The sequence below is a fragment of the Ascaphus truei genome, chromosome 1 (assembly GCF_040206685.1).
Source record: "Ascaphus truei isolate aAscTru1 chromosome 1, aAscTru1.hap1, whole genome shotgun sequence".
NCBI classification, from domain to species: Eukaryota; Metazoa; Chordata; class Amphibia; order Anura; family Ascaphidae; genus Ascaphus; species Ascaphus truei.
Window position 1 is genome coordinate 94,533,441 of NC_134483.1, and position 144,179 is coordinate 94,677,619.

Here is a 144,179-nt window from a genome sequence, read left to right on the forward strand (position 1 = left end):
GAAGCAAGGGGTTAACTGGACTGTGGTCCAGTAATGTGTTTTACCTTGCTTCAGCATCCTAATGTATATTCCCCTGTAAAAATGTATTGTTTCTGTTCCAGTGTTTGCAACAACACATACACTGGGATTGATGCGGGAGGCTTAAGGGGTTAATGAGCTGCAGTTTAGGAAAATACAAATATGTGTGGTGTCTTTTCAGAAATATCTGGGCTTCAACAGGCTTGATTGAAGTTGGATGTGAAAAGTACAGAGGGGGTTTAGTGTACAGTATGTTAATACCGAACTGGCAGGCCAAGGGTATATTGCTGGTACAGACAGCTAGAACCCAGGTCAGGGGCATAGGGTGTGAAATATAGCACCTGTGGCAAATGTTCGCTACACACAGGCCCAGCTTCAAAGGATTTCTTGACAAGGGGTTATGGGGGCCAAGGGTGCGGTTACACAAGGAGATATCAGAATGAGTGACCTTATTAAATATAAGAATATTATGAGATGTCCTCGGCTGAACATGCTAAAAATTACATGTGTAACCGGGGGACCGAGCCGCAACTAACGCTTACAGACACATGATGTCTAGCAGGTCCTAAGAGACAGATATTAATATCTCTCTTAATTTTAGTATTACACAGTAATATTTAGTCTTATTGGGAGCGTCATGCGTGCCGGAATGTATTAATATGTCTCACGTGCCAGCAAGTATTACTGAACTAAAGTTATGAAGTTATTTAGATAGGAAAAGCAGTTTTTAAACGTCCTGGGGTGGGAGGAGTTTTACTCTGGGGTAAGACTGTCAATCTCACCACTGATTGATGACTGGAATTGCATATAACCCAGTGGCAGTCCTATACTCAATTGTCTTCATGTATTTTCGTGATGTCTACATCTGAACCTGAATTACAGAAGAAATGGCCCATCCTGTATCCTGATGGCTTTTAAATGTAAATGTTTTTAAATCTCTGAGTGTCAAGTGCTTTCTACTTTGTCATCAAGCAATGTTTGATTTGTAAGTATTTCCAGAGTTTTGTGTTGGATGCACAATACTTCTCTTTTATTAGTTAAAAAGCTTGTATTTTCCAGTTGTAAAAACAATCCTTTAATCTGATCAAATAATCGGAGTCCAGAAAGGCCATTCCAGTTCTCGCATACCTGGAGGAAAATTAGGGTTTTGAAATACAGGTGTCATTGGAGATTGAAATGTGGACAAGTTCGCATCCACCGCCCCTGAATCCCATATACTTAAAAAGACAGTTTAATTATGGGATTAACTCCCTCTAACCACCCTCTTTGTGATCTATGGAGCCACATACAGCAATCTGGCAAGCATCTAGCATAGGCGTTTTTCTCAATGTCTACCCAAACCTTAGTTCCTTCAGGAAGTTGCCAGTCATCCAACCGTCCCAGACGGCATGGCTAAACCTCCTTCATCCGTAGATCTGTATAAAATATCTTTTGAGATCCTTGTTTTTTTCCCCAGCCCCAATTTAAATCCATAAGTAATTTTTGCCATCTCTTTAAATTACCTTTTGTTAATCCATTACAGGAGAGTTTGGAATAGATACAGAAGTCTGGGCAACATGTTCATCTTCACACACCCAATTCTACAAAGGCTAGATATAGCATACTTCCTCCAATTCCTTAAATCAACTCAATATTTTGAATGATTTGCAGGAAATTAGAGTTGAGATGTTCATACGTTTTAGTAATATAAAATTGTGTGAAAAAGAAAGTGCACCCTCTTTGAATTCTATGGTTTTACATATCAGGACATATTAACAATCATCTGTTCCTTAGCAGGTCTTAAAATTAGGTAAATACCACCTCAGATGAACAACAACACGTGACATATTACACTGTGTCATGATTTATTTAACAAAAATAAAGCCAAAATGGAGAAGCCATGTGTGAAAAACTAAGTACACCCTTACTGCTTCCATAGGAATTAAGATGATAAGTAGCAGACAGGAGCTGCTAATCAAATACCCTTGATTAACTGATCATTTAGCAGTTTGCTGGTCTGGAGCATTCAGGTGTGTTAACATAATGCCAAGGAGGAAAGACATCAGCGATGATCTTAGAGAAGTAATTGTTGCTGCCCATCAATCTGGGAAGGGTTATAAGGCCATTTCCACACAATTTAAAAACAGTGAGAAAGATTATTCAAAAGTGGAAAACATTCAAGACAGTTGCCAATCTTCACAGGAGTGGACGTCACATCAAATTCACCCCAAGGTTAGACCGTGCAATGCTCAGAGAAATTGCAAAATACCCAAGAGTTACATCTCAGACTCTACAGGCCTCAGTTAGCATGTTAAATGTTAAAGTTCATGACAGTTCAATTAGAAAAAGACTGAACAAGTAAGGTTTGCTTGGAAGGGTTGCCGGAGAAAGCCTCTTCTCTCTAAAAAGAACATGGCAGCACAGCTTAGGTTTGCAAAGTTGCATCTGAACAAACCACAAGACTTCTGGAACAATGTCCTTTGGACAGACGACACCAAAGTGGAGATGCTTGGCCATAATGCACAGCGCCACGTTTGGCCAAAAACAAAAACACAGCATATCAGCACAAACCCCTCATACCAACTGTCAAGCACGGTGGTGGGGGGGGTGATGATTTGGGCTTGTTTTGCAGCCACAGGACCTGGGAACCTTGCAGTCATTTAGTTGACCATGAACATCTCTGTATACCAAAGTATTCTAGAGTCAAATGTGAGGCCATCTGTCCAACAGCTAAAGCTTGGCTGAAATTGGGTCATGCAACAGGACAATGATCCCAAGCACACCAGCAAATCTACAACAGAATGGCTGAAAAAGAAAAGAATCAAGGTGTTGTAATGTCCCAGTCAACGTCCAGACCTCAACCTGATTGAAATGCTGTGGCTGGACCATAAGAGCGCTGTGCATAAACAAATGTACGCAAACCTCAATGAACTGAAGCAACGTTGTAAAGAAGAGTGGGCCAAAATTCCTCCACATCGATTTGAGAGACTGAAAGTCATACAGAAAATGATTACTTCAAGTTATTGCTGCTAAAGATGGTTCTACAAGCTATTGAATCATAAGGTATACTTAGTTTATCACGCATGGCTTCTCCATTTTGGCTTTAGTTTTGTTAAATAAATCATGACACTGTGCAATGTCATGTGTTGTTCATGCTGGAGGTTGTGTTTACCTAATTTTTAGACCTGCTATTATGTCCTGATATGTAAAACCATAGAATTCATACAGGATGTACTTTCTTTTTCACACAACTGTATATCTCTAAAGATGTTATGTTTCTTGGTTTCCATTTTAGGGTGAAGTTTATTTTAATACATTTTTCAGTATGTTGAGGTACATTCAAACCCATAGCTGCAGACTTTGAGGTATGGACTTTAAAACCTGATACGTTCCAAAGTTTCTCTAATTTCCAGAGACGATTGGCAGCAGTCATTGGCTTTGTGTGTGACATTAACTGCATATATCGATGTTTTATATACGTTATCACCAACCTTTAAACCATTTAGATCAGAGTTTAGCCTTATTCTAGAGGATAACGCCTCTATTACTAATGCAATAGATTTTATTGTTAAACTTCATCTTGCTCAATTGGAATTTCTAATTTTTCAGCCTCTCCCCTTGTAAGCCTAGGAAGTTTACCTTTCTTTAAATATTCCTGAATTTTGAAACGAGCATGTTGGGTCTGACCTACCGGTTTGGGTAGTTTATAAATATTTGTATAAAATGTAGCAGATTCATCGCAAATTACTTTGATATTTTGAAGCGTGTCTCCCTTTTTGTTTTGTTTTTTACTCAATGTTTATTGAATTTTTTTAAACAGAATTTACAAAGAATAAGAAAGAACATACATATATAACAAGTTAAACCAAAACTACATAGCCTATTTCCTCGATTCTAAGATGCACCTTTTTTCCGATTTTCACACGTCTGAAATCGGGATGCGTCTTAGAATCAATGTATTTTTAAAAAAAAGTGCCCACAGTACTAACCTCCTCTTTTCACTTACCATGTTTCAGGAGAGGTCCCATGTCAACAGAGGATGAAGTGGGCGGCGGAAGGAGAGGTCCCACGTCTGCAGATGGTTGAAGATGGACAGGGGGCGGGTGTGCGGCGGCAGGACAGGTCCCAAGTCTGCAGGTGAATGAAGATAATAAGATAGCGGGCGGGCGTGCGGTGGCGGCAAGAGATCATAATAGCAGGAGAGCTGAGCAGGAGCAGAGCGGCATAGGGGAATGGCTGGGAATGAGCACACGGTAACCGGAAGTCAGACACCGGTCAACTTCCGGTGTTAGTGTGCTCCTTCCCAGTTGTTCCCCCATGCTGTTCTGCGCCTACTCAGCTCTCTTGCTATTATCACCTCCTTTCGCTGCCACTACCAACCCGCTGTCTTATCATCATTCACCTTCAGACTTGGGACCTGTCCTCCTGCTGCACACCCGCCCGCTGTCTATCTTCAATCATCTGCAGATGTGGGACTTCTCCTGCCACCACCGCCCGCTTCATTCTCCACTGACATGGGACCTTTCCTGAAACATGGGAAGTGAAAAAGTAATTTTCCTCGATTGTAAGGGCCAAATCGATGGTGCGTCTTACAATCGATGGCGTCTTAGAATCGAGGAAATACGGTACTGTATAAAGATATACTGGTATATCGATATATAAATATAAAAGGCAGGATTCCCATTTAAAGCTGCAAGGAACTACAACGCATCATAACGTAATTAAAATCTCTCAACTGTACCACAGCAGTTACACACCGGTTCCCGAAAGGTTTGGTTGAAATTCGCCCCCTACTAAAATAGATTTTGTGGGGAAAAATTCTTCAAAAAATTATTTCTATATTTTCTTTTGGCCGTTTCATGCAATGATAACATGGATATTTACCCGTCAATTTACCCCGTCTGTTTTGCTTTACACATTTAGTCAATTGCATAAGCACTACTTAAACAAACAAAAAAAAAAACACAACTGTTAGTATGTCTAATTACGGATTCTATGCTAGCCAGTTATATTCTTTACTTTATAGTAGTAGAGCTCTTTGCTGCAACATTTGATCAAATTAGGCAGTAAATCAGAAAACTACAATCAATGCATCACATCAAAGTCACACAGTAACCTCTAGCAACATGGGTGTCAGAGAGCAAAATAAATGAAGGCAGAAACTTCAGTTTTTTTTTGTTTTTTTACCAGAGCACAGTTAAAAAAAAAAAAAAAAATGTATGTCGTACATACGATAGACAAATATACATATAAAATATAACTTGTATATATGTATATATACACGCAGAGATCCCTTGTGAGCACATTCACATGACTTAGACAGGTCTGCAACCCTGCCTTTCACCCATATCACCTAGCATACAGTGCTTCCACTGCAGCAAGGGATTCTGGGAAATGACATGCAAATGAGCACACGTATCACCTTTTGCCTGAAATCCATTTTTACGTGGAACCCTTATAAGCTAATGCTCACTGTTCACACAGCTTTTAAGAACAGTATGGGAATCAGATGCAAAGTCAGAGAAACCACTCACTGTGGAGGTTTCTTGTTGCCTTTTTCACACACCATAACTTAAAATGTGATGGTGTATGTATACACACACAAATGCACATGTGTATGTATAACAAAGAATTGTAAACACACACGTGTGTATGTATATATGCAGTGGTTGACAAATCACCAAAAAATCTACTCGCCACACAAAAAATCTACTCGCCACCTAGTACCAAACGTGTGCTGCTTGGGCCAATATTTACTCGCCCGGGGGTTAAATCCACTCGCCCGGGGCGAGCAAATGTATAGGTTTGTCGAACACTGTGTGTATGTATATATATATATATATATATATATATATATATATATATATATATATATATATATATATATATATATATATATATATATATATATATATATATATATACACACACACACACACACACACACACACACACACACACACACACACACACACACACACACACACACACACACACACACACACACACTTGGCATTTTATTCATCCATAGCAATAAAGACCCAGAACATAAAATCCCAGATTTGATAACATGAGCACTACCCGAGTCATGGAAAGGAAACGTATCTAGTTCGTCTCCTGTAAGAAATGAGGTGCTTCTTTAAGCAGACAGAACTGCTGTGCAGAATTTGTCTCACCCAAACTAGTAAAGGGCAGCCCTTTCATACAAGAGAATCCATTATACACAATGTGTTTACCAGGGAACAATCTGGTATTTTTCCTGTAGAAAGCAATTCAAGAGATTACACTGAACACTGCAACTAATTCATCCCCTTGCTTGGATACTATAAGCATAATATTATTTGGGGGGTTAACTACCGTCAAAACCAGCCCCAATCTTTGAATATGGGGTCCATATTTAATTCTTCATTAATTTCACTGTATATACAACAAATCTTATTGAAGGCTTTATCATGTGCAGAACAATACATACTGCTCTTCTGACCGTTAATACGTAATTGCACATGATGTGATTTCAGAAAGATCTAGGAGAATAGCTTTCATAATATTAATTAAAGATTGTCCGTTTCAATTTGGAATTCAGTTATTATCCTTTATCCACTGCTGAACCCACTGCGAAATCTGCTCCAAATTCTGTTCCAAGTCCTCTGGCGTATTGCTGGGTAACTGGTGCACTATTTCCCGTTGATACGACTCAGCCGCCTCCTCATAAATGGTCTGAAAAATCTCACACTGGAGGTTGTCTTGCAGCTTCTTCTCCTTGTAACCTCTAATAGTATAACGAAACAAATATGTCAACAATGCTTAAGATCAGGTTAAATTGGGGAATTCATTAGCGTACAATAACTTTGCATATAAAATCCATTTGCTGCATAATTGTAGTCCTCGTGCAGTATAATATGTGGATTTCCATACAACACTCCCCACCATAGCCAATTTGTCCATATTGCGTCTATGTACAATATTACACATTACGTCCGTGTTGGGGGAAAAAAAAAGGCATCCGGCAGTTTAAATCACCATTTAATAATAATAAAAAAAATAAAAGTAAGGACCTACAGTTTGAGGGGACAGTTTTGAAAATATTTGTCATGAAAAGAAAAATAAGCAATCCACATGGAGCCTTACTGTGGAGACCTGAATGAATTGTTGCCATAAAGACTAAAAGACTATTTTTAAATAGCCACCACACATTCTCCACTTTATTTTGTTGGAGAATAACAATTTTACAAAGTCTAAACTCTTGACACATGAGCTCACATTTAGTACAAGCACTGCGAGAATACAAATGAACATTTCAAGTATATTGGAGAGTCTAAACTCCAAGCTTCTTAAAAGAAATGCATCTTTATTCACCCTCCTAAATTTGATATATGTGTGTATGTAAATTCTGTAGTCTTGTTATCTTGGTATGCCCTCTAACACTCCTCTAAAAAGATCATACGTGAAGAGCTGTCTAGCTAGACATACCCTTGTGAGGGGATGGTAACGTGGGTATCAAACTAATTGTCAGAAACACTGTCCTGAAACGCTGGTGTTCAGAAAGTACTTGTCTTCCGAGACATCTCCTCGGGTCTTACCTGCTCTCCAGTCGCTCATACAGCAATGCATTGTCAGTTCGAAGGACAAACACTATATTGAACCATCTCTCTGGGAAAAAGTCGCAACCGTGATAGTCTACAATCACTCCGCCTTCAGACATTCTGTCCTCCAGCTCATCAATCACCTATAGGGAAAAAAGGCTCATGAAACGCAGCTATGGGAAACCCAAGTGGATTATTTTAAGTGTTTACAGTATACATTTGCAAAGAAAAAAAAAATACAACATAATGGGAATGCGAGTTTTTACTAGCCCCTGAAGAGTTTTTCTGCATACTAAATATAGTGTAAATATCCCACAGATACACACATCTAAACTGGCATATTTGCCTTATAACATTGGCCGTTTCAACTGTAAATATTGCTCTGTAATAATTAAGTGCAGCATTTACATCTGTTTGTCTCAAAATAAGATTACATTTTAGAACATTTATTTACATAGAGTATTTATTTACTTGTAGTATAACATCTATAGCAACCGTGAGCCAATTTTGAACATGAACATATTGGAGGAAAGGAGCTTTCACAAGCAACAAAGGAAATAATTTGTTTACAGTAAGGGCAGTTAAAATGTGGAATTCATTACCCATGGAGACTGTGATGGCAGATACGATATGTTCAAAAAAAATAAAATAAAAAAAGTTAGACATTTTTTAAGAAAAGTATACATGGATATACCAAATAAGTAAACATGGGAAGGATGTTGATCCAGGGAGTAATCTTATTACAATTATTTGGTGTCAGGAAGAAATTTCATTTTCCCCAAGGACATTGGATATTTCAATAGGGTTTTATGTTTGCCTGTATACAAAAATATAGGAGAAGTATCTCCGTCGTCTAAACGTAATATAGGTTGAACTCTATGGATAGACTTTTTTTTAACATCATCTGCTTTGTGAAATAAGAAACTTACAAACCAGTTTAGGAAATCCTTGCATTGAATATATCCAGTTTCGATAGGAATGTATTTATTAACAAGCGAAAGCAGAAAAGGGTTATGGGTTGGTCAGATTCATAACTGCATTTCCTAACTGAGCAGGTTTCATATAGACTTCAGTATCTGTTGCCTGACCTTGCACCTTATTTGTACTGTAAATAGTGCATGAATCTATGCGTTGTATAAATGTTTATTGTGTGCATAAGTCTTTAGAATACTTCTCCTCGGTAGGAACACGCTCACAGTTCCCGGTGACCCGCAGAACGGAGTAACTATTCTCTTTCTTTTACATTCACCACACAACGGACTGTAACCACATTGGGCTCAACTGCTTCATACAACTGCAGACTCACAACATATGCTTTATACATTTAGGCTAGTGAGCCTGCTTCCAGTGTGGTTTCTAAGGTTGCGGTCATGGTGATCGCGACGGCGCAATCACATAGATGTGCCTCTATGAGGCCGTCTACAGAGCTCGCGGGAGCAGGCCGGGTCACGTGAGCGGGTCACCCAATGAGGGCGAACCAGCTCCGTGTCGTCACGGCCGCACTCCCAACACGGCTCCCCATCTCATCCGCATGCAGATCTCTCCTGCTGCAGGCAGCGGGGAAGCAGAGTGAACGCTTGCGCTCTCTCCAGCGCTCACCATGGCCGCAGCCCAAAGCACTCATCAAGCTGCGTAGTGGTTTCATGATATCAGTTACAATTACTGACCTCGTGGGACAATTCATCCAGGTTCACAGACACTGTTTGGGACATTATGAATATTTTCTTTTGTACAAACAGCTCTTCGTAGAGATTAACTTTTATTTGTGTACTGTACAGGCATACCCCGCTTTAAGGACACTCACTTTAAGTACACTCGCGAGTAAGTACATGTTGCCCAATAGGCAAACGGCAGCTCACGCATGCGCCTGTCAGCACGTCCTGAACAGCAATACCGACTCCCTACCTGTACCGAAGCTGTGCGCAAGCGGGGAGACTATAGAGCCTGTTACACATGCGTAATTTACATCAGTTATGCACGTATATGACGATTGCAGTACAGTACATGTATCGATAAGTGGAAAAAAGGTAGTGCTTCACTTTAAGTACATTTTCGGTTTACATACATGCTCCGGTCCCATTGCGTATGCTAATGCGGGGTATGCCTGTATAGACCATCATCTTAGTAGCATCGCTGGGCGGGGTTATTTCCCATTACTTATCTTACTATATATTTCTGAAAGTGTCCTATGTGTCCGTGTCTGTATGTGTCTCCCTGTGTCCCTCCCCGTGTCACTAGCGGCAATCTCATTGGACCTTGGGCCAGGCCAATGAGATTGGTCCCTTGGCCCGCCCGCCCCCGCACACCTCTCATACACACCACACACACACACACCACACACCACACACCACACACACATTAGCGGGGCTCACAGTGTTAGCAGCACATCTCCCGCTCTCTTACCCGCCGGTCCCGCCTCACCCTGTTTCCCGCGCTTTCACCCCCCCCCCCCCCCGGCGCCGCTACAGTCAGCGGGGGAGCGGAGCGAGCGCCCGGGACACAGCGGGGGAGCGGCCACAACACGCTGCCTCCCGCCTCAGATCCACGTGGGAGCTGCCGGACGGGCGAGGGAGCTGCCGGACGGGCGAGGGAGCGGCCGGACGGGTGAGGGAGCGGCCGGACGGGTGAGGGAGCGGCCGGACGGGTGAGGGAGCGGCCTTCACCTCCCCTCACCCCGCTTCACCTACCCTCCACCCCCCCCCCCCCGGCGCCGCTACAGTCAGCGGGGGAGCGGAGCGAGCGCCCGGGACACAGCGGGGGAGCGGCCACAACACGCTGCCTCCCGCCTCAGATCCACGTGGGAGCTGCCGGACGGGTGAGTGAGCGGCCGGACGGGTGAGTGAGCGGCCTTCACTTCCCCTCCACCCCCCCTTCACCTCTCCCACTTCCCCTCCCTTCCACCTCCCCTCACCCCCCTTCACTCCACTTGCCCATCCCCTCCCCCCCCCTTCACCTCCCCCCTTCCCTTCCTCCTGTCACCCCCCCTTCACCTCCTGTCATCCCCCCCCTTCACCTCCTGTCACCCCCCCTTCACCTCCTGTCACCCCCCCTTCACCTCCCCCTCCACCTCCTGTCCACCCCCCCCCCATCACCTCCTGTCACCCCCCCCCCCATTCACCTCCCGGCAACCCCCTCCACCTCCCGTCACCCCCCCTTCACCTCTCCCACTTCACCCCCCTTCACCTCCCCTCCACACCCCTCACCCCCCTTCACCTCCCCTCCCCCCCCAACCCCCCTTCACCTCCCCTCCCCCCCAACCCCCCTTCACCTCCCCTCCACCTCCCCCCCCACCTCCACCCTCCACCTCCCCTTCACCTCCCCCCACCACCACCCCTCCGACCTCACCTCCTTCAACGCCTTTCGTCCGCCCTCCCGCCTCTGCCTTTCGCCCACCCACCGCTCACACCCATGCGCCACACAGCCGCCGCACGCACTCAACAGACACCCACCACACTCGACACACACCCGCCGCCTCTCACCCACCCCACACACTCGACACACACCTGCCGCATCCTGCCCCTACGCAACAATATCACTGACCAGCTGTCACCCGCACTCGCCACACACCCGCCACCTCACACCCTAGCAGGACCCCGACCCACAGCCAGCACTCACTACCCACGCGCCACCCGTACTGAACACCCACCTGCCGCCTCACACATGCTCACACCCTAGCAGGACACACGCCTCACATTTTCACATCACTTATGTCACCAAAATATACATTGTACTGTGGTGTGTTTACAATAAACCATTTTTATACAACATCGTATTACATTTTATTCCATCTTTCTTTTCAACATTATTATCCAACCTTTCTAACAAATAGTCACCTATTGTTCCACGATTTATAAATAATACTACCTATTACGGATTTACATCCCGGGCAACGCCGGGTATATCAGCTAGTACAAAATATAAACAGTTAGAGACAGTATCCCGAGTCTAAGCTGCAAGGCAAATAAAACCTGTGAAACGGGATGGAGATAGAGATTTGGATAAAGAAATAGACACGCAAAGTATGCACTTAAAACATGAAGCCCCTTGATTTCATGTTTTGATTACAATTTTGTACGTCTCGACAGATAAATTAATTTATGCTCTACAGATGCACATTATCCTCAGTGATTATTATTTATTTTTTTACAGCAGAGGTGTTTTACACCAATTTCTTAACATGAATGCTGGCTACAGTTTGGATGCGTATTTCCTCTACAGCAGCAGCACTCAGCTTATACATGCACCGTTATTCCCTTGCATGCACCTCATTGTATCTGCTCGTCTCCCACTTTACTCCCAATATCTTTACTAGGTTTCTTATTCAACCAACATGTATAACATTTTATATATCTTTGAGTACATGTTCACTGCTACTGTATATACAGTCAAATAAGCCATTCTAAGATATCCTAAGTAATGATCCCTATTAATGGCAAACTAATATAAAATAAACATATGCACACGGACTTACTCTGTCCTCATCCAGAATGGGGCAATCGTACTCTTCATCATAACCTTCATACAAGTTACCTAGAAATCAAGAGACAAAAACTTCTGTTGATTATTGTCCGTTCTCTGGCGCTGGAGTCAGTGGCTTTGCACATACATGCAAAATTCCATTTCTCTACAGTCAAGATTCTACATTTTGCCTCCTTCAAATTTTTAGCTCTGTCTACTTTTCTCCTGGTTGATTGTGGATCTCCATTAAGAGATGGTCTCCTTTATGCTCAATATGTGTCTCTTGATTAACGTTTATCACTTACCACCATCTCTGAAATTGTCCACTCGGTGTTCATAAAGATAAAAAATAGACACCCCCCCCCCCATCGGCTCTTCACTTCCCCTCCCTTCCGCTCACCTCCGCTGCGGTCAGGAGAGTTACGACCGCCATCTTAGTTAGGCGCGCTCATGCGCAGTCGCGCATGCGCAATGAGGTGCTGGAGATGCGGCGGCCATTATAGAAAGGCTCTGCAATGGGAAATAAATATCCCAGGAGCCTTAGGGGCAACTAGCCAGGTGACAGACAGCAGCCAATAGGGCACCAGGATTCCCCTGCCAGGGAATATACATTTGGCGTGCTGAGGGCCATGCCAGTCTACAAAGGGAGCTGACGCTGAGAGGTAGTATCCAGGGAGATGTGCTTCCCTGGACTAAATATACAAAAAAGGTTGGAGCGCAGAGAAAAAGAAAATTCGGTGTTAAACAATCGTCACTTTATTGGTTAGTACACTGTCTAGTAAAAACTTACAATTTGGTATAATTGCGTGCACGATGGGGCTCCCACGTTCTTCTGTATTTGGCGCCGTCACTACCTCTGCCCAAACCGTTCTCTCCTACTGCGGATCCCTGCAGGGTTCCTGAACCGGAACCAGAAGTCTACCCACTTGAGAATGGTGGGCGGGCTCTCACGTGAGATAGCGATGGCGATAGCAATAGCTGGCGGGGGTGACGTTAGAAAACAGGAACGGGTACCCCTATTGTACAGGTATTACACTCCTGGATGGACGTGTATACAAAACTACTGACTAAGCCTAACTTACCTCCTTAGGCCCAAGGTAGGCCCTGAATCCAAACCAGATTGTGGCTGCTATAGGGACACTGCCCCATTAGCCTCTACAGTGATAGGGATCTAGCCAGGATGCAGCTGCGCTGGCCTTAGGTGATCTGGGACCAAATCAATAATCTATTCTAAGACATTGTACATGGTGGTACATTCCACGCGGGACCCGCACAACGCATAGGCGTCGCAGTTCCATCACTTCGGATCCATGGATCCCATCATCACAGCGCGCCCCGGTGTGGACGCACCCGGCAGGTACCTCACCTCATCCAGTGCACCAACATTACACTGGCCAGTGGGGCAGCGCTGTCACACACGTGGGAGGGCGAGTGATTCTGTGGACACCAGGGTGGTTGGGTTCCCAGGGGCACCTTGGTACTTGGGGGTAAACCCAGCGAGGGGGTATGGCCCTGCGAGGCATGTATATTTAGTAGTGTGATTATTACTATTCTGTGCACCAAAACGATTATGTTTACACAAGTGTGTTTTGTTGCATGGGGTTCCAGTAACGGGGTAATTCCACATAGTAGAATCCCGTACAGGTGGAGGCGCTAACGATCATCGATTCAGGTACACCCCAGGTTCCCAGCAGTGGAGGCTCAGGTTTCCTGTGAGCCACAGGTATCGCACCGCACTCACATACACACCGTAGCCACATCTCCCAGGGGTGGGGGAAAGTGCACTACATATATAATCAAAAATTAATAGACAATACCGTTCTGTGGCTAACAAGATGCTTTTATTTGTGTGAGCTTTCGAGATACACTGATCTCTTCTTTCGGTGATGGTACATTAAATAAAGCAAGCAAAGATTTTACTTAAAAACAGTGCATCTTGGAATGTTATCTTTGACTGAAACCTATCCCTCCCCCTGTGTAATATGCAATTTATTACTTGGTGTTAAATAAGAAAAAGAGAAGCGAGAGAGTTTACTGAAAGCCTAATGCACTTACATTTTTCTAGTTTTTCACCCATTACGAAGACTGCACCTTTGCCTCTATAGTTAACTTTTAAGTTTGATGTCCATATTCCTAATTTGAGCTGTTTATGCACGTATCTACTGTGAAGTTGCACATACGTAGTTGTCGCCATACAAAAACTCAGATATACAAAATGATTCCTCCAGAGCACGGACATCTTTTATAAAAGGCATCTGACCGCAGGACGGGGGATACGGGCAAAAAGAGAAGCAGCAAAACAAATGAATACCTGAAATCTATGGCTTACCTTCCTTTGCCAAATCGCCCACGTTGACATATATCAGCCCTGCTCTTGCTGCAAGTTCTTTGCCGAGTGTGGTCTTGCCAACCCCAGGAGTGCCTACAAAACCCAATGTGTGTTACTAACCAGTGCGATAATAGGAGAAGAGTTTGTCGACACGCAGTAACAGCGATGTACATTGCGCACACTGTTTAACTTGTCTTTGTGCTGCTTAATGTCAGGCTTTTAACTAAATCATAAATGCATTCTTTATTTATTTTTTTAATTACAAAATGCTAGTGTAGATATTTTAGCAATAAAGACTATTCTAGCTTCTTAGCACGTCCAGTGCCATTCGTCTACAAAAGCACTCTAAAACCCCAGCTAAGCTTCTTAGATGCACGACAATCAAAACTGCCAATTAAAAGTGTGGGTACACATGAATGATGTCAGTGACCCAAAGAACATACAAAACGTATACAAACTCTTCTTTTCCACAAACCAAGAGCTGGTGGAATATGAAATCACACCAAAATGAGGTTACCATCAGAGTATCTCACGGAATGACACGATAAAATAAAACCTGTCTTGTTATAGGTCAGTGACTATTCTGTACGATCAATCAATTACAGTTCTGTTTTAAAAAAAAAAAGTGTGTGTATTTGTAAAATAAATACAAATCAGGCCCAGAAAACCATAAACCTAGTAAGATCTGTGTCAAAATTTACTTCCACAGCTAGGTGTGTGAAAGTCAGGTGTTGATGCTGAATGGACTGACAAGACAGTACAAGACCTAACTTGCTGTTTGGTATTGGCATGTAGAAAGCCAAGCTCTGCTTTATGCAATATGTTTTGAACTGTGGAAAAGCTGATGCTACGCTGTAGTAGCAGACTTCAGTTACATCCCTTGTGGAATATAAACAAGTACAGTAGTAACACGAATGGTTTAGTATAGTTCTGACTCATAGCTGCATTTTTAGTTGTCATTGAAAGTGAATATCAAAACCGATAACTACACCTGGCAATGAGGGGCAGCCAATGTTAATCTGGCAAACAGATCACAGTGATCACATACAAGAGAACAATACAGAATGTCTGCAAAATATCAATGTGTCTTCTGGCAAAGAGATTTCAACAGGATATATTTCTGATTAATATTTTCTATATAGCATAAGTTTTTATTCTAGGGTGGCATCTTACCAACATACAGTACAAATAAACCATAATTGAGGGAAGAGACATGCACCTACCTTAAAAAAAAAAAAGTCTAGGGATAAGTGTGGTTTATAATCAGCGTGGATATTTAGCACTTTTAGGTAACTTTTTGCTTTTTAGACTACAACAAAAATGACTCCATATTTACCACTAGGTTGGTTTTAGTTATTTGACCTGGGGTCCTTAAGAAAGTCCCTGTGGGGGCCAAAACATTTGATCACCTGGTGTTGTATAGACTAATAAATTCATATTTTATTTACTTTGTGTATGTCCAGTGCTGATATCTGGATCTCTTTAGGTTATAGATCGCACTATTCCTCATTAATTTACCTTGCCCAGAGCCCCTGTATAAAAGCACCAAACGAAAATGCAACCATTTTCCTCTTGAGATATATACATACACATAGAATATGTTGCAAGGTGCTATGAAGGGAGCAGATCCATTCAACCTGCACGAATCCTAAATATCACAGGCGTGACCCTTCCTCAGCAAGATCCAATGAATATCTGCATTGCATCTTGTCGAGGAAGGATCAAACATTTGACAATTTTCTCCGCTGATGGTCACACACACACAACTCCAGACTCATACAGCACACAGGTTCGTCTGGGTAAGACTGTCCTGTGCCACCAGTCATTCTTTTTTAACCATGTGCATTTTGTTTTGCTATTGACTATGAATCTAATTAAAATGAGATGGTATATGCCCTATCACCCGCGAGGAATTCAGTTAGTATACGTATTGAAGTGCAAACAGTCATTTTCACGGGAGATGCAGGGGGAGAAACTGAAGTTTGACAGATGCAGGAATTGCTGGAAAACGCCACACCTCACCGCCGGTAACACTCGACAGCGGGCAAAATGCACTCATGCCAGCTGAGGAGGCGAGTGCATTTGTCGAGCCCTGTACATATGTAAATTTTAAATTTAAAGGTCCGTGAATAGAAGCGACGGAGCACAGCCAGGTAGCAAGGAAAAAGCGGGGGCTACGATAGCAAATTCGATTAAAATTAATTTATTGAAGCGGTGGACACATGGTACAGAGCAGGTGAAAACACCACTCTTAGGCCTCGGTCCCGCTGCGCTCGTTGGCGCGGGCGGCGGGTCGCGAGTTCCCCACCAGCAGGGGAATCCTCGCGAGCCGGTCCCGGTCCCCCCTGGCTGCACAGAGCACTACACGCTGTGGCGCGTCAGCCGCTGGAGACACCAGAGAATGGTGTTTCCTAGCGTTGACGCGTGACGTGTGTGGCTGTGAGCCAATGGGGAGGGGAGGCTTCGGGAGGAGGAGAGGCTTCGGGGAGCGGGGAGGAGTGTGGAGTGAAAGCAGGTGAGTGCCTTTCTCTGTGTGCGTGTGTCTGAGTGCGTGCCTGTCTGTGTGTGTATGTGTCTGAGTGCGTGAGTGTGTGTCTGTGTGTGTGTGTGTGCCCGAGTGCCTGCCTCTGTCTGTGTGTGTGTGTGTGTATGAGTGCGTGAGTGCCTGTGTGTGTGTGTGTGTGCGCGTGTATGAATGAGTGCCTGCGTGTGTGTGTTTAAACTTACCTTCCAGCTCCAGCCCGAGTCCGTGGAGGGAGGGGGGGGAGAGTAGCGGGTCCCTCCGCTCAAGCCACGCCCCCCCTCCTGATCAAACCTCCCACCTCCCGCTCCCTACAGACCGCAGATCGCGGTCTGTGTATCTCAGCGCACCGCCTGTCAGCAGCGCAGGTGCGCTGACTCTGGGAGCGGGGCCTTAGCCTAACGCGTTTCACGCTACAGTAGCGCTTTGTCAAAGAGTGTAAGTAAACTAGCCTGTATGTTCTTTAAATAACATCTCTCCCACCAAACGTAAGCCACGCTGAGTGAGCCACGTGTGCTGAACCATCAAGACCCGGTCAACTAGGAGCCCGATTAGACTGTGCAGCACAAGCGGCATCTGCAGGATGGGAGTATGTTGACACAATATAACAAAAGATACACATTCATGTTACAAAATGAATAATAAAGTTTATTAGTAATAATACTTTATTATTCATTTTGTAACATATGAATGTGTATCTTGTTATATTGTGTCAGCATACTCCCATCCTGCAGATGTCATAAAGGACCTACCCGTCCGAAACGCATAGGAGGCTGTTTGTTACCCCCCCTGGGGTGATGTTTTTTATCAGATATGTTCTTAAATAAATGGATTTTATCTTTTCACCACCTGACTCCCTGGCAGTGCGCTATTTGCTTTCTTTTTCTACGCACATCTGTACACAGGCTGGTGTACTAGGCTCCAGTGTGCTTCCATGTGTTAAGGAGTGAGACAGGGCTGTTTTACATACAGACTTGTGTCTCTCCATTTCACCAGAAAGGATTACAAGCAATATATTTACCCCCCAATCTATGAGCTTTATTCAGGGTGACCCTCACAAAGGTGCCGTTTTATACTTGTTCCGCACAGGTGCAAAGCTGACTTAAGATACATAGTATCATTACCCTATTCATGATTTGGATGCACTGTATTTCGGGTCTTTGATCCTTTTGCTTATCTATGTAAATTTTTATTTATATAGCGTCAATGTACATAGCACTTTACAGCATTAAGACACGTGACAATCAAATACAAAATACAAATAACACAATGGTAAGAATTGCTTCAGACATAAGTGACATTTAGGAAAAGGAGTCCCATGCCCCAAAGAGCTTACAATCTAATGGTACGTAGGAAGATCATACACCGACAGTAGGAAGGTGTTCTGATAAGTGCGTCTGCAAGGGGCCAAGGCAATGGCAGATTTCCCATTAGTCCCAGACGGCAAGAATGTCCGCCCCATATACATTTGCCGCGCTCTCTGGCCTATCGGGCCTGATGGGAAGTCACTTGCATATGCCGGGCGCCTCCTTTCTGCCGACCTCCTCCTTCCGATTCGCATCAAATGATGCAGCGGACGTCACAGCTTCAAATGTCATGAAGTCATGTAACCATGGCAACGAGACGCCGTCTGATGTCCGCGGTGTCATTTGACGCTGTGAATCAAGAGGAGGAGGGTGGCAGAAAGGAGGCGGCCGGCATATGCAAGTAAGTGTCTTACGACTGCTGGGCCAAGGTTTATGTATGAGGTGTAAAATATCAGCCACTAAGCTACTCAATTATACATAAAATGAAGGGGCAAATAAGTGTGAACAATGTGATCCAGTGCAATGCTCAAAAGGTGAAATGAAGCACTCACAACCGGTCCATAGTGCAGTTATTAGATGGTGACAACTGCACGCTAGAGTGCTCCTCAAATGAAAAACATAATATAGCATATTTACATTTCATCTGCAATGACAGAACAGGGAAAGTAGGGGATGCGGTCACACTTTCCCAAGTTGTTTGGCACAACGAGTGTGTTAAGGGCACACTGTAGCCACTCAGATTGTCCCGAAACCACCGCATAGAAGCCACCGATGTTCCGCTTTGCGTGTCGGCGATGTCCATGCCAGTGTTGGTACTTCCACATCTGCACGCGCACAATAGTACGGTGGAGTAGCTCTTCGGAGCAGGGACACCTCTTCCTAAATGTTCATTTTTATGTCTGAAGCACTTATTCCCATGTTGTTTTTTTGTATTATTTGTTATTTATATGATTGTCACGTGTATTACTACGGTGAAGCGCTATGTATATTAATGGCGCTATATAAAGACATACATACATGGAGATAGACTGGCTGACACGTACAGTGTCCTCACTGTCCAAAAAAACCTGCGCGTTTCGCCTTTGTCAAAATATCAACTTCCTTAGGCACGTTCTATAGTGCCGTGCGCGCGGAATTTTAGTTGGCTGACGTCAGTCGGCCTTTCTATAGAAGGGCCGCGTGCGCGCACGGCAGGGAGAGGGGAGCTGACAGACAGCGGCGAAGATGAGGAAATTCATCTTTTCGCGGCGCTACCGGCTCTGAATGTATGTATATATATGTGTATGTATTTGTGTGTCTACACAAATGTAATAAATATATTATTTCTACAAATGTTTTTTTTTTAAATAAATAATAAATCACACACACACACACACACACACACACACACACACACACACACACACACACACACACACACAGTAAACTCACACAGAATACATACAAAAAGCATGCGGCACGTGCACGCGCGTTCGCATAGGCACGCACGGCCGCATGCTGTATATTACAGCCCTTAGGCTATGTTCTTCATTTGAGGAGGACTCTAGCGTGCAGTTATCACCATCCAATAACCACCATGGACGAGTTGTGAGTAGTTCATTTCACCTTTTGAGCACTGCACTGGATCACACTGTTCACACTTATTTGCGCCTTCCTTGTATGTATAATTTGCTCACATGGTACTAGTGACCGTTTTTTTGTAGGCTGCACTAAGTTTACTGTTATATTTTGCACAAGCACTTGTGGACGTTGAGGCACTTCTGTTATTCTACGAAACTACTCAATGGCATCTATGAAGAACTTTAATGTTGGTCCTTTCAATGGTATTGCAACCTGCAATAAAGACATCTCACATATCTATATATTAAGACACAGCGATAAACGCATATATACATGCAAGTACACACCAGCACGTGTTCACATACAGATACTCACTAGATCTCACCGGTCACACACAGTCCCTCCCCCGACACACACACACAGTGTCCCCCCTCCCTCTCATCCGACACACACACACACAGACCCCCTCCCTCATCCGACACACACACAGTCCCCCCTCCCTCTCATCCGACACACACACACACACACACACACACACACACACACACACAGTCCCCCCTCCCTCTCATCCGACACACACACACACACACACACACACACACACACACACACACACACAGTCCCCCCCTCCCTCTCATCCGACACACACACACAGTCCCCCTCCCTCTCATCCGACACACACACACACACACACACACGACGTTCCTTCTCCTTCCGTGCACCCCAAAACTGGAACAACCTACCAGAGACTCTCACATTCACCACCAGTTTAAGTTCTTTCAAATCTAAGGCTGTCTCACATTTTAATCTGGTCTGTAACTGTTTCATACGCCCATAATATAAATTATCTTTAACTGTGCATGCAATGTCTTGTATATAATGTATAACCTGTTCATTTATGTAACTGTATTTGTAACCATGTATTTGTTTTACTCTGTGCCCAGGACATACTTGAAAACGAGAGGTAACTCTCAATGTATTACTTCCTGGTAAAAGATTTTATAAATAAATAAACACACAGTCCCCCTCCCTCACCCGACACACACACAAATATAGTCCCCCTCCCTCTCACCCGACACACAAATACAGTCCCCCTCCCTCTCACCCGACACACACACAAATACAGTCCCCCTCCCTCTCACCCGACACACACACACACACACACACACACACACACACACACACACACAGTCCCTCACACCCGACACACACAAATACAGTCCCCCGCCCTCTCACCCGACACACACACACACAAATAGTCCCCCTCCCTCTAACCCGACACACACAAATACACAGTCCCCTCTCCTCACCCCACACACACACACAGTCCACCCCACACACAGAACCCGAGACACACACACACTCCCCCCTCCCACTCACCCGAGACACACACTTTCCCCTCCCTCTCACCCGACACACAAATACACCGTCCGCTCCTCACCCGACACACACACAGTCTCCCCCCCCCCCCCTCCTCCCACCTGACACACACACAGTCACCTCTCCTTACCCGACACACACACACTCACCCGAGACACATACACAGTCCCCTCTCCTCACCGGTCAGGAGAACATTCGGGAACTTCATTGCTCGCTGTGCACGTGGACTAGATGCTCGTGACACGCGCCTTCTCCGCCCAGTACACATAGGGTCGCGCGACATGCGTCACAGAACGCTAGCTTGGCGGTGACGTCACAGGCAGCTCTGCATCGGACCAACCAGAGGCGGGGGGCGGGTTATCGCTGCCAGGCGGTGGAGTCGTCTTTCCCCAATCACAGTTTGCACAGCGGTCGAAAAACAAACATGAAGTTGAATTATACAGAAGATGCGTGGGACGAGTCCCCAGCACCCACCTTCCATTCGGACAGGCCGGCCGTTACACGCGCGCACGGGGAAACGCGATCTGTTCTCATCCAAGCAGCTTATCAATTTGCCCAAAACTAAAATGGCGTCCCGAAAGCTTCCGCCTGCTCTTCTAACTCGGCAGTTTTACGCCTGCGTCACAGGTGCGCCGGTGACGCACAACTCGCGCGCGGTGTGTGCGAGTGAGGGGCTGTCTGTGTACATCCCCCCCGGCCAGCTGCCGGACCGTGTACAGAGCGGAACCCGCAACCCGGGTGAGAGCAGGGGGGAAGAGGCCGCGGCGGGGTGACCCTGCGTGAGGCGGGTGTAATACAGTGCAGCGCCCGGGAGGGGGCGGGGCCCAGTCCTACCGTCGCTGCAAGGCGGGCTGTAATAACGCAGCAAACACCAAAGGGTTAACCAGCCTCACGCCGCGCTGTGTATCTGGCTATTTACTGATTATAGATTAGTTATTTAAAAAAAAAAAAGAGTCAAACTGTGACGTGCGGTAACATTGCTGGTATACAATGACTATATTTCCGTGGCGCACGTATGCCGGGTGTGTGTTACCGTGTTTAGTGAACGTCTTCCGGTGGCCCGGCTGTCACTGTCTGCCCTGCACACTCTGCGCGGTGATTGTAAAGTACTTACAGTATGTGCCAGTATGTGTATGTGTCAGCCCTGCACACTGTGCGGTGATTGTAAAGTACTTACAGTATGCCAGTATGTGTCAGTCCTGCACACTGTGCGGTGATTGTAAAGTACTTACAGTATGCCAGTATGTGTATGTGTCAGTCCTGCACACTGTGCGGTGATTGTAAAGTACTTACAGTATGCCAGTATGTGTATGTGTCAGCCCTGCACACTGTGCGCGGTGATTGTAAAGTACTTACAGTATATGCCAGTATGTGTATGTGTCAGTAAAGAAAACAACCAGGGAAGCGCTATATTAGTTGGGATCAGGCTCAGCAGCCAATTTTATGTATAAACCACATATAAAACAATAGCATAAAATAGCATGATTGAATACACAAAAATATAATATATAAAATGAGTAACACAAGTCTCTGCCAGTTGGAGATTGTCCAGGTGATGTAAGTGCAAGTTAATGCCCCTGTCTGATGTGACAGACTCGGGCAAGAGTGACCTTTGAGAGGTATAAATCCAGAGTGGTAGCTGGGATGGAAAGCGCTACCAACTGTGCAGGTAATGAAGTGTGTAGAAATGGGAAGGTGCCGTTGATCAGATCCCTGATGAAAGCACGTCACGTGCTGAAACGCGTAGGAGGAGGAGTCTAGAGGGGTTGCAGCTCTTGTGCATCCCTGTCTCATTGCCCCAGTCCTGGTGGTCTAACGTGGAGTCCCTTGGAGAGTGTACTGCGGAGGCTGTGGAACTTTGAAGCTGTGTGAGGTGTGTGAAATTCGGCTCTCAGCCCCTGTGTGCTGCGGCAGCTCCAGGCACAGCCGGGAAGGGTTGGTGCGTCACGTCCGGCCGTGACGTCATACCCGGAAACCCGGCGCCCTGTGAGTAGTTCCATCCCTGGTGTGCAAGCCCAAGAGAGCTGTACAGCGGAGTTTCTGCAGCGAGGCTGTGAAGGACGAAACAAAAGGAGCCACCAGCGCAAAGAGTTTGAAGTCTGGGTGAGCTTTTTCCATATTTGATGCCTACGGCACCTTCCCATTTCTACACACTTCATTACCTGCACAGTTGGTAGCGCTTTCCATCCCAGCTACCACTCTGGATTTATACCTCTCAAAGGTCACTCTTGCCCGAGTCTGTCACATCAGACAGGGGCATTAACTTGCACTTACATCACCTGGACAATCTCCAACTGCCAGAGACTTGTGTTACTCATTTTATATATTATATTTTTGTGTATTCAATCATGCTATTTTATGCTATTGTTTTATATGTGGTTTATACATAAAATTGGCTGCTGAGCCTGATCCCAACTAATATAGCGCTTCCCTGGTTGTTTTCTTTATTGTCCTTATTCAGCAAGGTTTGGGTACCTTGCATTGGAAGCTGCTTATGTGTTTGGATCATTTTGGTTCCGTCTGCCATTTTTTGTGCTATAACCACAATTAACCCCTCTCACTCCTAATGGTTCATGTCACATAACCTATTAATGGTATAAAAGTATATGTATTCATAGGATTTAACTACTCACATCATCAAGGTGTATTTTCGTTTCCATTCAATTTATAATTAAAATGTTAATTTTTTTTTTTTTTTTTTTTTCCCCCTTTTTTCCCCCCCTTTTTTTTTTTTTTTCATCACACTTGGATTTATTTAATAATCCATTTTACGGTGAGTGGTTTCAGGAACAGATCACCAGGCGCACTAATTTTTCTTTTGTGTATGTGTCAGCCCTGCACACTGCGCGGTGATTGTAAAGTACTTACAGTATATGCCAGTATGTGTATGTGTCAGCCCTGCACACTGTGCGCGGTGATTGTAAAGTACTTACAGTATGCCAGTATGTGTATGTGTCAGCCCTGCACACTGTGCGCGGTGATTGTAAAGTACTTACAGTATGTGCCAGTATGTGTATGTGTCAGCCCTGCACACTGTGCGCGGTGATTGTAAAGTACTTACAGTATGCCAGTATGTGTATGTGTCAGCCCTGCACACTGTGCGCGGTGATTGTAAAGTACTTACAGTATGTGCCAGTATGTGTATGTGTCAGCCCTGCACACTGTGCGGTGATTGTAAAGTACTTACAGTATGCCAGTATGTGTCAGTCCTGCACACTGTGCGGTGATTGTAAAGTACTTACAGTATGCCAGTATGTGTATGTTTCAGTCCTGCACACTGTGCGGTGATTGTAAAGTACTTACAGTATGCCAGTATGTGTATGTGTCAGCCCTGCACACTGCGCGGTGATTGTAAAGTACTTACAGTATATGCCAGTATGTGTATGTGTCAGCCCTGCACACTGTGCGCGGTGATTGTAAAGTACTTACAGTATGCCAGTATGTGTATGTGTCAGCCCTGCACACTGTGCGGTGATTGTAAAGTACTTACAGTATGCCAGTATGTGTATGTGTCAGCCCTGCACACTGTGCGCGGTGATTGTAAAGTACTTACAGTATATGCCAGTATGTGTATGTGTCAGCCCTGCACACTGTGCTGTGATTGTAAAGTACTTACAGTATGTGTATGTGTCAGCCCTGCACACTGCGCGGTGATTGTAAAGTACTTACAGTATGCCAGTATGTGTATGTGTCAGCCCTGCACACTGTGCGCGGTGATTGTAAAGTACTTACAGTATGTGCCAGTATGTGTATGTGTCAGCCCTGCACACTGTGCGCGGTGATTGTAAAGTACTTACAGTATATGCCAGTATGTGTCAGCCCTGCACACTGTGCGCGGTGATTGTAAAGTACTTACAGTATGTGCCAGTATGTGTATGTGTCAGCCCTGCACACTGTGCGCGGTGATTGTAAAGTACTTACAGTATGTGTATGTGTCAGCCCTGCACACAGCGCGGTGATTGTAAAGTACTTACAGTATGTGTATGTGTCAGCCCTGCACACAGCGCGGTGATTGTAAAGTACTTACAGTATGCCAGTATGTGTATGTGTCAGCCCTGCACACTGCGCGGTGATTGTAAAGTACTTACAGTATGCCAGTATGTGTATGTGTCAGCCCTGCACACTGTGCGGTGATTGTAAAGTACTTACAGTATATGCCAGTATGTGTATGTGTCAGCCCTGCACACTGTGCGGTGATTGTAAAGTACTTACAGTATGCCAGTATGTGTATGTGTCAGCCCTGCACACTGTGCGCAGTGATTGTAAAGTACTTACAGTATGCCAGTATGTGTATGTGTCAGCCCTGCACACTGCGCGGTGATTGTAAAGTACTTACAGTATGCCAGTATGTGTATGTGTCAGCCCTGCACACTGTGCGGTGATTGTAAAGTACTTACAGTATGTGCCAGTATGTGTATGTGTCAGCCCTGCACACTGTGCGCGGTGATTGTAAAGTACTTACAGTATGTGTATGTGTCAGCCCTGCACACTGCGCGGTGATTGTAAAGTACTTACTGTATGCCAGTATGTGTATGTGTCAGCCCTGCACACTGTGCGGTGATTGTAAAGTACTTACAGTATATGTATGTGTCAGCCCTGCACACTGTGCGGTGATTGTAAAGTACTTACAGTATGCCAGTATGCCAGTATGTGTATGTGTCAGCCCTGCACACTGTGCGGTGATTGTAAAGTACTTACAGTATGCCAGTATGTGTCAGCCCTGCACACTGCGCGGTGATTGTAAAGTACTTACAGTATGCCAGTATGTGTATGTGTCAGCCCTGCACACTGCGCGGTGATTGTAAAGTACTTACAGTATATGCCAGTATGTGTATGTGTCAGCCCTGCACACTGTGCGGTGATTGTAAAGTACTTACAGTATATGCCAGTATGTGTATGTGTCAGCCCTGCACACTGTGCGGTGATTGTAAAGTACTTACAGTATGTGTATGTGTCAGTCCAGCGCTCCACAGAGCGGCGCGCATTATACTCCGGTTACACGATTGGCAAATCAGTCAAGCGGTTACTGTAATGATTATTTAATCGATCACCGGGAACCAGTTATACTTGAACTGCCCCTATTATGGTCCCCGGAGATAAATAGACCAGGGTTTAAAGAGAACATTTCCCATTCAATGGAGCTGAGAGGGTATACATAAGTAATTTACCACTGCAGTAATCCGTGAGTAATCAATTGCTCTGGGTCTTGCCCCCTTGCTCCGTTTATTTGTGAAACAGTATGGAAAGTACACCCTGCTGCAATAGTCAGGGTTGATAGTACAGCATTTAAAGCAGGGGCTCTCCGCTGCGCTGTCCAACAAAAAACTAAAATACTTTCACACATTTAAAAGTTTTTTTTTTATTTTTTTTTATCACATACATTTATCACATCAAGCATATTACTGCCATTAGATGTTGGTGAACCGATCCTGTATGCTTGTATTGTCCATAAACTGTTCTATCCTATTTCATTTTGACATCTGAGAGACTGGGCATTAAAGTGTGTGTGTGTGTGTGTGTGTGTGTGTGTGTGTGTGTGTGTGTGTGTGTGTGTGTGTGTGTGTGTGTGTGTGTGTGTGTGTGTGTGTTTGTGTGTGTTTGTGTGTCAACAATAATGTCATTCTACTTTGCACATTTGGGCTGTCCTCAATAAGATCAGATACTTTTGATACAATTCTATTGAACTATGGATGTTTTCTCAAATTTTCTTAAATTATTGATGCTGCTTCTTTCCATTGCAATGTCTTCAAATTGTTCAAATAAAGTGTAAGGTGGCAGAGTCCCAAGAAAAGCATCTTGTGTCGACATCTTTTAATTCATATTCCCTAACCTCGCCATGATGTTTTTCCAGGATGTGCTCTAACCTTTCCAGTGCCTGCAATGCATTGTGACAATGAAGGGTTTTGTGCTTGTAACTCTTGTTGTTGTGAATAATTCTTTCTAAACGTAACCAGTTTATTGCACGTCTCCTTTTGTTAGTTATATTAAAGCGTTGCTTTGCCAGGTGGCCCTGAGGCTTTGCAATGTGTTACTGACCCCTCTAGTTCAATCAGCAATCTCCTTAAACAATGGTTTTTTTTTTTTTTTTTAAAGTTTATCTGTAACAGGGGGTCCCCCGGTTCTGGTCCTCCGACCTCCAGGAACCCCCAAGTTCATGAAATGATTTGTATTTTTTTTGTGTGTCTGTGTTTAGTAGATGAAAGGTTAATAAAATACATTTTTTTTGGTATACTGATAACATACAGCCCAAGGCATACAATGTTATAGTCTGTTGTTGTTGTTGTTGTCGTTGTGTGTGCCTGAGGTACATGGGGATTGTGACCAAGGTGCGGACCGTGAGATTTGAACCAAGTTCACTTGCTTTAAAGGCAGTGTAATTACTGAGATACACCTTCAACTCGCACTTCTTTTACAGCTGCGATTTTAAAGAGAAATTATCTTTACTTCGTTACAGGTCGACCACCTGTGATGCTATGCTGAGCTGATGGGAATTGTACGACTTGATAATGTCAAAAACATCTTACAGCAGGAAGGGAACCTGTGCTAAGGTAAGGGAATGGGTTGCAGTGTGATCATAAAGTGGAATGCTACGGTGCATGTTTGCAGGATATCATAATCCGTTTAAAACATGAGGCAAAGGATCAATCCCTTTATTAATAACCTTAGCCTTCGTAACATGCACTATGAGATTAGTTCTGGCACACAGAGTACCTTTGCAAAAGAAGATTAGTGGTGCGGCAATAATAGATATCCGTATTTACAAACAGTTATACGTTAAACATGTATGTATATATTTCTCTGTGTGCGCACGGGTGTGTGCAGATAATCATTGTTCCCTCTTCTGCTTATCAGCAAGATATGGTCTGCAGACACAGGACTTGTGCAGTTTGTCCAGCTTCTTTTTGCAGCACATGTATTATAAGTGAAAGGTAGAGTTAATAAAAATGAGTAGAAATCTGATCTGGGTTTTTCTTTGTAGATCACAGACTGGGTGGAGCCGTCATTCGAAGACTTCTTTGGAAACACAAGCAGAGTTTTGGCCCAGAAGTCAGGAGCAGTTAAGAGAAGTGTGAAAAAGGAGTCTTCATTAGAGAGCAGGACACAGAGCAAGAAAAGAGCAAATCCTTTTTCCACAGACTGTACCTCTGATCAAGTGAAACAGACCGCAAGCCAGTCTCAGAATGACCCATGGGTTGATAAATACAGACCTGAAGTTCAGGTGAGAGACCACTTAAGCATTCTGATGCACTCAACACACACTGCAGATCAGCTAAGGAAAGGCTCCCCAAGGTCGCCGATGCTAGCCCTAAACCAGGGTCTTCCGCGTCAGATTACCTTAACCAAAAGGCCTCTCAAACGTAATGACCAAGGTACTTCTTAAATGCTGTCAGAAATAAAACTGCATTTGCAATATGCTTAATTTAGGCATGACTTATTTTGTCTTTTAAGCATTTGTTCCCTGTAGTCTTAATAGCAATATGTTTAGCAGGTGACTAACTTAACATTACACTTGCAGCACAGGTAGCTTGTAAAATATTTTTAGAGTGATTACAATTACTTCCAAGACATTCAATGCGTCATTAATTTATCTTCAGTATCAACTGTCGTGTCATGATGTTTGCTGTCTTGTCTGGAAAGTGCATACCCCTGTTTTTGTCTTTTTAGCCATGCTAGTGTAGCAGTCCCTTTGGACAACGTTCCCAACAAACCTCTGGATAGATATCCCTTTTTAAAAAAAAAAAATTATTTCAAAATACCGTAAATATATTTGAATAAAGCTGCATTCATTGTTTGGCTGAAATGGAGAAAAAAAAATGTAAATCAAATAATAATAATGTTTCACTCCGTGTCGCAAATGTTCTCCCTGGAAGTACTGTAAGTTAAATGATTGTGTTCTCGGCAGACAGAACTTGCTGTCCATAAGAAGAAGATAGAAGAGGTTGAAGCCTGGCTGAGGACTCATGTTGGGCAGAGACCTCAAAAGCAGGTTTGTTTGTCTTTATTTCATTTTACAAAGAAAAAACATGCCCCATATTTAATGTACTTGAAGAAGAAGGACAAAGTACCCTGCCTTGATGCAAGCAAGAGGTTTACATTTGTTTTGAATTTCAAAAGTTGACCACATATATAAAGTTTTTAAAAACAGAGAGGACAAAAGACCATTTGTCTTAAGCTGCAGTGTAAATCCTCCACACTGCTATCCTGGGCAGCAGTTCCCTATTTTTGTGTGTCTTCCATTTTGTTGAGTGCCAGTATTCTATTTTATATATTGGTGTTGCTGACAAATTCTTCGAATGTTCCCGTTAACATTGTTTAAGAGCCACATACAAATGTAAAATGTCCTCCTCCTATGAATACTGTTCCTTGACAGCTGACATCTGGTTTAATGTGTCGCTGATTTAAGAGGAATTGGGAGCAGGAGAAGGTTGAAGGAGAGCGGATCATTTAGATACTGTATGATCAGTGCTTGAAGTAGTAGCAGACAAACTGAAAGGGTAGGTAAGATGTAAAGCTATGATTAGCGCAGGCATCACGAGGGAGTGGGTGCTTCTTCTAAATAGTGGTAACCAGACACATTTCAGTGCACATAATTATTTGATAACATGGCTCACCAGTTATTCTTTGCAAAAGCATATGCCTTTTATTTCAGCTATCCCAGATCAACGTTTCAATCCTGATGTCCTCTTTAGAGATAGAGTTGTAGGAAAAGTCAGAAACCAACAACAATCTCATGCGGGGGACAGTGAGCTTGAAGGAATGTGTCACGGCCCTTACGTCATTTATTTTAGAAAGAGAGATAATAAGAGCTTTGTTGGTATTGTGGGGAAAATACAAATTGAAGGAGAAATCTGTAGACTGCACCCAAAGAGATTTACTGTGGGAAGCAGAATGACGAATGTTTCAATATTGTGTCAATTATAAAAAATATACATATTTTTGAGCTGTTGGGGTAGGTAGAAAATGCTACAGGAATTCCAGTGAGTTTAGTTCGTTGTCAGTTCAACTTGCTTTGGTAAAATGTGTTACTTGTCAAAAGAGGGGACAAATTCCCCTGTAAGCTTCTTTTATTTATAAAATATTTTATCAGTAAAACACCTTGACAGTTACCTCCTAGTTTTCAAGTATGTCTTGGGTACAAAATAGTCATCTGATCAACATAAGTTACAGTTGTAAACATGTTTAAAAGAATGAAACAGCCAAAGTTTTGAAAGAACTTAGACAAGAGGCGGTTTTGAGAGACTCTGGTAAATTGTTGCAGAAGTTGGCTGTTGGGTAAGAGAAGGAAGAGCGACCTGATTCATTATTGAACCTTGGAACAGTAAGACGGTTTCTGGGGGTAGATTGAAGGAGATAGGTGCTGTGTACAGTAGGAAGGAGATGTGTGCTCAGAGAATTGGGTAACTTGTTGAGAAAGTATTTGCAGGTAAGTAAGGATAAATGCCTCAGGCCTGTGATCGTAGGGCTGCAGCTGAGGTGGACTAAAACTGGACTACGTACTAAGCAACTTTTCTCAAAAGCATCTCCTACTATAACAAGGCTGGCCAACTCCAGTCCTCAAGGGCCACCAACAGGCCAGGTTTTAAGGATATTCCTGCTTCAGTACAGGTAGCTGAGTCAACAACTAAGGCACTGGTTGAGCCACCTGTGCTGAAGCAGGGATATCCTTAAAACCTGACCTGCTGGTGGCCCTTGAAGACTGGAGTTGGCTACACCTGTACAATAAGATTTATATAATGTTCTTCCCTCTGCTGCCAAAGGGGAAATGAACACATTGATTGGCAGATTACACAGTGGATAATACCGTTTATGTAACTCGTATGTAAACGTTTTGGTACCAGATATTCTTGTATTGTGTGTTGCAGAGACTGATATATTGTGGGGGTGAAAAAGTAGCATACTTACTTGCGAAACAAAATGTTGCAAAATAAAATGTTGCTTCTGCTACTCGTAAACCTATGAAATGTTTACTAATAAGCATTGATTCCCATTTCTCACAGGGTGGGCCCGTTGTATTGCTTACTGGACCTCCAGGCTGTGGGAAGACTGCAACTATTCAAGTACTAACTCAGGAGATGGGCATTCAGGTGCAGGAATGGGTCAACCCAGTTTTGCAGGAATTCAAAAAAGACGAACGGCCAGAGGTATTTGATCGCGGTAAGGAGAGCATGAGATATGTGGTCATTGGGGGAACCGACCATATTATTTCCCAGAAGCATTCACACCTCTCTCATACCCACATTCCTACTTGTCAGACATTTCTGGGGTGTTTGCTTGTCTTGCAAATGTGTTTTTTACATGTTGTTTCCAATCCTGTCCTGGGGAGAAAAACTAAATAAATAAGGAAAGAAATAAAGTTAATCAGAGCTACAGTTGTTACCCCAAAACACTGATATAATGAAATAACTCATTCAGAAAGAGGATTCAAACTTCATTTTGATCAGCCTAGGTTCCATATTGCCATTTTTATGTGTTCTATGTTATTTAATAGAGTGGTTTCAGTAGAAGCCGTTAGTTACTTCTGGTAAATGACTGATTTGGGAACACGAGTGGCAAAACGTTGTTGAGCCGCAGTTATATAGAATTTCTGTGTGTTCCGCAGTTGAATAACTACCGGAGAGGGAATAACATTCCCAGTGTTGTATTTAAGATGTGCAATGTCTTCAAATTGCACATAAGAAGCATTGAGGACATCCTTAGAAAAGCCACGTTGAATTAATAGATAGCAACGATACAAGCAGCTATCTCTGACCTGCTACAGTATAAAAGAGAAATGAAAGGTGCACCTGTAATAATCATACAACTATATCAACTTTTGTTTTATTTCAATACGGTATTAAATATTTAGGGCAATATTCTTTGTCTGCTTTGGACTGTATGGAATTGTCCCCATAGCCTGAATTATAGTTGTTCTGTTCTTCTATTGGTAAATATTTTACATACAGCAAGACCAAATATATTGGTAGCTATAAAGCTTAACTCTTTTGCCACTAGATGAACCATTTTTCCTGCAGGAAAAGACATCACTTCTGTGTTGTTTGTTTCCAGATTCAGGCTTCCAACCCTTCACCAGTCAGTCTCAGACAGTTCTCTTTCAGGACTTTCTGCTAAGGGCGAATAAATACAACAAACTTCAGATGCTTGGGGAATCTGCTGGCACAGACAAGAAAGTCATCATTGTTGACGTAAGCACAAAATTCTATTAAATCTCCTCACATCCCATGAAATAATAGTAACAAGTCAAGTAGAAAAGGATTGAATGTTTTTTTCCAGCCACCTTGCTTTGCTTTCAAAGTAATGCCACTTGACCTTTGGCAGTGAAAAGGTTAATTCTGGCACAGGGTTGGACGATAACAAAAAAAACTCCCACGATAATGGTATCAATGAATTTGATTGCGACAAGAAATATTGTGATAAATATTTAAGGGAGGGTGGAAGAGGTTAAAGTGCCCCAGGGGAGGGTGAAAGGGGTGATAACAGAGGAAGGAAACACCTTGAGGAGAGGAGTTCCCACCTTAGTGCTGCAGCCGGCAGTCTCGCTCTCCTGGTGTTGCCAGAAGCTCCCTCCCCCCCTCCCCTCCCCTTCCTCCCCCCCTCCCCTCCCTCCCCCCCTCCCTCCCCTCCCTCCTCCCCTCCCTCCCCTCCCTCCCATCCCTCCCCCCCTCCCCTCCCTCCCCTCCCTCCCATCCCTCCCCTTCTCCCTCCCCTCCCTCTGCATTCAGAAGTATTAAGGGAGGGAGGACTCGGTGAGAGAGAGACAATGAGAGACTTCGCAGCGCGGCAGCTTGAAAGCTGCACGTTTGACCACAGGATCTGGCACCGATACCACGATAATAGGTCATCTCCCATATCGCCACACCGTGAGATACCAGTATGTTGCCCAACCCTATTCTGGTACGGAAACATGGCTTATGCTGCACACATACATGAGCCTTGCGCGAGACGAGCCTGTCTGGTGGGATGACCCAGGTCTCCGAGAGCACTGAGCTGGCTCACGTGCACGCCTTTTTATTAAGCCTAGAATTACCCAGCATGCCACAAATGCAAAAGAAACAATTGCTAAGCAATCTCAAAGTAAAAGCCGCAGCGAGTCAAAATAATAACCGGATTCTAATAGATTAGCTATAAATCAGAAGGTCCAGGGTGAATTTTATAGGTCCTCAGAATCTATATACACATTGGAGGTGAGGATTGAAGAAAATCCTTCCACCACAAGAAGCCCTCAAAAGTTGCACTCGTGTAGTATTTAGTTGTGGGATAACATTAATTCAGGATACAATTTCTGCAGGATTAATTTGCAATACTGTACACTATTTAGTAAGTGTGCTTTCCAAAAGTAATATGTATATATTGTTCCGTTTCACAGGATATGCCTAACCAGTTTTATAGGGATCCATCTGGTTTACATGACATTCTTAGGTAAGTTAAAATAGAATCAATAACATGGATATTTGAATAGCTCATTGAGATGTCGGTATCCAACCATGGTCTTACGCCTTATATTTCAGGAGATTTGTGCGAACAGGCCGCTGCCCTCTGGTGTTTTTAATCTCAGACAGCCTGAGTGGAGATAGCCACCAGAGACGGCTTTTCCCAAAGGAGATCCAGGAAGAATTATCTGTTTGTAACATTAGGTGAGTAATTAGGCCAGGTTCGCAGTGGCCGCTGCGGCGTGGGCCAAGGCGTTCGCGACGCACACCAGATACAAACCTCTATCAGGCAGGCGCCAGTAGCTTCTTGTGTGGGCGCTCACGCATCACGATGGCGCGTGAGCTGGCAGGGAAGACAAGAATTTTGTCTTCCTGTTCCGCGACGCGATCACGCGGTCGGCGGGCAGCCAATGGAAGGGCAGATATGCCTCGTCATGGCTGCGCCCGCCGCGCATTCCATCGCTCCCCTACATACCGCAGATCGCAGCTTTTATCTGTGCGCGAGGTGCACGTGCAGGAGGAAGCACTGGGGCCGTAACCTAAGTCGTGCTTTTGACACTGCGCAGTAATGGCTCTTTTTGAAATATGGTAGTGTAGAATGATGGTGGTCACTGCAGAAACGGAGCTCAGCCAGGATACAATAAAATCAGCTTTATTTCACGGTGCTGCACATTACAGAGAGACCATCTCTGACGCGTTTCGTCCCGTAGCAGAGACTTTACTCTTTGATAAAGTCTCTGCTACGGGACGAAACGCGTCAGAGATGGTCTCTCTGTAATGTGCAGCATCGTGAAATAAAGCTGATTTTATTGTATCCTGGCTGAGCTCTGTTTCTGCAGTGACCGCCATCATTCTACACTACCATTTCTACCCATTCGGCCGGAGCACGCTGGCAATCCTGTTGCAGGGGAGTCTACGATCCCTCCCAGCGTCTGACGTCAGTTCCCGAGCGTCAGCAGTGCCGGAGCGCACGGCCTGCTGGGACCAGCCTGGAGCTGCAGGGGGAGAACGCCATACACCGCACGGAGCACCTGTGTAGCGGTGATAGGCGAGGAAGACGATCACAGACGGTGGGTTCCTGTCCCTGAGAGGCTGCCAGACGACATCCACCCTGTGGGATATTCGTGAAGCGGGGACAGCGATGAGAGACGGGCGGCGAGGTGACCAGGTCGGGTAAGGGCAGCAGATATAGACTGCCGTGAGTTCATGAGGGAGGCTCCTATCAGGGCTTCCTCTCTTGCCTCTATCTATATTCTGCTAATCGGCCCCCCCACCGTGGTTTCATAGCAACATTACCTCCCCCCCCACCCCCCTTCTGGACCTTATCCATTTATTTCTTCATTCTACAACAGTATTGCCTACATTTTTTTTTTTTTTCTATATATAGAGGTTGCATGTCACCAACACAAACTAACATTTACACCAGTTAGAGCGCAGAACACTTGGGGTTTACTCTCCACCTTTTCTTTTTGAAATATATCTGTTTGCTCACATTCTATGAAGTGTTACAGCACTTGGAATACAGAATGTTTGTCTTGTGATTCATTCAAAATTATGGGGGGGGGGTACGAGGAATCTATACTATAATTCTAAGTTGGATTCCGTTTTCCGTTTGCTTGTATGTCCGAAGCATCGATATCTCACTAACGGCACCACGTAGCACAACGAAACTTGGACTGGACATTCTGCGGCGGATTTGTAGGTCAACGCAACTATTTTGAGGTTCCAATGTGACTCGCCTCCCAAATTATGGACATTCTAAGTTTCCCTCGGCTGTCCAGCAATAATGTTAGAGCAGGGGCGGGGGGCAGCGCTACTAAGGGAGGGGGCGTGTCCTTGCCTGGATCGGGGCTGTGTGTGTGATGTGCGGGGGAGATGTGCCAGCGCGGGGAAGGGGGGTGAGACGTGCCGGCAGCGGGGGGAGATGTACCAACGGGGGTGGGGGGGTTGGAATATTTGCCGGCAGTGAGGGGAGATGTACCAACGGGGGGGGAGATGTACCAACGGGGGGGGGAGATGTGCCGGCAGCGAGAGGACATGCCACAGCGGCGCGGGGAGATGTTCCGGGAGGGGCAAAGACATGTTCCGGCAGCAGGGGGGACACACACACATATACACACAGAGACAAATCTCACCCCGCACTACATCCAGCAGCGAGGGGGGGGGGTGGTCGGGGAGAGTATGTATGTATATATATATATGTATGTATGTATGTATATATATATATATATGTATATATGTATATATGTATGTGTGTGTGTATATATATATACACACACACACACACACACAGTGTTCGACAAATCACCCACAAATCTACTCGCCACCTAGTCCCGCCCCCAACCCCGCTTTAAAATAAAATATATAAATAAAATACATTTAATAAATACCTAGTCAGAACAACATTCGTTTTTGACAAATGTATTTATTGTATTACATTATACTACAATTAGTCCTTGTTACGTGTGTGTATGTGTGTAAATGTCGATCTAGAAATAAAAGCCAGATGTGAATGACTAGTTTCCTGAACCCCTTAACCAATGTCTGGATGTCCCCGCTTCACAATAGCTAAAGCAGCAATCCCGCCTGGGATCTTACCTGATCCGCAGTCCCTCAATGTCCAGGTACCCTCATTCCCGCAATGTTATACATTGGAGGGGATGTGTTCCCTACCTGTCTTCTGGGTTAGGGGGGGGGGGGTTCCGATGTCTTCCGTGTGAAGCTTGAGTGAGATCTGGAAGAAAGCAGTGTATGTTATTTCGGTGTAGTATAGGGCAGTTAAGATATATAGGGTAAATAAGAGATCCAGAAACAGAGTGTGAGACAGACACAGAGTGGGGGCGAGAGAGGGGGTGGGCGAGAGAGGGGGTGGGTGAGAGAGAGGGGGTGGGTGAGAGAGAGGGGGTGGGTGAGAGAGAGGGGGTGGGTGAGAGAGAGGGGGTGGGCGAGAGAGGGGGTGGGCGAGAGAGACGGGGTGACGGGGTGATTGGGTGGGGTGATTGGGGGGGGGTGATTGTGGTGATTGGGGGGGTGGGGTGATGTGACACTTCTGGTATACTACACACACACACACCCATGCACACACCCATGCACACACACACACACTCCCATGCACACACACTCCCATGCACACACACACACACACGCACACACACTCCCATGCACACACACACACACACACACGACAGGGGGAAGAAGAGGAAAGGCCGCGCGACCGAGCACCACTGCCCCGCTCGCCCCCCCGCGCCCATCTCCCGTCCTGCGCGGGCAGGCACGGGACCGTGGGGAAGCGGAGACAAAGGGGGTAAGGGGGGAACACCCCCGCTACAATCTCGCGCCCCACGCGGGTATAGGGGGAAGCGGGAAGTGGCGCGGGAAGCTGGGGTAAGGGGGGAACACCCCCACTACCATCACCCGCCCCGCGCGGGTATTGGGGGAAGCGGGAAGGGGCGCGGGAAGCCGGGTAGAGAAGGGGGGGAACACACCCACTACCATCACCCGCCCCGCGCGGGTATCGGGGGAAGCGGGAAGTGGCGCGGGAAGCCGGGGTAAGGGGGGGAACACCCCCACTACCATCACCCGCCCCACGCGCGTATTGGGGGAAGCGGGAAGTGGCGCGGGAAGCCGGGTAGAGAATGGGGGGAAAACCCCCACTACCATCACCCGCCCCGTGCGGGTATCGGGGGAAGTGGGAAGTGGCGCGGGAAGCCGGTGTAAGGGGGGAACACCCGCCCCGCGCGGGTATCGGGGAAGCGGGGACCGGGGTAAGCGGGGAACACCCCCATTACCATCATCCGCCCCGCGCGGGTATCGGGGGGGGAGCGGGGAAACACCTTGGCTTGCAGGGAAGGGGCAGAGGGTCCGCAGGATGGAGGATTAGAGTACTTTCCAACATATCTCCATGGAAAAAAAAATGGCCGCTCGTTGGGGGCGGGCTCATATTGAGCCTGGCCGCGCGCCCACAAAGCCTGGGAGCATGCGCCAATCGGCTGTCAGGTAGGGGGAGTTTTTTTTCAGCCAGCGCGAGCAGGGAAATTTCAGTGCGAGAAGGGAAAATTAAAAAAAACACCTCGCCCAGAGGTTAAATCCACTCGCCCCGGGCGTGTAAATGACTGTATATATATATTTGTTTTTTGTAGTTTAAGCTGTGATATTACATTAAACGGTGTTTCTATTGTCATGATTTATTTTAGGGCAGTATACCTTAGAAAGAGGCAAATGTGGCACAATTATGTACAATTGTCCAAGCTGTACTAGAAATTGGTGGTCAATAACTTAGGTATTTTTTTAAGTATTTAACACAAAAATACAGTTTTTGAAGCAAACACAACATTCTCGCAAAAATATATTTGCCTAATGTCTATAACATTGCTACACACATTGTATCTGATTATTGTGAATGAGCTGGCGATAATAAATTGGGGATGTGATCAGGGAACAGGAAGAGCCTTAAACAGAGGTGGCCCACGACGGCATTTGAGGTGGCCCTCGTGGTCCTACGGGGATCAGCCGCCTCTTCTTGCTTCAGAGCTCGAGCCCCACCTCCTGTGAGGCCGCAGCTGCCCTCCAGAGCAAGACCGGAAGGGAGCTGGGGCCTTATGGCAGATGCAGAAGTTGGGCCCACCTTCCAATGTGGGTTGGCGTGAGAAGCGGACTTTATTTGTAGAATTTTACACCATTTTTGTGTCTAATGTATCTATTCGGAAATAATGGAGTGACACAGAATCAGACAATGACGCCTCCACGTCTGTCGCACCAGCTGTGTGTTACAGGTTAATTCTGTTTTTTTTACAGTTTCAATCCAGTGGCTCCGACCAGCATGATGAAAGTACTAACTCGAATCGCTACCACTGAGGCCAGTATGGTAAGTGTGTATCAATTGTGAGCTTTGTGAAAAGGGTATGCATTATGTAAATCTCTTTCCTACGGGAGCCTGGCGTTTGGTAATCAGCTGAGCAATACCTGCAAATGCTATATTCTTACTCCCGCCATATGCCAGGATACATTTGTGTTTCATGTGTAATAAGTCAAGCAACATGTCATTGTATAGCGTAAGTAAGAGGGTGGGGGGGAAAGGCACAGCACATACCAAAAATCTCATTTAGGATGCTTGAAATGAGTAGTCTTTGTATTCGGTACTTCTTGAAATTCTCACTATTGACCCCCTTGACAGCGATGCGTTGCAGCAATGAAAGGGTTAATTTGGTAGTTCAAGACGATGTACTTTTTGTAATCCGTGGAGGGAATGAATAATCGCACCAGGTTTTTCTTTGTAGTGTGAAAGGTGTGTAGGATACAACAGAGTGTATTTTTGCTTTGGCTGTTAAAGATCACAGGGTTTTATGAGCCTTTTCTGTATTACAGAGTGGGGGGAAATGTGCCATCCCTGATAAAGCTGCACTGGAGTTACTCTGCTCTGGCAGCTCAGGGGATATCAGAAGTGCCATTAATAGTCTTCAGTTCTCAGCACTAAAAGGTAAGCTTTGTGTCACTGTACATTTAAACTTTTAGCTCATTTGGCATGTCAGTGTGTTTCAGCGCCAGTGGGGGGTATCAGCACACCGTCCCTGCACAAAGCAGCCCGGCGGGCCTGAAACCCGCAGTACACAGGTTGCTTCAGACTTACACTGCATTCTTGCAATTTGAGTCGACCATGCAGTAAAATAAGTAAAAAGTGGAAATCATTTATAGATATTATTTAACGTCTATAAAATCAATGTAAAGCTGGGCTGAAGGAGTGGCTCGGTTGGAAATGGCACCGATTCTGATAACAACGACACAGAGCTCGAAGCAGGGGAGTCTGGTTCAAATCCCTGCTCCTTTGACAAGTCACTTTATTTCTCTGTGCGTCAGGCACCAAAAAATAGAGTGTGTGCTCTGTGGGACAGGGACTTGTGTCTGTAAACATTCTGTGTACATCGCTGCATACCGTGTCGGCGCTATACAAGAAAAAACAAACAAATATTATAAAGCAACACTTGCTTTTTGTGAAAAAATATCTCCTTGCACAATATGTAACATTTATTTTTTGGATTATGCATTGTGCTTACAGTATGTAAATAAAAATAAAATAAATACAAGGAAATCATAAGTGTATTTATATGGGTTTTTACAGGTTCCAAATATCTGGTTTGCTCCATTATTACATTAAATACAGTTATTGAAGTGCAAACAGAGATTCTGGGTACTGACCTGCAAAGACACCGACTCGGAGTGTGACACTGTCTTCCCATCTATTTTGAACATTGATATTTCCACAAATCTGTCTGTGTGCTCATTTGCATGTCATTACCCAGAATCCTTGCTTGCGGTTTACTCTCATGGTGTGGAGCAGATTTTATGGGCCTGTGCAAGGCATGGAAATGGAAATGCGCTCATGAGGTTTTTTTTGTGTGTCCTACAGAGCAAACCTTAAAGGTACCATTCAGACTAGTTAATAATGTTACAGTCTGCTTCTTACTTGTTCAATTAGACCATTTCACATCACTTCAAAATACAGCATCTCAGCATTTCTAAAACACATTTGTGGCAAAAACAAAGTGTTATTGCTGTAACAGAGAGCAGATTTTAATTCCATACACCAAGCTAAGCTATTCAAGGTTGGGATATGTTGGCAAGCCACATTTTATTGAATACTAGCTGAGAGACCTGGCGCTGCCCGGGAACAAAACCTCCTGCTCCTTCCTCTGCCCTCCCCCCCCCCCCCCCCGTTCCCCTCGTCTCTCTGCCACCCCCACCCATGCGCAGCTGTGGTCCTTCCCCCCCCACCCCCCTGCTCCGGTCCTCCCCCCCCTCCCCCACGCGCAGCACACAGTGCCACACACACCGTGAGACACACACACAGTGCTACACACACAAACCCAGTGAAACACATTCACAGACAGTGTCACACAGACACAGTGTCACACAGAGAAACACACAGTGTCACACAGAGACACACACAGTGTCACACAGAGACACACACAGTGTCACACAGAGACACACACAGTGTCACACAGACACACACACAGTGTCACACAGACACACACACAGTGTCACACAGACACACACACAGTGTCACACAGACACACACACAGTGACACACAGACACACACACAGTGACACACACACACACACAGTGTCACACACACAGTGTCACACAGACACACAGTGTCACACAGACACACAGACACACACACACACACACACACACACACACACACACACACACACACACACACACACAGTGACACACAGACACACACACACACACACAGTGTCACACAGACACACACACACACACACACAGTGTCACACACACACACACACACACACACACACACACAGTGTCACACAGTGTCACACAGTGTCACACACACACACACACACACACACACACACACACACACACACAGTGTCACACACACACACACACAGTGTCACACACACACACACACAGTGTCACACACACACACACACACACACAGTGTCACACAGACACACACACAGTGACACACACACACACACACACACACACAGTGTCACACACACAGTGTCACACAGACACACACAGTGTCACACAGACACACACACACACACACACACACAGTGACACACAGACACACACACACACACACAGTGTCACACAGACACACAGACACACACACACACACACACACACACACACACACACACACACACACAGTGTCACACACACACACACACACACAGTGTCACACACACACACACACACACACACACACACACACACACACACACACAGTGTCACACACACACACACAGTGTCACACACAGTGTCACACACACACACAAATGTCCTCGGGCACCCACAACAAATGCAGTGAGGACCCGCCCGTTCCCCCCACCGGCGGACACCAGCCACCTCCGTCCAGTTTCCGCGCTCCCACCGGTGCAGAAGGCACCTCTCTCCTGTCTGGGCGCTCTGACCGGTCGGTCCCGGGTGGGGGCGGAGCATGCAGCGGAGGCCGCCGAGTGCACGGCAACCCGGAACGGGCGCGAGCCGGCGTCGGGAGGAGGCTGAAGTGCCCGATGAGCGGGAGCAGCCGAAGGCTGGAGCCGCAGTGTGCGCGCACCGCCAGGCCGCTGGAGCACACGTGCGCATGTGACAGGGGGGCACCGGGGAAAGGGGTGGACCGACACGGGGCAGTGGGGGGGGGGGGTGCGCTACCCGGGGGGGGGGGGGGCAGGTGGAGGTGATACCCGGGGGCAGTGGGACTCAGCGGGAGACAGGGACACAGAGTGGTGTGACCGGGGGAGGGGGATTGGTGGTGGGGGAATGGTGAGGCCAAGCGGCGGGTGGTAGTGTTGTGGATGGTCCTGCTAAGTGAGATTCCTAATCCAAGTGAGGGCAAGAGGTGCAATGGGAGGGGTGGGGTTGAGGGGGGCGGGTGGTGCGTCCTGCGTCCGTGGCCAATAACACAGAGGGAAGACATACACACACAAACATTATTTGAGACTTATAGATATAGATGAAGACATTCTTTGCTATTGTAGGTTTGGATTCCTCTCTAGGAAAAGGGATCTTTCTATAAACTAATTTATATACAAAGGGTTTTGAAAGTAAATAGTGACTGTTGGATACATTTATCAACTTAAGTGGCGGAACATCCCACACTATCATGGGGCTTGTAGCATGACGTATGTGAAATGATTTAGGAAACATCATTAAGCACCTTTTTGAAGGTGCAGTTTCCCCCAAAATGATGCATATTGAAACTGAATTCCTTAGGATAGCATGAAAGTAAATGGCCAACATTTACTTTGACTTATCCAGCTGTTTTTGATATTATTTTGTTTTAAAAAGGCCAAAAGCCTGCATTAGTATGTTCACTTGGCAATTACTCCTGCTGTTTATTTTCATTTACTTCCCCCACTCGGTAGCACAGAGCAATTTTCCACTCAGACTTCATCTCCGACAGGACTCTTCTAAGTCCAGTGATGTCACAATATTAGAGGGGGGAGGGGCGGGTGAGTGGCAGTCCTGTTCAGTTTGATTTGGGGCTCTTTTTCCAGGAATAAAACGCAGTTTAAAAAATCAGTGACCAGGTAAATAACTGGAGACGTGAAAACAGGACACCCTGTCGTACAGTATGGAGGATAAATCTTCTAAAAAGTAGAAGGAAAAAATAAACCACAGGAGGAACTGTGTAAGGCTTATCTCATTTTCTTGGTGGTTGCAGATTTTTCATTACCAAACGATTTCTGGTCAAAAAAGAAAGGCAAAACGGCAAAATCGGAGAAAATGTCATCTAGAGCAAAGCACAAAACGAAGTCCGAGAAGGCAGGAGACCATGCAGACCAAGTGCAAGCAATAGGTGGAAAAGACGCCTCCCTCTTCTTGTTCCGAGCCTTGGGCAAAATACTCTATTGCAAACGTAAGCTAATGTTCCAGGTTGTTTTTCTAGCTTCAAATCACCTTTGTGTTACCTTTAAATTACAAATTGGCGACTATAATGGAATCGGAATCCTTCAAGCCCTTTTAAACCAACATATATTTTATTTAGATTATTCTCTTGTGGTTCTTATTGGTGTTCTGCTGTCCTCCAGCATGTTGCACCCAGACGGAACACTGCCGTACCCGCAGGGCAGGTCTGGGTGATAAATACCACGAGGAAGCTGGGGTTACACCCAGGCCGGAACGCTGCCGTACCCGCAGGGCAGGTCTGGGTGATAAATACCACCAGGAAGCTGGGGTTACACCCAGGCCGGTCTGGGTAATAAATACCACCAGGAAGCTGGGGTTGCACCCAGGCCGGAACGCTGCCGTACCCGCACGGCAGGTCTGGGTAATAAATACCACCAGGAAGCTGGGGTTGCACCCAGGCCGGAACGCTGCCGTACCCGCAGGGCAGGTCTGGGTAATAAATACCACCAGGAAGCTGGGGTTACACCCAGGCCGGAACGCTGCCGTACCCGCAGGGCAGGTCTGGGTAATAAATACCACCAGGAAGCTGGGGTTACACCCAGGCCGGAACGCTGCCGTACCCGCAGGGCAGGTCTGGGTGATAAATACCACCAGGAAGCTGGGGTTACACCCAGGCCGGAACGCTGCCGTACCCGCAGGGCAGATCTGGGTAATAAATACCACCAGGAAGCTGGGGTTACACCCAGGCCGGAACGCTGCCGTACCCGCAGGGCAGGTCTGGGTAATAAATACCACCAGGAAGCTGGGGTTACACCCAGGCCGGAACGCTGCCGTACCCGCAGGGCAGGTCTGGGTAATAAATACCACCAGGAAGCTGGGGTTACACCCAGGCCGGAACGCTGCCGTACCCGCAGGGCAGGCCTGGGTAATAAATACCACCAGGAAGCTGGGGTTACACCCAGGCCTGGGTAATAAATACCACCAGGAAGCTGGGGTTACACCCAGGCCGGATCGCTGCCGTACCTGCAGGCAGGTCTGGGTAATAAATACCACCAGGAAGCTGGGGTTACACCCAGGCCGGAACGCTGCCGTACCCGCAGGGCAGGTCTGGGTGATAAATACCACCAGGAAGCTGGGGTTGCACCCAGGCCGGAACACTGCCGTACCCGCAGGGCAGGTCTGGGTAATAAATACCACCAGGAAGCTGGGGTTACACCCAGGCCGGAACGCTGCCGTACCCGCAGGGCAGATCTGGGTAATAAATACCACCAGGAAGCTGGGGTTACACCCAGGCCTGAACACTGCCGTACCCGCAGGGCAGGTCTGGGTAATAAATACCACCAGGAAGCTGGGGTTACACCCAGGCCGGAACGCTGCCGTACCCGCAGGGCAGGTCTGGGTAATAAATACCACCAGGAAGCTGGGGTTACACCCAGGCCTGGGTAATAAATACCACCAGGAAGCTGGGGTTACACCCAGGCCGGAACGCTGCCGTACCCGCAGGGCAGGTCTGGGTAATAAATACCACCAGGAAGCTGGGGTTACACCCAGGCCGGAACGCTGCCGTACCCGCAGGGCAGGTCTGGGTAATAAATACCACCAGGAAGCTGGGGTTACACCCAGGCCGGAACGCTGCCGTACCCGCAGGGCAGGTCTGGGTAATAAATACCACCAGGAAGCTGGGGTTACACCCAGGCCGGATCGCTGCCGTACCCGCAGGGCAGGTCTGGGTAATAAATACCACCAGGAAGCTGGGGTTACACCCAGGCCGGAACGCTGCCGTACCTGCAGGGCAGGTCTGGGTGATAAATACCACCAGGAAGCTGGGGTTACACCCAGGCCTGAACACTGCCGTACCCGCAGGGCAGGTCTGGGTGATAAATACCACCAGGAAGCTGGGGTTACACCCAGGCCTGGGTAATAAATACCACCAGGAAGCTGGGGTTACACCCAGGCCGGAACGCTGCCGTACCCGCAGGGCAGGTCTGGGTAATAAATACCACCAGGAAGCTGGGGTTACACCCAGGCCGGAACGCTGCCGTACCCGCAGGGCAGGTCTGGGTAATAAATACCACCAGGAAGCTGGGGTTACACCCAGGCCGGAACGCTGCCGTACCCGCAGGGCAGGCCTGGGTAATAAATACCACCAGGAAGCTGGGGTTACACCCAGGCCGGATCGCTGCCGTACCCGCAGGGCAGGTCTGGGTAATAAATACCACCAGGAAGCTGGGGTTACACCCAGGCCGGAACGCTGCCGTACCTGCAGGGCAGGTCTGGGTGATAAATACCACCAGGAAGCTGGGGTTACACCCAGGCCGGAACGCTGCCGTACCTGCAGGGCAGGTCTGGGTGATAAATACCACCAGGAAGCTGGGGTTACACCCAGGCCTGGGTAATAAATACCACCAGGAAGCTGGGGTTACACCCAGGCCTGGGTAATAAATACCACCAGGAAGCTGGGGTTACACCCAGGCCGGAACGCTGCCGTACCCGCAGGGCAGGTCTGTAATAAATACCACCAGGAAGCTGGGGTTGCACCCAGGCCGGAACGCTGCCGTACCCGCAGGGCAGGTCTGGGTGATAAATACCACCAGGAAGCTGGGGTTGCACCCAGGCCGGAACGCTGCCGTACCCGCAGGGCAGGTCTGGGTAATAAATACCACCAGGAAGCTGGGGTTACACCCAGGCCGGAACGCTGCCGTACCCGCAGGGCAGGTCTGGGTAATAAATACCACCAGGAAGCTGGGGTTACACCCAGGCCGGAACGCTGCCGTACCCGCAGGGCAGGTCTGGGTAATAAATACCACCAGGAAGCTGGGGTTACACCCAGGCCGGAACGCTGCCGTACCCGCAGGGCAGGTCTGGGTAATAAATACCACCAGGAAGCTGGGGTTACACCCAGGCCGGAACGCTGCCGTACCCGCAGGGCAGGCCTGGGTAATAAATACCACCAGGAAGCTGGGGTTGCACAATGTAAATAAATACAACTATAAATATTAGTGTTTGTATATCAAGGTCTCTCAGACACAAAACTGGAGAGGAAGAAATTGCACCAGAATTATCAAAGAATAAGATCACGTAAGATATAGTGGGATTGTTTGCTTTTATAAATATGTTTTGCTTCTGTTTGTTTTACTGCAGTTCTGCCCTAGTTTTACGGTTGGGAGACTGATGCATAGCCCCCACTGAGTATATTTAAACACACCAATACAAAATCTACTTCAGTGTAATTTTCTGCACGTGGTGTTAATGTGACATGGATGGCTGTATTTCTCTTATGTTGTCTTCAAAGTAAAAGGAAGCGGGGGACGGCACCATAGGAGAGCAGAAGAAAACAGGACACCCTATAGGGTAATATTGTGAATACTAGGTGGTCAACGCTAGTGATAACCCTCTAATGGTTGTCCTCCCATTTTAGTGTATTAAATCAGGCATATCACAATCGGTGGCAATGAATGGATGAACAGCCATGCAAATGTGGATAATCCCAGAATAGAGGAGAGGCGCAATAGTGCAGACGGTATAAAACTTAAAACACATTATGTCAAAGATTAAAATGCCACCGGAATGCGCACTTACAAGATCTTTTAGGCATATAAAATAAACGTGTAAACCAGGAACTCCTGGGAGTGGGGCGAGTAGAGATCTCTCCGCTTCCGTAGCGCTGGCGCCTGGTGTGATTGGCCATCAGATAGTGTTGCTTCCGGTTGCGGTCGCCATGAAACTATTAACGGATCACTTTGTTCTCCCGTTACGAACTGGACAGAGAACTGAGAGTGATCCGTCAATAGTTTCCGAGTGGCTGCAACTGGAAGCAACACTATCTGACGGCCAATCACATCAGGCGCTGGCGCTACGGAAGCGGAGAGATCCCCCGCTCCCTTTTTCTTTGAAGACAACATTTACCCAAAGAAACATTTGAGACTGTGTTTCTCATTTAAGGTTGAGTGGAGGACCTTTCTTGGCCTGTATGGGCTTGTGTGCATTGATAACACTGTAAATTATTTGCTGTGGTCTGAGGCAAGACCTAAACTCACACTGTATGTGGTTTATAATTTCACGTTCATAAGGTGATTGGTTATTGTCACTGTTTGTGTATTCACACTGATTTTTGATCATATATTCACGGGGTTTAGTTTCCCAGTCTGCGTGGTTTATTCCTGTGAGACCTTCACCCTAGACCCAGTTTGGTTCAAATTGTATTTCTCTTATGCCCTTATTTAATGTGCCTTGAAGCCGCTTCCCAGTGCTAGAGAAGATGTTAGTTACATTCGTTTGCATAGAGCTGATCTCTGTTTCCAGTAATGTGAAGGAGCTTCACAATGTATATGGGTCTTGGTGGGGGAGATGAGAAACCGTGCAGGTCAGTCTCAAGGAGACAACATGTAGACATGTTCCCAACGTTTGCTCAGGAAGATTTTCACGTTTTTCCGTTCTTGCGGCGCTTCTCTTTCTGTTTATTGTGTCATTGCTGTGTTATATTTCCAAACATTGCATACCAAGCAACCCTAAATCCAATCCTGATATTGTGAATAACGAAATAAAATGCCTAATGTTTTTCAGGAGAGTCCCCACCCACAGACTCAGATTCTCATTACTTACCTGCGCACTTATCCAAACACGATAGAGATCCACTTCTTGTTCTCCCAGAGGTGAGACACTTCTTGGGCAGTGTTATCAGAGGTTCCTGTGACATGCGATTCCACATAAAATCGGCATAATAGTATTGTGAACCACTAGGGGTATTTATTGCTGTTTGTTACACTGTCTAGACCAGGGGTGCACAAACTGGGGGGCGCGGGGTTTACAGAGGCCCCGCGCACTTCGCGAAGGCACTTAAATTAAGGCGAAGGCTTCTGTAAACCTCACTTACCTTGGCTCAGACGGCTTCTGGAGACGCATCACCATGGCAACGTGGCGTAATTTGAGGTCAGGTTGCCATGGTGTCGTGATGACGCCGGAGCCAAGGTAAGGGGGAGAGGGGTGGCCATGCACAGAGAGGGACAGCCGGCAGGGAGTCGCAGGGACAAAAAGATTGCTTTCCCCTGGTCTAGACAAAGGTCCTGGATAGGACTGAAACGTTGACCATATGAAATAAAGCCACATAAGCTTTATTCATCACAAGACCCGTGAGTGCCTGTAATATTTTATTTGAGAGATATATGTACATATATAAATATGTATTTCCATTTATTGTCTGTATAATGCCCACTTCACCATAAAGTAGGCCTTTTCTTTTGTTTGTTTCTGAGCCCCATGTAATTTTTGTTCTTTTTCTCATCTGGTTATCCGTCCCCCCAAAACTTGCATAGTTTAACCCTTTCTCTGCAGAGGGATGTGTTTGCAGATACTTGAAATTAGCCATGTTGGTGCTGTGTGGTACTTTTTTCAGTGTATTTCTCTTCTCCATTTTCCCCTTCAGGCAGTCGTGGAAAAGTCCCACATGAACGGCGAGCTGTTCATTTTATACCTTCACCAAAACTTTTTAGATTTCTTCTCTGACATTGATGACGTTGTCAGAGCCAGCGAGTACCTGAGCGCTGCCGACGTCCTCGCCGGAGATTGGAATGTAAGACGTTACTTTTGTGTTACTATATCATCTTCTTCAGGCTCGGCTACAAAAATCACAGCCAACCCAACCCGTTTTGCGGATTGTGGGGTGTTTAGAGAAACTTCCAAAATGTAATTCATAGACTTTGAAGAACTTTGAAAAGATGACACAAAATATATGAAAAGCACTTGCAAAAGTATTTAACAGAAAAAAACCACATTGCTAGCAGTGGGTGAGCACCATTTCTCATAGGGAACCTCTGGCATTCAGTCTGTCTTTACCAATCATCAAAGTGAATATATATATATATATATATAATCCACTCCAGCAGGAGCAGACACAAGACAGCACTCAAAGGTAAGTAATAAAACATGTATTCAAAAATAAACAGCACAAACATGTTTGTGCTATGTTTATTTTTGAATACAAGTTTTCTTACTTACCTTTGGGTGCTGTCTTGTGTCTGCTCCTGCTGGAGTGGATTACTTTTCTCTTACTATTGGTATAGGACATGCACCTCAAACTATTTATGGTATTGGGAGTGCCGGCTGCCCCATTTGTTTTAATAACCCTGAGGAAGGTCCTACAAGGACCGAAACGTTGGTCATGTTTGTGCTGTACCATCTGAATACAGGTTTTTTTGTTGCCATTTATCCTTGAGTGCTGTCCTTTGTCTTCCCTTGCTAGGGATGACTGCTTTCTATTATGGTGGGGGAAAAAGGCGACAAAAAACCTCCACCGTTGGCATATAGCCAATAAAGAATATCACTTGTGAGCACATGTCTTAGACAGGTCTGCAACCCTGACTTTCAACCATTATCACCACACATACAGTGCTCCCACTGCAGCAAGGGATTCTGGGAAATGACATGCAAATAGTCACACAATGTCACCTTTTGCCTGAAATCCATTTTTACATGTAACCCTTATAAGCCAATGCTCGCCGTTCACACAGCTTTTCAGCACAGCATAGGATTAGATGCAAAGCCAGTCAAACTACTCAGACAGCTGTTTCGACCTTTTGGGTCTCCTCAGTGGGAGGTTGGAAGTTACTGGCTGCTATTTAAGGCTTGTAATATATGCGCACGGCGGTGCACGTGGTGCATGCGTTTAGTTTTTATGTTGCAAGCGGTGATGTGCGCGGCTAGGGGGCGTGGCTCTGACATCACAGCATTAGGCCGTGCTGTGATTGGCTAGTTGCGTCATGTGGCGCGGCAGCAGCACAAATTCAAATTTCTTGTATCTGCTCAGATCTGCCGCGCCACTGCTCACGGCCGTGTGCGTCTCAATTGTACCAACGTGAGCCACACACACTCAATTATTGATGCGCACACGGTAGCGCGCGCATTATATTACAGGCCTAAGTCCTTGAACAGATGCAGCCAATATAGCAGGCTACCAGTAATCAAAATGTCCACAGCAGCCAGGTAAGGGCGGGTTCCAGCCAAAGCCTGGAGTGGACCCCTTACATAGCACACCACAGGTTAATTCCACACTGACTACCTTTTCTTTTTCTGCAGTCTCGATCCACCCTGAGTGTCTACAGCTCATCTGTCGCCAGCAGAGGCATCATACATTCCAACAGTGCCAGGGCGTTTGCCAACTGTCAAGGAGGAGTTGGATTTAGGCCTCTGCATAAACCCCAGTGGCTCTTAGTTAACAAAAAGGTACAAGGCTCAATTTTTTAAAGCCTTTTTGTTTTATGTGAAACGGTAACAAAAGGATTAACCAGTAACAACTCCCCCTGCCCCTCAGCCTTTCTAAAGCAGCCTTCAATATGTCTCCCTTCAGCAGTAGAAAGGTTATTGTGTCCTGGCCTCCCCCCTTGCTATTTATAAGTTATTAAAATACAACAATTTCCACACTACATAAAGATATGCGAGACATGGCTGGGTAGCATGAAGGTACGTTGCGAAGCTTGTGGGTCGCCCCTGCAGTAAGAGATCATGCCTCCTTAGAACACTTTTGGCAAAGTTATTCCATGTTTGCAGGTTGTTTGCTTTAGTTTTGCGCTGTGACCCAGTGCGAGATCAGTTACCCGGTGTATGTATTACAAATGGGATCTATGAAGGACTCAGTATCGTATGTATTGCACCATTTTTCCGTCTCCACCAGTAAAGTGGTTAACGCTGCTCCGGATGTAACAAGCCAGCCTAACAAGCGTATTACATATAACACAACTGAAAGCAAATCATGCGGCATTGTATCAACGCAAAGAAAAGTGTGTTTTGGCGCATCATCTGCTCCATAACGATCTGCGCAAAGGTGTAAAAGCTCAGTGATGGATAGAGTAGGACAGTAAAGAGCTGGAGTACAAAGGCACTGTACTTTTGGGGGGGAAGTAATATGTGTTGGTTAGAAATGTATTGAAGTGCATTATCACATTAAAATGTAGATGATGATTCCTCTGTAATAAAGTCATGTTTGGCTGTTGCATGCTTTAAATAACGCTAAAAATGTATCGGAGAAATATGCCACATTTATGTCAAACCTCTATTCATAAACATATCGTATGATTTAGGGAGGACAGGTGGTAGGTTTGATGTTTTGATTGTTTTTTCTTTTTTTTCCATTTATTCAGCACCGGGAAAATTGTCTTGCTGCAAGATCACTTTTCTCAAGTTTCTGTTCATCCCCATTATGTCTTCAAACCCAGATGTTGCCATTTCTGGCTCAGCTAACAAATCCAATGCGAAATCAAGGTATGTGAAGGGATTAGTTAACTACCCCAATGCTTGATGGGCCTATAGCACATAATATACCAATTGTCTGAATTGTGGGTTGCCAGATAAGGGTTTAACTAATAGAACACATCACATTTTCTAACTTGAGTATTTTTGTTTTGAAAAATGGCCGTGGTTTTTGTCTCAATTTTCTTTCCTACAAAACTCCCCCCAGTGTTTCCAATTCCATTAATAGGGGGGAATATTTGCTAACCCAGAAATTAATATGCAGTTGTCTAAAGTAATACTAAGCAGTGGAACGGGGTGAGTGATTTTATTCTTTAATTAGAGTTGGATTTGGGGCATGCCACATACCCTCATAGTGGAAAATATGTATAAGGCATGTAACATGTAGGAATGTAGCTAATATTAGGAATCCTTGCACTAATCTTCAACAGTGTATTTATTTATATTTTCAAGCCAGTCATTTACTTTCATGGTGAGTATCTTAAAAATATAATTCCGAGTATTATTATGGATGAATGATTTCTAAGGATTGAGGATCCACTCTTGAATTATGTGATACTAGAGTGACATGCAGTGAGCACCAATTTTTGTTATAGAATTTTCAACTGGACTTTCCTCTTCAGCTACTTTTAATGTATATATTTATAGCTTGCTGTTTCTCTCACCCGACTTCCTTGATGTTCACACTCCACACTTTTGTCAACAGGATCATTTGACTCCACAGCAGCGAATCTCAGTTCCCACTAACATTAGTCATTGTGTAACTTTGAAGTATGGCTTGAAACTACAAAGTTGCCAAAACTGTTACTATGCAAAATATTAAACTAGCACTGCTGAATAATTTACATGAATGAGTTATTTTACTTGGAGTCGAACGCCTGCGTACCTTAAGTAGGAGCGATGCTTCAAAGGTTTCATTGAATTTTAGCTTACACTGTATTTCAGAAAAGGGGAAGGGAAACACAAAATGGATGTGCACCCTAAAAGAATTCACTTATATGCACACCAAACTAATGTAAAAATTAACTTTTAATAAATACCTTAAAACATATATTACCAAAGTAATGTGTAATGTGGATTAAAAATATATTAAATCAGAAATATCTGGCATCCATGTCTTTGATTATTGAGTCGTGCTGTCCCAGATGTCCACTTAATATTAGTGGGATACAAAAGACAGGGGATGCTAGGAGTCAGGGTGTTACCCCCTCTGGAGCAACGATGAGACCCAGTAGTGAGAATATATAGTTGTTCACAGGTAGAGCTTCCTTGCTAGATGGACCAGCACTGCGCACTGCAATAAGGGCTTTGGTGTGTTAAAGTGCAGGTGCCTGGGTAGTAAAGCTAGCACATACAGTGTAATGATGATACAGACACTGCAACATACATCCACCAGACACAGCAGTGCTGGGGTGAATAGCACAGAGATAACTGTGAAAGCACCTCACATAGAGTGCAAGGAAAGCAGGCACACAAACTGTGGAAATAAATAAATAAACGACTATCTGCTAGGGTCTGCAAAGTTAGAACCAGGAGACTACAGACACTACATTAAAACAGCTCCAAGTAGGCGACTGACAACATTGCACGTCCAACGCGCGTTTCCCTCCAGCAAAGGAGCTTCTTCAGGGACACTGAATGTGCTAGCTTTACTACCCAGGCACCTGCACTTTAACACACCAAAGCCCTTATTGCAGTGCGCAGTGCTGGTCCATCTAGCAAGGAAGCTCTACCTGTGAACAACTATATATTCTCACTACTGGGTCTCATCGTTGCTCCAGAGGGGGTAACACCCTGACTCCTAGCATCCCCTGTCTTTTGTATCCCACTAATATTAAGTGGACATCTGGGACAGCACGACTCAATAATCAAAGACATGGATGCCAGATATTTCTGATTTAATATATTTTTAATCCACATTACACATTACTTTGGTAATATATGTTTTAAGGTATTTATTAAAAGTTAATTTTTACATTAGTTTGGTGTGCATATAAGTGAATTCTTTTAGGGTGCACATCCATTTTGTGTTTCCCTACCCCTTTTCTGATTCACTTTTCAGTTCACAGTTTGCACCCATCTTTTTGATTACCTCACTTACATATTTGACTACATTATTCAATTGGTATGGTCCTGTGATCACTCCCTATCCCTCTGTTGTTTCTACACTGTATTTCAACAGGTTGACTATTACAAAAATGTACAGTACTTTCCTCTATCTGGGTCCTCACCAGTGGTGAATAGAGAAAGCCCATTGTCTTTTACTATATAACATGAAGTTGGTATTTTCATATTGATGGCATAAACTTACAATGATGTTGTGTAAACACAGAAGATTTACTGATTTGCTCATTTCACTTTAGAAATTAAACAAGAGTTATGTGCACTACTTAATTATAAATGATGTAGTACTACTCCTTAGCAGTAAACAATCGTTTGTATTTTACGCATGATATTCATCTACTCTACAGAAGAAAATCCACTGATAAATGTGTGCAATTCTCTGGGGATATTTTAGTTTGTAAAACACATGAAAAGCAAACACATACCAGTTTAGTGAAACTTTTGTCATGCCATTATTTTTTCAGCACAAATTGCATTTATCCAGGATGTTGGTCGACTACCATTGAAAAGGCATTTTGGAAGGTAAAGTTGTTCATATTTTTTTTAATTTTCTGTTACAAGTAGCTGAAAATATGCCTGTGCAACTCTAGGGAACAGCTGTTACGTTGCAGTTTAAGACCTCAATCTGTATGTTTTTAAGGGATCGGAGAAGATGGAGATCAGTGAATGTATATGATGCTTCCAACAGTCTATTTAGAACATCACTTGTCTAGTGCAGCGCTCGAAATATCCCTGTGTTAGTGCAACAGCTGCCAATCAATGCCCTACTTCCCAAAGTTGCTTCCCACAATGCATTGTATGCAGTCTTTTTTTAAATGCGTTGTTCTTCCCCTTCCAAGCAACAAACATTTTTCACTCATACGAGTGAATAAGTGCATTTTTGAGTCCTGATGACAGACTTTAATGTGTGAAGGGTACATAGAAGTTAAAACTGAAAAGCATTTTAAATAACAAGATGACGTGAGACAAGTGGTTACAGGGGAAAGACTCGGATGAAATGATAGTTGTAGTCTTTTCACTTGCAGGCTGAAGCTCGAAGCCCTCACTGATAAGGACCCTGGAGTCCCAGATCCAGAGAGTGGTGAGGAAGAAGACCCTGCTGAAGTACGGACTGGAAAAGAAGGGGACAAGGTGGAAAAAACCAAAACAAACGAGGGAAATGGAACAGAAGCATCCACACCGTCTTCCAGTCAAGGAGGGGAAAGCGAGTGGCCAGCCAGCCAACCCCAGCCAGCTGCAGCCCAAGCAATTATGGAGGATGAAGAGCTAAAGATAGAAGAATATGACAGTGACTAAGATCTATCAGCATTAGTTTTACAGACATTGTCTGACTTGGCTTAAATGTTCTACTGCAGAATGTCTTATTTGGTGCAATTAATATATGCCATCACCACCCTACCAGCACTGAAAGCAAGTCTGTTGATGAAACCTGCATAGAAACCTCAAGCTATAAACGTAATAGGTCACGGATACTAGAACTGTTTGGGGTCATTTAAAAATTGCAGCTTTACGACGGCAGCACCTTTTCAGGCCCAGTTTGCAAGGACGTAAAATGGGACAATTTACTCCTGTTTTTTTTTTTCTGCAGAAGTGTACATTTACAGCACACTGTGTCTGTGATGCACCACTGCAACTGTATTTAAATGATGAATGCAAGCTTGGACAAATACAATGTGAATTTAGTTTATACAAAGTTGATAACTGAACTATTTAACTATGTAAATAAAAAAATATTGACTTATTTTTCTTTTCCCATGTTAGTATTCTTTTTCAGATTGATCTTGATGATCTTTCTGTATATGTACAAAAGTAGAGTTTTGTGTACTACATATACCAATTTTATTGTCATTAGTATCAAATTGTCCATTTTGTTGCTTAAGGATAATGTTGCAAACCTCATGTAGGGTATGCATGTTTGGGACTTAAGTCACAATAGCTTTAATTTGTTGGAATCCTTTTAAATCCTCATGCGTTGTCAGAGCTAGGCATATGCAGGGAATTATATGAATGACCGCTCTTAAACAGGATTTTTTTAATACTCCCCTATGTACATGCTTCTCCTAGATCAGTTCACCGGTGATTGCTAACCTCCTACCCCCCCTTTCCTCACCCCACCCCCAAAAGTTTGGGTGGGTAATACATAAAAGCAAAAATTAAAAAGGGGGTTGTTCCTGTTCTCATACAAATTGTTTGGTAGAGATGAGTATAAAGATGATTACTAAATTAGCTTATAATGTGAATCAACTTCTCTCCTAACCATTTACACCTTCATCTTAACCTAAATAAATATCTGGATTTACAACCTTTTGCAGACTGAGCCCACCTATTCTATGCGGAACAAGGCAGTACTGTCTTAATCCTTCCCCCCAAATTGCAGTAACAACTTTATACTAAATGTTGTAAAAGCCAACATGTTTTAGTGGCTGACCAAAGTAGTATTTTGCAAACAGCAGTACATACATAGCCACTATTCACTTCAATGTTCTCCGGCAGATGCTTGTTCTCGGTACAGGTGTAGTAAGCGGTTTGGAGACGCACCTGTTGTACTTTCTATGTTGAAGATGAGGAAAGGACCGCACTGACAGGCTGGTCAGGGTTGCTTTGCAAGGAAAAAACGCCCCATTATGAGCGCGCGCGTGTTTGTTTGGAGTAAGTGCATACAGAGAATTTCTAGTAGCTGCAGGGCAAGGTAGCCTGTATAATGTCAAATAGTTTTTTTTCTTTCTTCTTAGACAATATCAAACTTAAAGCGGTTAACCTGCAGAACATCATGCTGCTATAATGTTGATTTGTTATGTCAGTCCCTGTAAGAAGGAGGGGCAGACATACACACAAGGAGACCGTTTTGGGGAAATTAAAACATGGCTATATTGAGCCTGTCCCTTTAAACAATGCAAAGGGTACAAAAACAAAGTAAACAAACAGCCTATCCCTGTGTAAGGGCTAACTCGCTTCCCAGTCCCTCTCTACAAGACTGGGAGGGAAAGCCCCCTTCCAGCCTATCACCCCAAAGTCTCACAAGATATCTCAATGCAGGTGGCTTTTCATGTCGGTCTCCATGGTCTGGATAGTTGTCTGCTTGATGGTCCAGCCTCTGGCAGGATTCTTTGTCTCCTTCGTCCAGGCTATAAGCAAAGATCACATGATCAGTAACGTGTATCTCTATATACACACAGGAGAAGGGGTCTGGTCCCCTCGTGTCTTGCTGTCAATGCACAGGCCTCCTGTGTGCTCAAGACTCCCTGGGTGCAGTTTCAGCAGGAGTTTTAAACCTGTCTGATTACCAGGTGGAGACTGGTTAATTTTCTCGCTGCAATTAACCAACTCCCTGCTGGTTTCTGAGTTGAGGCTTTGTATTGCAGCCTTATTGAGACAGTGTTGCTCCCTGTTACTGTCCTGTTTGCTCTTTACCCCACATTAAACATAAACAGGTGTGTCCTATACCAAACTGTATATTCTTATTTATGTTTGAAAAGGGTTAGGTTCATAAAAAGTAGGGTTTGGAATTTTACGAGATCCCAAATATTGTTTCCCAGTTCTGTTAGTGGTAGAAACTATATTTGTTTAGAAATGTTCAGTCATACTGTACTTGGAATTAATTTATATTACAGCATAGCAAATTTCACAGGTAAACGTCACAGTGGTAATAGTGTACCTTAACAGGGATAAAAATATGCCGTGTTTACTGATTTAATTGGTGTAAACACATTTGATAGAAACAAATAGAATTAAGGTGAGCACCCTAATTACACAAATCAATGTATTAAAGTGTTTAATGGAAATATATGAACAAGTGATTGCTTTGTGGGTGCAGTGTTGTGAGTAGGTGATGAATCAGTCCTTCATTGATTAGCCCAGTACTCCATTGGGAGGAGCAGGTCGGACATTATCTGATTTACATGACCCCTGCATTGATATAGGTTCCAGTGGCACACATTCAACTCCCTTGTCACTGAATTGGCCGACCCCTTGTCCTGCGCTGTGGCTCAGATACACTTGTCCATAATTCTAGTTAGTGGTGGCACTTAATACGGCAATCTGACTTATTACTTGTGGTCATTGAGTGCAATTGACCAAACATTAATAGCGCTCTGCCACCATAATACATTTCTTTATTTCCCAGCACTTATTGGTGCAGTGAAGGAGCATTTAGAGACACCCTGTCATCAAGTATTGATTGATCGTATAAGCATATGACATGGTGTCTCACTCAACCAATATTCTCTTATTTGCTTGAAAATATACCCACTTAGTCATTTTAAGTTTAGTAATAGATGTTTTAATAAGTTTGCTATTAAACGTTATATTTTAGTTTATTGCGGTGTGCAGTCAAGTGAATTTCTTTTGAAGGACCTATCTACAGCCCTTCGTTTTTCTTTCCACATTTGATGAAGCATTTTTTTGCCATCCAATCCTTACCTGGTCAGTGAGTGATCACTGCCTGAAAATACAAGCAGTGTTGTGCAGTCGGTGCAATACAAGGATCCAAGTGACTTTTATAATAAAAAGTTGTGGTACTGTGACTAATTTAACAAATATTTTACATTTACAGTACTTTGTGGACTAGCTCTTTGTACTGTATTTTAGAAAGCTATATCTTTGCTATGAAAGGGGGTAGTGTTTTTGCACATAAAAGAAAGTATAACTGAGTGTAGCAGTACTTTGGGTTTGAAAATAGGAGTTGTACGCTTTATCCCTTAGTGTCATCATACTGCTCGTGCAATCTGTCTCTTAGGCTTTGGTCCCGCTGTGTCCGGCGGCCGCGGGCCACCAGCCCCTTTCCTCCAGTCTGGAGGTCCCCGCTGGCTCCTTCCGACGTGGCTGACTGCGTGCTGTGACACGTCAGCCGGCCGATGCTGCGAGCATCTGGTGATTTGCAGCTCTGACACGTCACGTGGTGCGGCAGTCAGCCAATGAGGGGAGGCGGCTTGGGAGGGGAGCAGGGAAGGAGCTGCGGGGGAAAAGTGTGTGTGTGTGTATATGTGGTGTGTTGTGTGTGGGGGGACACACAGACGAACGGACCCTCCGCTCAACCCACGCCCCCCTCTCCAGCTCCCGCTCTCTACAGACTGTAGGTAGCGGTCAATTGCCTCTCAGCGCGCTGCCTGCATGCAGTGTGGGCGCGTTGACTGAGGCAGCGGGGCCTTTGCCTTAAGAGGTAATCTCAAGCAGATATAAAGTGTACTGTAGGTGAGAGGGTAGCACAGCTGCTGATCACTGTGTTCGGAAGATCTCAGCTCGGTGTTACAATTGTATTTGGTATGTTTAAAAATGTGCTTATAACACAACGGTATCACAAGATATATCTTTTAGCTTTATTTTACACAGTATGTATGACTTTATTTGTATAGTAGCATCCATATACATGGCCCCTGCCCAAAAGAGCTTACAAACTAAATGTTAATCAAGGGAAACTTTTATAGAGACAGGAGGAGGATGTTATGGTTGGTGCATATGCAGCAAGGGGCGAGTCCTTTTGGAGCTGCTCAAATGCTTCAATAAATAGGTGCGTTTAAAGATGGGCCTTAAAGTGGCGGCAGAAAGTGCTTGTCTGATATTTAGGGAGAGGGCATTCCAGAGGTGTGTGGGGGCAGTAATGTGATGGTGAGGGGGTAACCAGGCTCACTAATAAAGGTTAAGCCTATTTGGTTACCTCTGATCCATGTACTGGGGTTCTAGAGTGTCAGTTCTTGAGCCTAACTGTTGTAAATGTATAACCTGTACTTTTGCTACAAAGATTTTTTTGTGTGTGTTTTTTTCCCTTTTCAGAGATGCCAGCAAGCAGGGATTTCTAGGGTATGAGTTTCAAGAGGGGTTTTGCGGAGAAAGTTTTGTCAGAATGTGTCTAGGTAGTCGGGGTCCAGAGTTGCTGTACCTGAGAATCATGCTTAATTCACGGATACATAAAGGCACATTGTCCTGGCAATATCTCCCCTTGAAAACGCTTGCGCAACTCACCGCTAGGGTTCCCTGCTTCAGCACAGCCCAGAAAGGTAAATGGGGCATACGGATGCAAAGTGTCCCTGTAACTATGAGGGGTTCCTAGGTTAAGGGGATACCCAGTTAATGCCCAGGTCACTCAGAATCAGTATAGAGGTTCTGGGGTGCTCCAAACCATATATAAGGTTGTGAGGGGATTTTTAAAGTCCAGTCCTAAAGTCTATTTTATAGTGTGTGGGGAATATAGGCTAATAGAAAATAAAGTGCAGCTTCTTATTCTATTCCCCATACCTAGAGACTTAGGACATTTAACAGTATTTTTATTGACATTGGTTTAATATAGCATGTACTGTTGTGCATGGTATTATGAGCTGGGACTTTCAGAACCAATGTTCTGAGTGAGCTACTGGGCTACCAACTTAGTGCCAGTGAGTCTACTCAGACATCGGACATGAAAGCCAGAGGATACCAGAGGTGTGAACAACATTTGGGCAGGAGGGCTAGGCTCAAGTACCCACATCCTGGGATGAATGGAAGTCCTCTGGACTACCATTTGCCCCACCAGACTTGGAGGAGCCTAACCCCAGCGGGTGGCTTCTGAATAGCATGTGGCTAAGGTGGCAAACTTGCGCATGCCCGTGGCTGATTCAGAATCCCCGCTTGCCCGGCTTCAGAAGACTGGCATCACTCTTACTAGCTGGTAAGAAAGTTCCCACACTGTGATTAGTTGTAATATTTTGTGAATGGACTCCAAAATACTATAAGAATACTATAAGAATCCTCTCAGCCAATCACCCGGTGAGATTCTAAGCACCAGAAGTCAAGCGGGAAATTAAAAATGATCAAAAGATGCTCTTGTGGAAATAGCAAGAGACCAGCTTCAAAAATTTCAAGGCGAAATATTTTCTAAGTAGCTTTTTGGGACCAAGTTTTCAAAAACGAGCGTAGCGGGCACGGCTGGGTTTTCAAGACGATTTTAGTTGCAGGACATTTCGGGCTAAGTCCTGGTCAACTAAAGACTCTTGTTTAACGGGTAATTTAGCTAGGAAAGTCTAGTGTTTTTTCCTCCAGTTCCCAAGTAAGTGTGTCTCTTCTTATGTAGTTTGTGTTCCATTGTGTGTATGCCTTTTCCTGCAAATAAATTTACAATTTATTTCACTTTACCTGTTTTGCTCAATGTATGATTCCTAGTAAAAAGGTGTAAATGCCTGGTCTCCCGTAACAAATAAGTGAGAGGTTTTAGGCACGAGAGGGCTTTAGATACAAATGGGGTTGACTGAAGATATCCTTCAGCAGAATGCAAGATTTGAGTAGGTGTATAGTGAGAAATTAGGGGCTGAGATGTAAGGAGGGGCAGAGGAGTGTATTATTGCCTAGAAAGAATGATTTAATAGAAAGCCAGGAGCAGATTTCAGCAAGGGAGAACCTGAGACAGATTTAGGAGAGTGTAAAATGATTCTAGGGGAGACAGGTGATAGGCAGGAAGGCAGGTCAGAAGGTTACAATAGTCGAGAAAGGAGAGAAAGAGGGCAGTAGAGTTATAGCAGTAGAGCGACAGAGGAAAGGGCATATATTTGCAAAGATATGGAGGAAAAATTGACAGCTTTTAGCAACATTGTGTATGTGAGAGGAGAATGTGACATCTAGGTGCCAACAGTAATTGAGAAGGGGGCAGTAGGTCCAGGCTTAGTGATGAAGAAGGAGGAGTTCCGTCTTCGGCATGGTAATTTTGAGTCGACAGAGGACTGTCCAAAGACTTTGGTCTCGACAGCAGGTATAAAATCAGAGGTTGAAAAGTAAATGTCTGTGTCAGCTTAGAGGTGAGATTTGAGCCTAAAATATGCGATAAGGTCACCTACAGTGAGTGTGTAGAGAGAAAAGAGAAGAGGTTCCAGGATAGGCCCCTGGGGTACCCCCACAGAGAGATCAACAACGGAGGAGGAAGTTGTTGGCAAACAAGATATAAAGTATGGTGGGAAAGGCTAGAAGAAATCCAGGCTAGTGCTTTGCTATGGATATGAAGAGTATGGAGAATGGGAAGTCGGTACGCAGTACCGAACGCTACAAAGAGGTTGAGTAATATAAGCAGGGTGTAATGACCCTGGTCTTTGGCAGCATGAAGGTCATTCGTTATTTTGGTTTGTGCTGTTTTGGTGGAGTGAGAAAATGGAGCAGGTGAGCGAATACAAGGCATTCAAGGAGTGTAGAGGCAAAAGGCAGGAGGGAGACAGAGTGCTAGTTAGAGAGACAGGTAGGGTCAAGTTTGCTATTTTTGAGTATAGGTATAACTATTGTATGCTTGTAGCAGGTGAGAAAGGGACCAGAGTTGAGGGAGGAGTTGAAAACATGCCTGAGTATAGTGATTAAAATGGAAGCAAAAGGTTTGAGGCGATGGGAGGGGTCAAGAGGGAAAGTGGTAGATGGAGAAGAACAGTTCAGCGGTGACACGTCCTCTGTGACAGAGGAAAAAGAGTTGAGGAAGGCAGGAGGATAGTTAGCAAGATAGAATATGAGAAGGATACAGAGTCTTGCATGAAATCCACCTTAGTCTTGAAATAGTCCGCAAAATCCTGAGGTAAAACAGAGGAAGAAAAAACAACTAAATTGATGGTGGCCTGAGTAGAAAGTTAAAAACAGGGAAGAGGTGAAGTGAGTTAGACTTGTGGATGTTGATTAGTGAAGAAAAGTAGCTTTGTTTATCCTGGTAGAGGGCAGAGTTAAAACCAGATAAGATACATTTTATAATGTAGGAAATCAGCTGGGGTATGACATTTCCTCCAGGGGCGTTCAGAAGAGCGATTGCAGGAGCAGAACGTGCATAACAGTTTAGCCAAGGGATTAGAAAGGCGAGTGCTTCAGAGAACTGGGGGGGGGGGGGGGGGGTGAGTGTGAGTGTGTGTATATATATATATATATAAATATATATATATATAATATAGCACCAACAGCTGTACTCAGCGCTTTACAAGAGAGACAATATGGTACATGGAATGTATTTCAAGAGGCAGAGTTCAGTGCAAGGTTTACATGGTTCAATGACAAGGTTGTTGGGGTCAGTAGAGAGAGAAGAAAGAGTGGAGCACAAGGTAGAGTCTATGCATAAATGAGGAGTAGATGGAGGTGAAGAAAAGGAGAATTGAGAGAGAATAAATGAGATAAGGTGATGGTCAGAGAAAGGAAAGGGGAAATATTGAAATTAGGTAGAGCAGTTTTAGTAAAAACCAGATTGCAACAGTGGCCATCCTTGTGGCTGCTAGCAGCAGTCCATTAATGAAGACCGAAAGAGGGAAGCTCCCAAAGAGAGGGTTCATCAATATGGCAGTGGAAGTCCCCAAGGAGAAGGGGAGTCCGAGGAGAGAAGGGAGAGCCAGGATTTAAAGTCAGAGCAAGACAGGAGGGGGATGAGTAGAGGTAGGTGGGCGATAGATAACCGCCACCTACAGAGGGAGAGGAGAGAAACGGGTAGGGTCAAGCAGGGTTATACTGAAAACCTGCACCGTTAGTGGTCCTTAATGACTGGAGTTGAGAACCTTTCCTGAGAGTATTCCAGAACGGTGCCTTTGATATGGTTTGGGATCTAGGGATAAACACAAAGGGATTTTTAAAACTTGGACAAATAGTACCACATTTATTAGGGGAAAAAACAGCTTTCACTTGGATTGTTTTTCTTTAATAAAGGAATGTGCTATTTTATGCATAACTTTTTCTCTGTTTTTTTTTTTCTGTTTCATTGTTACTCCCTCAGGTTCCAGGATTAGGCTTGAGGATAAGACATAACATTCTTTCTTTTTTTTAAAATCTTTTTTTTAATTGGGTTTACAAGCATTAAACAACAACATTACAATACAGAAAAATCAATTAGATACACGAAAAACATACTTTTACACAAAACATTTTTTAGTATTGCTCATCATACTTATAATTTCAAAATTCAACACATTAACACAAATAATAATAAAAAGAAAAACAGATAATAGCTTTGATGTTAATCTTTGAATGTTATCACCATACAGGCTCCTAACAGAATCTGGTATAAGATTCCCCATTGACTATCTCCCCCGTCAGCCCAGTACTATCATATTTCCTCAAGGGCGAAATTATCTGTGACCCATCACAATCAGTCTGAGGAGACCCCAAGAGATATGCTCAAATGTCTGTGTGACTGAATCCCAATCTTGTTGTGACATAATATCAATAAACTTTTCCCATTGGGGGTTGGGGGGGGGAAATAAATCTCGGTTCTTAAGTCTTTATTCGTCTCCGCTTCTAATTTGTCCATCATCATCATCAATTTATTCAGATAATAGTTTAAAAGATCTAAAGTGGGGGTTCCGGCTTTATCCATTTCACCATCACTAGTTCCCTTTCTGCAAGCAAGACAATTCTGCTAGCCTTGGCACATTGTTCCTTAGGCTACGGCTCCGCTGTCTGCACTACACGCGCGGTAAAAAAAAAATTGTGCAAGTATATGAAAGCCCAAATAGTTTTCTCAATATTCTCTAAGTAGCCCATGTATCCTTAATTAGTGAGTTTCCTTTGGCTTCCATTGGTATTTCTCTCCATTTTACATGTAAAATCCCTGGGAGACGCTCTGAGGACACCAACTGCTCCTCTAATTCTAGGAATGAGTAATAGCTGTTTCCAGTTATCCAATCTTCTACATGTCTTGCTACACAGACCAGATTATATTTTCTAATATTAGGCAAATTAAGCCCCCCCCCACTCTTTCTTCAGACAATTTATTAATAGCGGTTCTATTACCCCTTTCCTCCAGATAAACCTAGAAATTGCTTTATTTAGAAGTTTAACATCGGAGTGTTTCAATGATATTGGTAACATCTGTAGAGGGTAGATCAATCTTACTAAACCAATTTTAACCATCTGACATCTGCCGGACAGATTAAGGGGTCAATTTTTCCACCCCTCTTCTGTGATTATTTTAGGGATAATTGCCCCAAAATTATTTTTGTAAGTCATTACATTATGATAAAAATATATATATACAGTATTATGTCATTTAAAATGGGAAAAGGCGCTATACTTAGCTTAAAATTGCTCGGTAGTCATTTACACTTTGATAGAAGTCTTGGCTGTGGATTCCACTCTGTTCAGGTGTTTGCTGATTCTTAATGAAAGGTAGAAGGGTATGTAACGGGTATTCCCCCTACCCCAAGCACATATATAGTGTGTGTGAGGGGGAACCTATGTGTTACCAGGTGTGGTGCGTATACCTGTAGGTTCACAAGAGGCCTGAGCCTCCGCTTGTTGGGAACCTGGGGTGAGTCCTTCGGATTGATCTGGTTTGCAGCGCCTCCACCTGTGTAGGGTTCTAGGAATGTAGAAGGTTGCCTACACAGGACCCACATACACAATAAGTACATACACTGAGATGTATATAACCAGTTTACATATATATGCAGGGTAATCATACACGTAACACACTTATCAGTAACCACTACTGCGTACTTGTGATAATACTCCCCCTAGGGGGTAACTCCACACCCTGTACCGTAGTACCAAATGTCATTCACTCCACTAGGAGTGTACCTTGTACCCACCACCGTGTACCCCCACACCGTGTCCACAGTCTAACCCCTTTGTCCCGTGGTCAGCGCTGCCACTATGTGAGAATATATATATATATATAGGTGATTTGTTGGTGCACTTATGAAGGTACCTGCTGAGTGCTCCTGCACTCGGGCCTGCAAGCAACTTCGAAAAGTATCCGCCGCTTGGTGATCCCGTCTGTGATCCGGCCCTTCCTTGCACGAGGGTCCGCCAGGGGCGATCCCACCCTGGAGATAGTCTTTGTCTCTTTGGGCGCAGGCTTGAGCCCAAGCCTCTTCTCGGGGAGCGCAGCGTCCGATGTGTCCCTAACTAACACTGATACTAAGGTGGCAAGGTCCCTAACCTAGGGCCTGTCCCTGTAGCACCACAAGCTGTGAGGGGCTCAGGACCTAGCTAGGGCCTATGGGGCTGTTGGCCTAATGCAGTGGGTCACAGACCCCTGCACTCACCTCCTTCCCCTAGCTCTTCCTGGTCCAGACTAACGTGGGCTCCTTCAGCGCGCAAAATGTATCTATTCCCTGCAAGCAGGGAGCTCCTGTAGCCCTATTGGCTCCCTGACATCACGTGGGGTCCCGTAAGGCTCATGGGACTCGTAGTCCCATCCAAGAGCCTTCCCTGGTAGGCAAGGGTTCGCGCGCTGGTGCTTGCGCATGCGCAACTGGTCCGGTCGCCCGAGCTCTCACTGCGCATGCGCGAACTCTCACAAGATGGCGGCGCCCTGCACAGGTGCCGCCGGAGCGCCGAAGCGCTCCCTGCATGGCCCCCACCCTCCAGAAGTGCCGGCGGGTCTGTCGAGTGACCCCCGGCAGCAGAGGTAACGAGGGGGTGGTCGCGGGGCAGAGGGGACCTGGTTACAGGTACATAGCACAATACAGTTTTATTAAATAAGTAAACGAATGTGTAAATACACTCACAAACGGCGGTGTTCAACGGGCAGTTTGAAAAAAATGCCACGTTCGTCATATCCCCTAGATATAAATCTCATCCTCAAGGAACTTTTTTTAGACAGAGGACTTGAGGATGAAATTTATATCTAGGGGATATGCCGAACGTGACATTCAACAAGCCTTTGATAAAGCACACCACACCAATAGATCTGATCTGTTACAGACTGCCCCAAAAAATCTGTGTACAAAAAGCACGGTGGTGATCACAATACAGACACCGCTCCACTGTTAATTACTACTTATAGCAAGCAGTCGAACCAGATCCGGCCAATTGTAGAAAAACACTGGGGAGTATTCAAATTAGATAAAGATTTAAAAAGCTGCACCATTGACAGTCCCAGATTTGTGTTTCGCAAAGCCAGAACCCTTGGCTATCATCTATCCCCTAGTTTATTTAAATCTGAAATCCCAACTAAATGGACTTCAGCTTTGAAGGGCTTTCACAAATGTGACAACTGCACGTGTGCACATATGCTACACCAACAAAATACGTGTACGTGAAATGTCACTTTACCAAAGCTACATACAAAATAAAAACACTTATGACATGTGTAGCCCTGGTTCCTAGCGAACACAGGCCACTACCATATGCTGTATAACCTGTAGGCTCACAGGGCCTGAGCCTCTGCCACGGAGAGCCTCGGGTACGCACAATACTTATAACTTGGTGCAGCGCCTCCACCTGCGACAGCTTCCGTCCGAGGGGAAGTGGTTCTTCGCAGGAACTTATGTGCATTAACACACACAGTCTTGGTTTGGGGTGGGAAGGGAGCGATCAGATCAGGAACATATCATGTGAATAAAGAAAACAAAAAAACAATAATTGTGCAGTATATTAGTGCAATAAGGGCTAGATGAGAATCTTGGCTCTTTGGGATTTCCTACTTACAGCAAAGTAGAAATAATATTGCAGTGATCTGACTCAGTCAGAAAGTATGGAGATAGGTTGCTTTTCTCTTGATGTAAAAAGGCCCAGATAGATTCTCTTGCAGAGGGACTATTTCGGCAGAGTTGATGCTCAAATCCCAATATGATACATGCAATAAAGAGACAAAACAGCCCAATAGTCTAGGTTGCAAAACAGATAGTTTATCTCATGTAGAGAAATAGGAGATGTACTCACAATAAGTACAAATGGATTGTACATATAAAGGTTTCTTTCGGCGATAGTGTGCCAAATAGTAATTCACACACTCCTTCTGTATCTCCAGCCTCGCCGCCGGCGGTGGCGTCTGACGTCACTTCCTGCTCACGGGTGACCGCATCCGGTGGTACTGGATAGCGACGCGCTGGGAGAGGGACTGTGTAAAACTCAAGCGTCCGGCGTCTTCTTCTCTAAGCAGCTGCAGCAAATAGGTGGCTCTACGCGTTTCGCTGTCGAACATACAGCTCCTGTATGTTGGAAATCTTTGCATATTTCCAGGAAAGGTTGAGAAGTATCTTTTCAGGTTACATTTCGTGGTTTATTTTTGTCTAATTTGTTCAATATTTTCTTTATTATCAATACACATGGTAATTGTGGCGCCTATTCAAATCACTTGAAAATACTCCATTAACACACACACACACACAGCAATATATCTTAACCAATTAACTTTACTTGCAGCAACCATAAGCTTTATATCAACAGGTGTCCCTCCCTAGAGGAGACACTACTCTCAGCGTCCTGCCGAACGCTCACTCTCCCCGTCCCTTCACCGGGTGATCCCACCCCGTGTCCAGTAACCTCTTGGAATTAGTCCCCCCACCCTCAAGTGAGACAGTGAATGTATATGTATGTGACTGCGCAGCCACCGTGTCCTGAGTGAAAGATGGTACCGTTGGTGCACTTGAAGTTTACCTGCCGGGCACTCCAGTACCCGGTTCTGCAACAATCTTCACAAAGGATCAGCGTGGGCGTGGATGACGTCACCCGTAGGTGTCCGGGGCGATCCCACCCAGACGCACTGCAACTTGGTAGCGGGGCCTGAGCCCAGACCTCCCGCTGACTTAGAACTGTCCCGGTAGTAATCACGCAACAGTAAGGGAATCCAGAACCTGTCTATGGCCGGTCCCTAACTCAGCTTCACACTAACTGGGCCTGGGGTATGCGGCCTAGGTAGGGAGCTCGCTGCCTCCCTACACCGGAGCTCCTTCTCCTTCCTCCTACAGCCAGCTCTGCTCAAAACGTGCGCGCAACCACTTCCTTTTCCTCCCTTCCTCATACCTGATTGGTCCTCGCACGTCACGGGGACCCGCGGGGCTGCTGGGACCCGTAGTTCCCTAACTCCCTCCTATCCGAGCTCTCCTCCTTCGCGGGCTTTGCTCACCTTGTCTGCGCATGCGCAACCTCCTGCCAGGCCAGTTCTGCGCCGGCGCCAACCTTAACATGGCGGCTCCCTCTACGCGGAACCTCAGTTATCGGAGCGTTCCCTAGGTGCAGCATATCCCACCACACAACAATTGGTGGAAAAATGGGTCCCGGCTACACATGCAACACCAATGATGTGGTGTATAAGTTAAAATGTGCGCGTGGAAGCAGATATGTTGGTAGAACCATCAAACCATTAAAAAACAGAATTACGGAACATTTCGGATCAATAAAAAATAGAGATAATAGATACCCAGTGTCCAAACATTTTTCAGCATGTGCCTCCAGCTCCCTAAACACTTTTTCTTTCTGTGCACTTGAACGTATTCCTTTATCCATTAGGGGAGGTAGCAGATACATTTTATTAAATCAAAGAGAAATGTAGTGGAACTACACCCTTAGAACACTCACTCAGACACCCACTACAGCAGGAGGAGAATCCCTCCGGCTAAATTTATAAGTAGTAGATGTGGCCATGGCATTTGGCGATGTCTCAATTTTATGACTAAATTCGGGAAGCATTTGTGGTTATGGCAGATAGCGCCGGGACCAGCACACCCGACTAAACTATGCGCTCCGCGTTTTCAAAAGACAAAAAATTTATCTTTTCAAGCGCAGTTGCGTGACGTCAGCGTCACTTGAGCGGTTCAGCCAATGAGGGCGAACCAGCTTTGTGACGCGTCCGCCACGCCTCCCCAATCTCCTGCAGCCAAGTTGAGACATCGCTCTGACAAGAGGCGCCTGCGATACGATGAGCGTACGTGCGCCAGCACGGACTATAATCTTGGCCTAAGGTGTAAAAGACCCTGCAACATTGATCACAAAATAGTATCAATACCAGCAGAGAGCTCAGTAGTCGCAATAATTATGTCCTCTCACAACCACATACTATTAATGTTGATACATTACATATGGAGATATTCTGACTGCTGTACTTTAACTAGATCTACAGACATTTTAAATATTTGGTTGCAACGTATAAGCTTCATTTAAACGTTATTCTGGGGTATTAACCCTTTCATTCATTCCATTGTTTTTTTTGCGGATTGCATTTACCACCCTTTATTTTATTCATTGAGCAGAGCTCCCAATAAAGTTGTCTTTTAGTATTAATCACATTACTTTACATCCTTCCACCACCTCAGGGGATTTGACTGATCTCATCAGTGGGGAATTCTTTCCCTTTGAGTTCGTATTCACTCTCTATGATTTGCCTTTTTATTTTTGTATTGAAACAAATTCTATAATAAAAAGGTATTTAAAAGAAAATACTCTGCAGTCAGAAGGGTCTGCAGCTCATTGCTTGGCTATGGTAAATGTATACAGTAAAGCACATAGGTCAATTAAAAAAAAAAAAACTACATCTATGATCAACATTACCAGTTAAAATATCTTGTAGACGTGTATTATAATCCAGGCTGGAGCCACGGCAATTTCCAATCTTGCGTGTTCCACAAACCTCAATATTTTTAGCAGATTCCCCCCAAAAGTGTCATGTCACCTGAGGCTGCTGCAGACATCCCTGAAAGGGATCCATGTGGGACATCCTATTATCATGTGATTTTAGTGATGATGAAAAACTTTGCATTTAAATTGCACAAAAGTATGAATTTACAATTACATTTAGAAACACTTGTCATTGTAACAGCGTAATTGCGAATGCAACATTTACTAGTAATTATTTAATTTCAAGCTAACCAGTTGTATAGGAACTTTAGCTATTAATAAACTGGTAGGTTAACTCAGCTAATATATCATATACCTGTACATAGGGAATCCTTGCCTTGCGTTAGTGTATGTGTCTCTAGCAATGAGTACACAGGTGGCTTCCCTTCTACCTGTGGGAGAGGCTGAGCCCTAGTCCCTCCCCTGTCCCAGTTCCTCATGTGACAGAGGGGAGGCCACGTCTGTGCGTGGGAGGGGGACATTGAGGGAAAGGAAGGACCTGAGCAAAAATGAGAGGAGAGTTACTGAATAATACAGCTGTCCTGCTAACCCATCGGACCTAAGAGTTCCCAGGGCAGAGGAGACCGAGTCCTGCAGTTGAGCCCCTTTTCATACGCCCAGCCGGGGTAAGGGCACCATGCACTTTGCAGCACTTCTGTTGTTTCCTTTCACTTTACCGACACTTCCTCTCTGCTTTCACTGATTCCCCCTGTATGTTGCAACGTTTAACTCCTTCAGTGTCAGTGATCTTGGGCGAATAGGTTTTTATCGTGCATTGGTATTGTGATTGGCATAAAAGGTAGGAAGCAGGCAGCCCTGAATCGGTTAGGGGGGGCACAGGGAATGGCTGCTGTGATCACTAGCAGGAAGGGACTGGCCAGATCTAGTCTGTGTGTCTGTAGATAATGTGCCTGAAACCTTGAATGAGCCGCAAACCAATCCTCATAGGGAGAGGATATTGCCTGAGTACACATTGCTCAGTAATGCAGGGGCTGTGGCTAGTTGATCCCTATTCATGCAGTAAAACTGCTTACACAAGCATAATGTGGATTACTTGTTGAGGTGTGCTCTGTCCTGCCATCCAACCACTGAGCAGCACGGTGGCACAGGCCGTTTTGGGTTGCCATACTATTTGCCCAGCAGATCATTTTGGCAGTGAGCCTGTGACTGAAATGCTGTCTAGGCTGCTGTGTACCGTACAAGTGGTTTCCTCGCACAGAAGAATAGCGAGTTAATGCGTCTCCACGTACCAATGTTTAAAAGTCATTTTTATATTTGCGTCAATGGCTTTTTCATGAATAAAAACAAAGGATACAGCTAGTTGAGTCAGAGGCATGTTTGCATGTTGTACATACATATATAAACAGAGGCAGGTATTATACTAAGCGCAGCTGCACGCACGGCAATGAAAAATACGTGTCTTCCTACGACAGTGTATCTGCTGCCGACGCGCACGGCAGACAGCATTGGCGCGGCAGCTTGGTGGAAATACAAAGAAACTTGTATTTTCGAGCAGCTGCCGTGCCACGTGACACTGTGAGCCAATAACAGAGAGGCCTACCCTTCTGACGTCATGAATACGCCTCCTAGCCGCGCCCATCACCGTTTTGCCTAAAACGCACGTGCACACGCAACGTCGCGCACCAGTGCTTAGTATAAGGCTGCGGCCCCGCTGGTGCTGACCGCACTCATGCTTGAGAGCAGTGACTTCACCATGAGCGCCTGGTGTCCTGGCTATTTTGCAAGCGTGTGTGTGTGGGGGGGGGGGGGGGTTTGCGGGCAAGTTGAGCGCGCTTCAAAGTTAGTTTTTTTAGTCTGCTCAAGCGCCAAGCTTGGGTGAGCGTGCGCGCTCCGCTTGAGCGGGGACGGGACCTTTTGAATTGCCGAAACTAAACTCGGCAAGCGCCGCTCGCATAGCGCTAGCGTGGCTGCAGCCGTCCAGAGTTGCTGCTTGCTGGCGGAGGCGCGCTGAGGGAAAGCGGGTGCTTTCCCTGGCCTTAGACAGCGCGCCGTCCGGGGCGTGTCGGCGGGTGGGCCAGTGACGTCACGGAGCTGGTTCGCCCTCATTGGGCGAACCGCTCACGTGACCGGCCCTGCGCTCCGGCAAGCGCTTGATTTTAAAATTTACCTAAGACCTACGCTTCCGCGCGCTTGCGGCTGTAGGGGCTCACAGGTTCGTACAAGCGCGCCTCAGCACGGCTCAGCGTGTAAGCGCTGACCATGCCCGAGGCTTACGCTCATGAAGCTGAGTGCACCATTGCAAAAGGCATCAATCAGTATTATAGATGCCTGTAAAATAGCTTTCAGTCACAAATAGATATTTTTTCAATTAAAGTGACATTGTCTCTTTCATAAAAATATGTTGCTTAATGCCAGCTGAAGGAGTGTCTCAGCGAGTAAAGACAGTGACGCTGAAAACAATGACACTACGTTTGAAGCAGGGTTGTGACTTTGGGTGAGTCACTTTATCTCCCTGTGAGATCTATAGGGCAGGGACTTGTGCCTGCAAACATTCTATGTACATCGCTGCATACACTGTCTATACAAGAAAAAAAGGGTGTGTGTGCCGAGCATGCTCATTGTAAGGCTGAGTTTATAGTAATGGTGACGCGACCGCGTGACGTCCCGACGCGGCTGTTGCACTAGGTGCAGGAGAGCGACAGGTGGCGTGGCGGAGGCGTGTCCCATGACGTCAAGTCAGCGGTTCCCCATTATTGGCTGAACCACACACGTGACGTTTCCGTCGCTGGCGAAATACAAAATTCTTTGACTACAGCGATTTTGGTCACTGCGTAGCGCCGTCGCAGTCCCGCCCACTATGGACACCCGCGACGGACTTCAAGTACGCCGTAGCCAGTACTATAAGCACAGCCTAAGGGTGTAACTTCTTTTTGTTTTGGCACTGAAATTGTATTTAGATTTTTATTCCTCTAATATCACTGTTCCTTTTGTTTGTATGTTTACATACACACAAACTACAGCTGCTTGAGCAAAAGTGTGTGTGTGTGTGTCCAGGCCTCCATGCACATGTGCTGGCATGGCTGGCTGTCTCTGCGCATGTGCTGGCGGCACCCATTTCTGAGCATGCGCTGTTGGCGCCAGCCGCATCTGTGCATGCGCTGGCGGTGTTGGTCTGTGCGATTCAACGGCCGCTTCTGCCATGCGCAGCCAGCAGCAGCAAAATGGGTCACTTCCGTTTCACATTTGTGTCCATGAAGGTGTTTTGTCCTATTGCAACGGCCGCTTCTGTGCATAAGCGGCCAGCACCAGCCAATTACGTCACTTCCGTTTCACTTTTTCGTCTGCATGAAGGAGTTTTGTCCCATCAAAACTTACTTGGTGCCACTAAAGAAGTTTCACTTAAAAAACATTGTTATTCTAGCCCTTGGACCCCCACCCTACGTGAGATTAGGTCTGCGACTCCATATTAGTGGTCGTAGGTACCTGTGAGGTAATAAGAGGGCTGAGCACTCCGCGGTGGTGTTGGAAGAACAGGACAGGGTTTACATGGTACCTTATTCGTGGTTGCAGCGCCTCCAATCAGCATGGGTCCTTTGGATGGAAGGATGGTCCATACTAACACTTTTCTTAGTCCCTTAGACTGTGAATCTCACTGGTGATGGTACAAGGGTGTTTATTGTAGGTTCTGATCTTACAGCATTGCATAGCTTTCCCTCTGCCATGGTGCTCCACCTGAGGCCTTCTAGTGAGACCCAGGGTAGCTGGTACTCATTCAACAGTGGGAGGAAAGAGACACACCTACTTTTAGGAAAGTATCAGTATTTATACCCTGAGATGATGCTTGTAACCCGCCCCATAACAGTGCAGGTCTGGATACTGACAGGCCATCCCATCCAGCATGTGACCCAACCAGTATCCACCCCTAAGGCTGACACTTTCTGGCTGTTGCTAGGGCCGCCATTGGATACATCAAATGTATCTAAGGCTGCAAAAGCACACAGGCCTTTCAGAAGGAATTAGCCCATCCACTGCCTGTACCTAACATGACTTGTACTGGTAGGGCCCAGGAAAATAGGTAGCGGTCAGGAGGCTATGCTACATTATTATATTTATTGAACTACGTTAGTGCATCCCTTGACTTATTAAGCATTCAGCATCCAGACAGCAAATCATTAAGTACTTGTTGTCACGCTGTGCTCAGCACAAACTAGATGGGACCGCGAGGCCGAGGTGGGGATTAGATATAACCAAACCCGCAGCCGCGAGGGCGCGTCTTGATTGCAGATTGGTCAGGGTAGCCGGGTCGGGGTTGGAGAGGTACGGATCGTTCAAGGTACTTAGCCAAGGTCGGGGTTGGAGAGGTCCGGATCGTAGTGGGTAAGACGAGGTCAGGGAGCCAGAGGTGCGGAGTCCAAGAGTAAAGCCGGGTCGGTACACAGGAGGTCACTGAAAGCAGAGCAGGGCAAGGCAGCACGAGATAGAGAGGAAGGCAAGAGCCTCAGGACTGAATATATGTGTACCAATTTCTCTTATTTACCCACTATGGAGTTCTCTGTTTATACGTGAAATATTTTGCATGGTCTAGTTCAGGGGAGCGCAAACTTTTTTCCCTGCGCCCCCCCCCAGCCGGCTGTTCCCCTCTCTTCGACCCCCCCCCCCCCCGCTACACCCCTCTCTTACCTCGGCTCCGGTGTCATGACGTCACATTGCTAGGGCAACGTGACAACACATGACCTTGCGGTGTCATTTAACGCCGCGTTGCCATGGCGTGGCGTCTAAGAAGCTTCAGGTGCCAAGGTAAGTGAGGTTTACAGAGGCCTTCGCTGCTTCCCCAGCACTTAATTTAAGAGCCTTCGGGAAGTGTGCAGGGCCTCTGTAAGCCCCGTTCCCCCCAGCAGGCGTGCTCCCCAGTTTGCGCACTGCTGGTCTAGTTTCTTGAGCACCCAGATACTCCTTTTTTTTTTAATTGTACTGTTTGAGATCTGAATAGTGGAGTATTTAATAATAGCTGGATACCATGTATCGGGTACTTAGTTCTGAGTAAATTTTCTCTATCAGACCACTACATATAGCAGGTCAGAAGGCCAGCAGACCCAAGTGTTCCCATTATAATTATATTATTTGTAGATCGTCGTTCTATGTTTGTTTCAACAATTTAATTAGATTACTATTAAAATGTAAGTTAGGGGTTATTGAGTGCTTATTTATCTGGGATCTTTTTCCTTTTTTGTTGTTATGATAATTTCTTACCTAAGCTTAGCGAGGGTTCCCTTCCCCCATTCCCCCAGACTGTATATCTATTACTACAGATGGCTGATAGTTACAATACTTTTGAAGTATGTGTTACACGAGCGTATAAATGTTTTTATTAACAGAGCTACGTGTCAGTATGGTGATCCTACGTGAGAATCACATTTGAGAATCACAGTAGGCACCATAGTAATAGGCCATAGATAAAAACCCAGCACATAGTTACATAGTAGATGAGGTTGAAAAAAGACGTAGGTCCATCAAGTTCAACCTATGCTAAATTTAGACAACAGATACTTTATCCTATATCTATACTTACTTATTGATCCAGAGGAAGGCAAACAAAAAAAACAGTGTCATATCATCCAATGATATCTCATAAGGGGAAAAATAAATTCCTTCCTGACTCCAAGAATTGGCAATCGGATTAAACCCTGGATGAACATCCTTACCATGTATACTTATTTGGTATATCCCTGTATACCTTTCCCATCTAAAAAGATGTCCAACCTTTTTTTGAACAAATCTATTGTATCTGCCATCACAGTCTCCATGGGTAATGAATTCCACATTTTAACTGCCCTTACTGTAAAGAACCATTTCGTTTGTTGCTGGTGAAATCTCCTTCCCTCCAACCTTAAGGGATGGCCCCGAGTCCTTTGTACTGCCCGTGGGATGAATAGTTCTTTTGAAAGCTCCTTGTATTGTCCCCAAATATATTTGTATATAGTTATCATATCCCCTCTTTGACGCCTCTTTTCTAATGTAAATAAATCTAATTTGGCTAGCCTCTCCTCATAAGTTAGATTGTCCATCCCCTTTATTAATTTGGTGGCTCTTCTCTGCACTCATAATGTCTTTTCTTAGGATTGGTGCCCAAAATTGTACTCCATATTCAAGGTGTGGTCTTACTAATGCTTTGAAAAGGGGCATAATTATGTTTACTTCCCTTCCATCCATTGCCCGTTTGATGCAAGATAAGATCTTGTTTGCCTTTGCAGCTACTGCATGACATTGGGCACTATTGCTAAGCCTGCTGTCTACAAGCACTCCTAAATCCTTCTCCATCAAGGATTCCCCCAATATATCTCCATTTAATTTGTAAGTCGCCTTTTTATTCTTGCATCCCAAATGCATAACCTTACATTTATCTGTATTAAACCTTATCTGCCCTTTACATTCCTAAGTTTCCAGTCTCTCCAAGTCCTTCTGAAGAGAAATTACATCCTGCTCTGATTCTATTACCTTACACAATTTAGTATCATCAGCAAAGATGGAGACTTTGCTCTCGATCCCAACCTCAAGGTCATTAATAAACAAGTTAAAAAGCAGGGGTCCCAGTACCGATCCCTGAGGTACTCCACTCACGACTTTAGCCCAACCTGAAAAAGTTACATTTATGACAACCCTCTGTTGTCTGTCCTTTAACCAGTTTTTAATCCAGGTGCATATATTATTACTGAGTCCAATTTTCTTTATTTTGTACACCAACCTCTTGTGTGAAACCGTATCAAAAGCCTTTGCAAAATCTAAGTAGACCACATCAACTGCATTACCCTTGTCTAAATTCCTACTTACCTCCTCAAAGAAACAAATAAGGTTAGTTTGGCAAGATCTATCCTTCATAAATCCATGCTGACTATTACTAATAATTTTGTTTTCCATTAGGTATTCCTGAATATTATCCCGTATTAAACCTTCAAGTAGTTTCCCTACTATTGAAGTCAGGCTTACAGGTCTGTAATTTCCCGGTTGTGATCTAGCTCCCTTTTTAAATATAGGCACCACATCTGCTTTATGCCAATCTTGTGGTACTGAGCCTGTGGAAATGGAGTGCTTGAATATTAAATGTAATGGTTTGGCTATTACTGAGCCTAACTCCTTGAGAACTCTTGGATGTATGCCACCGGGGCCAGGTGCCTTATTTACTTTCATTTTTTCAAGTCCCTTATGAACTTCTTCCTCAGTTAACCAATTGTTCATTAATATGGAGGTTGTGGCTTCCTCCTGCGGCACTTCTATTGAACTTGATTCTTCCCTGGTAAACACAGTGGCAAATAATTTGTTTAATACCGCAGCTTTTTCCTTATCTCCAATAATCTGCCTACCCATCTCACACTGAAAGGGTCCTATATTTTCTTTTCTCATTTTTTTGTTATTAAGGTACTTTAAAGAACATTTTAGGGTTGACCTTACTTTCTATTGCAATCCTTTTTTCATTATCCATTTTTGCTAATTTGATTGCCCTTTTGCAATTTTTGTTACATTCCTTATAATTCTGATACGATGTCTCTGTCCCTTCTGACTTAAAGAATCTAAACGCCTTCCTCTTCTTGTCCATTTCCTCCCCTACCTGTTTATTTAGCCACATTGGTTTTGACTTATTTCTTTTATATTTATTACCCAAGGGTATACACTGATAAGTGTGCTTTTCTAACAATGTTTTAAAGACTGCCCATTTATCTTCTACATTTTTCCCTGCAAAAACATCATCCCACTGTATTACTACTAGATTAGACCTCAGTTTATTAAAATCTGCCTTTCTAAAGTTTAAGGTCTTTGTTGAACCCAAGAAATCTATTTTTTTGTTAATTTATTTCAAATGAGACCATGTTATGATCACTGTTACCCAAATGTTCCAGGACTTGAATATTTGTTATTACTTCTACATTGTTTGATATGACCAAATCCAGTATTGCCACTGTCCTGGTTGGTTCCTCAATAATTTGGTTCATATAATTGTCTTTAAGCACCCCCAAAAACCTGTTTCCTTTTTGTTGTAATGCTAATCTCATTGCCCCAGTCTATGTCTGGATAATTAAAATCCCCATTTATACAAACATGACCCAGTTTTGATGCCTTTTCCATTTGCAAAAGTATTTTAGCTTCCTCAATCTCACAGATATTTGGTGGTTTATAGCATATTCCCACAAACATTTTCTTTATACTTTTACCTCCACTGCTAATTTCTATCCACAAAGTATCTACATTTTCATCATTCCCTTCATAAACATCATCCCTTATAATAGGTTTTAGATCCGGTTTAACATATAAACATACTCCACCTCCCCTTCTATTTGTTTGATCCTTCTGAAAAAGGGAATAACCCTCTAAATTAACTGTCCAGTCATGAGTTTCATCCCACCATGTTTCAGTAATGCCTATGATATCATACTGCTCCCTTGCAGCTATTAATTCAAGCTCCCCCATTTTATCTGTCAGGCTTCTTGCATTAGCAAGCATGCATTTAAGTTTTTTTTCAGCCTGTACTATTACTCTGTAGGCTCCTTCCTTTCTGCGCCCACTTGGTTTAGCCTTTAGAAGTTTTCTAGTATTATCTGTATTTACTATGGGTGTCTCACTGCTTGTCAAACTCGCACTTGCCCCCATTCTACCTCCATACCACATTGTATCCTCCTCTTTTCCATTTAGTTTATTATGTGTTTCATTCCCCTCCCCCCTCCATCCTTGTTTAAAATCTCCTCCAACTTTTTTAGCATTCTCCCCGCTACCACAGAAGATCCCTCTTCATTGAGGCGCAATCCGTCCCTAGAATATAGATGGCACCTCTCAGAAAAGGAGTCCCAGTGCTCTAAAAACCCAAACCCCTCCTTCCTACACCACTTTCTTAGTCATGCATTAACCTCCCTGATCTCTGACTGTCTCCCTGCGGTAGCGCATGGCACTGGTAGTATTTCAGAAAATACAACCTTGGAGGTCCTTGCCGTAAGCTTTTGGCCTAGATCCCTGAAATCATTTTTTAGGACCCTCTATCTTTCTCTAACTTTGTCATTGGTGCCAACGTGTACCAAGACTGCCGGGATGATGTAAGAGGGAAATGTATGAGATTTGCCAAAAAATATCCATATTTCTATCCTCTAAAGAGGGACTGGGATCTGCAGAAGGAACTACAGCAATAGCATGTATGTTCTGCATATTCTGTGATGTTGGTGTACTTTTTGTATTATGGGTTTTTGGGCTTAACCTTTACAATGCCCTTCTTCTAAAATCAGAAAAGGCGACGAGTCGGCATTCTCATGGCCTGTATGACTTTGCTATCACATCGGTTTCACTCCAATCTATGGCAGATTGCGAGACTCACCTGCGATGGGAACTGAAAAGGAGGACTTTCTGCTCCTGACGGCTGGTACTGCTTCAGAGCCATTAAAGCACTGCAGTACCATCCACATAGTTACATAGTTACATAGTTACATAGTAGATAAGGTTGAAAAAAGACGTACGTCCATCAAGTTCAACCTATGCTAAATTTAGACAACAGATACTTTATTCTATATCTATACTTACTTATTGATCCAGAGGAAGGCAAACAAAAAACCCCATTAAGGGGAAAAATAAATTCCTTCCTGACTCCAAGAATTGGCAATCGGATTAAACCCTGGATCAACATCCTTCCCATGTATACTTATTTGGTATGTCCCTGTATAACTTTCCCATCTAAAAAGATGTCCAACCTTTTTTTGAACAAATCTATTGTATCTGCCCTTACAGTCTCCATGGGTAATGAATTCCACATTTTAACTGCCCTTACTGTAAAGAACCCTTTCCTTTGTTGCTGGTGAAATTTCCTTTCCTCCAACCTTAAGGGATGGCCCCGAGTCCTTTGTACTGCCCGTGGGATGAATAGTTCTTTTGAAAGCTCCTTGTATTGTCCCTGAATATATTTGTATATAGTTATCATATCCCCTCTTAGACGCCTCTTTTCTAATGTAAATAAATCTAATTTAGCTAGCCTCTCCTCATAAGTTAGAATGTCCACCCCCTTTATTAATTTGGTGGCTCTTCTCTGCACTCTCTCTAGTTCCATAATGTCTTTTCTTAGGATTGGTGCCCAAAATTGTACTCCATATTCTTACTAATGCTTTGAAAAGGGGCATAATTATGTTTACTTCCTTTCCATCCATTGCCCGTTTGATGCAAGATAAGATCTTGTTTGCCTTTGCAGCTACTGCATGACATTGGGCACTATTGCTAAGCCTGCTGTCTACAAGCACTCCTAAATCCTTCTCCATCAAGGATTCCCCCAATATATCTCCATTTAATTTGTAAGTCGCCTTTTTATTCTTGCATCCCAAATGCATAACCTTACATTTATCTGTATTAAACCTCATTTGCCATTTACCTGCCCACGTTTCCAGTCTCTCCAAGTCCTTCTGAAGAGAAATTACATCCTGCTCTGATTCTATTACCTTACATGAACCTGATGCCTGAATTTCTGTCACACCCGCTTCCTGCTGATGGGCTGGCACCAAGGAATCAAATTGGCAAAAAACTATATGTAATATGATATTTGGTTCTAAACTTGCAGAAAGATTTTTTTTTTTTTATTAACCACTTCAATGCCAGCGAGGCCAGCAATGCATTAATAAAGTGGTTATTTTGAACACAAATTAATGCAATTTTCTCTGATTTTTAGTTTTACAGAAGGGCGCATTTGTGGCACAATGAGTGATACGTTGGCCGCAGAGCATGAGAGCCAGTCCGAAGAGGAGGAAGATTTTATGGCAGGCGGAGACTTGGGAGAAGGCTTTGGGAGAAAGCCAGGCGGTTTGTACGAGGGATCTGGAAGTTCGATAGCGCAGAATCTTAAATTGAGAAAGAGTTCTGATGCGAGGGGCGCGTATCACTATCATCCTGTCAAGAAGGGGGAAGACTGTGTTGCAGCAAGTAACCATGTGAGAAAATACAGCAACTCTGATGACACAAGTACCCCTAAACATGGAACAGAAGGGTATGCTAGGGGCAGACAGAACAGCACCGGTGAGATTTATTATTTGATTTCTACATATTTGTTATGAAACTGCATGCATAGTTGTAAAAAGGTGAGGCTGACACAGAGGTGTATTCAAAGAGTAGAAATCTTTATTATGAGCGCAACATCAATATGAGTAAAATAGCCAGCGCTGTCAATTGTGTGCAGGACAAAGCAATCAAGAGTACTCTTTTCTGATCAAGACACAGGAATCTTATTCGGGGCTTATACTTATACCTTAGAAACGCTGTCACACTAATCATTACTACTTGCATTCTCTTTGCGCACGCTCCAAATACCTCCCCTCTTCCATAACTGTATTTCCTTTGTGTTGTGTTATCTGCTGCTGGGCCCAGCTGTGTGGGGTACATGGTTTAAGTCTCGCTGTCCTGTGTCAGGAATTCCAGGGTTGGCTTTTTCATATTGCATTGTCTCTGAGACATGAACTCATTACTTGCTGGACACCACTGGCCAAGTCTTAAACAACCTTTCTTCTTATGAACAAACACAGTCTCTCTTCTTACCCAGAATCCTCTGAGTTTAAAGTCCAGGGGTGTTTCAGGTCCAACATTTCCCCCATTTTGGCCCAAATCCAAATGACTCTTCTCGGGAGGCATGTGAAGCGAGCACAACACACACACATTTACACACCTAAATATACTGAACATGAACTTAATACGTGGCTTATATAGTATATAGTATGCTACTGTGTGCTTGCATTTGGTGCTGCACTCTGCGAAGCTTGCGATAGATATTTCCAGGGGCATAGCTATAGTCTGGGCAACCCGGGCAAATCGCTCTCTTCAGACAGGTGGGGTAGATGGGGAGGGGGAGACATGATGATGATGATGAGGGAGAAAAAAATTGCAGTCAGTATTAATACACGTAAGTGCATATCTCACCAATATATTTTTTCTGCATTACATGAACGTACTTCACTATATATTTTTTCTTTGTCTTTTTCTTCTCTTTTTTCATCTTTGGAGGTGCGCTGAACTACTTTAGATTTAGTCAGTATTAATATTAATGGGGCCCTGAATTTATTTGCCCGGCCTGCGCATGTCTAGCTACACCACTGCATATATTTTTTTTTTCAAATACTTTTATTAGGCAATTATACTGTAGACATACATAGTAAATTATGTACAACCTAATACAAAAACGTTTTTAAGATAAGGGGGAAAGAATAGAGTAAGTAGTCGCCATAAGGGGGAATCCTCCAGATAAGAGAAGGCTAGAAAAAGAGGGGGGGCATGAGGGGGAGGGGAGGAAGAGGGGTGACCTGATCCCCTACCTGGGCGCCGAGTGTCTAAGTCTATCGATTTGGGTTTGAGGTCAGGGTGTCTCTGCCTTCTTTGTCATATTATTCAATTTTCATGCCGGATGCGTGAGCGTGCGGGCTCGTCTATAAAATTAGCCATGGTTCCCAAATTTTATAGAAGGCTGTTGTGTTTTGTCTAAGAAAAGCAGTCAGCTTTTCCATGAGCATCACCTCATTGATCCTCTTTTTTATCATTCCCTTGGAGGGGGCAGATACCTTCCTCCAGGAGGCCGCTACCTCACATCTAGCCGCTGTAAGAATGAAGGAGTTTAATTTCCTCAGAGGTCGGTCAATTTCCTCCATTGGCCTGGCCAGTAAGTAGGTCAGTGGATCAATAGGTATTTCGAGGTCCGTAACCTCTTTTTTTAGAATTTGAACAGCGGCCCAATATTTCTTAATTTCTGGACATGTCCACCAAATGTGAGCCGTGTCCCCTTTTTACCACTGCATATTTTTTTAATAAAAAGCACATCAAGATTTGAGCAAGAAAGAAAAAGATAACAATGATGATCAAAACAATAACAGGGTGAAGTATGACACTCGTTACATGGTTCATTGTTTGGGCTACATCTGAAAATTGCTTCCCACCAAGATACTTGTGCATCCTCATTCAATTGATGAATAACCTGGGTAATTTTCTGTAAGTCATATTTAATAACTGTAGCGGTTTTGGCACCTTGGTATTTTAATTCCTGCAGGATATGTTCTGTATTTTCAAAATGATGTAACCAGTCCCTAAATTCTATTCTGATTCCCAGTCTAACACCTGATCTCTGCAAGCTTACTGCTCCTGAATAGTTAAACTGAGCAGTGATGTTTTGAATTATTGGAATAGAAAAATTAAATTATTTTGCTTGAATAGCAAATAGTGAGATCTTATTACACCAAGAGCCTTCACTCAGGAGGATGGTTCCATTATCCTTTGTGTGTGTGTGTATAACTTACATTATGTTTTTCCCCAAAGATGAAAACACACTCTATCCTGTCCAAGGTAATAACAGGGTCAGTAACATGTTCTTTACCTTCCATAATGCAGCTTGTATGGTTTACCCAACATTAATCATCAACAACCTTGTATTGTGATGGTCGACATAATATAGTATGCATATTTGTGTCTGAAGTACTGAGTGACAAGTCCACCAATTTCCAATTCCCAGTGTCAGAATCATGCTCTACATGTGTATGGAGCAGTCTGGGATGGAGAGTCAATCCTTTCATACCTACCCCTATGACTACATATTCATATATAGCCCTTACCGCCCCTTCCCATGGTACAAGGGAATGTACTTCACAGATGGTCATGTCACATAGTCCCAATACATTTGTCCACCAGGACACATGCTCTACTGCAAACTGTACATTTTCTTTACTGGCAAAAGCCATTCAAGGGGCCATTTACCTACCCAAAACTCTTGCAGGCTGATTTTTAGATTGGTTAGCAGTTCACTCTGTGCTTGTGTATATACACGTGCCCATGAAACCTCTTCTCCCAATTTGTAGACCCTATCCACTAACAGTTTAACATTTTCACAATTTCTGGGAGTACACTCCCTGACACCTTAACTTGTTGTTGCTGAAGATTACTCATGTCCTGGGCAAGATCTTTAGCACCCTCCAAATCCCTTTGTGTGTGTTTTGCTAATTTGGTCATCTTGTTCCTCAAAACCTCACTGTCTAAGGTGTTAAGAACTCTGAGCCCAGTTCCTATCCCTCCTGTGATATCACCTATAATACTGCGCTTCTGTCTATGTGCCAGGTGAGCTTGTTGAAACCATTTAGTGATAGATCTATCCAATACCGTAACATTTTGGCTGCAATTAGGATATAATTTAGAAATATTCCATTGCTGGAAATGTATCTTCCAGGTAATCCATTTGTATTGTACATTGACTCCTATCTTTTGCACCAGTTTAACCTGAATCCGTTTTCCTTCCTGTCCATGTACATGTCAGTTAATTTGGACAGGGCAGGGGACTGATACTGCTATTGTGAACTGTAAGGGTTAGACTTGGGATTGAGAACTTAGCCCTGAACCAGATCAATGGGATCAACCGTGTCCAGAGACAGACCATTAGGCTTAATTAGTTTAGCCGATTCCCTCAGAAGTGGGATGTACAGGGATTCCCCTTTAACCTGCCCATCCTGTTTCTGAGTCTCCTGTCTCTTTTTCATGTTCTCTTTGTTCTTGTGATCTCGCCTTGGTTGTTTGCAGTCACTTCTAAAATGACCTATCCTGTCACAATTGTAACACTTGATATTTGCTTTGTTAAAGCGGCCCCCTTCATTACGGGCTACTGCTGAAACCTTTTTAGATTTGCCAGGTGGGGTTTCCAGTTCAGTAATTTATCCAGTCCTGTAAGACTGTAAGGAATTGTTCAGAGCTGCTACTGGACTTAAGAGTAACACGTGTGCTCCGCTCCAAAAAATGACATGTGAGCAACAGCTGGGGATAGAAAGTATGTCCAGGACATACTTGAAAACGAGAGGTAACTCTCAATGTATTACTTCCTGGTAAAACATTTTTATAAATAAATAAATAATAGAAAACCAGGATCATTCATAGTAAGATTGCTCTGGCTGTGAACAACTAGGTGGTAGAGATCATAATACTGGATTATAAATTATATTCATTTTCATGGATTCTAAAGTAGTTTATATCAACTATCCTTCCTCCTCCCAAGATTCTTTTCATCTTTTCCAATCTTTCACATTGTCTGCCCCAACCTGAATTTTAATTCGGGTCAGATAAGACTGGACTTTTTAACTGGGAAGACAAATTGGGTGGGAGCCAAGCTTTTAACAGTGTACAGGCATCCTTTGCACTCAAATCATATTGTTCAACAATAGATTCAAAATACTGCATGAGCTATGAAACTGGCAAAGCAGAGTCAAAAATGCCCAATAACAGCTTCAGCTGTGTGATGTCTCTAAGTGACATAAATCTATTCTCCACTTTTCTATGACTCCGATATTTGGTAGCATCAGAGTCCACTGTCAGACCCACTCCACCCACTGTCCCAATTTTCTCGATGACCTGAGTGAGGTTGTCCAGTCCAAATATATATATATAGTTATATTACACACACAATTTACCAGATTGTGGTCCAGTAAGGAGAGACAGCACACACAAGATATACTTCAAAGTGATGTATTGAACACTCAAAAAAAACAACGTTTCGGTTCCTGCAAACGGAACCTTCCTCATGGTTGTACACGGATGCGTGGTTCACTATACACGGCGATCCAGCTGATCTAAGCAGGTTGCACGCTGAGGTCTCGTCATGTTGCAGACACCACACACACCAATGAACCACGAGTATGCTGCATTAGGGGCGGAGATACACAGACCCATGAGGTTAGTTGGGATTTCCCATTATTGATGAGCGTATCAGCCGTGTTGCTTGAAGTGACATGACTACAACAAGTACTATGATTGGCACATTTCGATCCAGCTGTTGCTGTTGATTTTCACGGGTGTTTGAGTTGTTTTTATTGGTTCATTGGGTGCTTTAGGTGCACTGGTGGGGGTATAAGTTCCAGTGACTTTCATTCTTACACTGTACAACCCTGAGGAAGCTTCCGTTTGCAGGAACCGAAACGTTGTTTTTTTGAGTGTTCAATACATCACTTTGAAGTATATCCCATGTGTGCTGTCTCTCCTTACTGGACTACTATCTGGTAAATTGCCTTTATTATTCTCTATGGGACTAGCATCTGGAGTTCTTAATATATATGCGTGTGTGCCAGCTGCTGTGACAAGTTGTGTGTATGTCAAAAGGAGTGCTACTGAGCGTGACAAATGTATACAACAAAAGACAGGGGAGCTCAATGCTACATCCAATTGACAAAACATATATGGTAATAATTATAAAGTGTAAATGGTAATAAGTATAAAGTCCTGTTCATAAATTTGGTTATACCTTGACGTGGTATGCAGGCTCATGATACTTTGGCCAAAGGGTTTAACTAAATAACCAAGAAAATATTAGTATTGAAGTATTTAAACTTTATACTTATTACCATATATGTTTTGTCAATTGGATGTAGCATTGGGCTCCTCTGGCTTTTGTTGTATACATTTGCCACGCTCAGTAGCACTCCTTTGACATAAATATATAGATATTATGTGTTGGGGTTTGAGCTTACTGGGAATGTGTGTGTTAATTCAATTTCTAACTTCTCCACTGGAGGTAGGTGGCCCCTCCTCCCAGAGCCCACCCCACCTTTTTTATCTTGGGAGGTTTCTACATTTTGCTGTATGGACAGGACCCACTATGATTGTATGAGGGGAAACAGAGGTAAAAGGGAAAGTTCACAGTGTAGTGTTAGAACCTGCAAATTTGGTTATACCATGACGTTGGTATGCAGGTTTATGACACTTGGCTAAAGAGTTTAACTAAATAACTAAGAAAAATATTATTATTGAAGTATTTACACTTTATACAGCTCAACCCCCTTATAACGCTGTGCTTGGTGTCCAAAGAATCACATCGCGCTATAAGCGGATCGTGTTAGAATTAATGTACAATTGTATGCATTGTACAATAAAGTATTTAAGACCCCAATAATCGTGTTGTAAAGTATTATTAAATACGAAAATTGGGAGCCACGCTTGCATCACGATATATGCGCATTCGCGTTGTAACGGATCACGTTATAACAGGGTTCAGCTGTACTTATTACCATATATGTTTTGTCAATTGGATGTAGCATTGGGCTCCCCTGTCTTTTGTTGTCCTTAAACAATGCCTTAATGTCACACTCCATTATTCACAATTAGAGTTAGAATTCTGTGTTTGTTCAATATGATTTGCGTTCCTTCTCTGTGAGGGCGTTTAGTTTTATTTGTTCTTCAGCAAGCTCCTTTTTGAGTGCTAGGTGCTCTTCAGCCAAATTCTGATTCTCCTCTTCAGCTACGCGTTTACTTTCTCTGTGCACCTTTAATTCTGATCTTTCTTTCTCGAGTTCTTTTTGAGGGCTAGTTGCTGTTCAGCCCACTTTAGACTCACCACTTTGGCTGTGGAACGCATCATAGAAAACACTGAGAGAATGTTTCCTATTTTCACCTCATCATCCTTTTTATTTTCATTACATGCTTTGCATTGCTCTTGCAAGAATAACAACTGATCAACCACAGGGGATGCAGAATCCACTGTGAATTGACAGGCACTGCACTTTTGAACATGCTTCTCAAAAAGTTCCATGTTGTATTTGATTCCTGGGAATGATCAATTCCCAAAAACTAACCCCACGTAGGACCAGTCACACACCCAAATCCTACGTCGCTATTACTCTATTGACTACTCACCACAAGGTTTTATACGCCTGTTCACTGGGGTGTCCGGCTCCCAAGGTGACCACTTGGCTCCGTCTGCTGTGAAACCATCCGCTCCGTGTGCAATCTACGATCCCTTGATGCAGGGGCTCCTTCTGTCCCTACTCACAATGTCTAACTCCTTCACGCCATGGGTCCCTCGGGTGTTCCTGGAAGTTGCCTTTCCAAGATCGCGTCGGGTCACCAATGTAAAAAGGTGAGGCTGACACAGAGGTGTGTTCAAAGAGTAGAAATCGTTTATTAGGAGTGCAGTAAAATAGCCAGCGCTGTCCTTTGCATGCAGGACAAAGCAATCAAGAGTACTCTTCTCTGATCAAGACACAGGAATTTTATTGAGGGCTTATGTAATTTAGAAAAACTGTTGCACTAATCATTCTTACTACAGTACTTGCATTCTCTCTGCGCATGCTCCAAATACCTTCCCTCTTCCATAACTGTGTTTCTTTTGTTTCATGTTATCTGTTGCTGGGCCTAGCTGTGTGTAGGGTTGCCAGGTATCTGGTATTGAACTGGACTGTCTTATATTTGGATACTCTATCCAGTAAAAAATGAGAGGTACTGTAATACTGGACATGTATGTGTCTGGTATTTTCCTCCCTGGACATAGTGACCTGACGCACCTTTCACCATTGAGTCCAGTATTTTTGGAGAAGCCACCTGGCAACCCTAGCTGTGTGGGGTACATGGTTTAAGTCACCCTGTCCTGTTCTGTGTCACGAATTCCAAGGTTGGCTTTTTCATATTGCATTGTCTCTTTGAGACATTAACTCATTACTTGCTGGATCCCACTGGCCAAGTCTTAAACAGTCTTTCTTCTTATGAACAAAGTCAGTCTTTCATCTTACCCAGAATCCTCTGAGTGTAAAGACCAGGGGTGTTTCAGGCCCAACAATAGTCGTTTTCATATATATTTTTTATTTTTATTATTTTAACCTAGATTACTAGGTACGTGAATATTTTACGCATTTTTTTAAAAATGTTAAAATCGTATTAGTCCTATTTTTGTCATAATTCAAGAAAATTATTTAATGTTAAACTGTGTTCTAAAATAATAAAATAAAAAAAACTTATATACTGTACGATAGAAAGCTGTTACTTTGGTTATAAGATATAAACCTTAACATAGTGTTTTTATGCACATAGGATAAGTGGGCTGGAGTTACGCAAAGTAGCAGTAATTTTTTTTTAGTGAGTCACAATACATTTTTTAAAGGATTTTGCCATTTTTAAAAGGTTATAAATCACTACAGGATTAAATACATAGAAACAGCCTTTACATTCTTCACGTGTAAACAGTGATGCATGTAAAAAAAAAATAATATATATATATATATATATATTATATAATATAATATGTCTGGCATAAATAAAGTGAGACCAAGCAGCCAATCCTTTCCCGAAGTTGAACTGTGCTTTCATAACTAATATTGTGTGTTCTGTATTGTTGGCTGCAGATGCAAACTCTGACGTGTCAAATGAAGATCATCTGAGGCAGCGTCTCCAAGAATTAACAGAGGTTGGTAACCCTCCTCCTGTCGTCATTCATTAGTCAATGTATATGGCATATATATTCTTTATTGCGCTCCCTCTCCCATGCTCCCACAATCTGTTTTGTGGGCGTGAAAAGTCTTATCCAGAGCAGAAAAGCACATGATTTCAGTTGAGAAGTAACATTGTATTAAATGTACATTATAACAACATTATCATGATGTATGAACAGTGTTGGATGGAGAAAAAAAATCCCGCCTCTTAGGCACTTACCTGGTGCCTCCCTCCTCCTCTGGGGCGGTGCGCCATCCCGTTACCCTGGCAACGCGACGCTGTGTGACGTCATGTTGCTAGCCGCGACCGGAGCTTGTAGGCCGCTCGTGCGCATGTGCAGCCGGCAAGTGCTGATCACACCATCAATAGTCAAAAAACTATTGAATGTAGTATAGCTTCTTTTATTCTGGCTAAATCAAACAAAACATGCAATTAAATTCATGTTAGTGGTTATCTGGAGATTTTAGGCAAATCCTATTCCTTGAAATGTTGCTGCAATGTATTCTAGCCCTTGGGGTTTCTGTAGGAATGCAAAGCTACAAAGACCAGAATCCCCTTGTTTGAGTGTTGTGGAATTGTGAATAAATGAGAAACTTCTTTGTGACATGTATTTAGGATACACTCCTAATTGTGCTCAGACGTCTCTTACCCTGTCTGTTCTGTGATGCCATCACCTGGGATTTGCATCTTCTACTAAACCAGTCTCGCAAGCTTGTCTGGCTATTTTTAGTATGCCGAAAAATGCATTTTCCATGATGTTTGCTCACTGCAAAGAAGTTAGAAATGCTGTCTTCTATCATGATTCTTTTTTGGTTCCATATTTCTAGCTATTTCCTTCTAGTAATGGCAATCCATTTTACCTGGGTTAAAATAAGAAGCATTGAATGTCTAATGATTTGAATATTGGTATAAGGCTGGGGTTTTTAGTCTGTGTTCTGTGGCACCCATGAGTTTTGTGGAAGTTTACAAGGAGTTCCATGAAAATATTCTGTACATGGACACTTGGGTATTACAATATGATAATACAGCTCAACCCCCTTATAACGCTGTGCTTGGGTTCCAAAGAATCACATCGCGCTATAAGCGGATCGCGTTAGAAATAATGTGCAATTGTATGCATTGCACAATAAAGTATTTAAGACACTAATAATCGTGTTGTAAAGTATTCATAAATATGAAAATTGGGAGCCATGCTTGCACCGCGTTATAAGCGGATTCGCGTTGTAACGGATTGCGTTATAACGGGGTTGAGCTGTATATATTGATCTACTTTTTTTTCTCCATTCTAAAGTACATGATTTAATATTAACAATGTTTAAAAATGTAAATTGTAATATTGTATATACAGTACCATTTATAACTCGAGTATATATAACTATACAAGAACTAGATATATGAACATTTATATATTTATAAAATATTTTACCAGGAACTAATACATTGAGAGTTACCTCTCGTTTTCAAGTATGTCCTGGGCACAGAGTTAAGATGACAAATAATACATGGTTACAAATACAGTTACATAAGTGAACAGGGTATACTGCTGCGGCACAGTTTATTCGAGCATTTGCCCGTTCTGTGCCGCAGCAGTAGCCTGGCGCGCGCCCGAGTGTGACGGGCGCACGCCGAAGCAGCGGAAGAGCGCCCTCCGATCGGGGCGCTCTCCCTACCGCTGCCGGGTCCACCGGGTCCCCCGGAACCCCCTGCCGCTGTCCCGCGATCGCGGGACACCAGGGCTCCCTCGGGGAGCCCCTGGACACGCGTGCAGGGGGCGCACGCTCCCGATGACGCGTGACCGCGCGTCTATGACGCGTGACCGCGCGTCTATGACGCGCGGCACGCCGAGGGGCGGCCACTAGCAAGCCGGGAGATTTCCCGGCTTGCGGTACCGACCACACTTCAATAAAGTGTGTCGGTAGTGTACATTATATACAAGACATAGCATGCAAAGTTAGAGATAATATATATCTAAGCGTACAGACCAGATTAAAATGTGAGACAGCTTTAGTTTTGAAAGAACTTAGATTGTTGGTGGCTGTGAGAGTTTCCGGTAGGTTGTTCCATAGCAGTCATAATTATTACTTTTACGTTTGAAACCTTGGTAGGAAGCCTGGAGGCTTAGCTGTACAAGCTGTTTAATGCAGCAGTCAAAAGCTCTTTGGAAAGCACACGTACAGTAAAGTGGATGGGAAATGAAGTGTCACGCCCAGCGTGCTCATTCGTTTGTCACTACCCAGAATCCTTCTTTCTAGTCTAAGTGCTGCGTTCCATTTGACAATGGGCTGAATGGAGCAGGCTTGTGTGACACATGCAGATACATTCATGGTTATTTTATCTTGGCTCGCTTCCACTATTGTATCTAATAAATAGCAGACACATTTGAATGTGTTTGATATAGCAAAGTAATATTTTACTCACATTACAATTTTCAGGCATTATTTATTGCAGCTTCAATTTCGATTGAAAAGAAAAAAGAGACAGCGCACAACTCTCATAGCGAAAAAATGTAATTAATATGTGACAACAATCAGGTGGTAAATATTACACGTACAGAATATGTAATCTTTAAAGCAGGGTATGTTTCTGGTACATGTTACCGCTACACCAGGCTGGTTCCTTCTATTGAGTTGTCTTTTTAATTCATGTTTCTTCTCCCTATCATCTTTTGTTATTACAGGAATATGAACTTGTGTGGGGGTTTGCCTTACTGATCCATAAGTACAAACACTGCCTCTGTTAAAATGACCTATATTTGATGAAATTGTAAGCGCACAAATTCACAAGTTTTGGGTGCAAAAAACTGCTACTTGTGTCTAAATGTGCAAAATCAAAGCATCAGAGCATATAGGTTTAGGAAAGATAATTATGTGTCAATAATGTGTGATTGATATTTAATGATCACTTGTGGCCAATCACTCTGAATTTCCAAACTTTTCTTACATTTCCTGTCGGCCCATACTCTCCCCTTGACATTGCTTTAGTTAAAGCCGTAGTCTGTGCTGCTCGCAAATTATATTTCACCTGAACGTGAGTTTCTTGTATTTGAAATTTGCATTCAGGAGGTGGATTTTTTAAGAATTGAACTCGAGGCATCTCACAGACAACTCGGAGGGAAAGATGAAGCACTAAAGATTTTACAAAATATGGTAAGTGCTCTTGTTAAATCCATTTCTATATGACTTGCTTGGCGTAAGCAAGAAGGTTTGATTGTGTTGGTTGACATGCATGTGTGCTTGTGTGTGTATATGTGTACAGTATAGTGTTGTTATTATCGCTTCTTTGTAAAATGCTAACATTTTGGTGGTACAGAGTGATGTGAATGACATACCAAATCAGGACAAACACGCGCAAACAGAGGTCCCTGCTCCTGAGAGCTTACAATTTTAGACGGAATAAAAAACAAGCGTTTGATCCAGCTGCACAGCTGGTCCCAATAGGGTTTCAGGTGGAGGGGGGGGGGGGGTGGGGGTGGATGTTAGGGGTATACTAGATAGGTTTCCTTAAAAAGAGGAATTTTCAGGGAGTTTTTAAACATGCACACATTTTAGACTAATTTAAAGGCAAATCCCCCTTAGGCTACGGCCCCAGTGTCGGCTGCTGGTTCCCCATCATTGGCTGAACCGCCGGGGAGAGGGGGGCTGGGGGGTGGGGCGTGGCAAGCGCTCCGTCGCCAGTTCTAAAGACAATTTTCTTGTCTTCTGAAAATCAATTCGAGCAACGCTGCAGCAAATTGTGCGCTACGGCAGCTAGTGCCCCCGGCCTCATTTGAGGGTTAGTTTTTGTTCCTGCAGCGCACCCCATAGCGCTCGCTGCAGCATGTACTGGGGACGTAGCCAAGGAGTATTTTGCTGCTAAGTTCTATATTGTGATTACAGGGTGTCTTTTTTTTCTTTCTTTTCTTTCTAGTATAACATCTTTACCTGGCCCTGCACCACCGCCAATATTCTGTTTTGCTACAATTGTTGCATTGTTTTTTTTGCTATGGTGGTAATGGATTTATTTTTTTGGTTTGTTTTGTTATATCTCAGGTGTCACTTATTGCATTATTTGTGCAGGAACAATTTGACTAAATGACTTGTTTTCCAGATACAACTTTCACCTAACACATATTTTAGAAGTAACAGTACAATGCATGGCTGGTAACCCGATTTTTAGCCAGGTTAATTGCAGTAGGAAAATATTGTTTTCGCAGGCTGTGTTCGATAAAGCCACAAGTCACACCAAAGTCATGCTTCAAAAGGCGGAGGAGCAACGCAGAGCTTTAGAAAAGGTCAGTGTGACACTGCTCCCAGATTTAATACGCTAATGGGATTATTGGATTTGTTTACTCCTGAGAAAAATAATCCACTTTTTTGTGCACTTTTGATTTCCAAATCACACCTGGGCCTTGGCTTGGAGTTTGCACTTGAACGTCTTGCCAATTTTAGGGTATTGATGTAGTGGATTTTGACACGTAAAGTGACTATGTCCCTGACAACATTAGGACATTCGTTGCCCTGAAAGACAATGACTTGAATGGCTTTACATTCCGTGTATTTTTACCATTTATTCAAGTAAAGTACGAGTGGGCATCTTGGATTCTCGTAACATAATACATTCTATTTTGTAGTAAGTATTATACTATTTGACTGTGCAACATTATCTAAACCTAGTAAATGGTTTATCCTGTAAAGTTTTGTATCCATGGATCAGTGTATAAAATGTGTTTTAACTTTGAAAATATTTCAACTGAACTATCTAATAAAAAAATGAGGTTTTGTTATCACATATCTTGTGAAATAACATTTTTAAGAAGACATGAAATTCGCTATTAAAAAGCGGTCTCAAATAAGAGTAGCTTCCCTCTTAGGGCACACTAACTAACCACGCAAGAATCAGTATTCAAGCAAACCATCATTCACTACAACTAAAGAGATGCTCAGTAAAGCTACTGGACATACTTGGGCTACCGCCAAATATAATAGAAATATTAAGAAACAAATGAAAAGCTAAAGAAAACAAATCATATTCTACAAATGGGATAGTTGAGTGGCTGGTAAATAAATTATTGTTTTTACTCGTCTAATATGGTATTTGTAAGCTGTGCTCACAAATGTATGCTTTACAGTATATATCCACAGATGTGTATATTTATTTCTCAAAAATGAACATTTTAATTGAAAAGATATAGATTTTGTTTAAATTGGCACATGGTTACCTATTGTGTATTATTATTATTTTTTACAGTAATTGTATATATTAATTTAAAAAAACTACTACTGCTATTACTTTTCATATCCATTCTTTTAAACCATCCTGGCTAAAGATGAATATGTTGCCATGTAAAAGTAAAATTGGGTAGAACTATAACACACCCACACACACCACCCCTCCTCCCTCACCGTCATGACCTGGCATATGCTGCAGAAAGAACATTGACAATAAATCATTTGTAGCAGAGACCAAGCAGGTTGATCTTTGGTTAATGAGTATAGAAGACAAATATTACAATTTGAAACAGTGAGAAATGTCTACATGACAATAAAGTCCTTATTTAAGTAAGGTGTCTGTATATCGTAGCACTGTTGAGTAAATATGTACTAAAACATCACAAATGTGACCGTAAATTGTGTTCTTCCACAGGAAATAAATGTTTTGCAGTGGGAAATTGAGTTTGATCAGGTCAGACTTAAAAACCTTGAAGAGACTTGGAAGGAAAAGTATGACCGGTATGTTGTGCACCATTCAAGCGCTTGGGTTTTACATTGTGTGAGAGTTGATCTTGAGTATGAGTCTGTATAACATGGTTAGAATAAGTAAACAGGGTTAGAGGTTTCCCTTCTGACTCGCCAGCATCAAACAAATAATGGCTGCTTCCCTTACTACGAAGGTGCAGATCAAATAGAAAGCTTATTCTAAGAGCACAAGTTAACTTTGCTGTTGGTTTTATACGGCATGCAATTAATCTTGTATCTTTTTAATTCTCCTGACTTTTTTCTCTCTGTGATTGAGCCTTTTCTATATGTATATGTACCATCTATATAATTGAAAACGTTGTATATTTGCTGTTCTTATGGGCAATCTGATTGGTCCGTCGGTCTATCACTCAGCCTCTGGCCAATCAGATTGGTCCGTCGGCCCCCCGCTCCCCCACGGCTCTCATTGGCCTGTGTGATCTAACAGTCTAACCCACTCTTACACACACCACCCTCGCACCGCGTGCGCCTCTCCAAGACTGCCTACCACACGTGCACCACCAGCCGTTGCCTCCCGCCCAGGTAAGTTACTAAACAACCGCCTCACACCCCTGCGCCTCCGGCCTCCCCTCACAGCTCATACCCCTGCGCCTCCGGCCTCCCCTCACAGCTCAAACATCTGTGCCTTCGGCATCCCCTCACAGTTCACACCCCTGCGCCTCCAGCCTCCCATTACAGCTCACACCCCTGCGCCTCCGGCCTCCCCTCACAGCTCAAACCCCTGCGCCTCCGGCCTCCCCTCACAGCTCAAACCCCTGCGCCTCCAGCCTCCCCTCACAGCTCACACCCCTGCGCCTCCGGCCTCCCCTCACAGTTCAAACCCCTGCGCCTCCGGCCTCCCCTCACAGTTCAAACCCCTGCGCCTCCGGCCTCCCCTCACAGTTCAAACCCCTGCGCCTCCGGCCTCCCCTCACAGCTCAAACCCCTGCACCTCCGGCGTCCCCTCCCAGCTCAAACCCCTGCGCCTCCGGCGTCCCCTCCCAGCTCAAACCCCTGCGCCTCCGGCCTCCCCTCCCAGCTCAAACCCCTGCGCCTCCGGCGTCCCCTCACAGCTCACACCCCTGCGCCTCCGGCGTCCCCTCCCAGCTCACACCCCTGCGCCTCCGGCGTCCCCTCACAGCTCACACCCCTGCGCCTCCGGCGTCCCCTCACAGCTCAAACCCCTACACCTCCGGCGTCCCCTCACAGCTCACACCCCTGCACCTCCGGCGTCCCCTCCCAGCTCAAACCCCTGCGCCTCCGACCTCCCCTCCCAGCTCAAACCCCTGTGCTTCCGGCCTCCCCTCCCAGCTCACACCCCTGCGCCTCCGGTGTCCCCTCACAGCTCACACCCCTGCGCCTCTGGCCGCCCCTCCCAGCTCAAACCCCTGTGCCTCCGGCGTCCCCTCACAGCTCACACCCCTGCGCCTTTAGCCTCCCCTCACAACTCACACCCCTGCGCCTCCGGCCTCCCCTCCCAGCTCACACCCCTGCGCCTCCGGCCTCCCCTACCAGCTCAAACCCCTGTGCCTCCGGCCTCACCTCCCTTCCCGCCTCACAGCCCACACCCCTGCGCCTCTGGCCTCCCCTCTCCTGTACACCCCCCCTCACCTGTACACCCCCACTCACCCATACACCGCTTTGCAGCCCTCCCGACTCACCTCCCGCCTAGGCCAGGAGCACACATGGTGCTTCCTGCCGCCGCGTGCACGCGCCTCCGTCTGCTGATGATGTTCCGCGGAAAGGGGGGGGGAGCGGACGGACGACCAGCCGAGACAGCGGGGGAACGGGCGGACGGGAGAGCAAGTGGCCGCCGGATACATAAATTGTCACCTCCCTCCCACCTTCCCTCCCCCCCCACCTTCCCTCCCTCCCACCTTCCCTCCCCCCCACCTTCCCTCCCTCCCACCTTCCCTCCCCCCCACCTTCCCTCCCCCCCACCTTCCCTCCCTCCCACCTTCCCTCCTCCTCCCCCCCCCCCCACCGCCACCTTCCCTCCCAACTTCCCTTCCCCCTTCCCCTACCCCTCCCACCCCTTCCCCTCGGCTCACATTTTTACATCACTTATGTTACCAAAATATACATTGTACTGTGGTGTGTTTAGAATAAACCATTTTTAAACAACATCGTATTACATTTACTTACATCTTTCTTTTCAACATTATTATACAACCTTTCCACCAAATAGTCAACCTATTGTTCCCCTATTTATACATAATACTACCTATTACAGATTTACATCCCGGGCAATGCCGGGTCTCTCAGCTAGTCTTCTATATATTTACACGTGTTTAGCAATTACCTTCTCGCTCGGTTTCAAGTCTTGTGTTAGTATTTTCGATGGGATTAAACATAAAAGGCACATTTGGGCATAATGTGTGAGACTTGTGCCCCTCCTGCGAGGTTTTCGTCTTTCGTCTTTGTTTCTTACTCGAGTGAGCCAAAACCGCAAAGTTTTCCAAAAACACTAAACGAAATCTTAGTTAAAAGTAGAGGTGCAGCGATTACACGATTTCAGATCTTAGACACTTCCTTGGATTATGTTGGACCCTAAATGTTCTTACCCCCGCACCTTGGCACCGGTCTAGGACATTTGGTCGGGGCCGTTTTGCCGTGACTAACTCGCCGCTCACCTCGCACGCAGGGACTAACCTCAGCCCTTAGATTAAAAACTTCTAATACAAAAGCTCCCCCTACCCTAAAAATCTTAGCCCCTTACCCAAGACCCTGTGCCCCTTACCCTAATTCTCTACCTTACAAGTCTTTTGGTCTCACTTACATGTAGCCCTCTTTCTGACACTCTAAAGAGACTACGGGTACTGCACACACCTGTGGCTCCAGGAGATCTGAGCCTCCGCTAGCTGGGAGCCTGGGGTAACACTTTATATTAACGGCAGCGCCTCCACTTACCCAGGATCCCCATCATGTAAGATTCCCCTGTGCAAGAAACATATCCACACACATATGCTTGAACGGTTTTACTGAACGCCCAGAATAACCCTTATACTTATCTTAGCATTTAGCATTGACAACCATACAACACACACACACTGATAACTGGCAATGTCCTCATAACGTTAGTGGCTCGGCCACGCTCCTAATGAGTAATGTCTCTGTCCCGTCACCGCATGCCCCACACCGTGTCCATGTACTGTAATGTATTTGTATAGGCTCAGTCCTTTGGCCACTCCACTAGTGTCCCCAAAGATTGTTCTCTAAGGCGGGATCAGCGCCTGTTGACCGGTGTTGGTGCACTTTAGTAAATACCTTCCGGTCACTGCGATCCAACGCTTTGCTTCCTGATGTCACGATGCTCAGCTACCTGGTCCCAGATGACTGCAGCAACCGCAACTCTGTACTTTGTCCCTAACTGTTACTCAGTAAGGGGATAAAGCTACCACTATAGGGCGTCCCTGCAGCAACTCACTCTACGGTGGCTCAGGGATACTCTTAGGGCCTGCGGGGAAGATCTGTCCTATGCAGGCGGGTCACGGACCCCCTGCACCCACACTACCTCTTCCTTCGCCCTCCGGTTCCCCTCTGCCTAGCGTGGTCTCTCCCCCACGCTTCCCTTTCCTCCTCCTGCCAATCCAGCCCCCTGATTGGCTCCCGGCATCAGGTGACTGCCCTAGAGCTAATAGGAGTTGCAGTACACCAACGGAGTCTTTCCCTTATTGGCCCGTCGTTCCCGCGCTTGCATTGCGAATGCGCGACCTCTCTGCTCTGCCAGTGCCCTCCGATTGTTGCACAATAAACATGGCGGCGCCCTATACTGTCGGGCCGCCGCGGAACCTTACACCACTCTCTCCGGGCACACTCTGCAACCGCATAAGGTACCTAACACACCCCTACATACATTTTACCATTTATTTTTCCTAGCTGTAATCAATGTAAGTCAGTGTATTTGTACATTGACTAACTTATAGTAATAGTAACAGTGTTGATCAGAAGAACGATCAAAAAGTTTCCCCCTATAGTATGCACTCTATGTCATATATATTCTCTATAGATGGACTTAGTAGTCCAGCAGTGAATTGCTGCAAATCAGGTCTATTGACCCAAAATCACCGGAGAAACCAAAAAAATAAACTTTTATTACTTCTTCATTGAAATTAAAAACACATATACATTATTAAAAGTCCCCATACTGGTGTGGCGCAGAGAGTCTATCATCCAAATAGGTATGCCTAATTAGCTAATACCCAAAAAACTCTTTATAAACATTCAAAGTCTTAATAAATGATATATCAGATTAACAACGGATCTCTAGGTGTTTAGGGCTGGAATTAACTAAATCAGGTTATATCCCTCCTCCCCCTGAAGAAGCGTGGTGGCCTTCAATGAAGAAGTAATAAAAGTTTATTTTTTTGGTTTCTCCGGTGATTCTATAGAGAATATATATGACAGAGTTATTACTATAGGGGGAAACTTTTTGATCGTTCTTCTGATCAACACTGTTACAGGCATACCCCGCATTAACGTACGCAATGGGACCAGAGCATGTATGTAAAGCGAAAATGTACTTAAAGTGAAGCACTACCTTTTTCCCACTTATCGATGCATGTACTGTACTGCAATCGTCATATACGTGCATAACTGATGTAAATAACGCATGTGTAACAGGCTCTAAAGTCTCCCCGCTTGCGCACAGCTTCGATACAGGTAGGGAGCCGGTATTGCTGTTCAGAACGTGCTGACAGGCGCATGCGTGAGCTGCCGTTTGCCTATTGAGCAAGATGTACTTACTCGCTAGTGTACTTAAAGTGAGTGTCCTTAAACCGGGGGATGCCTGTACTATAATTATATCATCCTCCAGAGCACGTGTTAGTGTTTTGTGTTATAGTATGGTGACTGCGGTTTCAATTATCTCATTCTAGTAACTTATAGTAAGTAATATAGTTTCAGATCTTTTCTATTTTTTTTTTTTAGAGTATATTGTGAAAATGCAGCACTCAAAGAAACTCTGGAGATACGGACAAGTGAAGTTAAGACTCTGAAATCTGAGAACACACGTAAGCATAGAACCTTTGTGATCTACAGTAAATATGCAAAACGCTGGTCCGTTTGGTACAAATGAACATAATGACTTGTTACATTCATACAGCGTGTAACTGGGAATGGGAAAGAGTTAAAGCCCCTTATTATAGTGCAGTGTTTTTCAACAGGGGTTCCCCGGGTATCCCAAAAGGTTACCCTGCAATTTTCAGGTCCATTGAAAATTGTACCAAATACAGAAGCATTTACAATGCATCTGATCTCAGACGCGCTTTTAGAGAGGGTTGGGGTTCCTTACAATGCATCTGATCTCAGACATACTATTAGAGAGGGTTGGGGTTCCTTACAATGCATCTGATCTCAGTCTCGCTATTAGAGAGGGTTGGGGTTCCTTACAATGCATCTGATCTCAGACGCGCTATTAGAGAGGGTTGGGGTTCCTTACAATGCATCTGATCTCAGACGCGCTATTAGAGAGGGTTGGGGTTCCTTACAATGCATCTGATCTCAGATGCGCTATTAGAGAGGGTTGGGGCTCCTTACAATGCATCTGATCTCAGACGCGCTATTAGAGAGGGTTGGGGTTAATTACAATGCATCTGATCTCAGACGCTCTATTGGAGAGGGTTGTGGTTCCTTAGAATTTCACAATATAATTATAGGGTTCCTAAATAAAAAAAGTTTAAAAAAACACTATAGTACAGCCTTCGTATTGTTGACACATCACGATTTCCAACAATTGTTTTGATAAAATGCCTTTTTAAATTACTATTGATATAAGAATTGTTTAACCTCTGTGCTCTGACAATGAAAGTGGCTTTGTGTATTATTTACATTAAAAGGGCATTCTTAGGTGAGGTTCAAGTTCTACTTTTCCAAACAAACTTGTTCTATATGTGCCTATCATTCTGCTTGTGTATCAACTTAACATTTCACTTAAAGGTCCAGTTTAGTGGAGGATAAAAGTGAACTAAGGACAGTTGAATGTTTCATAGGTTAAATGCAGCCAACACCTTTTTTTTTTAAACAAAATCCCATAAGTAGAAGTACTGTATTTACATTCTTTTCAACTTTCAACATTTCTATGAATATATTTATTTGTATAGCGCTACACAGCAGTAATGTACTGTATGTAACACAATGTAAGACACAATGGGAATAAGCACTTCAAAGTAAACCGGAAAGGGAGTCCCTGCCCCGAAGAGCTTACAGTCTAAGAGTTACAGAAATGCTTTGCGGGGGCTTACAATTCTTTTCAGTAATGTGGTTTGGTGGTATAACCATTTGCCAGCCATCAAAATAGTTACCTTTGCTTTGTTCCTTTGTCTGCAAAGTAATTATGGTTCCATCATTAGTCAAACAGCTAAACCCAAATACTGTAGCTGATACGCCTGAATCCAGTGATCTTGACGATGTGATATATATTTATTTTTCATCTGTAAGACAGGTAAGGCTGTGCTTATAGTCCTGGCAATGGCATGACGTCGCCGTTGTAATAGCGATTCCTGCTTATAGTGCAGGAGACAAGAGAGGGCGACCGGGGGGGGGGGCGTGGCAGAGGCGTGGCCATGAGCGGTTCACCCTCATTGGCTGACGTCACACGGCGATCGCCGAAAAAAATCTAATTCTATTGACTTCAGCGATTTTGGTCGCTGTGTCGCTCCGTCGCGGTCGTGCCCACTATAGGCGCACGCGACGGATTATATGAACTTGTTTTGGCACGGTGCGCCGTCGCCGTAGCCGGGACTATAAGCGCAGCCTGAGGGTGATTTGAATCTTTCCAAGGATGCCAATTACACTAAGTTTTTTTTAAAACAAAACTTGAAACTGCCTGTTGAAATACAGTAGATGGCATTGATGTGCATTATTATGGATCACAAATCGGTTGTCCCTGTCATCTTCCTGATGCTTCCTCTTTTGGTTCCGTAATCATTTGCCATTGCCTCTGAGGTTTATGTATGTCTGTATTCATAAGCCACGGGCAATGCCCACAGTACTTTACAGACATTTTATGCTAGACATAATGCAGGGAAATAGTGTACAAAATAGGGAGAAATGCATAAAAAAGGAAACTCTGATAGAAAGATGGCTGTGTAACAAAGAGCTTACAATCTAAGCAGTGCATAGAGAGACTTGCATAGACAATTTGAGTAGTTATAAGTGCATTGAGTAATTAAGCATGTGCTAACTGGAGGTGAGTGCATCTGATGTATGTAGTAAACTTGTGATAAGACTATATTGGCGGTACTTCTTTAACCCTTAAAGATCCCTTTGTGGGAGTGATCATATGATAGATGATTATAACATACCTAATGACACACAAATGGAAGAGGAGTCCTTTTTTTCCCCCCCACGTTCCTCTTTTGTCAGATCGCGGGAAGTGCTGAACACGATCTCCCCCTGCAGCGCTGTGCAATGGGAGGTTCAGAGATTTTCTAATGACATAAACAGAGTTACAGGCACGAGGACAAACATGCACACACCAATACAAAGAGGTCATGAGGATCCTGCTCGTGAGAGCTTACAATGTAGAGGGGCCCTGACATGCAAGTCCTCAAGACGTGGACCTCTGAGGGTTATACAGGTCCGTTTTCAGACTGGGTTTCACGATGGCAAGACGAGGATCTTTGTGTAGAGTGAAGGCAAGTGATTTCCAAAGGCAGGAAGTGGTGGGTGGAATTGGTTTCAGGTGCAAGAGCAGTGGAGACATGAACGCCTAGAGCAGAGAGAGAGAGTGGTGAGCAGGGAGATCAGAGATAGGATTTTGCTTTAACATGGAACATAGCTTAGGATCTGCTTTTTCAAACATAAAGTTCATAATTCCGCTGCTATTATTCAAAAATATAATCCTATGTGGGCGAGTACAACATATAACTTTAGTTCAATTTCTGTGTAAGATTAAATGCACGCGAGTTCAGTCCCTCTTAGCAGCATATCTTATAGTATTAACAACTCTTTCCCACCCTTTCTAGTTTTAAATCAGCAGTGCCAGGAGATTATTGCAATGCTTGATGTCAAAGAGCAGAAAATGTTCCAGGACAACATGTCTCTTGATAAAAGTAGTTTGACAGAGGTCACCGCCCTTGAAGTAAGTGAATTACGCGCTCGCTTTTTTTCCCCCAACCCATAGATTGTGTATATAAAAGATCGTGGTCACGTTTAGGCACAATGGCCAATGTAGAGCTGGGCAACAGACCTATATGAGAGTAATGTCGCGATAAGAAATTACAATAATTCGGGAATAAAATGTTTAAATGTTGCAGGATTACTATTCACCGTGGTAGTTATCGATGTGTTACAGACAGCTGGTTGACCTGCCGTTTAGCATGCAGCAGCTATAATGAAGACTGAGCTGCCAATGGAAACCTTATTGCAGCAGCATTGCTTGCCTGCTTCCCTGGGGTCAGCAGTACTCCTCCTTTAGGTTAATGATCACTTTCCCCTGTGCTTACCCGCATCCCCGATGCCCAGGGAGAGGGGGAACTGACGGTATTTACATTTATCTGAAAATGTAGTTTACTTAAACACATTTACATTTGTAATACATTTTTAAACTAATACAGTACCTTCCAAATTATTCATTTATTAATGGAAAAAATGATTTCCCAATGAATGAAGTTATGGATGTCTTCTGTTGAAGTGAAACTTCTTTGCTGGCGCCTACAGGGTTTTCATGGGGGGAAAATCCTTGCGTTGTAACGAAAAAACGTAACACGAGTGATGCACAATACTAATAGGCGAGCGCCGTCACACTCGCGCCCGTCGCCCTCGCGCATGTGCAAAAAACAGTCTGGTCACAACGCTCATGCGCAGTGGCGGCCGGGAGACAGAGGCAGACACACACACACACACACAGAGGCAGGCGCACACACACATACACAGGCAGGCACACACACAGGCAGGCACACACATAGATGCAGACACACAGGCACCAGAGACACACGCACACACACACACACAGAGACGCGCACGCATGCACACACACGGACGCGCACAGAGACAGTTAGTATAACTATATAAGTGCAAATAGGTAAAACAGAGGTGTGTGCCGAGCATGCGCGTTCTAAGTCAAACTTCTTTGCGTTTTGCCACTGAAATTGTGTTTTGAATTTTAATTAAAAAATATCACCATCACAAATACAATATCTGTGACAAAACATTGACCAAAGGCTAAGAAGTTTCACTTAAAATGTGCGTGCTCAGCACACACGACTTTTTTTTTATTGTGTGTTTGGTGTTTTTTTTGCCATGCATCTTATTCAACATATAATTATTATCAATTTCTTAATATCGTGAAATGTTTTATTATTGCCCAACTCTAAGCCTAGTCATGGTGCTGCTAGTATCTGCTATCACTTAGGAACTCACCTATGGGAAGGTTTACTGAGTGCTTGCCATCAATAATCAGCCTGGAATGGGCTCAGTTTGCCCAAATCACTGTGATTTGGATGTTTCTCTTAGCACCCTTTTGTTATGGAGGTCAGATTGCAGCGGTTGTGGTGCACAGCCAAGTAGGAGACGTGGATTCCCCTTTTCTCACTGTCAAAATGTGTGCTTGTATCCCTTTTATCTGCAATCTTGTGTATTTGACACCATTTGTTAAGGAAAATGTTGTTGTGTTGGTGGTTAACACAAAGTTTTGGGTAGAGGACATGCACACCGACGAAAAACAAACTTGCTTGTTGCACATTCATTGCGGTCCTGCTGTTGCTGTATACATTTGACCAAATAACAAAAATAGAATAATACACCAGTCTTATCTTTGTACAAAAAAAAGTCAACGTTTTGGTGCAAAGACTCACCTTCCTCAGGACATGATGGTTAGCACAATAATAAATAACTGTATCTAGTGCTATATACCAGAACTCATTTGAAGATGGTAAACTCTAGCAGAAGACTAAGAAGTTCCTAAAATTAGGCCAAAAAATCTGTGGTCGATACCCTTTGCAGGCATTTAAAGGGGCTGTGTATCACGCTCACATATACAGATGTTTTTTATTTTAAGGTCATTTACCTGCAAAATAAGTTTTTTTTTTTTTTTTTGTATTATTACAAAACATCCAAGTTCTCAAATATGTAATGAATAAACGATGCTGAAATCTCTACAATTTGATTCAACACAATCAAGTCGAAGGATATGATTCGGAGAATAAAACGTGCACAGATTTATCTTGGCTAACAATGCTGTAAGTCCATCACTTCACAGCCATCTCAACAGATTTGAAGATGCCATGAGACATTCTACTCATAAACAGACACCCTTGCGATTTATAGAGATCCATAGGTGTCCCACATATGCTTCTTGGTGTGATATAACCATTAAGAGGTACTTGGAAAGCCTCCAATATTGCCAGCTGAAGAAAAGAAAGAATGACAGAAATGTCATTACCCCCCCTTACCTGTTACCCACAATGGTAGAGCACTTTTATGCTGCAGAGCTTTCTATATTAATACTTGATGCATGAGTCCTACTCATAGAAGAATCTTTAGCAAGTTGTGCCGTGTGGTTCATATTGCAGCACAATCATTTCTACTTAGAGATTTCAGAGACGGTACTAAAGAACCTTGAAATAACATGGGATTTGTGCACTTCCTAGCTGGCGGTGCTTGGGGCGTGTACCTGCAGCAGCGCAGGGGTGGAGCCGTGCTCGTGTGCAAAGATGTCGGCAGCTACTCGCAAGCAACTTCTTCAGCTCAGACAAGAGGTAAACTCTGGTTGTTTTATGATTGATTTTCTTTCTATTTAATAATACGCATGTAAGTATTTTAGCTACTCCCTTTTTGCCATTACCACTGCTTTTTCTCATGCAAAAATAAAAAAGAATAATTGAATGCACCTGTAATTTTTCTGCTGCAGAAAGTGTTGCATTAGGCCTCGGTCCCGCTGCGCTCGTTGGCGCGGGCGGCAATGTAGCGAGTTCCCCACCAGCAGGGGAATCCTCGCGAGCCGGTCCCGGTCCCCACTGGCGGCACAGCTGACTACACGCTGTCGCGCGTCAGCCGCTGGAGACACCAGAGAATGGTGTTTTCTAGCTTTGACGCGTGACGTGTGTGGCTGTGAGCCAATGGGGAGGGGAGGCTTCGGGAGGAGGAGAGGCTTCGGGGAGCGGGGAGGAGTGTGGAGTGAAAGCAGGTGAGTGCCTTTCTCTGTGTGTGTGTCTGTGTGTGTGCGTGCCTGTCTGTGTGTGTATGTGTGTGCCCGAGTGCGTGAGTGCCTGCCTCTGTCTGTGTGTGTGTGTGTGTGTGTATGAGTGCGTGAGTGCCTGCCTGTGTGTGCGCGCGTGTGAGTGCGTGAGTGCCTGCCTGTGTGTGTGTGTGTGTGTGTGTGTGTGTGTGTGTATGTATGTATGAGTGCCTGCGTGTGTGTGTGTTTAATACTTACCGAAGCTCCAGCTCCAGCCCGAGCCCGTGGAGGGAGGGGGGGGAGAGTAGCGGGTCCCTCCGCTCAAGCCACGCCCCCCCTCCCTGTCAAACCGCCCACCACCCGCCCACCTCCCGCTCCGGCTCTCGCTCCCTACAGACCGCATATCGCGGTCTGTGTATCTCAGCGCACCGCCTGTCAGCAGTGCGGGTGCGCTGACTCTGGGAGCGGGGCCTTAGCCTTATTCCGATGGCAAAAGGACTTTCCTTGTACTTTACAGGGAATTTTGTTTAGTTGTAATGACTTCTAGCCTATACAATAATGTCCGCATAGGACTTGCTGTACTGCGGATTTTGGTAATAATTTTTGCGTAGTAATACTTACCTGTAGGATTAAACCCATTGTAAGGTAGTTATATCATTGTTATCAACAATCGCAAAGACTTCAGTGGAATAACATGACCCTCAAGACTCACATTACGTAAATCATGGGAATCAAGATTACCCAAATCTCAATCACCTTGAATCCGTGAGACATTGGCAGTCCTGCTAACATGTATATTTGTTTTTGAATCATTTGGTATGGTAGTTTGAAGTGGAGAGGAAGAGTAAGGAAGAAGCGTATATAATGGCCGATGCTTTCCGAATCGCCTTTGAGCAGCAGCTGAAGCGCCAGAATGACCAGACTCTGCCCCTGAATGACATGGAGAGACTCTGCAAAAAGGGAAGCAAACGATTAAACAACTGGAAACGCCTTAAAGAGAATGGTAATAATGGTGCTTGTAACTTCATCAGTCCTGTATTGCGGATGGCCCTGCACAATGGGAAAATTACCTTCATATGCATTTCAGGGCACATCTTGGCACTGTAAAAGCTGCCAGTCCCAGATGACCCTTATATGATCCTTCTTAGTCACGTCCGACTCACCTGCAATCCTTTAGCTCAGCCTCTCTTTGCTGTTTTACCAATTTCCATTAGTTGTAGAAACCTTTCACTAAATCCTACACACACACACTTACAAATATCGCATATTAATATTATATTAAGTTAGCTGCTTGAGGAGTAGCAGGTGGATGAAGGGGTTGTAAAAAATGCGGAATATGTGTCCACAATTATTGTGCATTCTATTTGTAGAATTTTTTTGTCATACACTGTTCTAATTGTGTTTTTGTTTTATATATATACTGTATATAGGTCTTGTGTTCTCGAAGGACCGTAAAAAAAGCTTAGGGCAAAAATTAATGGACATGCTGATTTCATCAGATGACTGTAAAAAATTAGAGGCACTGGATGAGCCGCAAGAGATCCTCAGGATACTGATTGACTTGGTGAGTGCTCTGTGTGGCACAAATGCATTTCAAGCATGTCTGCACAGTACATTGGGCCATTTCTAAGCTGGGTGGGCCTGCAATACATGGCAAAGCAGGTACTCTGAAAGCTGGAGGCAGATCTTGTAAAGCTACGTTTGACTGTGACCATGCTGTTTAAACTCATTTGAGATTTAATTTCCACTACTGTATATTTAGATGTCAGTTACAGAGTATGTCAGGGCTCTTCAACTGGTGCCCACGGGCCAAATGCAGCCTGTGAAAGGTCTTAACGTGGCCCTTCAACTCTGCTTTTGCTAATTTTATACTAGTTCATTAGGTAGCTAAGTGCAATTTTTTACCCTGAAATTCACTTGTACGTTTAGGTAATCTCAATATTTATAATACAGATGTTAACAAATATATTTCAATATTTTGTAAGCATTTATATGTCTTTAAATGTATTTACAATTACATTTCAATAAGCCTGTGGCGCATCTACTTCTAAATGTTTGATGATCTGGTTGAAGAGCCCGGGGTGTATGTGGATAGAGACCATGACTCTGTATTCTTTAATTGAAAAAAAATAAGACTAATTTTTAATAAAGTGCAAAAAATGTAGGTGGTTAAAAAAAAAGCTAAAAAGGGGTGCCCTTGTCCCTAAAAGCAAAACTTGTTTTTGACAATAAAAAAAAAAAAACTGGGACAAAGGGTGACCTTACAAATAAATATACACACATCCTATAGGCATGTGCTGCTAATTAAGATTAGAAATGACATTACTATCCTTGGATGAATGTTTTGCAGCTTAATGATAAAGAAGAGGCCCTAGCTCATCAAAGGAAGGTGAGCTATATGCTTGCACGAAGCATGGAGGACAAAGTACAATCTACAAAGTCAAAGACGCAAGAGGAAAACTCTGGAAGTGACTCTACTGCTGGAAACCACCAACATAACTGTACAAATACAAGACAAAGGGCCGATCCTTGCACCTGCTCAAAAAATACTACCTCGCATGGCTGTCTGTGCTTAACCAGATGCATCAACCCAAGGGAAGCCTCCACTAGCTCCCTTGAAACCTCCTTTTCCTCTCTGTTAAAGGAAATCTGCCCCCAAGGAGAAAATGCAGAAACTTTTGTGACAAATGCAAGTCACGAGGAGCAACCAGCGGAAGCTGAACAGTCTGAAACACAAAGTGATTCATAAGTAAATGGTCCTTTTGTTTTAAGGGTCCTAACTAGTTAAATCCTGCAGGGAAGGGTTAGATTTTTTGGAAACGTATGGTGGGATATGAACAATAATTTTATGTGATTGGATAAGACCGTATCTCAACCACTTCTGGTTTACAATATCTGGGCAGCTGCCTGCCGAGGACAGGCTGAATAATGATGGGCCACCTCAAATGTACAGGTATCGGCCCAGTTGGTTGGGCCAGCAATATAACGATGGCTGGAAGCAGAGGTATCAGCCCAGTTGGTTGGGCCAGCAATATAACGATGGCTGGAAGCAGAGTGGTGCTGCATGTAGGAGAACATGTGAGCACTACAACTTTTTCATTTACAAAACTCCATTTTCAGTTCTTAACAAAAAAATAAAAAGATAATTGGATCATTCCCAATGTATTTCAGAGGGGTAATTGAAGTCACTATAACTTGGATGACTTTCACGACTGCTCTGCAAGCCTGTGATAGCAGTGGTGTTAACTTTTTGGGGGGATTAAAGCAGGAACATTTTGGCGGGAGCTTTACCCACCTGTTATCTCACTCCTTACTTACATACACTGTATTATTTTGCACATACTCCATGAAGTCTCAAATGAAAAGTGGTCTTTCCAAACTCTTGCCTTTTTCAAAGGTGTTCCACTGCAGCCGCCACCATTATTATCTCGGAACAGTCTTTATCCATGGACCCAATTGGGTGAGATTTGAGGATTCCAAACATCAACTATCCTCTTTGTTTCCAATAAAGGCCTGTAATGCATTGCTGAGCATAATGATGTATATTGCAGAGTAATGCATTGCAAGCTTTGACGTTTAACAAACGTAATCTGCTTTTGTAAGAAACGGGACCCCATGAGATTGTTGGGGCCTAAAACAATTGGTTAGTGTGCGTATGCCCTGGCTAGCACCACCTACGGCATAGCTGATGTACAAGTGGTACTAATCCATAAAACCCCTCTCAGTGCCGGTAGACACCTCATAGCTTGTTCAAGTGAATAGGCTGTGAAGGGTCATGTTTATATATATTTACTAAGCAGTATTGGAAAGTTTCCTAGGAAGCAACCGTACTTCGTAAATTGGACACTTAATACATCAACATTTTGTTCCTTAGTTATGGTAAGGACCGAAGCTTGATACATTAAATGTATTCGTTTTTGTCACTTGGTTGCCTGCTGAGTTATTCTCCTATTCAAACTTTTCGCTGCCAGAGGGGCCTACAACGTATTGTTTGATTGGCTTTGTTTTTAAAACATGGTTGAAAGATCTGTAACTTGTTTTAAAAGGGCTATGCTCTCTTGCATTCACTTTTTTTAATGCAACTTTAACCGATGGGACCAAACAACATTTCATACAGTAGGCTCGGCCACAAGCTGGGAGAGGAAGACATGTCCCTCCCCGGAAAATGGCCATTTTGGGCCCCTGGAATATGCCTGTTTCCAGGGATGAACAGGTCTTGGCTGAATGACTCATTGCTAAAACTACACAGGGATCTTTAAACCAGACACTTTGCTCACCCTAAAGTCAACAATCAATCTCTCCCACAAATTTGATGTTGTGTAAGTCACATATTAATTTGTGTTTTTAATTTTGATTTATTAAGAAAATATTGTTTCAGATTAACTCCTAAATTGGTAGAGAAGATAAAATAGCTCTGTGTACTCTCTAAGGGAAAATGGCAACATTCCACCCTACAAACTGTCGTTTTTACATAGGACAAAATGTAATTAAATGCAGTTTTTCATTTTATATTGGTTAAAATGAGGCAAGTAAAAGTATTTTAAAGTAATTTTTTAACGTGTCTCCTGATAATGTTTAAAACTATTGACGCTTGACGTTGACGTTGGGTTTTACTGCCCGTATCCGCTCTCCTAAATAGAACTCTATCATCGGAGTGCAGAAATCAAAGTGCACCATCGCCCCCATTTAAATTACATTGTAACTAAAACCAATTTTATTTTTTTACATTTCAAACATGATTTGAAAACACTGATTTCTCATTTGGTTTACAGATCTGTTAGGTCTTGCTGATTTTTAAAAAAAAATTATTATCAGAACTATGGGGTCCCAGTCCCCCAAAATATTTGCTGATTTACCACAGGACAATAATAGTTGTCTGGTAGACACAATCTGGTGGCCGGGGTCAGCCTTTCTATTGCAGTTAATAGACATGTGCAACGTCATCGGGAGAAGACTTTGCGCCTGCCTTTTGGATGATCCTGCTGCCATACAGATGTTGCAAGACTGCCCTGGTGCCGGGGCATTATTTCTGCCTTAGGGTCCGATCCAGAAGCATGGATCCCCCCGCACCACTCTGGCACGGAAGACAATACGTCTTGCTATATCTGTACTTAGAGTTTTTATTGTCAGAACTATCACAGAAAGCTGCATATATCTTGGAGAATAGGGGGTCCCAGAAGGTTGAATTAGCTTATGTTCAGGTAATATGAGGGATACAAATGGGTGATTGCTTTAAGTCAGGGCTGGCCAACTCCAGTCCTCAAGAGCCACCAACAGGTTAGGTTTTAAGGATATCCCTGCTTCAGCACAAGAGCCAGTGATTGAGCCACCTGTGCTGAAGCAGGGATATCCTTAAAACCTGACCTGTTGGTGGCTCTTAAGGACTGGAGTTGGCCACCCCTGCTTTAAGGCATCAATGTCCAATGTTTAACTTATTACAATCATTAGTTTGTTATAGTTCAAAGTGAACTTCATCTTTAACATGCTGCTGCTTGAACATTTTGTACGTTCTGAGGACAATCACTTTGTCGCAAGGACTTGGACACTATTGGCCTTTTTAGCTCATATGCATGAGAGTAGGGTCTGTAATCAGAACAGAAGGGGAGAGAACAGGAAATAAGAAGCTCAGTTACTTTTGGCCATTAGACTCCATCTGCCTCTTCATCTGAAAATCTTATACAAGTTGGAAGACTACCAAATGTGATACAACACTTTTTGATCTCTTTTATGTTCTGGGACATTTTCATTTCATTTGCAGAAAGACTGTATTTTATTAAAGAAAAACATTCCGGTATATATTTTGATAGTACTGTATTGTTATATTTCAGGCATGTGTATGACAATAAATGTGTATGTATTCAGTAGATGTGTATTGGATATGGTGCTTGTACCCTGTGCAGCAAAACTATATTATTATTATATAAAAAAAAAACAATAACAAAAACTGCTATGGTAATGTTTTGGGTCATCGTCCAACTCAACACAAAAATCCTGAAAATGCAGTTATGGGTCTACAACCTATATTTCAAGCCCTCTGAATGTGCATTTTTATTTAGAAACCATATAATAAACTGATGTAAATGTATCCCTCTTTCCTGCTGATATAGAGAGACTACTAGTGCTGTATGTACCTGCTGGCTCAGTAAGATCTGGGCCTCCGCTAACCGGGAGCCTGGGGTAACAATATGTTCTTGGCACCGCCTCCACTTACCCAGGATCCCCAATAAGTAAGATTCCCCTAGGTAAGAATAATGATAACAAGCCACAACGTTGTAACCTTTTACTAATAAGTAATCGCAAAACCTTAGCGTACACCTATTAGGGATAAAACACATATAGTCACAGTACATGAATAGCTGATATTCAGTAAATATACACCAGTGGCCTGGCCACTCTCCACATTGAATAATGTCACTTCCCACCACCGCGTGCACCCCACACCGTGTCCAATGTATAGACTCAGTCCCTTGGTCACTCAACCCAGTATCCCCAAAGAACCCTCCCCCAAGGCGGGATCAGCGCCTGAAGGTACCGTGTTGGTGCACTTATTAAATACCTTCCGGCTACTCCAGCAGCCGGTAACAGACTTCGAAAAGGATCCGCCGATCCAGCGTAGTCTCTCACCAGTTTGGAAATGTCCAGCAGCTTGAGCCCAAACCACTGATCGCACACCGCAGCTCAGGAAGAACACTGTCCCTGCCTGCTAATACAGTAAGGGAATAGGTGTGTCTCTCTCTAGGGCTTTCCCTGCACCACAAGCTAATGGTGACTCAGGGTCTGCACTGGGGCCTGAGGGGAAATCTGGCCTACGCAGGTGGGTCACTGACCCCCTGCACACACACAACCTCTCCCCTTGCTCCTCTGTCGCCCTCTGCTAGCGTGGTCTCCCCCCCACGCTTCCCTTTCCTGCCTGCCAGCAATCTCTCCACTGCTATTCGTTCCCTGGTGTCATGTGGCTCTGCTGAGGCTCATGGGAATTGTAGTTTTACTTCGGAGCCTCCTGGTTATTGGCCAGCCGTTCGCACGCTTACACTGCGCATGTGCAAACTCTCTCTGTGCCTCCGGTCGCGGATGAGTATTGCGCAATGCCCATTACAACATGGCGGCGCCCTGTGCTATCGGGCTGCCGCGGAACCTCCGGACGCTCCCTCACAGCACCCCCCGTGATTGCGCCCTGCAGCGGAGGTACAGAGAGAAAACCAGAACACCCCTACATACATATGCAGAGATTCACTAAGCACCGATGCAGAATATCATAACCCGATCTGTCGTTAACTGCCATTGACTTGAATGGTACTTAACACCTATCGGGAATGCGATACCCTGACATCGGAGCTTACTAAAATCTTCCCCATAAACACATATTTCTTGTTCACGGGTACAATATATCACAGATCAGCAACTTGTGGCCATTTTAACCTCCAAATTATATCAGCTAAGACAAATATAGTTGGACCGTACCAAGGTCTCCACCACTAGCAGCAGCCATATTACATGGCCATGGGGGGGAAATCCTGTACTGTATCCCCCCAAAAAGAAGATTGAAAGAAGAGATGACCCCATTTCAACTTCAGATGAGGATAAAGCTCTCCAAATGTTTCCAGTGTTGGTGTGATCACCTCACAGTTATAGCTATACATAGAGATGTATCAGACACAGGAGAAACAGACAGACACCAGGGAACTCTGGGATTTCAGAGGGACTTCATGACTTTCTAATCCTCTATTCCAGTGGTTACCAACTCCGAAAAGTCCTCAAGGTCCACTAACAGTGCAGGTTTTAAGGCAATCCTCTCATTAGCACAGGTGGCCCAATCATTGTGACGGAACCACCTGTGCTCAAGCCGGGGTATCCTTAAAACCTGCACTGTTGCTGGTCCTTGAGGACTGGGGTTGGGAACCACTGCTCTATTCAATAGCTAGAAGGTGAAAATTGAATGACTAAGGATATATTGTGAATGAGCAGATGATACATGGAAGAAAATTGAGAGAATATAATGTAGGAAATGGTAGAAGCATGTATGTGTATACCTTTATTTATATAGTGCCATTCATGTACATAGTTCCTTACAGCAGTAACACACCTGACATTATAGGAATAAGTGCTTCAGGCATAAAAGTAACATTATGAAAAGGAGTCCCTGCCCCGTACAGCTTACAATCTAAGTGATAAGTAGGGATAACTTAGAGACCGTAGGAGGCCATTCTGGTAAGTACGTTCAAGGGACCAAAGTCAGTGCATATGAAGATGTCTAGTATCAGCCAATGGAGCTACCCATGTGCTTCGTTAAAGAGGTGTGTTTTACGATGGGTCTTAAAGGTGGATAGAGAGGGTACTAGTCGGATGTTGAGGTGGAGGGAATTCCAGAGATATAAGTAGTGTGTCCATATGTTTTCTCCAACAGTCGTCCGTCTCTGAGTGAGCGTGCTGATCGTATATCAGATGAACAAATGAAAACAGAAACAAACAAACAATGCACAGCAGACCAAATGTATGAGGGCTGGAGAGCCAATAAATTAGAAAAAGTATTTATTGTACAAGAACCATGAGACCAAAACCGGAACCAAAAAAATCCTCTAACATATTTCACGCCCGAATTGGCGCTTTGACAAAGAGTAGTTTAAAAGAACACCTGTTCCAGTGCTTTATAGTTTTCATGATTGTGCTAAAGCTAAAAGCTACGTTATCTCCAGATAGAACAATAGCTTCCCAACGGTCCCCAAGTATGTTTGATTCAAGGTAATCTGAATCGAACAGTTTAAGGGTTCCCAAGGGTTTTCATAAATATGGACACTGCAAAATCTGCAGGTTCATAAATCCCATCAAAATCGGTAAAAATTATAAAATGAAAAATCCATAGATACAATTCGTTATAAACTGTAACACCAGTTATGTTATATACTATCTTAAATGTGGTTGTGGAAAAGGATATACTCTATAGGCTGAACAATCGGACAATTAAAACTTAGAATCATGAACATATATGATCCATAAGCAATGCAGATGATGGATATCCAGTCCAGACACTTTTCTAACTACAGTAGGTCGGGACGCATAGAGAATTTCACGTTTTCGGGGCATCGAACACATTCCCATCTCCAATCAAGGAGGGGATTGTCTCAATGCACTGAACTGGCATGAAATGTTTTGGACTAACACCAAAAATTGCAATATTAGGAAGTTTATCAACTGTAAGACTATAAGGGTGGTATATCTAGCTACCTGCAGTTGTGGTGCCAAATATGTTGGCAAAACATCACACCAATTTAGGAGACATGTCCTGAAGCAAGAATAGTCTAGATATCCCCAGAGCAAGACACATCAACCAAGTACCCAAAGGTGATACACCATGCATCAAATTCCAATGAATAGACTGCCTCTCCTTAGGAATAAGAAAGGGAGATTTAGACCAGGGGGGCGCAAACTTTTTTCCCTGCGCCCCCCTGCCGGCTGTCCCCTCACTCCCGCGCCCCCCCAACCCCAACTTACCCTCGCACCGGCGTAATGACGTCACGTTGCCATAGCAACGTGACGTCACATGACCTCGCAGCGTCATTTTGACGCCGCGTTGCCATGGCGACGCCGGGAGGAAGCCGCCGGAGCCACGGGTAAGTATGGTTTACAGAGGCCCTGCAGCTCCCCCGGCACTTAATTTAAGTGCCTTCGGGAAGCGCGCGGGGCCTCTGTAAACCCCGCGCCCCCCGTCGGCAGTCTCGCGCCCCCCCTGGGGGTCGCGCCCCACAGATTGCGCACCGCTGATTTAGACAATGCATTATTAAAAATAGAGGCCAAGTGGATTTATACCCTGGGGACTCATACACCCAAAGGATTAAATGAAGGCTTCGCCTGCACAGCGTTTTTATAATACACCTTAAAGATCAGTATCTGATTTTGATCTTCATTATTCAGATCATTTGAGATCAGGTGTTTATCGCAACAGGGTCCGTTTATTACATTCCATATACATATGGGTGGTCCGCATTTTATCTGTTTTAGGCAGAGAAATAATTTCTTCCTCCACACAAAAAAGCCTTACTTACTTTGAAGAGGACAGAGGAAGTTGTTCTCAGTAGTTGGTCCTGTAAAAAGAAAAAGTATAATGTATACATACCAATAGACACAGTAACAAAGGCTGCCATATAGAACAAGGACAGGACAAAGTTGCATAAGATATCTGCAACTATTGCAATTACAGTATTAAAGCATGTCAGAGACAACAAATATTTGAAAGATTGCTACTATAAATAGCAAGGATATAATGTTGTATGAGGATTTGTATAATACATCTATTAATGCGTCATTAGCGCAACGGAGACATGCAGTCTCGGTTTGGAACCGGCAGCACGGTTAATTTTCATGGCGCTTTTTCTACATACTAGCCAGCTTATAAAGATGTGGGCCCGTGAGGCAACTACTAGCTACAGTTAGTTGTCACGGGGGACAGGTATTTACACATTTAAAACCGGGATCTTATCATTGAGCAAAGCGAATAAGTAAAATAAATTGTAATTTATTCCATAGAAACAGGCAAACACACATTAAATTACAACAGACATACAGTAAAAAGATACACTTACTGGGGGTCTGGGGTTGACAAACTATACTTCCTAAGTGCAGGGAATCTTCACCCTGATACAGTTGCAAAAACAAACAGCCAATTTCCAGGCAGCTTTTTCTCTTGAAGCAGCTTCTTCCTGCTGGAGACGTGTAACTGGACACTTAGCCTCTGAGTATCTTAGATGACTTACTCAGAGCTTGGAACTAACTTAGAATCTTTGGAAAACTTGGAAAATCTGGAACACAAACATTGAATCCCTTGGAATCACTAGGGAAAAAACTCTCTTAGGAATCTCTGGGGAATCTGCCAAATCTGAGCTAGGTCAGAGTTTTTAAAACCTCTGGTATTCATTCCCAGAAACCCTGCAGCCCAATCAAAAAACCTTAGCAATTTCCCTAGCAACCAATCTGAGACCACTAGGCGGGGTTTCCCAAACACCTGAGTGTTCCCAGGGGCAGGCAACATATTCTACTCTGCCCCTTTGCCCCCCCACGGTGCGAGGCTCCCCTGTGTCTTGGCTAGGCTACATGGACCCTTTGAGCTGGGGATGTGGGTGCTCCACTTAGCTCTCCTTGCTAACAAATGGTTCACACCTCTAGCATCTAGTAACTGTGGCCAGACAGCCCTGTGCTACCCCAGGATGTGGGTACTCAAGCAGAACTGCAATAGACACATAGGCATCATGCTTGGTAGCCAAGACTTTGAAATCCCCCAGTTCATTTACAGGTTACCAGTACATATACCTATTAAATATAATTCTTTAATAAAATATACTGTGTCCTGTCTTATGTGTGGTAAAATATATAAGTCTCTGTTCTGGTGTCCGGGATGGAGTGAGTTTATATATTCCCTACATTCACTAGCCTCATTCTTGGCACACATTAGAAAAATAACTTTCAAAACTTTTACACACTGCTAACATGCTCAGCTTTATCACCTAGCTGTAGCATCCCCTGAACCCATATACTAGGCTCAGGATACCTGGGCATATATCTGGGTACCTGTCCTTATACTAGGGAACCCTCTTTATACTAGGGACTCCTTGACTGTTTCAGGTACCCTTTGCATGTCTGTGCTTCCTTTTACCTTTTCTGGTCTGTGCGGAAGCAGGATCTCCTAGTGGTGAGTCGCAAGAATGCTTTTCATCGTAGGGTTTTGACCGGAGCACTGCGCTTCAATGTAGCCGGGAATCTAACCTGATTCCTGAGTAAATTTTGGGGGTCTCCAGTAACGTTGGAATCCCGCTAAATAGACGCAATCTGAAAGCAGTTTCTCCGTCAAACCTACCCTGAAACTCACAGCCTAGAAATTTCCTGGTCTCAGCATCCCAGGAAAGGGAAAACAAACAGAAATCTTTAAGTTCACATAATTTGCACACAGACACAGTAATGCATTTAGGACATCTGGGTCCAAGAGCTGACACTCTAGGACCCCAAAACATGTATCAGGGGTAACCAAGTGGGCTTGACCTTTAATGATGAGCCTGGTTAACCCCTTCACCGTCACATTAGTATCTCTATTTTAATGTTGGGCACCTTTTTGGTTTACTTTACCTACGGGGGGCAATTGTAGCTCTGTCTCCTCACAGAGGACTTATTATGGACAGTGTTATTAGTGGCACATTATAGTCAGCCACTGCCTACATACAACCACGGGCTCTGACCTGTCCATAATTCTTTACTCTCCATTCCTTGTAAATAGTTGCACATAGCACTGGGGGACTCCACATTATACTGAGTAACTAAGTTCTGTTACCTTGATACAGAATCATGGGGTATATGTCATTAATACTGACTTTATTTTGTTAGAATCTACTATATGGTAATTGGTTCTATGCACTTTTATTCACTGTACCAGTTATACTAAGAGCCATATACCAAACAGGTTCCTTGCTTGAATTGCACTATTTGGTCTCCCATCTTATATGGGATTCAATTTGAAGAACTTATTAGTACAAGCACGCCTAGATATGTGCATGTTAGCTGGCATATGCACATTGACAGTATAATATATGCCAACATAGCGAACCCGCACAGGGTTCAGCGCCCGGTTCCCAAGCGCTCAATAGGTTTTAATGCACAAGTTGTTTTTGTATATACACTATTAAAAGTGTATTATTATTATTTAAATCAGTGGAGGTTGAGGGCTGCATTTAGGGATTCTTTTTTTTGTATATGCTCGAATATCATTCCCTACTAGCACCCCTCCAGTACGTTATTAATATACATATACTAGCTGAGCAGGGTGTCGTCCCCCCTTCTTCTCTTTTCATTGTTAGAACATACAATAAACCTAAGGAAATAACGGAATAAAATGGTATGTAATGGAGAAAATAGAATAAGCTTTGGCTTTAATGTAGTACAGGCAGTCCTCGGTTATCCAACGGAACCGATCTGGAAGTGGCGTTGGGTAGTGAAACCGTTGTAACGTGAGTCCCATGTTAATCAGTGGCGGTGAGCGTTGGATAACGCATTCAGCCGTCTAAAAACGGCCCATAGGGTTGCATTGTAAAGCGTTGGATATGCCATTCGTTGTAAAGTGAAACGTTGGATAACGAGGACTACCTGTAAATGGAATGAAAGTAACATATAACTTTAGAAATGGAGGTAAAAAATGTAATTCTTAAAAAAATGTTCTTTCAATCCTCTGTATTGTCTTAAATTGATTAATTTATGTGCCCATATTTTCTTAGCAGTTTTCTGCCATAAGAAGCCTTTCGGTGCTGGAAGACAAATTATATCCCATTGACCTAAATGGGCAGTAAGATGTCTACCAGTTCTGGAAGGTGTCTTATGGCAAACTACTGCTAATTAAATATGGCAGTTGTCTTATCTTAATTTCATCATGGCTTATGTTCATTGCATTCTTTACATTATATTATGTAATTCCATTCTTCTTTTCATTTTCTCAGTTTTTTTTATAACATGATTGAAATCAATGGCTCCTCCCTGCACTGAACCATGTTATTTCCAGCTCTGGGAACCACCCAGTTCCCGAAATACATACCAGTGAAGCTATCTGTGTTTCTCAAGGTGATTTAAATCAGCCGCTTACTCCCTCCATTTTTTATATATATGAGAATCAGGGTTTCCAGAGTGGAACCGCATTAATTTCAGCTCCGGGGAACGCCTGCTTCCTGGGATACTTACCGGCGCAGGTGCTCTGTTATTTCATCCTGCATCATGTAGGCTAATAGGAAGCCGTTATGGATGGCTTTAGGGATTCCTATTAGCCTGCAGGAGTTTAACTTCCATTTTGGTTCTCCTGGAGTATATCTCAGGAACCAAGAGGTCCCCATAGCTGAAATTAACGCGGTTGAGCTCCATAAGACCTCTGCTTCCCATCTATATAAAAATAGAAGGGAAAACAAAAAAAACCAGAGTAGACGCAACTGCTCCATTATTAAATGGCCATGCACGATGAAGATGCGGCTAATGATGTTGTGGCTTCCGCTTGCTCTTTGGACCCATGAGATATGTTAGACATTTTATTACCCCTGGATAGAGATTTAAGACCTATCTTGGGAAACAGGGGTTCTACGAGCTGAACATGGCATTAGCCCCATGTCAAGTGGCCCATTTAAGTGGCAAGCATAGTGGCGTTTAAAAGGGAGTTAAAAAGGAGTGAACAAGTGGACAACACATACTGGCCCTGATTCCTGCATTTGACCTACGCTGGAATGGAGGATATCATCTATCCCAGACTGCACATCTCAACACTTAACTATTGCTGTGATTCCGCCTTTACTTTGTATATTTGCTTTGACCTAATTTCTTTTCAAATTATGTACTTCCTTCCACCAGCCTCATTATGTCTATAACTGTATTCATATATCTCCATCTCTCCTTTCTTCACCGCTTCTCAGTTCACATTAACTCCTTTCTTACCTGCACCCTCTGACACCACACAGCTATACCCCCTGTACTAAAACACACCCCTACAAATCATCCTCACACATCCTCTTTCTATCCATGCTTCTCCTCCTTGCTTCTGGGGGTATCCCCAATCCTGGTCCCTGCTTTATTTCTACATGCTCTCGTCCTTGCCTTCCACATACAACTTCTACTCCTGGTGTCAACCCCTCTAAACTCATACCCATTCCGTGTCACCCTCCCTCCTCTCTCCCTTTCTCCTGTGCCCTTTGGAATGCTCGCTCCCTGTCTAACAAGTGCCTCTCAGCAAGACTATTTTTTCTCTCACTCTCTGCTCCTATTTGCTATAACTGAGACCTGGCTCACTCAGCCTGACTCTGCACTGGAAGCTACCATCTCTTATGATGGCCTTTCTCTCTCCCACACTCTGCGCCCTGATGGCAGGGGAGGAGGCGTGGGGCTCCTGCTCTCCTCTCTCTGCCGTTACCGAACCCTTCCTATTCCTCCCTCTGTTGCTTTTCCCTCCATTGAGGCTCACGCTGTCCAGATCTTCTCTCCTCTCCCTGTCCACATGGCGGTCATCTATCGCCCACCTACCTCTACTCATCCCCTTTCTGCCTTTCTCTCTCATTTTGAATCCTGGCTCTTTCTTTCTCTCCTCAGACTCCCCTGTTCTTCTCCTCAGGGACTTCAATTACCACATTGATGACCCCCCTCCCTTGGGCTTCCTGCTTTCTCTCTCTAATCTCTTCTTTTGGCCTTCAACAGTGGACTGCAGCCAGCACCCACAAGGATGGTCACTACCTAGACCTGGTTTTCACTAAAAATTTCTCACTGATTTCTCCATTTCCCCCTTTCCTCTGACCATCACCTCATCTCATTTTCTCTCTCTCGCTTCTCCCCCTCTCCATCTAGTCCTCATTTCTGCAGAAACCTGTGCTCTATTAACCTACCAGCTTTTGATTGCACTTTACGCTCCTCCCTCTCCTCTCTCAGCCCTTCTTCAGACCCTGACAACATAGTTTCTGAATGTCTCTCTGGGATATCATCCTGGATGGCCATCCGCCGACTTTTAAACTTAACATGGCAAAAACAGAACTCCTTATACGTCCTCCCAAACCTGGCCCCTCTACCTCCTTCCACATTACTGTCCGGTTTTTCCTGCCTCTCACCTGTCTCCCGTACAATCTATCCTAAACGGTGCAGCCAGAATCATTCTACTCTTTCCTAGATCTGTCTCAGCGTCTCCCCTGCTGAAATCCCTCTCCTGGCTTCCTATCAAATCTCACATCCCGCACTCAATTCTCCTCCTCACTTTTAAAGCTTTACACTCTTCTGCTCCTCCTTACATCTCAGCCCTAATTTCTCGCTATGCACCATCCCGACTGCCTTTTGCTCATGGATGCCTTCTCTCTACCCCCTTTGTATCTAAAGCCCTCTCCCGCCTTAAACCTTTCTCACTGACTGCCCCACACCTCTGGAATGCCCTTCCCCTCAATACCCGACTAGAACCCTCTCTATCCACCTTTAAGACCCACCTTAAGACACACCTGCTTAAAGAAGCAGATGAGTAGCACCGTGGCTAATACTATACACAATACATAATGCTTGGCCCCCTGCAGACGCACTTGTCTGAATGCCCTCCTACTGTCTTTGTACGTTCTCCCCACCAATTAGACTGTAAGCTCTTCGGAGCAGGGACTCCTCTTCTACAATGTTACTTTTATGTCTAGAGCACTTATTTCCATGATCTGTTATTTGTACTATTTGTTATTTATATCACGTGTATTACTGCTGTGAAGCGCTATGTACATTAATGGCGCTATATAAATAAAGACATACATATATACATATTCTGCTGATTTAAGAAACAGCAGAGTCTACTTTAAAAAAAAAACTGTATATTATATAGTATTGTTAGTAAAGAAGAAAAGTCTGTACTTTTGCTTGAATATCCGATTCCTCCCCAACGGTTTAACTTTTCAGGTGTTATAAATCATCAGAATAAGTCTCTTAGGGCTGAAGGAAAGTAACTCTGTCTTATAAACAGTGTTGTCATCATTGAGACGGATAAAAGAAATCGGACAATTACGAAACGTGAAATAAAAGCTACCAAATTTGTGGAAGGTTAAAAAGGGACAGATTTACATGAACCAGAAATTATGGACACAGAGAACGGGGCTGCTCTCAAAATGTTATCTTCCCTGCCCTGAAGAGCGTAGATTGTAAGCTCTTTGGCGCAGGGACGCCTTTTCTTAAGGTCTATTTTCATGTATGAATCTCTTTTTCCTCTTACATGACGTGTGTTGTTGCTGTAAAGGGCTATATACATGGATAGTGCTGTACAAAGATATATTTATTTCAAACTTTTTCTAACATGCTCTTCAACAAGAAAACTCAGTATTAGAGCACATGTAGGAACTTAGGCCTTGCCCCCGCTGCCTACTACAGCGTCCGCCACACGCACGAGAGCCCTCCCCGCAATGGCCCCGGACCCGCTGCGAGGGGGGGCCGCAGCGCTCGCGCGAGAGCTATTCCTGCTCTCAATAGAATTGAGAGGACTCGCGTCGAGCGATTAGGCACGCCCCCCGGCGGTTCAGCCAATGAGGGCTAACCTGCCGGGTGACGTCATGGCCGCGCCCCCGTCACTCCTCCGCCACGCCCCCCCCCGGTCTCTCCTCCTGCAGTGAGCTGCAGACTGGGGAATCGGCTGAACGCCCCGCCAAAAGCGCGGGCGCGCGTTACAGCGGAGAGACCGGGGCCTTAGCCTTAGGCTGCGCTTATAGTGCTGGCGACGGCACGTGAAAACAAATGTATTGATGCCGTCGCCTGCACTTATAGTAGGCGCGGGGCGACGGCTTGGTCGTGATCGCTGGAAGTCACTTCAATTTGATTTTTCCAGCGACCTCAGCATGACATCCGCATCGCCGTTACTAAGGCTGCGCTTATAGTGACGGTGACGCGACATCGCAGCAAAACAAATGTATTGCTGTCGCGTGCGCTTATAGTAAGTGCGACGGGAGCGACGCTGCGGCGCGAACTTCTGAATCCGGTCAAATTTGATTTTTCAGAGGGGAATGGGGAGCAGGAAAGCTGGCTATTTTTTATTAGGGTCTGTTTGCCATGCTTTATTTAAAAAGGAAGATGGTGAACGCCTAATTGCCAAAATACCCGGACTAAAAGCCCTGCAGGTAGGAAAGGCGGATGGTCACTACTCCTAGTAACACTACAAGCTAGTCAAATAAAATTACTTTATTAAGAAAAAAAGGTAGGACATCATAGTAGAACCACTCTAACGCGTTTCATCCCTAGCATGGGACTTTATCAAAGAGAATATGGTTCAGTACACAGACACAACTTATATACATGTGAGCCACATCTGATTGGTCAAAACCAAATTGGACACAGCAGATAGTAATAAACACATGAAATGAAAACATATTAACACTGGCATGTCTGTGGTACAGCGAGAAACTTCATAACACATGATGAACTATATAATCTATTAACCAAAAAAGGGGGGAAGGAAAGAAAAATAAAAATAAAGATTATATATAAAGATTAAAAACAACGAACATATTATAATGTCAAATACCCAAATGTTGGAAATTCTAAATAAGGAAAAAAGGAAAAGACTATCATGGAAGAAAAGAAGAATAAGAAAATAATCATGGGAGATAAAAATCAACTATGCATAATTGGTACCATTAAGTATTAATGCAATTGTACAGGTAAGTACAGATAGTACAGTAATACAAATAGGTATTATTCTTAATAAAATACATTTCATAACTTATTCAAGTTGTTCTGTTATTATTTCCTGGAATAGCAATAAGTAGCAGAAGGTATAATACCAATGTCCGTAGTAAATTGATATAGACATAATACAATGTTTTATAGTATTATTCATACCTCTATAAAAAATGTTTCAATTCCCAATCGGAGTTCATTCCGGAGGGATAGAGAGTATTAAGAGTATAAATCCAATACATTTCTTTCTGATTTAATGTATTCTCCCTGTTACCGCCCCTGGGGTGACGGGGTATATGTTCAATGGCTGTAAAGGAGAAATTGCCAATACCTCCCCTAGGGCATTGGGTGAAATGTCTGGAGACAGGATGGACTAAGTCTTTCCTCTTGATCAGACGGGTATGTTCAGCTATGCGTAACCTCAAAGATCTAATTGTGCGTCCCACATATCTGTGGCCGCATGCGCATAGAAGAACATATACAACGAAGGATGTATTGCAATTCAAAAAAGTCTTAATATAAAACTTCCTTGACCCATTTGAATAGGTTATAAATTTAGAAGGTAATGCGTATTGACACATTGAGCAATTTGCGCATTTATGGAAACCTTTAGGTATGGTGCTAATATTAGCAGTTTTTAATTTGGAGTCAAACAGACTAGGAGAAAGATGAGAGGCTAGGGTTTTTGCCTTACGGAAGGTAAATCTAGGGCCACTAGATAATAGAGGGCCAATATCCTCATCAAGGAGAAGAGTATGCCAATGTTTAGATATTATCTTGGAAATAAGTTGAGATTGAGCACTATAGGTAGTTACAAAGAATGGAGTCTGTGTATTTTTAGAAGATATATTATTAGAATTAGTTGCTTTCAAACCTGTTCTTTGAATCAAAGTATCTCTATCCATAGAGTCAGCTTTATTGAATGCTGACTCTACGTCTTGTGTGGAATAGCCCCTGGCTATAAATCTGTCAAACATTTCTTTTGATCTTGACAGGAAAATGTCGTTGGTAGAACAGAGTCTTTTTAATCTCATAAATTGAGAACCAGGAATATTCCTTATCAATGAGCGGGGATGACAACTCCGCGCATTGAGAAGCATATTCCTGGAGTTCTTTTTGCGATAAATGTCGGTTTGAATAAACATCTCATTGTCAATATACAAGGTTAGATCTAAATAATGAATGTGATTAATATTGTGCTCATACGTGAATTTGATATTATAATCATTAGTATTTAAATAGTGAATAAATGAAAATAAAGAGTGCTCATCACCATCCCAAATTAATATAAGATCGTCAATATATCTCTTGTAAAAGATGATATTTTGACGAAAGAGATTGTTAGAGTGATAAATAAATTGTGCCTCCCAAAAACCCATAAACAAATTAGCATATGAAGGTGCAAAACTCGTGCCCATTGCAGTGCCTAATTTTTGTAAATAAAAATGTGAATCAAAAAGAAAATAATTGTGCGTGAGTAAAAAGAATATTGATTCTTGTAAAAAAGTGCAATGTGAAATTGATAATGTGGATAAATCAAGAAAATATCGTATCGCTTTAAGACCGTGGTTGTGATCAATAATGGAATACAGGGAGGAAACATCTAATGTCACCCACCTGTATTCCTTGTGCCATGTAACAGCCTGTAATTTGACAATGAGATCTGCTGTATCTCTAATGTAGGAAGGAAGTAGAAAAACCAGGGGCTGTAAGAATTTGTCCACATACCGCGATAACCCATCTCCCAAAGATCCAATGCTCGCCACTATTGGTCGTCCAGGAGGGTTGACTAGCGATTTATGGATCTTTGGGAGATGGTGGAATACCGGAATCACGGGATGTGGACAATTCAGAAACTCACATTCCTTGCAACTGATAACATTTAGAATTCTCCCGAGGGACAACAATTCTGTAAATTCTAAGGCATATTTAGAAGTAGGGTCTTCTTTTAAAGGTTGATAGAATTTAGCATCATATAGTTGTCTTATTGCTTCTTGTTTGTATTGGTCAGAGGATAATACAACCAAAGCTCCCCCTTTATCTGCATTTCTTACTACAATGTTATGATTTTTCTTAATGGAATCAATTTGTGATGAACCGTCAGATTTGACACATTATTTTGTAAAATTGGAAAAATTACTTGTTATGAATATAAGACTCTGGTGGGATATTACCTCACTAGAGAATTATATTAGATCTAATAGAATTCCCAGAGGTCTACGCATTAAAAAGGTGCCCTCATTTGGTTTCACTAGTAATAAATTTGAGAAAGAATGGGTAAAATTTTTGGATACATGTTCCATACAGCTTATGGAGTTGATTATTCAACATAAAACATCAGAAAAAACTATACTTATGGAAGAAATAGCGACTCTTCAAAATAAGCTTAAACCATTTTCTAAAATGGATCAATTTATCAAGAATGATAAAACCCTTTCTTCTAATGTGGACTCTATTGAAGAGACTATTAGTGAGAAAAAACATTCTAAATTTGAGAGAGACCGCATTGATTATATCAAAAGCCAAGTATACTGTTGGCAAAAACCACAGCCTACTAAGGAATTTATAGGTTCTAGTACACCACGGGGCAAACAAAAACAGTCAAAAAACTGGTCTAATAATAATCCCAACAAATCTATCTTAAAGAACACTAGAGGGGAGACGTCTAGTTTTGACTCAGATGTCTCAGATTACGAGGCAAGGTCCCAATCAGTGTCCTTTGATAGATTTACAGGACACTCTAGGGATGATCGTGGAGCAACGGGCTATGAATATAGAGCTCAAACTACTATGTTTCAGTCCAAAGCTCCAAAATCATCTGGCCAACCCTCCTCGGCTTTTTTACAGTCAAACCCCAGAGGCCGAGGAGAACACGAAGGTCCCAGAGAAAACAACGAAAGCAGAGGCAGATCCAAGAGGAAGAAATACGAATAAATTCCCCTGATAATGTTATCAATTTGTCAGATGTAGATCTTTCCTTGGATCAGCTTAAACTTTTGAACAAGGGATTAGGGTTCGCCCCCACGCAGAACTTTCATTTATTCCAAACAGTAATTGATCTCCAAAAATTTACTCGCAAGCTCTCCTTAAAGAAACTATTTTCCACACGAAATCGTTTATTAGGCACAGATGTTGATGTGGTTCCCTCAGAATCTTCACAACTTGATAATAAGACCATAAATTTACTAAATTTTCAAGAACATTGTGCTATTACTGACATGGAAAATTTGTTAGAGTCACAAGGAGAGCCTTTAAATACTTTTGTTCAACCATTCTTTGGGTCTGAAGACTCTGGATATCGAAAAAAATCTTTATTTTGCCCAAATTACAACAGAGGCCCATCCATAACCACGTTTGAACATTTGGTCGAACGAGATTTAAAATTACTTTCCCAAGGCTTTTCCTATTCCAATGTTAATACTGGCAATTTGACATATACAGAGATTCAACAAATTGATTCCATTAAGAAAAATCATAACATTGTAGTAAGAAATGCAGATAAAGGGGGAGCTTTGGTTGTATTATCCTCTGACCAATACAAACAAGAAGCAATAAGACAACTATATGATGCTAAATTCTATCAACCTTTAAAAGAAGACCCTACTTCTAAATATGCCTTAGAATTTACAGAATTGTTGTCCCTCGGGAGAATTCTAAATGTTATCAGTTGCAAGGAATGTGAGTTTCTGAATTGTCCACATCCCGTGATTCCGGTATTCCACCATCTCCCAAAGATCCATAAATCGCTAGTCAACCCTCCTGGACGACCAATAGTGGCGAGCATTGGATCTTTGGGAGATGGGTTATCGCGGTATGTGGACAAATTCTTACAGCCCCTGGTTTTTCTACTTCCTTCCTACATTAGAGATACAGCAGATCTCATTGTCAAATTACAGGCTGTTACATGGCACAAGGAATACAGGTGGGTGACATTAGATGTTTCCTCCCTGTATTCCATTATTGATCACAACCACGGTCTTAAAGCGATACGATATTTTCTTGATTTATCCACATTATCAATTTCACATTGCACTTTTTTACAAGAATCAATATTCTTTTTACTCACGCACAATTATTTTCTTTTTGATTCACATTTTTATTTACAAAAATTAGGCACTGCAATGGGCACGAGTTTTGCACCTTCATATGCTAATTTGTTTATGGGTTTTTGGGAGGCACAATTTATTTATCACTCTAACAATCTCTTTCGTCAAAATATCATCTTTTACAAGAGATATATTGACGATCTTATATTAATTTGGGATGGTGATGAGCACTCTTTATTTTCATTTATTCACTATTTAAATACTAATGATTATAATATCAAATTCACGTATGAGCACAATATTAATCACATTCATTATTTAGATCTAACCTTGTATATTGACAATGAGATGTTTATTCAAACCGACATTTATCGCAAAAAGAACTCCAGGAATATGCTTCTCAATGCGCGGAGTTGTCATCCCCGCTCATTGATAAGGAATATTCCTGGTTCTCAATTTATGAGATTAAAAAGACTCTGTTCTACCAACGACATTTTCCTGTCAAGATCAAAAGAAATGTTTGACAGATTTATAGCCAGGGGCTATTCCACACAAGACGTAGAGTCAGCATTCAATAAAGCTGACTCTATGGATAGAGATACTTTGATTCAAAGAACAGGTTTGAAAGCAACTAATTCTAATAATATATCTTCTAAAAATACACAGACTCCATTCTTTGTAACTACCTATAGTGCTCAATCTCAACTTATTTCCAAGATAATATCTAAACATTGGCATACTCTTCTCCTTGATGAGGATATTGGCCCTCTATTATCTAGTGGCCCTAGATTTACCTTCCGTAAGGCAAAAACCCTAGCCTCTCATCTTTCTCCTAGTCTGTTTGACTCCAAATTAAAAACTGCTAATATTAGCACCATACCTAAAGGTTTCCATAAATGCGCAAATTGCTCAATGTGTCAATACGCATTACCTTCTAAATTTATAACCTATTCAAATGGGTCAAGGAAGTTTTATATTAAGACTTTTTTGAATTGCAATACATCCTTCGTTGTATATGTTCTTCTATGCGCATGCGGCCACAGATATGTGGGACGCACAATTAGATCTTTGAGGTTACGCATAGCTGAACATACCCGTCTGATCAAGAGGAAAGACTTAGTCCATCCTGTCTCCAGACATTTCACCCAATGCCCTAGGGGAGGTATTGGCAATTTCTCCTTTACAGCCATTGAACATATACCCCGTCACCCCAGGGGCGGTAACAGGGAGAATACATTAAATCAGAAAGAAATGTATTGGATTTATACTCTTAATACTCTCTATCCCTCCGGAATGAACTCCGATTGGGAATTGAAACATTTTTTATAGAGGTATGAATAATACTATAAAACATTGTATTATGTCTATATCAATTTACTACGGACATTGGTATTATACCTTCTGCTACTTATTGCTATTCCAGGAAATAATAACAGAACAACTTGAATAAGTTATGAAATGTATTTTATTAAGAATAATACCTATTTGTATTACTGTACTATCTGTACTTACCTGTACAATTGCATTAATACTTAATGGTACCAATTATGCATAGTTGATTTTTATCTCCCATGATTATTTTCTTATTCTTCTTTTCTTCCATGATAGTCTTTTCCTTTTTTCCTTATTTAGAATTTCCAACATTTGGGTATTTGACATTATAATATGTTCGTTGTTTTTAATCTTTATATATAATCTTTATTTTTATTTTTCTTTCCTTCCCCCCTTTTTTGGTTAATAGATTATATAGTTCATCATGTGTTATGAAGTTTCTCGCTGTACCACAGACATGCCAGTGTTAATATGTTTTCATTTCATGTGTTTATTACTATCTGCTGTGTCCAATTTGGTTTTGACCAATCAGATGTGGCTCACATGTATATAAGTTGTGTCTGTGTACTGAACCATATTCTCTTTGATAAAGTCCCATGCTAGGGATGAAACGCGTTAGAGTGGTTCTACTATGATGTCCTACCTTTTTTTCTTAATAAAGTAATTTTATTTGACTAGCTTGTAGTGTTACTAGGAGTAGTGACCATCCGCCTTTCCTACCTCTTATTACCTTTTGGTATGGAGCACACAGCAGTCTCTGAGGCTACAGGTGTTTTCTATCAACACTGAACGGAGGCGGTATCCAGCTAATCTGCGCTACAGCAACACCCTGCATGCAGTACCCCAAGTCCCGGCACGGCCGTTTCCTTCTGGAGGCAGACCCAGTGTGATCGGAGGGTTGGAGCGCTCTACCCGGGGACCCCAGTGCAACACAGCCGGCGAGCCCTGTGACACGGCCTACACGTCATCTGCCGGAGTCACAGCGCGGCTGGTTGCCTCGAGGTATGGAGCCCCAGTGTCATCCATGGGCTTGATCGCACCACCCGTGGGACCCCAGTGCAGCGCGGCCGTGGCCTTCGGAGACGCAGCCCCTACGTCATCAACATCGGTGAGCTGAGGGTTTGGCATACACGCCAGGCAGCAGATGAGTTGCGGTGTCCACCGGCAGATCAGCAAAGGAGCACCCAGGTTCTTTGATTTCTCTGCAGCTGGGATTCCCCTGCCTCATACAGGTTGGAGGGGATTTTTTGCTTCATTGCAATACACGGCTGAATAGGTGGCAGGATTAACAGTCGGGTCAGGTTAGCATTATTGGGACTATTATTGATCAATAGTTGATGTGGCTGCGGTCTCACTGCTTTGTATCTTTGGTTCACATTTGCATATTAACCCCCGACTGGTGTGCCCATACCTTCATAGCCATCTCGACTTTATTTCTTTATACTTATTATCTCACACCTGCCTAAAGACTTTCCTAGTTACTCCTGGACAGTGATTGCATTTTTTCTTTTTTTCTTTTTTGCTTTTTTTATATGATTGCAGCATTGGAACATTGGAGTTCACTCTCCATTTTTTCTACTAAAAGCCCTGCAGGTTGGCAGCTGTGCTACCAAATGTCAAAATATTATTCTTAGACGTTGCCCTTAACAAAGATGGCAAGCTTCTGCAGTATTGTATGCATTCCCTGATTAAAGATGGCCAACGCTGCAGCCGCGCTCGAGAGCATCACAAAACCCTTTTGCTGGCTAGTGAATGCAGTGCTTCCTGGGACAACGCGCATGCGCGATCAACGCAGCGTCTCCTTTTTATCTTCACCCACACGCCGCGAGGTCAAGTGGTAAAAAAAGAAAAAAAGAAAAAAAGAAACGAACTTAACGGACGGTGTGCAGGGCAGCTGCGCGCGCCAACACAGACACCGCGCTGGCACACGTTATTCAAATCAGCCAGCAACTGTCCCCTCCACCCCCTCCCCCCGGCCCTTATGACTGACGCGCGAACGTCATCGAGTCACGTGACGTGGGCATAGGGATCACGTGACGTGGGAGGTAAGAGTCCTTGGGGTAATGGGTGGGAGGGTGAGAGAAGCGCAGTGAGTGTGACACACAGAGAGGAGGAGGCCGAGGAGGTGAGAGAGAGGGAGGGGGGAATAAAGGGGTTAAACATTGTAACCGCTCCTAACGGTAGTCACCCGGAGGGGAGGCCTATACACCCCATTAAAGGAATGTTTTTATGGTACATAGAGAAAAGCCTGGATGTGCTTATAATGCCATATTTCCAAAGGGCAGCGGGCGTGAGATAATGTAATAACAATACAGAATAAATACTATAATGCTGCAAGGAGACGAGTGGGGTCCTGCTCAGAGGAGGTTACAGTCACTTCCCTTCTGGTGACTTGAGGAGTGTGTGTGTGTGTGTGTGTGTGTGTGTGTGTGTGTGTGTGTGTGTGTGAGAGACTTGGGATGAGAGGTGTGTGTGTGTGTGTGTGTCTCTCTGTATATGTATATATTATTATTATTTTGTTCATTATGTATTATTCCTGTGTGGAGCAAACTGGTTGTGCGGGTGTTGTTGCCGCGTCTGATTTCTTTGATTTAACGTGTGTGCTCGTCGTTTCTGTTTATTTACACTCATTAGCTGTATGTCTCCAACATAAACATCTTACCTTTAGAAATGCGGTCTAGTTTCAGACCCTGCTATAAATGAAAGGTTTATAACAAGAGACAGGGGGTGCCCAATGCTGCATCCAATTGACAAAACATATAAAGTAAAATACTTCAATAATAATAATTGGTTATTTAGTTAACCCTTTGGCCAAAGGCGTCATAAGCCTGCATACCAACGTCAAGGTATAACCAAAATAATGCAGGTCCTACACTACACTGTGAAACCTTTCCTTTTACCTCTGTGAGAGGGGAAAAAACCATAATGGGTCTTGTTCCTGCAGCAAGTGAAATGACCTTCCAAGTTAAAAGGGTGAAGTTTGAGCTTGCTGGGTATCTGTGTTAATAAATGAAAGGTTTATCATATATTTTTAAGCGTACATTAAAACCTATGCCATTAATGCGGGCAGCAGAAGTATTTTTTTTTTTAGGTTTGCAAATGAGTGACTTTACACTCCTTAATCAGGACCTGAATTCTTTCACATCTATTTGGTGCACTTGGCACCCAGTATTATATTATGACTGCTCTGTAAAGTGGTGCATACATTCCTGTGGACCTCACGCTGGCTCGTGCCTAGGCAAGCACTAGTCAAGCCGGGTACCGGTATGTCATGTTGTGGGTACTGGTCATGCGGGCCAATAGGAAGCGGCAACGAAAGGGATGATGACAGCACCCCTCCCTCCCCCCGATGGCACACACAATGTCCCCCCCACACACACCTACACAATGCCCCCCCCCTATGCGCACACAATACAATCCCACCCCCCGACAGAAAAGCACACTATAATAACCCCTTCGGTGTCTGACTGAGGGGATGAGGAGCGGGTCTGACCAAGGGGCAGGGGGAGTCTAATGGAGGGGCTGAGGAGTCTGACTGGGTGTTTGAGGAGTGGAGGTTTGATCCAGGGAGTGGAGGAGGTGGGTTCGGGTGGTTGGGGAGTGGCCTTGGTTGTTAAAGACCTGGGGGCAGTTGAGAAACTGGGCCCCACGGCCAGCTGGGGCATGGATGCTTGAAGCACCCACAAGTAAAAATGATAATCCCAATCTCTCCCTCATTATTTAAAAAAAAAAAATATTATTAGCACAGAGACTATATAAAATACAGAGATAAGGGAATCACAAGATTATTAGGCTGGGCAGACTAAGTGTTTCTCGAATGCCATGTGCTGTTTGCAATGTGTTTTTTCCATGTGTCCACTTCTGAGTTGTGGCTGAGCGGTTCTGTCCAGAAGTTACTGTATCTATCTATATCTATATATCTTTTGTATCTTACCTGTGTGTTTATAGAGACCGTAAAAGTTTTCTTGAACGTCCTCTTGCTGAGGATTGAAACTACAGCCTGAGGTTTTTTTTATTTATTTTTTTTAAATAAAGAAATACACTGGAAATCAAAGTACATCCTGTTTTTTTATTTTTAGAACTCGTACGCATTTTGAGTAAGTGAAATAGCAGCCATTTTCTTCTATACTCGAGTCTACATAATCAGAAAACAAGCTGATATCATCTGTTCTTCACCATAGCAGAGCTTAATGTTGTGTCAACAAAATGACTTGAAAAATAGAGCCGCTGGTTTTGCACCTTTAACATCAGTTTTTTGCTAGATTGTAATTTTCTTTAGCACTAGTGATACCAGTAGACATTACATACGACATATCTACAGTTCATTGTGTTTTATCAGCCACGAGCTGCCTACTGCAACTCTACATGTTTCATGTATCTCTTCTGTTATCTCCACCTCTAAATTTACCCTTCATTCCAATATATTCTATTTATAGAAGTGACGCTTGAATCTCATAACTAATAAACAAAAATTGATAAAGTATAGATGGCAAAAACCCTCGTCAAGTTTTCTGTTACTGTACATAATTACAATTAATGAGTGCGCTGTTAAAACATTGTGTGCCACTCAACCCAAACAATTATTATATATTTAAGATGCTCATATCTATAATGACTTGAGTAGCTAAATGGTTGGTTTTAGTTTATTGATCAGTATGATTCATAATATTCAGCCCTAATTATTTCTAGATCGCTTAAAAATATGCAATGCTCCTTATGTCATTAAACCGTTTTTTCCTAGGATTAAAAACTCCCAGGAAGACTGAAAATGTAAGCGGGTATTTGGCATGCTGCAAAGAAAGCAGACATCTATTAAATTGAGCAGTATAAATGTGTCTTGATTTCAAGAAACCATATAATAAAATATTTGACAAAGAAAGTGAACTTGAGTAGTTTGGATTTAACATTTGAAATCTTTTATTACAAGCTTGAGCATGTCATATAATATGCAGCAGTATCTACAACCATTTAGAAAATTCCTTGGAACTTGCAATGGAATGAGTTCTCTACATGAATGATCAAAATGTAGAGACAGCCACTGCTATCTCGCGTATCCTTTCCTAACTCATTCTAACGAACACTCGGCAAGGAAAGAGGAAACTTTTGGTGAACACTGAAGGCTTACAGCTCGCACAGATTGCTACCATACGCAATTGGTATTTTGAGTAGCTGGAAGTGTAATGCCTATCATTTATAGTGTATATATACATTTTTGTGACTGTCTCTCTGTGACTGTCTCTCCCCAAATGTGCAGATACATATTAGGCCTGGGACATGGTGCAGGGAGCGGCGCTGGGCAGCGCTGACGCTCATGCTCTCCTGCTCAAGCAGGAGATTTTTCTTGTCCCTGCATGAGCGTCAGCGAGCGCGCTTGTGTGCCGGGTGGGAGGCGGATCGGGAAGCGGGGCTAGCGCGCCATGTCACGGACTGCCATTGGCTTCTGGCAGTCACGTGACCGGCCCTGCGCTTGCATGAGCGGCAAAATTTAAACTTGCCTGTCTCCTGCATTTCCACACGCCTGCGGAAGCGTGCGGAAGCGCCGTCTAAAGCCACGCTGATGGGGATAATGTTTCCCCTCAGCGCACCTCAGCACGGTCTTTTTGACCATATCCGAGGTCTTATGCAATGTATATGTACTCATGTGCTGTTTTGGAAACAGACTACTGTATTTCACTGTGTACTATCCAGCAAAACCTTCATTTTTTATTTTATTTTTTTTTCCCCTCCCTAAAATGTTTTTATTCTCTTTCAGGTGCCAAAGAATATCCATTGTAGATCCATTAGAAGATGGATAATTACTTCCAAGCAGCAGTCGTGGACCTGGATAAACTGTTGGAAGATTTTTTTGAGCAGAATGCAGGTGCATAACTTGTCTTCAGTGGTAACATTTAGTTGTTAAAGGTTCAGTCCAAGCAGCATTTAAAACAAAACAAAAATATATATTTATATTGTGTGTTTATATACTGTATGTGTAATAGGTTTGAAACTGGGTGTCTGGAGCTGAACAGCATTTATCTCCGCTCCGGGGACCCCTTGCTTCCCGTGATACTTGGCTCCATATGGGGTTCCGTTATCTCTCTGCTGTTTTTAAATGTCCAAGTCACATGTGCCAATAGGAAGATGCAAGAGATGACATCACGGCATCCTATTGGCCCGCTTGACATTTAAACCGCCATATTGTGAACCCAAACAGGGCTTCTAAGAGAGACCGGCACCCCATACGACGGTAAGTATCTCAACAATCGGGGCCCCCGGTGCTGAAATCAATGCAGTTCAGCTCTGGAGACCACCTGTGTAAATCCTGTTACAAAAAAGAAATGCCGCTTGGACTGAACCTTTAAGCTAAAGTAGTATGATCTGTGCTATGAATACCAGTGGAATGCGGTTGTGGAATTAACTCCTTAGATGCCAGAACAGCCAGCAATGCATTGCTTTGCTGCACATTGCTTTGGCAGCAACGATGTTTCAGAAAATAAAAATGCATATCCAGGATAGTCGTAATAGTTCAATATTATTGTTTGATGTTTATGCCGCATACTTAGTGATGATGTTGAAGTGAATGTGGTTTGTGTAATACCTGTAACATAATAGGTTTCTTAATTAGGGGGAAGACAAAATATCCCAAACTGGTCAGAGCCTATTGTTGGTGTGTCAGCAGTTTATTGGGAAGACTTGTTCAGGGTATCAATGCTAAAAACCTGTGCCAATAATAATTTATTGTGGAGGACGTAAACGTCCATATGACTACAGATCTCACGGTTCAAGATGCATTTTATTGAAGAAGACTTTTGTCCTCTTTCACTGTGGCTTGTGGGCAGCTTCCTGTCTCAATCTCATAGGTCGTGATTACTTCTTGACCTCCGGAAAGCTCCCTGTTATCTTGCACCAAGACCCTGGACCCAAACTATTCCAGTAATGCTATAAAAAAAAAAAACCCCTGATATTTCTGCTTTAAGACGTAGAGGGTAAAAGAAATTCGGAAATTTGATGTATTGGTAGATATATTACAGAGATAATGAATTCAAAATATTCTTGCCATTCTATGTTGCAAAGAGGTTCGGGAATAGCAAAAGATGGTAAAGTCAGGTAGTGCATAGATTGTTGGGATTTGAAAAGATTAAAAATGTGTTTAATTTATTTGTCTGCACAGGTGAGTTAGAAAACCGTCAATCAGCCGGAGCCTCTGACCACTCAAACCAACATTCCCTGTCCTTGGTTGACATTTACGTGCAGCCAGATTTAGCAGCTCTCGGGAAACAATCAAGTCAAAGCAGCAGCCCTCCACAGTCATTTTCTTTTGTGTGTTCCACAAAGAACGAGACTGATTTAAAAACATTAAATCCTGCCTCACGAAGTGACATAAATGTGACCGGACTAGATCTTCTATCTTGTGTGGACGGAAGCACTTCCAATGAAGAAACTTCAAGTGCAGGGAGGAGTGGTGTGCCTGTTTGTGATCTTATCAGTGACACAGGCAGTTTAATCCATGCAGCAAGTAGTCACAATAACGTTTTCATTCCCGATGCCTCTTTGACTGGTGGAAACATTGGGTCTGACTCTGAAATATTGTCTGACCCCAATTCTCCTTCTAGATCACCGGCAGATCACTGCATTTCTTTGAAAGCGGATGAATTAAAATGCGTGGGTATTGCGTTTCCAGATTCAGATTTTTCACCAATGAGCGAATCTGAGCTGCTGGACGGAAATCACGACAATGATGATTATGATACAAAAGTTAATGTACCTTCAGGTCTGGTCAACAATACAGATCAAGCAAAAGAAGCCCCAAATGTCTCCAACTTACATACACCAAGCAGTCCAAATACCTCATGTAGTGAAGGTTATATAAGTGATGATCTTCCATGTGAGACACTAAAAGGAGATACATGTCTAGAAGTAAAAGAAAGCGAAAAGGAATCTGATTGCAACCTATCTTCTGGACACCAGGAAATGATGGAAGCATTGAGTTCTGAATCGGCAGCCTGTGCTGCAACACATGGTGCAAATGTTCTGTTAGGATCTGCTGCAACCTGTGATTCTAACCTTTACAGTGAAGAGCAGTCATTTGAAACACAAAAATCTGTGCCAGAAAATGTGAGCTCATCAGAGTGTGCTTATGAATTGCCCAATGTTTCTTTAACCGCCTCTTTGCCTATAGACGATGGACAGACATCGATTTCCCTGCCAAAAGACATTTCACCATGCAATTCATTGGTCGCTTTGGGGACCGAAGAATGTAATGTGACTGTAAGGGCAAATAATATGGTGGTAGATAATGATGCCATAAGTGCAGTAACTGTGAAAGATCTATCTATTACTATATCACAAGGTGAGAAAGAGACTGAAATAGAATATTTACCAGACACACCTATGTCGTCCTTGGGAAAAGAGGATGCTATAGTGCAAGAAAAGGGTTTAGACCTAGGAAGCTTGGACAACAGTAACGCTCCACAAATCAAGACTGCGTTGCCTATTGTGGAGGAATGCAAAGTTGAGCCACCTAACCCCGTCCTTCATCAGACTTACAGCAGTGATTTTGATGACGCTATTTTAAGTGATGCTGTAATAAGCCAGAATTTGCTGACTGAACAGGATGACATATTATTGGGTGACTCCTATATCAGTGATGCTGAGCTTGATGCTTTTCTCAGTGAAGAGAATGGTCATTTAAGTAGCACAAATAAGTTTGAAAATGATTTCCCGACATATGATTTAAGTCCTGCAGGTAGTGTAGACCCTACAAGTGAAACTGGCATTGGTAATTATAGTGATGGCTTAGCCCCTGATGAGACTCCAGGCACAGGTGTAACGGTTGATAGCGCAGCATGCAATCAGATAGACTATTCATCTAAGCTGGAAGGTAGTGTTCTGGCTGCACAATCGCAAAACAAAACTATTGCAGAGAAGTCCAATTATCCAACTGAAACAGAAGTCCACATCCCGTGTGCTAACAATATGATTTCACACATTGGAGGTGCCAGACCCAAACAGCTATTTCATCAGCCACCTAAGCCCCCAAGTGGGTTACAACCCGGCAAGATTGTGAATCGGGACATAAAGGAGGATATGACTGATCAAGCTAGTGCAAATCTATGTCCTAGCAGCTCTGCCTCACATGTTGAAGCACAGCATGATGATGATGATGCCAGTGCCTCTCTCTTGAGGAAGCAAATTAATGTGGAATCAGATGAAAGTCCCGAGCTGAGTAGCAAAGATAAAGTGGGCAGGCCTGAAAATGGGGCTACTCAAAGCTGTGCCTTGGGCCTTAGACAGCCAACCTGGCTTCCTGACTCTGAAGCTCCAAACTGCATGAATTGCAGCATTAAGTTCACCTTCAGAAAGCGAAGACATCATTGTCGAGCTTGTGGAAAAGTAAGTTGCGCAAGCAGAACCTTTTTATTTATGTCTCAGTAGTGATACAAGCTACTCTGTTTTTTGTTGAAATAATATATGAAGCACCGTTTTCCTTATGGTTATGTTTAAGATGCAGCATCAAAATATTGATGCTGTTTCTTTTCGTGTGATACAGGACCTTCTTGAACTGCACTTAATAATGACTGAGGCGGCAGATAACATTTAGCACTTGTATCACTCTTGGTGTGCAACCAGCTCCTGTAAGCCATTTTAAACCCTGCATACCAGATTCAAACTTCCTGGTATACCATATTTCCTCGATTTTGTAAGATGGACCATCGATTTGGCCCTTACAATCAAGGAAAATTACTTTCACTTTTTCCACTTTCCATGTTTCAGGAGAGGTCCCAGGTGCGCGGCAAGGTCCCAAGTCTGCTGGTGAATGAAGATAAGAGCGTCCTCGGCGGTGGCGGCGGAAGCTGATCATAATTGCAGAAGAGCAGAACGGCATAGGGGAACGGCTTGGGAGGTGCACACTATAACACCGGAAGTTGACCGTGTCTGACTTCCGGTTACAGTGTGCACCTCCCAAGCCGTTCCCCTATGCCGTTCTGCTCCTGTACTGCTCTTCTGCAATTATGATCAGCTGCCGCCGCCACCGCCCGCCCTCTTATCTTCATTCACCAGCAGACTTGGGACCTGTCCCGCCGCCCGCTTCGTCCTCTGCTGACAAGAGACCTCTCCTGAAACATGGTAAGTGAAAAGAGGGGGTTAGTACTATAGACACTTAAAAAAAAAAAAAAAAAAAAAAAAATTAATACATTGATTCTAAGACGCACCCCGATTTCAGACATGTGAAAATCGGGGAAAAAAGGTGCGTCTTAGAATCGAGGAAATAGGGTATGTCCTTGAATAAGGCAGTAGGAGCAAGTGTTACAGACAGGGAGGGGTTTCCACATCAGATGAATTACATCTGTATGTGTGTTATAAACCCACTAATAATTGCAATTTCAGTTTTTAGTTTATTGTATATTTCGAGGATTCTGTCATTCAGATGCAATTTGAATTGCTTAGTGTGAAATACGCATGTACTACAAAAGTCAGCATTTTTGTATTTGTTTCCTCCATCTGTCCCCCTCCCCTAGGTTTTTTGTGCTGTCTGTTGCAGTCAGAAGTGCAAGTTGCAGTACATGGAGAAAGAAGCAAGAGTGTGTGTTGTTTGCTATGGCTTCATTAGTAAAGGTAACTTGTGTTTTTTTTTTGTGTGTGTTGTGTACACTGCAGCTTGTTTTCTTGCATATTCCATAAGGTTCCTTATGGCTTGCTAAATGTGGACCATGGTGTTACCCAGCTTCTAATGTTAAAATGAATTCTTTGGTTTAACCATAATTTCATAAAATCCCAATTTTCTTCCATATTCAGAATTCACAAACTAGGATATTTGTCTTTCCTGACTCGCCGAATTCCTTAACTGTATTTAGCAGAAGTTTACTATACAAAGGCTGTACCAGGTATATCGCTACGCACTTTCTTTATTTTTTATTTTATTGTATTTTTTAAAAAATTTTTTTGCAATGCCGTCTGCAGCTTTGGCAAGTTTGCCGTCATTTGTTCTGGGATGAAGAACAAACAGAAATCCACACTAATTCTTTATACACTGGTTCCAGGCGACATTCCATGTGTTGGACTGCAGTTGGTAGCATGATAGAGATTAATCCAAGGGACCAATACTTTTCATACAGCAGTTTTATCCCCCCCTCCCCCCCTGGTTTCCTGTGCCTGTCTTTGAGGCACTTGTGGTTGGTTGCCTTTATGATCACACCTGTGACCACTGCTATTCTGACCTCATGTTGATCAATTTCATATCCATTTAAGTGACACTTGAATCAGCTGCTTCCTTTTGAAGTCATATATTTACCAGAATAACACACTTTAGTGACTCTTGGGTTTGATTTTTTCCTTATTCTGGGTATATATGTTTTGTAGTGTTTGTAAGAAGCATTTTCTAATGAATCCCTAGCTCTGCTTTCTATTGATTTTGTAAAAATCTTTTTTTTTTGTGTGCTTTTTTTTTTTTTTTTTTTCATTTTTGTCCCCATTTTGGTGACACACTTTTTAACGTCTATATTTTTTAGCCTTAGTAAACCGCATCGGAGAAGCAGCCCAGTGCCACTTTTCTTTTCCTTCCTTTAGTACAGACTTTTGAAAGGATGATGAGTCCACCGGGTCCTAGCTCAAGTCCCAATGCCCTCTCTGAAAACTGTTCTACCAGCCCTGCTTTGGTGCAGGCCCAGGCAGCAGGTGCACTTAACTTACTGCCGCCTTCTGTTTTGGTGCCTGGCTCAGTACTTAAACAACCAGGAGTTGAAGGTAAATTACGCAAAAATGAGTAGTTGGAGTTCGTTAGATTTTTGCAGAAGTCTGAATTTTGTCAAACTGTGTTGCTGTCAATTGATTTGATGTTATATGGTGATGGTATAACAGATTAGCCTTAAGGTGTGTTTGTGATTTAAAGCTGGGATCATGCTGCAATAAAAATACTAATTTGTACAGAGCCATTTAACCATTGTAGATCATTAACAGTTTGCAATGTTTCTTCTGATAAAAAAAAAAAAAAGAATTTCTTCAGAAATGTACCTGTTTCCTGCTCAATCATTTTGGCAAAAATATTCTTCCTGGCTCTGTCTTCTGTGATTTCCTCATCGGATCTATTGACTCGTTTTGTTTGGGGCATTTAAAAAAAAAAAAAATTCTTTAGCATTTAATGGTATTGACATTTGCTTACCTTGCCATTAAAAGCGGTAATCCAAGCACGTGATTCACTTCAAAAAACTTTTTTTTTTTTTTTTTAAACATAGAATTGAAGCAGTGGGTTTCCGACGCTGAACCCCATAAATTTCAGCTCTGGGGACCCCTCCAGGGATACTTGCCTCCGTAGCAGGTGCCGGTAGCCACTCCGCTACCAGGGTTCATGTAATGGCAGAGTTTCAAAGTGCCTGTGCCCTGCGAACCAATAGGGAGCTGTGACGTCAACCGGTTCGGCTTCCTATTGGCCCTCGTGACGTGGGAGCTTTTAAACTTTGCTGAGATACCGTCGCCCCCTTTTGGAGGTCTCTCTCTGGAAGCAGTGGGTCCCCTGAGCTAAAAATTAATGCGATTCTGTTTCAGGGACCCTCTGCTTCAATCCTGTGTTAAAAAAAAGGACATTCAGAAAGTCTTGGATTACTCCAACTCCTGACATTGAATGATGAGGATGTCGTCAGAAAAAAAAACCTTTCCGTTATTGAGCAACTAAAGATGGGATAAATCAGTGCTTGCAAATGTGAGCAGCATTACCCAGGAAGTCCTAGAACATCGGCAAAGAATCTATTGCACATGAAGAGCTTCAGCATTGTACATAAACTTTGTGTTACATGCTGCTTACACTTACAGTATGACACACAAACTTTAACAAACTAACAGTGTAGCAACAAATGCATGATGTTCCTTGAATGTCCTGTTGCACAATACAATGAACTGGTAAAAAAATGGTGTTATGACTGGCACCTGAAAATAACGTAACTCTGTACATTTGCAATGTAGGCAATTAAAGAATATAATATTCTCTGCACAGGTGAGATTTGTGCCAAGCATGCATGCATTTTTTCTTTTTTTGTTCTTCTGATGCATAGTTTTTGGTGAAATCTTTCCAGGCGGTGGTGATTTAATTATTATTTAAGCAGGGTCCATCTACGGTTTCTTGTATTGAAAAATGCTTGTGAACATTGTAAAGAAGTTTGCACACCGATGTCCTCTCACCTTGTTCTGGTCTTTCTCTGAGGGATGGGACCATCTTTTTGGAGCCATTTTTCATTACCTTTATAATTTTGGGAAATGTGAGCTTTTTTGTTTTGTAGGACTAAGCACAGCAAATGTCTTTGTCACCCAGAAATATAATTTCAAATTGCGCCTTTGTACTAACCTGGCATTTCTCAATGCCATGAGCAACAATGTTTTGTGGGCACACAAATGCACTGCGCTAGGCATACCAATGGAAATAGTATATATTAAAAAAATGTTCCTCCCCACCCCCATCCCCCAAAAGGAAAGTGCATCAATTGTCCGCCAAGTTCAGCTTGGCCTAAATCCTTAAGCCCGCATGTGTAGTGGCCGCGCGCGCACGACATTGCTTGCCGCGAGTACGAATGTGTGTTCCTCAATGAGGCTGCCCATAGTGAGCGTGAGCGTTTTTTTTATTGCGTCACGTGAGCGGTTCAGCCAATGAGGATGAACCAGCCTGGTGACATGTCTGCCACGCCTCCCCATCACCTCCAGCCTCAGTGCACGTTTTGCGCGAGCGACAGCCCCGCATGATGTTATGCTCTGTCTCACACTCGGGAACTATAATCGCGCCCCATGTCTTTTTGTAGTGTGCAGAATTAGGTTAGGAATCAATAAAAAGAATTGATGCGACATGAACTGTTCTATACAAGTTAACAAAATCTATTTTCACATGCCCATTATAAATAAGTTATTTTATATTTACTAACACCAAGTAAAAAAACCAAAAAAAAACCCACTTCTGTTTTAATTTAAAAGTGTTAATCGTGTACTCTGCATGACCCAACCCCATCAATGTATTTCAAACCACTAAACTGTGCGTTGTGTATGAAGCATTCATTCATAAAATGTGTACTATTTTCTGGCACAACAATTTTGATAAAGAATTAAAATATGATCGTGATACATAGGCCCCCCAATGTGTCCTTGGACACTAGTGTGGTAGTGACATGTATTCTTGCATTTGCATCACTGGCCCTTATGATATGGTGCATGTAAATATTCAAGTACATGAAGTGAATCCTAACCCAATTTGCCTTATTGTGTAAATAAAAAATAAATGCGACTTTCTGTATCATTTTGATACCTTTTTGTGTGTTAAACCCAGACACTCATTGTAGTCTTTTTTTTTTAAATCCCTACAGGAATGTGTCAGAGAGAGCAAAAGAGAGTTTGGTTTGCAGACGGCCTGCTGCCCAATGGTGAAGTTGCTGACACAAGTAAACTTTCAGGTGTTGGCAAGAGATCCTCACAGGACTCAAGTCCGACTTCTCCCGTCTCACCAGACGCTGCAATGGTGAGAGACCGGAACACATTGCAGTCTATCACCTCATCAGAAATAAGATGTCCAGTGTATGTTTGTAATCTGTAGAACGATAGAAAATGGAGTAAATATCTTATTCAAGACAAACCAGAAGTGCCATCTTCAGTCATAAGAGACTCTTATTTCTCTATTATATTCTAGAAATGCAACAAAGGGCATTATAATATACAAATAACATGAAGCTGTAATAGCAAATGAAGCAAGGAACTCTTTGCTTTAATGAGTCTGTGACAGAGTAGTTTGGATATAGAGACATTATAAATTACTTAGTGAGGTCAGGATTAAAGTATTAAGGTATTGGCAATGGGCAGGGTGGGGAGACCTTGCTCAGCTATTATGTTATATATTAACGTTCTGGAGGGGTGTTAATAGGTAATGGAAATAAAGCATATACCAAGAGTCCCTCAAAGCAGCACTCAACCTCCACGGATTAAAATAATAATAAACTTTTAATAGTGTAGAGACGAAAACAAATTGTGCATTAAACCCTATTGAGCACTTAGGAACCAGGCGCTGAACCCTATGCGGGTTCTGCAATCGCCTATATT

The 144,179-nt window shown here is 43.7% G+C and overlaps 4 protein-coding genes across 8 annotated transcripts in view; 3 read left to right on the top strand and 1 right to left on the bottom strand.

The window, feature by feature from the left end:
- Positions 1–6,430: 6,430 nt before the first annotated feature.
- On the bottom strand, positions 6,431–21,670 carry AK6 (adenylate kinase 6). The gene is made up of 5 exons (XM_075592208.1): positions 21,316–21,670; positions 14,368–14,460; positions 12,052–12,110; positions 7,578–7,723; positions 6,431–6,766 (listed from the first exon to the last, which is right to left on the bottom strand). Exons 1-5 carry the CDS (start codon positions 21,416–21,418, stop codon positions 6,577–6,579), a joined length of 591 nt encoding a protein of 196 aa, XP_075448323.1. The 5' UTR covers positions 21,419–21,670; the 3' UTR covers positions 6,431–6,576.
- On the top strand, positions 21,513–55,055 carry RAD17 (RAD17 checkpoint clamp loader component). 3 transcript variants are annotated; one of them, XM_075592186.1, is made up of 17 exons: positions 21,513–21,873; positions 27,590–27,683; positions 28,115–28,354; positions 29,039–29,122; positions 31,134–31,277; positions 32,232–32,318; positions 33,500–33,552; positions 33,642–33,767; positions 38,358–38,427; positions 38,928–39,039; positions 42,764–42,958; positions 47,512–47,600; positions 48,371–48,517; positions 50,020–50,166; positions 51,081–51,201; positions 53,778–53,835; positions 54,339–55,055. In XM_075592186.1, exons 2-17 carry the CDS (start codon positions 27,642–27,644, stop codon positions 54,607–54,609), a joined length of 1,986 nt encoding a protein of 661 aa, XP_075448301.1. In that variant the 5' UTR covers positions 21,513–21,873; positions 27,590–27,641; the 3' UTR covers positions 54,610–55,055. The 3 variants fall into 3 exon arrangements, with proteins under 3 accessions (XP_075448301.1, XP_075448293.1, XP_075448310.1); XM_075592178.1 differs by having other exon boundaries at positions 21,516–21,873; positions 31,134–31,290; positions 32,182–32,318; XM_075592195.1 differs by lacking the exons at positions 21,513–21,873; positions 27,590–27,683 and having other exon boundaries at positions 28,216–28,354; positions 29,043–29,122; positions 31,134–31,290; positions 32,182–32,318.
- Positions 55,056–69,994: 14,939 nt separating this feature from the next.
- On the top strand, positions 69,995–109,502 carry CCDC125 (coiled-coil domain containing 125). 3 transcript variants are annotated; one of them, XR_012800005.1, is made up of 13 exons: positions 69,995–70,190; positions 80,210–80,553; positions 88,656–88,717; positions 91,803–91,889; positions 92,936–93,013; positions 94,366–94,451; positions 99,387–99,469; positions 102,425–102,540; positions 105,050–105,157; positions 106,402–106,579; positions 107,007–107,140; positions 107,927–108,580; positions 108,632–109,502. XR_012800005.1 is itself a non-coding variant. In XM_075592223.1 (12 exons), the coding sequence occupies exons 2-12, from the start codon at positions 80,238–80,240 to the stop codon at positions 108,323–108,325; spliced, it is 1,647 nt and encodes a 548-aa protein (XP_075448338.1). In that variant the 5' UTR covers positions 69,995–70,190; positions 80,210–80,237; the 3' UTR covers positions 108,326–109,502. The 3 variants fall into 3 exon arrangements, 1 of the variants encoding a protein (XP_075448338.1); XR_012800006.1 differs by having other exon boundaries at positions 107,927–108,529; positions 108,581–109,502; XM_075592223.1 differs by having other exon boundaries at positions 107,927–109,502.
- A 21,678-nt stretch (positions 109,503–131,180) lies between these two features.
- ZFYVE16 (zinc finger FYVE-type containing 16) overlaps positions 131,181–144,179 on the top strand; it is a 40,499-nt gene continuing 27,500 nt past the window's right edge. The window contains 6 exon segments of the mRNA XM_075592244.1: positions 131,181–131,259; positions 134,887–134,994; positions 136,285–138,506; positions 139,634–139,730; positions 140,682–140,858; positions 143,453–143,604. Coding sequence (XP_075448359.1) covers positions 134,922–134,994; positions 136,285–138,506; positions 139,634–139,730; positions 140,682–140,858; positions 143,453–143,604 — 2,721 coding nt within the window. The 5' untranslated portion in view covers positions 131,181–131,259; positions 134,887–134,921.

Excerpts from the sequence above, each read along its gene's own strand:
- AK6 (XM_075592208.1), bottom strand. The coding sequence starts at position 21,418 with ATGTCGCGCGACCCTATGTGTACTGGGCGGAGAAGGCGCGTGTCACGA. Across the intron at positions 12,111-14,367 it reads GGGCGATTTGGCAAAGGAAG|GTAACTTGTATGAAGGTTAT; the intron begins GTAAGCCATAGA and ends CTTGATTTCTAG. Across the intron at positions 7,724-12,051 it reads CCATTCTGGATGAGGACAGA|GTGATTGATGAGCTGGAGGA; the intron begins GTAAGTCCGTGT and ends TTTTCCCTATAG.
- CCDC125 (XM_075592223.1), top strand. The coding sequence starts at position 80,238 with ATGAGTGATACGTTGGCCGCAGAGCATGAGAGCCAGTCCGAAGAGGAG. Across the intron at positions 88,718-91,802 it reads GTCTCCAAGAATTAACAGAG|GAGGTGGATTTTTTAAGAAT; the intron begins GTTGGTAACCCT and ends ATTTGCATTCAG. Across the intron at positions 107,141-107,926 it reads TCAGGATACTGATTGACTTG|CTTAATGATAAAGAAGAGGC; the intron begins GTGAGTGCTCTG and ends AATGTTTTGCAG.
- RAD17 (XM_075592178.1), top strand. The coding sequence starts at position 27,642 with ATGTCAAAAACATCTTACAGCAGGAAGGGAACCTGTGCTAAG. Across the intron at positions 29,123-31,133 it reads GGCAGAGACCTCAAAAGCAG|GGTGGGCCCGTTGTATTGCT; the intron begins GTTTGTTTGTCT and ends CATTTCTCACAG. Across the intron at positions 39,040-42,763 it reads TCAGTTCTCAGCACTAAAAG|ATTTTTCATTACCAAACGAT; the intron begins GTAAGCTTTGTG and ends TGGTGGTTGCAG.